The sequence below is a fragment of the Bombina bombina genome, chromosome 5, assembly GCF_027579735.1.
Source record: "Bombina bombina isolate aBomBom1 chromosome 5, aBomBom1.pri, whole genome shotgun sequence".
Lineage (NCBI taxonomy): Eukaryota > Metazoa > Chordata > Amphibia > Anura > Bombinatoridae > Bombina > Bombina bombina.
The window spans coordinates 445,435,640-445,579,818 of record NC_069503.1 but is presented as its reverse complement, the minus strand read 5'-3'; the positions used below and the strand labels follow the sequence as shown (position 1 = coordinate 445,579,818).

General features: G+C 37.3%; 1 pseudogene; it reads left to right on the top strand.

Moving 5' to 3' along the window:
- Window positions 1–39,847: 39,847 nt before the first annotated feature.
- On the top strand, window positions 39,848–39,966 carry LOC128661958 (uncharacterized; annotated as a pseudogene).
- Window positions 39,967–144,179: the final 104,213 nt, after the last annotated feature.

Here is a 144,179-nt window from a genome sequence, read left to right as displayed (position 1 = left end):
ATATCTAAAAGTCCATCTTTCAAAAGTCTCTGTAGCTGATTCGGGTATGTCAAAACGACTTGAACAATACATACAAACATTTTCTCTTAATTCGGGCATATAGTTTAGAAATAGTTCAATTTTGCATCAGCGTCCTTGCTATCTGCCCTCGAAATCAAAGTTTGAATATATCTATGTATAATTTGCATGTACTTATCAAATCTAATTAGCAGTTATGCTAAGTCTCTGTCGTGACAAGGATATTTAAATATCAGGGAAAAAAAAAGAAAAAAAAAAGGAGCAAATACAAAAAATCAACAAATAACATAGACCATTAACTCGTATGATCAACAATTACAATACTTTCTAATATATGTTTCAACTATGCCCAGGGCAGCTCGGAGGCTCATGTCTTATGACTCTTCTCTATTTAGATTAATAGCTTGTATAGCTAACCGCTAGTTATTAATCACCCAATGATCACATGTACTATCTGCTGCTTGTTAAGGTATTTCAGCAAATTTGTATTGTTCCCATAAGAAAACAACATCATGATATATATTTAATCTGTTATGAGAGAAATAAAAGAACCGTTCCATTTTAATTATAAATTCCACTTGTTTTTTCCAATTATCCAGAGAGGGGATTTGCGGGGATTTCCATAGTCTTGGAATCAATCTTTTGGCTGCATTAATCATAATCTGAATTAGAATACGTCGTAATTTACAAGGGACATTGGAAAGATCATTAAAAATTGCCAGATTTGGAGAAAACTCTAGTCTAAGGCCCGTAGCCTTCTCCATTTCTTTATAGATATCTCTCCAGAACTGACGTATGTGTATACAATCCCACCAGATATGACACATATTGCTCTCTGTCTCACAACCCCTCCAACACTTATTACTAGCAGACCTGAACATATGTTTCAGTCTGTTGGGTGTTAGATACCACCTCAGCAGCACCTTCAGGTTAGTTTCTAGACAGTGAGATGAGTGTGAAGATTTAGCCGTGAAGGAAAACCAACGTTTCCATTGCTGGGTGGAAATTTGCGTATTCATCTCTTTTTCCCATCTCTGTGTGTAAGTGGGTCTAGTCGGGAGGTGTATGTCTCTGATGTGTTTGTAAATGGTGGAAACTATTCCTGTCAACACTGGAGACGTACCCAAACATAGTGACTCAAATGCAGTTGGAGCCCGCAGTAAGTCTGTCCTGTTTTTATGTGTTGATATGTAATATCTAATCTGATGATAAGTATACCACGACTGGAAATAATTATAGCCTTGCTCCAGTAGAACCTGTCTGCTGAGTAATTTTCCATCTTTTACTAGACTAGATATCGGAATTAAATTCTCCAAATTACTCGTTTCACTATAAGTCCATCTACCCCCAGGTCTGCTTTCTTCTAATTCTCTATTGCATAGCAATGTAGTCAATGGTGCGTAAGGTGTGGATATCTTAGCGAATCTATTTCTATAGTATAGCCAAGTGGACCAGGTCTCATTACAAATGTTATAGGGTTTGCTTATATGCAGCAAAGTTGCTGAGATTGATGGCGCCCAGCATATTCCACTCATATGTGGTATATTTAACACTTGACTCTCTAACTGGACCAGTTTTTTGTGGGAGAACTTATTATGTCTACACCAGTCCACTACTCTACCCAGGGAAATGGCTACTCTATACCAGTGTAAATTAGGGACTCCTAGGCCGCCTCCCTCTCTGGGGGTATAGATGGTGCTCTGTGGAAGTCTAGGTGGTCTTCTCTGCCAGATATACGAGTTTAATATTTTCTGTAAGGTATATATATCTTTAGTTACATTCCCTATAGGCAATGCCTGAAGAAGATATAAAGCTTTTGGTAATAAAATCATTTTAGCTGCCGAGATTCTTCCCAGCCACGATATATTTTGCTTTGGTAACCATCTAGAGGTCAGAGATTGAAACTCCGTTATGAGTCTCCCATAGTTTAACTTACGCAATTGACTTTCATCTGAAGTTAAATAGATACCCAGATATTTTAATGATGTGGGATTAATTTTAAATGGGCTAATTAGTTTTATTTCTCTCAGCAAATCCTCTGAAATATTAATCGGGTACACTTCAGATTTCGCTGAATTAATTAAAAAATTGGATACTTCCCTATATTTTAACAGTTCCTCTTGGGCTTCTTTTAAAGAAGCTTTTGGATTGGACAAGGTCATTAGCACATCGTCCGCAAACATACCTAGTTTATAAGATGTGTTATTGATTTTTATGCCTACAATATCTGGATTATTACGAATACGACTCGCTAGGGGTTCCAGTGATAGCACAAAAAGCAGGGGGGACAGTGGACACCCCTGTCTTGTCCCATTACGGATTTCAAAGGCGTCCAACAGCTGACCATTGACCCTTACCTGTGCTGATGGGCTAGAATACAGGGCTAGAATTTGGGAAATAAATTTAGAGGGGAAGCCAAATTTAATTAGAGTGGAGTGTAAAAAGGTCCAGTCCAGCCTGTCGAACGCCTTCTCTGCATCTGTGGAGAGGAGGACAGTTGGGGTTTTAGTAGTTTTAACATGGTCCATTAGGGTAACTACTTTGCCAACATTATCCCTAGCTTCTCTGCCTTTTACGAATCCCACCTGGTCCTCGTCCAATAATTTAGGTAATAAATCGTTCATTCTAGTCGTCAAAATCTTGGCATATATTTTCAAATCCACATTCAATAACGAAATAGGTCTAAAATTAGCTGGTGTTGTGGACGGTTTCCCAGGCTTAGGAATAACTGTTATATGGGCTTGGAGCATAGTATCTGGAAAACAGTTTTGGTCAGAGATAGAGTTGAACAAACGCTCCAAATGTGGGCTCAATTGGGACCTAAAAGTTTTATAATATCGATCAGTAAAGCCATCTGGCCCCGGGGCCTTATTAGGCTTCAAATCCATAATTGCCTTTTGAATCTCCTCTACACTAATAGGCAATTCTAATGATTGTGCGTCCTCTTCTGATAATTTTGGAAGGACTATATCTTCCAGATATCGCGTGCACTTCTCGTTATGGGACAATGAAGGTCTATCTGTATGAATGTTATAGAGTTTATGGTAGTATTCCTGAAAATTCCTAGCTATAGATAAAGTATCCTTTATGTGAGATCCCGACTTTGCTAACAGGGAGTATATATAAGACTTATGTTGTTGTTTTTTAAGGGCTCTGGCTAAATATTTACCTGTCCTATTGCTCTCCCCATAAAACCTCTGTTGTAAGAATAACATCTTCCTTTGAGTTTCAATTTGTAGATGCTCATTCAATATCTCTCTTTTCTGACTGAGTGACTGTATTACTCCCTCGTCTTTGGGATTAAGTTTCGCTAAATAATCTAATTCTGCAATCTCACTTGCTAATGATAGGTATATTTCTCTGTTTGCCCTATTCTTACCTGCTTTGATTTTAATAAGTTCCCCTCTCATATACGCCTTATGCGCTTCCCATATGATATTTAATTTAGTATCTGGGGTGGTATTGATTGAAAAATAGGTATTCATCTGCTTAGTGAGGTTTTCTACTATTTGTGGGTCTAACAACAATGAGTCGTCTAGTCTCCAGCCAAATGGGCGTAAGGGAGCAGACGGCCACTGTAAGGAGCATTCCACTAAAGAATGATCTGACCATGTAGTATGTTTTATTTCACAGTGTTTTATATATGAGAGGGCCAAATGATCAGTGAAAATGTAGTCTAGGCGGGAGTAGCTCTTATGTGGAAATGAAAAGAATGTATAATCCCTTTTATTTGGATGTAGATATCGCCATGTATCATGTAGCATTAGTGACTTAAGAGATTGCCAGATAGATCTAGAGACCTTTTGTGGTATAGAACAAGTATCACTTGAGCTATCTACCGCTGGATGCAGTGGGATGTTCAAATCCCCTCCTATTATCAATGGGCCTTTAGAGATAGCCATAATTTTCTGCGTAATTTGTTTAATAAAGACGTCTTGACGTAGGTTAGGGACATATAAATTAACTAGGGTTATTGGCTTGCCATAAAGCAATCCAACTATACATAAAAATCTACCCTCAGTGTCTCTATCAGTGTGGAGCACCTTAAATGGGATGGAGCTATGAATAAGAATACTAACCCCATTTATTTTTTTATGTTGGTGTACACTATGATAATGTTGGGGAAACTGAGCAGAAAAATATCTCGGCGTGTTATTTTGTTTAAAATGGGTTTCCTGCAAGAAAAGAATCTTACCTCCCCTTTTGTGTAAATCTAGCAGAGCCATAGTTCTTTTATTAGGAATATTGAATCCCTTAACATTTTGGGTGAGAATATGCAATAATTGAGCTTTACCTTGTGTAGCCATCAAATTGAGTCAAGCGACACTTCAGCTGTTAACAGATGTGTTTGTATAATTACAAGAGCCTCACGAGCAGACCCCAGGCACAGCATCAAGAAAACAATCAGAAAAAAGATAACATTAGAACAATTTTGTTTAAAACTCATTTAACTCTTTCCGTACTAGCTTATCAAACAAATACGATCAAAATCAAAGAAAATTAAGGAAAAAAAGGGGGGAAAGGTGCCATGTTAGGCCAAGCACTTGTAAAGTTATTAGTATTTTGGGGGTATACCGAATTGCGGTGTATACTGATTAAACATTCAAACTTTCAAACTTCAAATCAGAGATAAAGTTTTTCATCATCCCTGTATTTAAAAGGTATACATAAATAAGTACATATCTTAACTATTTCTAGAGCCCAATGAACAGTGAACATTATGAAGACTGCTATTATCTTGCTAAACATGATAATTTCTATATTAATTCTTACCATCTAAGAAGTATATTCTCAGAAAATTACGGAATGGATCGCAGACTCCCAGTGTTAGTCTCTCTAGTTGCCAATAATGTCCATTCATGCTTTATGTAACTTCTTGCCTTGGTGCACTAGTATTGTTGTGTGAGGGAGTGTTCACGTTACCCTTCCGATGTGATATCTTCTGCCATTCCGTTCTTTGGGGGAGAGGAGTTTCCTTGTTGATAAGCTTCCCTGGAGAACTTTTCGGACCCTCGGACATCTTGATCGGGTCAAGCCTCAATTCTTTGCAAACTGATGTAATCTCTTCTGGTGATTGGCAAAAAACTCTTTTTCCTTTCCACTGGATCTGCAGACTAAACGGGTGACCCCACCTATAAGGTATGTTTTGCTGGCGAAGCTTGGTTGTGAGTGGCCACAGTTCTCTTCTTTTCTGCAGGGTCCTTGCTGATAGATCTTCAAACAACTGGAGGTTACTATCTCTAAATTTTACTGGGTGCTTCTGCCTTGCCTTTTTCATTAACATTTCCTTTATAGGATAGCTGGATATTTTGGTGATGACATCTCTTGGGGGTTGTCCTTCTGGTGGTTTGGAGCGCAAAGCTCTATGAATTCTATCTAAAGCGAATGTAGAATCATCCCCCTCCTCCGTCAGAAAGGCAAATAACTCTTGAACATAGGTCTCCAATTCTTGGGGGGCCACCTCTTCTGGTATGCCCCTAATCCTGATGTTTTGGCGGCGGCTCCTATTCTCTAAATCATCAACTTTGTTTTCAAGTTGTAGAATAATTAAATCTTGTTGTGACATCTTTTCAGAGAATGTGTGTAAAGATTTTCCCTGTATATCTGAGTCACCTTCCAGCTTTTCCACTCTCTGGCCAATTTCCGCAAGATCTTTCTTTATATCTGCTATTTCCTCTCGGATACACTGCTTCACCTGTTGCACTAAAGATGTAAAATCTTTTTTAGAAGGTAGCGAGTCCAGTAATGCTTTTGGTATTGTGACTGGTTGACCAATACTTTCTGTGTCAGACTCTGAAGACGTGGAATCATTCCCCAGGCTAGGCTCTATATCAAGAGTATTCTGACTTTGTGGAGGATCAATGCTTTTGAAAAACTTATTAACTGATGGAAGGACATTAGATTTTTTCTTCATAGACTTATCTCCTTTGGAGCTTTTTTGGGGGACATGGTAAGAGGATTTTCTTCGTATATATAATTACGGGGTTAATATTCTCTATCCTACTGTGTATGCAGCCTCAATAAACCTCCTATTTGCTCAGAGTTTTATGAGTCGGCTTATGGCTTTAAAGAACAACAGTGCACTCTGTAAGCACTTAAAACCGAAAGGTTCATGTAAGAGTGTCAGTGATATTTAGCAGCAAACCAGGTTGAGTTCAGATAAATCCCAAGTGGCTGGGAGTAAGTAATTCTGAATCGTTTTTAAAGATGTAGTTTGAGGGTCTCCATATAGGTATTATAGTTAGTATATAAGAAAGTCAGTATATTAACATCTTCGTTGTGTTCTCTTGTGATTAACTTCCTTCTTTCTATATTATGGCAGGCATCCTGACATAATCTTAAAACAAACGTAGTCTGTAAGGCTGCATGGGTCTCATAGTAGGCCTCCGTAACTCCGTGCTGCACTTCCTGAGTGACGCACTATCTATTTATCAAAGCAATGTTAATATATTACGTCCACCTCAGTTCATGCTTTTAAACTATATTTCACTTGTTTAAGTTAGCTTCATGGTACTTGCACACAGTTCCAATTCTTCCCTCAAAAGTTTGGAGATTGCCTAAAGTCTGTGTAGGTGCATTATGCAGTTATGCTATATCGCCATGACTGTCCAGGTTTAACCGCACCAATAAATTATTCTCACCTCCCTGATCGCCTGTTTGGCGGTTTGCTGCTCACATTATATTACCTCCGTTTAGGTCTGCTTCACCTCGTCATTCAAAAAGCCATAGCTCCGGTGAACGTCTATTTAAAAAGTATTTTATATGTCCGTTTAAATATGATTTAATTCGTGAAACCGATTTCGTATTGGGGATGATCAAATTGATGGGGATTTATAGTTGATGTAATGTAATTTTGTAAAAGATTTTGATGTTGTGATGTTCACATAAGTAAAAGCCATAACTCCAGTGTGAAATAGTCTATTTCTTGATCTATTTGTCATAGCGGGACCAACGCAAGAATTAATGAATTAGAGTCACAATTCTACCGCTGCTATTATGAGTTTTAAAGGAGAAAAAGCTGTTTGCGTTAGGGAAATCTGCCGGTCACGTGCACAAGCACATATTCCCTGTAGAAGTCAATGGAGGCTAGAAATTTCCTTTAAAAAAACTTCCAACACTTGTGTTGAGCGTAAAGTGAGTGACATCATGTCCTTCTGTGAAAAAATAGCTAAATCGTGTTAATTCCCTCTGAAAAATGTTTTATGTACGTAATGTGCTGTATATTGATTTTATGTATCTAATTCTGTATGTATGTGATGATATTTGTACGTAGATGTAGCTAAATGAATGTATGTTCACGTATGTCTATGTAAGTCAATGTGAAAAAAAATTCTGTGCCTTTTTTTTCTAACACCTGAGATCTCGTATCTTTTATCCATTATATATTTTTTTCTAAATACATTCTTAAAAAAATAAAAATTGTCGAGTCTTTGTATGAGTGTAAGTGTACTTTGTCTAATATTTTTGAATCCATTTGTGAATGTTTTTGTTAACGATCTTTCAATAACTACTGGTCTGGGAGAGCATTCTGGATTTGAGCGTAGATGGTTATTTTTGTGGCGCTACAGAAACTTGTAATAGCAGCGGTAGGGAAAATGGGAGGTGTTATGGCCCGTAATGATGCTATTTGAGTCATAACCCAAAACTCGTAATCTAGCTGTTTATTAGGTACTTTGCAATGTGGGGTTGGTGGATTAGGGGTTAATAAATTTTATTACGTTATTGTGGTGGGGGATGGAGGTTGACAGGTAGATATTGCTCATGCATTAGGTGTTTGTTAATACTTCTAGGCAGTTATGGTAGTTTTATATTCAGCGCAAGGCTTGCTATGTCTGCCTATGTGTGGCAAGATGAAAATGGAGTAAAATGTCTCAATTTTCGCTGCGTAAGTCTTTGCGCTGAATATGTGATACCTACTTGCGATGCCGGTTCTATGTTAGTTTATCGGAGTAAAAATAACGGGCGACGGGTGAAATATATATTGTATGCGGCGCCATTTATGTGTTAGCAATATACAACTAAAAAAGGCCGATGCTTGCTTTTGCCGGCGATGCCGTTTATGTAATCTCGCCCAGCATGTGGAACTCATAAAGAATGTATTGCCCCTGTTGAAGTATTTCTTCTTGCAGTAATGTTACTATATTTCAAACGTGACAAGATTGTCTCATCTTTATTTTTATTTATATATATTTAACTTTTCTTTTTTTGCATATATTAGAGTATAATGTTTTATAGAGACGTTTTAATTTGTTTGTTCTGTAAGGATTTGAAGATGTTTTATTTTGTGATGTTGGCATCCTTCACAGTGGAACTAGTTCTATGCACTGAGACATGAACAGTTATGAGACAGATGTGGTTCTATTGATTATAATGGAGGGAGACTCACAACTCATGGATGTGATAATGAGTTGGTATAAATCTTTATGATTTGCAGAAATTTTAAGTTGTGGTGTTGCAACAATTATTGTAACAGTGTCATAAATTGCTGCAAACACTCTAGCCCTCTGGAGTTCAATAATGTGTAATATTGTTAAACATTGCTGCTACAATATATTGATGAAGAAATGCACACACAACTGAGCCTACCTCACACACAACTGAGTCTTCAAAAAAGAAAATAAAGAGAACATAGTAAATTTGATAAGAGATAAATTGGAACCTCCGCTGGCGAGGCCCCTTATAGGCCAAAACATACATCTAGGGTTAGATATACAAATCTTTTTTCAGAGGAGAATTGATTGGTATTTCAGGGCTGGACTGTTCATATAGATGGGATCAGACTGAAATAACTACAGGAAAGTTATTTTCTGTGAACGGCACAGATTGGACAGAAAGAGGCTGAACCTTAAGTGGGGACCATCTAATAGGATTGGCTATTAAGTACTGTCCATTCCCGACTGAGCACTTCTCTTCTGTATTTTATTCTCACTAAGACTAATGTGGGCAACCAGACATTGACCCCTTTCCCACTGTGCCCTGAAGGATATAGCTGTTCACTGATGAGGCCCATATAGGCTGAAATGTATGTCTTAAGTTAGTTGTAAAAACCCATTTTTCATAGACAAATTGCCTGGTATTTTGCAGCTGGATTGTCCTTTTGGATAGGATTTAACTGATATACTTCAGGAACGTTCTCTTCTGTGCAAAGCACAAATTGGGCAAAAATTGGCTGCACCCTGGGTTCTTACCAGCTTACAGGGCAGGCTAATAAGCACTGTCCTTCCCCAGTTGTGAGCCTCTATTGTTTATTTTAGTCTCCATAAATTGGAACATTATTTAAAATTGCATGTTCTATCTGAATCATGAAAGTTTAATTTTGACTGTTATACCCCTTTAAACAGCTTCTGCTTAAAATTTTTTAGTTAGGTGACAATCTGCTCCAAAATCCTGAGACAGTCCTGAATTTGGGACATCTGTCCCTAATTTTCAAAAGATAATATGGAACACTGATTTTAGCTGCAGTGTCCCGAATTTGTCCCCCACAGTGTGGCTGGCTAGCTGCCTGTGACAAACCTAGGTCTCTAGTTGAGCCGTCTGTGTAGGTGATCTTTCAGTGGCAAGACAAATTGATTTTCAATGCAGGCAAACTATTTTCACATTCAAAATTTTCTTTTTTTCTTTTTCTTTACCTCTCCAAGATCAATTAGATTTGGGTCTGAGGTGTCCTGAATTTGTTAATTTCACCTTAATATTTTAACGGATTAAATTTTTTTGTTTAGCATATTTGAATATGTTTCTTACAAAAATATAAAATTTTTGAGTATAATGTCCCTTTAAAGGGACACAGTCAAAATTAAATATTAATGATTCAGCTAGAGCCTGGTTTCTCAACAGCCGGGCCGTGGCCCAGTACCGGGCCGTGATAGCCCTGCTGGTGGGCCCGACCTGTCATGCCCCCACTGCACACTCTTACCCCACTGCACATCAGGGGCAGACTGAGACCAATCAAGGCCCCAGGAACACTGTCTCACACTGACCGAAATGTATTACATTTTATGCAAATGAACATGGTAGCCTCCCTGCCCTGCCTCTCAACCTCCAGAGCCAGGACCCCCAACATTAAGGTCCAGAGAAAGGGCACCCAACCTCCAGGGCCAGACCCCACAATCCATGGCCCTCACAGCGACAGACCCCCGCCAGGGCCCCCACTAAACCCATACTTATTTGCTTAGTTACTGATAGGGCAACTGAAAACTCCAGCTTAAAGAATGCACCAGGATCCGTGGAGATTCCACTTGTGGGCCCCCCTACTTGCTGGTCCCTCAGCCTAGGTCCTATTTGCCTGGCTGATCAGCCCACCCCTGCTGCTCACTATATATATATATATATATATATATATATATATATATATATATATATATACATACATACATACATACATACATACCGGGCCCTGGACATGTCTAGCTAAAATTTACCGGTCCTTGAGATCACTTTGGTTGAGAACCACTGAGCTAGAGCATGCAAAAAAAACCTTTCCAATTTACTTCCCTTATAAAAATGTGCACAATCTTTTTATATTTACATTTCCTGAGTCACCAGCTCCTACCGAGCATGTGCAAGAATTCACAGAATATACGTATATGCTGATGTCTGTTACATGATAGAGTGGGAGTGGAAGCAGACACTTACTTTGAAATGTGTCCGAAAAAAAATTAGAATTGCCTTTGATACCTGATACTTTATTTATAACAGATTAGTTATTTAGAGCAATAACTTTAAGTATGTTAAAGAAGTTACTTAATTCAGTCTGTTTAATAAGTTTCTTGGCTTTCAATAAATAAATTAACACCAGGATCTAAGATGGTATTCATTTACTTTTTTTTTAAAACATGCATCAAATGAATGGAAATTGGGAAAATTGTATTTACATTTGATAGAGGGGGAGAATGTGGATTAATTCAAGCTTCACAGTGCACGATGCTGTAAATCCTATATAGAAATAATAAATCTTTGACTTTTTAGCTCTAATAGAGCGATAAAAAGATAAATCAGTTGTAGATAAGAAAATACTTCTGCTTAAATTTCAACAAAATTGCAAAGAAAACACTGGGCATTATTACAAGTCGCGCGGCAAATCAGTTGCAAAAACCACGCGCGTTATGGCTTTTTTGCATTTGGGGTTGCACATGTATTACAAGTTGCAAAATAACTTATTTTTTGCATGCTTTAAGCTGAGTAATCCAAACAACCAAATCGCGTGTGCTTTCACAAATTCCCCATGGAAGTCAATGGGCAAATAGAAAAAAAAACGAAAAAATACACAAAAACTCTAATCTGTTGCTCAAAGCCCATGATCTATTCTCCTCGAAAAGTGTACATGAAAATGGGTATATTTCATATTGCGAAAATATGTTCTATTTATTTATTTATAAATAAATATTTCTTTATATATGTGATGATTATATATCTTTTTATAGCGAGATATGTATATGAACAAATATATGTCTAGAAATCTTGAAAATTCATCTGAGATATTGTTTAATGTGCATAAGAGTGTAATGTAAAATATTTTCATTATCTCAAAAGTTAAACATATCTTTATACATATAAATCCATATTTATCTATGTATGTTAAAGTAAAATCCCTGCGTCTGCTTTTTTCCTAACACCCAAGATCTCCTATCTTTGAGCACTTATAACATTTGTGTGCAATATTTTTTTTAAAATAATTTTTATTAGACAGTGTTAATATGAGTGTAACTGTACTTTATAATGTATTTTTTAAGTGTTATGTTAATCTTTTATGTTGTGCTAAACTGTTAACTACAGCTCTTCGAGAGCGGAAAGGATTGTTGCGTAAAAGGCTATGGGCTGGATTCCAGACTATGGGCTGGATAGCGAAATGCAATTTTAACGTGCACCTGTTAATGTGCAAAGTTAAATAACCAGCCATTACAAGTGGCTGGTTAATGCTACTGCGAGCTCGCGGTAGCACTTTGCGCTCAAATTAATTAACTAGAGGTCAGATCTCTGGTTAATGAAAAAAATGTCCCCTAATCTCCCCCAAAATAAAGTGTACAGTTCATTTCTACAAAACAAAAGTGAAGGGATGTGGGGTGTTAGAAAAAACGGCACTGAAAAGCGCCTTTACATAGTGGTCTATGGGGACTGTGTTTCAAATAATATACATATATATTTATGTGTCAATTTGTGTATGTATACACATATAAACACATAAAAATATATCTACAGTGGGGCAAAAAAGTATTTAGTCAGCCATCAATTGTGCAAGTTCTCCCACTTAAGAAGATGAGAGGCCTGTAATTTTCATCATAGGTATACCTCAACTATGAGAGACAAAATGTGGAAACAAATCCAGACAATCACATTGTCTGATTTGGAAAGAATTTATTTGCAAATTATGGTGGAAAATAAGTATTTGGTCAATATCAAAAGTTCATCTCAATACTTTGTTATATATCCTTTGTTGGCAATGACAGAGGTCAAACGTTTTCTGTAAGTCTTCACAAGGTTGTCACACAATGTTGCTGTTATGTTGGCCCATTCCTGCATGCAGATCTCCTCTAGAGCAGTGATGTTTTGGGGCTGTCGCTGGGCAACTCCCTCCAAAGGTTTTCTATGGGGTTGAGATCTGGAGACTGGCTAGGCCACTCCAGGACCTTGAAATGCTTCTTACGAAGCCACTCCTTCGTTGCCCGGGCAGTGTGTTTGGGATCATTGTCATGCTGAAAGACCCAGCCACGTTTCATCTTCAATGCCCTTGCTGATGGAAGGAGGTTTGCACTCAAAATCTCACGATACATGGCCCCATTCATTCTTTCATGTACACGGATCAGTCATCCTGTTCCCTTTGCAGAGAAACATCCCCAAAGCATGATGTTGCCACCCCCATGCTTCATAGTAGGTATGGTGTTCTTTGGTTGTAACTCAGCATTCTCTCTCCTTCAAACACGACGAGTTGTGTTTCTACCAAACAGTTCTACTTTGGTTTCATCTGACCATATGACATTCTCCCAATCCGCTTCTGGATCATCCAAATGCTCTCTAGCATACTTCAGATGGGCCCGGACATGTACTGGCTTAAGCAGGGGGACACGTCTGGCACTGCAGGATCTGAGTCCCTGGTGGCGTAGTGTGTTACTAATGGTAGCCTTTGTTACGTTGGTCCCAGCTCTCTGCAGGTCATTTACTAGGTCCCCCCGTGTGGTTCTGGGATGTTTGCTCACCGTTCTTGTGATCATTTTGACCCCACGGGGTGAGATCTTGCATGGAGCCCCAGATCGAGGGAGATTATCAGTGGTCTTGTATGTCTTCCATTTTCTAATTATTGCTCCCACAGTTGATTTCTTCACACCAAGCTGCTTGTCTATTGTAGATTCAGTCTTCCCAGCCTGGTGCAGGTCTACAATTTTGTTTCTGGTGTCTTTCGACAGCTCTTTGGTCTTCACCATAATGGAGTTTGGAGTGTGACTGTTTGAGGTTGTGGACAGGTGTCTTTTATACTGATAACAAGTTTAAACAGGTGCCATTAATACAGGTAATGAGTGGAGGACAGAGGAGCCTCTTAAAGAAGAAGATACAGGTCTGTGAGAGCCAGAAATCTTGCTTGTTTGTAGGTGACCAAATACTTATTTTCCACCATAATATGCAAATAAATTCTTTCCAAATTAGACAAAGTGATTGTCTGGATTTGTTTCCACATTTTGTCTCTCATAGTTGAGGTATACCTATGAGGCCTCTCTCATCTTCTTAAGTGGGAGAACTTGCACAATTGGTGGCTGACTAAATACTTTTTTGCCCCACTGTATATATTTATAGACATATATATTTTAAATATGCTGCCCACCACTGCACGACTTACCCCTTTCGTTGTGCTAGGTTCTTTGCCGTGTTTATCAGCATCATAACAAGGCTCCCATTGAACCCTTTGGAAATGTGCTCTTGTGAGTGCAAAGCTTCCATGTAATGCAAACGCAAGGTTGTGTTCACATTGCGATCAACTTTTAATACCAGCGCACATTTGTGTGCGCCGGTATTACTCAGTGGAGCGCAAATATTGTGTTCACAAAAAAGCAATTTTGCGCTCTACTCGTTATCTAGCATATAATTGTTTTTTACGTTAGGTCTATTTACTCTAAGCATAACTCTTTGCGAAATTTCAATCAACATTTGCAGCTTGATTGATTTATATTAACTATCCAGGAAGCATAATGCAAGTAGCAAAAAAAGTATGGCTGTAGTTCTGTCAATTAATTGGCTATATAAAAATAATGCAATCAACAGGCTGTACAATATGGTGAGTGTTAAAAAAATGAGACTGTTGTCTCCATTTATTAACTTGTTTTTTCCAGAAATGAACATTGCACAAGAAATCTCTTGTGCATCCCCACCCCTGCTGTTCCCCAAACCATTGCAGGGCTCTTCAATTATCTTGGATAGACCAGTACGGCGTTGTCTATGTCCACCACCTAAAAAGGTTATAAAGCAGCTTCATAAATGAAGCACTGTGTCTTAATTTTTATTATTATAGGGATACTAAACCTGAATATTTTCTTTTGTGATTCAAATAGGACAGAGTATATATACTGTATATAATATATTCTATTTTATATATATATATATATATATATATATATATATATATATATATATATACAGTATATATATATTTAAAATAGAATTATCTTAAAATGTCATTGAAGAAAACATATTTTCTGTAAAAGCTTGATTTCTTTTGTAATTTTCATTGCCAGGAAAAATAAAATGGAAATGCAACAGGTTACAAAATCCTCAAAGCAATAAATACCAATTACCCTCTTCAAGGCACAGAAGAATAAGTAAAGGCTTGGGGATATCTTTGGGGCAAATGTGTACATAGAAATATAGTATTAAATTGTTTTAAAAGACAAATATATGTATGCAAAAAAGTAAACAATCTTCCCCAAGCAAGGTGTATATATTTTTTTATTAATTATAGTTTTTATTACATTTCAATTTATAATTTTTTGTTTTAATAAAAGGTGTGAGTGAAGTGATCAGCTGTGCGTTTTCATACCTGAAAATTACATCTAAAAATCAGAGCAAGACAAGACTTTTTTTTATCTGAGAATACTTGAAAAGCTTAACTGTGAACTATTTGTTTAACTCGCTGAAATGTTAAAGGGACATTAACCCTTTCATGACATAGGCAATTGTCCAAGTTCTAAACGTAAATAAAACCTAGAATTTCAGCTAAATGTCTGTTCAACCATAATTTAGCTCTTTCACATTAAGTGCACCCACACTAATTATATATATTTTTTAGAGGACAGATAGGGCTTTCTTTTAGCATCAAATATTTATTTTTAAACTATAATTTTTTTTTTTAGAAACTTTATTATATCTTAGAAATGTACATAACATAAAAATAACAATTAGTATTTAATAACATTAAATATGCTAATCAATGATTACAAGGCCACCATAGTAGGCCTGTAGAACAATAATCTTCTTAGAGACAAAAAAAAAGTAATAACATAAGCAAAAAATAAATAGGTCTAAGGGGAAAAAAAAGAGGGGGAACCCTCCCCTAATTCAATTGAGTTTTCGTAATTGATTCTATTCGATTTAAGAAATCTGTGTCTTGATAAAGGGTAAAGTCTCTCCAAACTTTCCCGAAAGAGTTATTTTTTTTCCTCTCTGATCTATAATCATAGGCCGCTATTATGGCAGAGTTTATCAATAATTTCTTTGCCTCATTAATGGAGGGGACTCTGGAACTAATCCAGTTGTTAATGTTAAACACTAGTTTCCTAAGAATTATTATGGCAGTAGTAATAAAGTTACTTTTTTCCCCCATAAGTCTCAGGAAGACAGAAAAATGACAGAATCCATTGATAGGATTACTTTAATCTGTGTTACTTGAGAAAGAAAATACGCAATTTTTAACCAAAATTGTTTCACTCTTGGACAGTCCCATAAAAGATGGCCTAAATCTGGATCCTTTTGAGAACATTTAAGACATTGATTTTTAACTTTCTTATTCTACTTAGCAACTCTTCGTGGTGTAAGGTAGTCCCTATTCACTAACCTAAATTGAGATTCCCTAAAATAGTTTGAGAGGCATAGACATTGAGTTTTTTTGAAACTTCTCAAAAGATGAGTATGGAGATTGGGCAAAATCAAAATATTCACCTAATAAGAAGTTAGCTCTGTTGAGCGTTTCCCCTCCTCTGATGCCCTTAGAATTTTATAGATAGAGGATAAAGACCATTTTCCAGGATTAATGGTATCCAGTAAGGGATGATCTAACCATAATTGGGGAACGTTTCTTGCCAGTTTACTAATATAACCTTTTAGTTGAAGGAAATAAAATTTATGCTTAGTTTGCACTGTCGCAAATTTATCTTGAAACTTATCAAAGTTGTACAACTTCTTTGAATCTGAATCGTAGAGATCTTTAATAGTTAAGGGTTTAGACGGTGACCAGATATTAAAAGTGTTAACTGTGTTTCCCAAAGGAAAATAGCAGTTCCCTTGTACTGGCAACCACTTAGAGATAGTTGATGGATAACCAAGGAGTCTCATGGCCCTTCTCCATACTAGTAAAATATCTCTAAATAAAGGGTGATTAGCGATTGTCTTTCTCAAGATTTTATTTGATGCATGCACCACAAAATTTAGAGAATGTGGGAAACACACCTGTTCTTCTAAATATTTGTTGGAAAATTTAAATGACTGTAGTAGCCAATCGATTGGCAGTCGCAAGATAATTGCAAAATTGTACCACTCCAGGTTCGGTAAGGCCAGTCCCCCTTTAGGATAAGTTTGGTAAAGGTTTTCAAGTTTTATTCTTGCTTTCCTCCCACTCCATAAAAAGCTTGATTAAAACACCATTAGTCAAGTTTCTTGACCAAAGAGGAAGCATCCTAAGTATATATAAAATTTTAGGAATTATGAACATCTTATAAAGATTAATCTTACCAGAGATCGAAACAGGAAGAGTTGCCCAGCTCTTCATCTTATCTTTACTATCCTGAATAATTAAAGAAATATTATCTTTATACCAATCCACAGGGTTGGCAGAGATTTTTAAACCTAGATATTCCAAAATGTTTGTTTGAGTAAATTGATATAATTGAGAATAGTTCGACTTCTTCAACCAAAGTATCTTGGATTTAGAGAAGTTAGTCTTATAACCAGAGATATCCCCATACTTATCCAAAAGATTCAAAACAAGATTAGTAGAATCCTTAGGATTAGCCACAAAAAGAAGAAGGTCATCAGCAAACAGTGAAGTTTTTAAAGTCATGTTGCCTATAATAATTCCTGGTAAAGTCTCTCTCAGTTTGATGGCCAAAGGTTCTAATATTAAATCAAATAGGAGCGGAGATAGGGGGCAACCTTGACGGATGCCCCTTGAGAGTGTAAAGGACTTATAGATGCCATTATTAATCAGTAGGGATGCCTTAGTATCTGAATATATATTACTAATTAAGTCAACAAAATTGCCTGTAAAGCCAAACCTTCTTAAAACCTCAAACAGGAATGGCCACTCCACTCTGTCGAAGGCCTTCTCTGCATTCAAAGATAGCAGGAACGCCTCCGGTAGAGCAGAGTGATCACCACTATACAGGCAAATTGCATGTAGAATTTTCTTTATATTGATTTCTGATGTTCTCCCACTCACAAAACCAACTTGATCAAGATGGATAAGTTTAGGTAGAATTACCTTCATCCTCTCAGCTAAGATTTTCATCAAAATCTTGTAGTCAAGATTTAGCAGAGATATTGGTCTATACGAAGTAACTTCTGAGAGATCTTTGTTATTTTTGGGGATTAGAAAAATATTAGCCCTTTTAAAGTGGTCATAGATCTTAAAGTTATCTTCAAAATAAGTTGTATACAGGTCCTTTAGGACCGGAATAATCTCAGAAGAAAGCAACAAATAAAGCTCTACAGGTAGATTATCTGGACCTGAGGTCTTCCTTCTAGTCATTGACTTAATGCTCTTGTGTATTTCTTCTTCAAGAATTGGTTTATTCAAGATTTCAAGATCTAATTCTGAGACTAAAGGGAGAGAGATGTTTGCTAAGAAGTTATTAATAGCTTCCGGAAGAGGGTTCTGTGAAGTTTATAGATCGGTATAATAATTCTGAAATAGGAAAGATATCTGATCTTGTTCAGTAACTATTATATTATTATTTTTAATGGCCACTATGGGCTTCCTCTGGGATTGTCTCTTAAAAATTGGGGCCAGAAGTTTGCCTGCTTTATTTCCATATCTTGTTAATCTAGCAGCATCCTTATGCAATATTTGTTGTGCTTCTTCTAAAAGAAAGAGATTTCTTTCTTTCTTTCAAACAACAAAAGTAATAATGTCTATTTAACCCATCTGGGTTACTTAAAAAAAGAGCGTAGGCATCCTTTACCCTGCTTGACAGATCTTTAAATTGAATCGCTTGCTCATTTTTCCATCTAGTCAAGTAGGTATTTATTTTTGCCTTTAAATAAAGTTTGTCCGTTTCCCAAAAGATCGGAACTTCGTTCCTGCAATGATTATTAAAGTTACTGAACTCTTCCCATGCTTTGCTCAGGAAAGATTTAAATCTAACTGAGTTCAAAAGATATGTTGGGAAGAAGAATGAGTTAAATGTGAAAACTTTTTTAGTTTGGACTGTTAACACTACCAGGGCATGATCTGATAGTGTAAAAAAATAATAATATCACAATTTAAAACCTTAGGAACTAAAGACTCAGATACCAAAAATAAGTCCAGTCTTGAAAGGGTATTATGGGACTTGGAACAACAAGTAAACTCAAGATTGTTGGGATTCAACAATCTCCATATATCCACCAAATTTACTGACTGTGAGAATAGCTTAATGATTCTTTTTTCATAATTTAAATTATATCTTGTATATCTAATTTTTGTTCTATGCTCTCCTAGTTTCCGCCTATCCAGATGAGAGTTAGTGGTGATGTTAAAGTCTCCAGTTAGTATTATTTTATCTTTGGAGAACTTAATTAGTCTCTTCAACAGATGGTTCCAAAAGTTTTCATTAGGAGCGTTAGGGCCATACACATTTATTATTAAATAGTTATGGTTCTGGATCAGCAGTCTCACAATCAGATACCTGCCCTCTTTGTCCTTTATGACTTTATTAAACTTGTACCCAAGATTTTTATGGAGCAGTATCATTACCCCTCTCACTGCCTTTTTATATGAGGAAAAAAATAAGTCTCCAAGCCATCTAGCCTTGATTTTACTATGTACTAGATCAGAGAGGTGCGTCTCCTGAAGACAGATTATATTGAAGGTTTTTTTATTTAAATAGTTCAATAGTCCTTATTCAGCATTCCACCAGCAGCTCACAAGAGCTACTGCTGCAACGCCGCCCCCTGCAGATTCGCGGCCAATCGGCCCCCAGCAAAGGGGTGTCAATCAACCCAATCGTATTCGATCGGGTTGAATTGCGGCGATTCCTGTCCACCTGCTTAGAGCAGGCGGGCAGGGTTATGGAGCAGCGGTCTAAAGACCGCTGCTCCATAACTTGTGTTTCTGGCGAGTCTGAAGACTCGCCAGAAATACGGTCCATCAAGCTCCGTCCGGAGCTTGATAGATAGGCCCCATAGTCTATACTCTTACCCAAATCTGAATAACCCACAACAAAACACATACAGCAAAACATTGTAAGATACTTAAAAAGGAAGAATAAGTTAGTCATAACAACAATATAATAGATCAACCTACGTGAATACAATAACAAACAAAAAAATACTGTACAACGCAAATCGGTGCACTTGTGTTAAAAAAAAAAAAAAAGTGCAGTTAACTTAAAATTGCTACAATTAAAAGCAAATAAGTGCTGGGCAACAATCCAGTGAATATTATTAGAATCTATGTTATGAGAACGGGAAAGGCCCATTTTAATATCAATAAGTTTATAGTGTATCAAATTTATAGGGAAATCTCCCAAAAAAAAGTAAAAAAAAAAAAAAATGGAACTCTGCAACATTTGTGTGCCACACAAAATCTAAACCCTTACCCAAATCTGAATAACCCACACGAGAACACATACAGCAAAGCATTGTAAGTTACTTAAAAAAGAAAAATAATTTGAAAATAACAACATTATAATAGATAAACATACGTGAATACAATAAAAAAATCAAGTTGGTGCACTTGAGATCAAGAGAAAAAGTGCAGTTAACTTAATATTGCTACAATTAAAAGGAAATAAGTGCTGGGCAACAATCCAGTGAATATTATTAGAGTCCCGGTTGTGAAAACGAGAAAGACCCAATTTAAAGTCAATAAGTTTGTAGTGTGTCAAATTTATAGGGAAATCTCCCAAAAAGGTTAATAATAAAATAATAATAATAAAAAAAAAATATATAAGAACTATCCATTTTAACAGGGGAAAGTATGTCTCTTTGCAGATGATACAAAAATTTGTAACAGATTGGATGTTCCAGGGGGGGTAGACAAAATGAGAAGTGATATACAACAATTGGAGGATTGGACAAACGACTGGGATCTAAAGTTTAACACAGCAAAGTGTAAAATAATGCATTTAGGGAAGAAAAATCCAAATATTAATTACAGACTCAATGACACTTTACTGACTGTTACAGATGAGGAACAGGACTTGGGAATTATTATTTCAGATAATTTAAAACTTAGTAAACAATGTAGTAATGCAGCGAGTAAGGCTAGCAGAATGTTTGGATGTATTGGTAGAGGTATTTGCAGCAGAAATAGTAAGGTTCTTATGCCACTTTATAGATCATTAGTTAGGCCTCATCTTGAGTATTGTGTGCAGTTCTGGAGGCCATATCTTCAGAAGGATATTAACAAACTTGAATCTGTGCAAAGGAGGGCTACCAAAATGGTACATGGTCTAAAAATAAAACTTACCAGGATAGGCTCAATGACCTAAATATGTATAACTTAGAGGAGAGAAGGGAAAGAGGTGATATGATAGCAACTTTCAAGTACATTAAAGGGTTTAGTAAAACTGAGGCTGTGGGTATTTTACATAAAATGAAAAATTCAAGAACAAGGGGTCATGAGCTCAAGCTAAAGGGTAGTAGATTCAGAAGTAATTTGAGGAAGCACTTATTTACAGAAAGAGTGATTTATTTATGGAATAAACTTCCTCAAGAGGTAGTAGCAACAAACACTGTGGGGGACTTTAAAAATGCATGGGACAAGCATAAGGCTATCCTACGAACTAGATAAGTTAATACTGTTAGGTAAGGTCGGGCAGACTTGCTGGGCCTATGGCTCTTATCTGCCATCAATATCTATGTTTCTATGTTTCTATGTAAAAATAAAGACATTTTAGCCTGATTTGATCCTTAATTTAGCTGGATAAAGAAGACAAAAAAATCTTTTGTCCGTTACTAGACGAGAACAAATAGTTGAAAATTGTCTCCTTTTAAAAGAAGTCTCCACTGAAAAGTCTTGGAACAACAAGATCTTTGCTCCATCGAACTGGAGATTTTGCTGTTTCCTGAATGCTTGAAGAAGCTCAGACTTTCCCCGAAAGTTCAAAAATGTTGCGATTACTGGGCGGGGTTTCCTCAGCCCCTGCGACGGAGAGTCTGGTTCTCTTCCCATTCTGTGAATTCTTTCTACCGTGAAAAGATGCCTATCCTGTTGAACACCCAAAAGTTGTGGGAGGGTCTCTTCCGCAAATTTTCTCAAATCTTGATGCTTGAGGGATTCGGGCAATCCAATCAAGCGCAAATTATTACGTCTTGCTCTGTTCTCAATGTCCTCTATTTTGTTAGATAGAGTTGTATTTTGCTTTAATAAAAATTCAAGCTTTAGTTCCATGGAGTTTTGAAGATCATAACAGCTGGAGACTCTTTGTTCAAGTTGGTTGATTCTATCCACCTGTGCCCTGATTTCTCCCACGATTACATCTAATCTTTGATGGATTTCTTCTATTTTTGGTAAAATTAAAGCTGATACCTGAGTAGCAATATCAAAGGCACCAGGAGGATCAGCTATTTTTTCTTCTATAGCTGATTTACTGGGCGAGTACGTGGTTTTTTTTTTTGTTTTTTTTCCAAATTATTTAATTTGGGGGACATTTTGTTTGGTGGAGGTATTTATCCATAAGCCTCTAGATTATGCCTTTTGTTATGTAACTTGTAAGGATAACATTGATAATCAAGAGGCAGGTTTCATAACCTGAATACCCTACCATTTACCGCACCAACAAATAGTTGACTTTATAAAGTTTAGGATGCGTCTCCCAACATAAATGGCAAGATTTAAAAATAAGCAGTATTAGTACTTATCCATTCAAGTAGAAGCTGCTATTAAGGTACTTAAAGTACAGTAGTTGGATTAATCAAGCCAGCCCATAATACCACATTAGTTCCATATAATAAATATAGGTCTCTTGGTTGCCTGAATTTAAGTAGAGCAACATAACAGCCTCTTTTCAGTCACATACAAGTCCACTCAAAAAGAGATACATGCATAGATAGCACCTTATTGAAGATAATGTGCCCGTCTGTGAGCCTCAATTAATGGGGGTTTGGAGAGGCCGCCTGCTCGAGGTATGGGGCGATGTCCTGCCCACTAAAGTCCCTCAGGAACCTCCAATTAGTCTGGTTTAAAGCAGCAGCAAAGGACCCTAGACTTTCCAAACGGCTTGAAAATATGGCAACCCCAGTGGTTCTCTTGCAGACCACTGTGCAACGATCTCCCTGCTCACCCTTCACTGAGGACACCTTTCCTCCCTGTGTCTCCACTGGGCATGAGCAGTTCAGCCAGGAAGAGTAAGTGCCGTAGCTGTATCGCTGCTCTACTGGCGCCGCTCCTGTCCGGCTTGCGTATCTGCATTGCGTGCTGATGTCACAAACCTCCCCCGGCCCTGGGGTTTCTAGTTACGACTCTGATGAGAGCCAGCAACAGCTGCACAGGAAGTCTCTAAACTATAATTTTATGTGAAAAAAATCTAAGTAAGAGAGAGAAATTAAGAAATGTTATAGGCTAAATTACGAGTTGTGCGTTAGGCTTAAAAAGCAGCGTTGGCCAGTTTTAACGCTGCTTTTTAACGCCCGCTTGTATTACTAGTCTTGCAGGTACAGATGTACCGCTCACTTTTTTGGCCCGACTTGGAAATACCGCAAATCCACTTACGTAAATTGCGTATCCTCTTTTTTCAATGGGACTTGCATAGCGCCGGTATTACGAGTCTGACAAAAAGTGAGCGATACACCCTCTCCTGTCAAGCCTGGTACCGCATATTAAAGTCAGTAGTTAAGAGTTTTACACTACAACGCCGTAGCATAAAACTCTTAACTAAAGTGCTAAAAAGTACACTAACACCCATAAACAACCTATTAACCCCTAAACCGAGGCCCCCCCACATCGCAAACACTAAAATAAAATTTTCAACCCCTAATCTGCTGAACTGGACATCGCCACCACTATAATAAATATATTAACCCTTAAACCGCCGAACTCCCGCCTCGCAAAGAGGACTTCGGCCCGGTTGGATGAAGACTTCTCCCAGTAAGGTGATCTTCAAGGGATTAGTGTTAGGTTTTTTTAAGGGGTTATTGGGTGGGTTTAAGAGTAGGGTTGGTTGTGTGGGTGGTGAGTTTTAATGTTGGGGTGGATTTGTACTTTTTTTTACAGGTAAAAGAGCTGATTACTTTGGAGCAATGCCCCGCAAAAGGCCCTTTTAAGGGCTATATGTAATTTAGTGTAGGGTAGGGCTTTTTTATTTTGGGGGGGCTTTTTTATTTTATTAGGGGGATTAGATTAGGTGTAATTAGTTTAAAAATCTTGTAATTTGTTTATTATTTTCTGTAATTTAGTGGGGGGGTTTTGTACTTTAGATAATTTTATTTAATTGTATTTAATTTGGGGAAATAATTTTTTTTTTTTTTTTTTTTATTATTTTTTTTTATTGAGGTCATAAAGAGCAAAACAAGTTACAAACAAGAATCACCAGTAGACATAAATAGCATAGCGATAAGATAGACATTCTGAATTTTTAAACATACTGAAGACATAGATCGATATAAACTCTAGGTTTCCATTATGAAAGCCCCTGATAACATAGGACTAGCCAGTGGTAAGAATGATCTTGAATAAAGTAAACTAGAATACCTGTAGGATTCCTGTGTAAGAGAAAAACAACAAGCTCAAAATAACCTCTATTTTGTATTAAATAAGGAGTAACATTGAGCCCCACAATGCAGAAGAAAATATATATTAGTTTATCTGTTTGACACAGAAAAAAAAGAATTTGGGCAAAGGGGGGGTGAGCTGTATAATATTTGGGGAAGGGAAATGCAGCGGGCAAGAGCCGCTCTAAATGGGGGATGAGGAAAGGAGGAGGGGGCGGAGCCAGTCAGCACACCAGACTAATGAACGCTCCTAGGCTTCTCAACTTGGGAGTGCAAAACTATTACAGGTTTAACCTTAGATAATAAAAGGTATAGCCACTTATGGCATAAGCTCAAACCTTGACTGGATACTGAGTGAAAGGATGTAATCTATGTGTGTTGGGCTAACTTCATACTTAAATGGTGTATTATGAGAATATATTAAATCTGACGTGAGTGTAAAATACTAATACCCCAGATTCCTCCATTGAAACCAAGCTCCAGGATGTTATAAGTTATGCCATAGACAAGAGGGACAGGGTGAACCATCAACCTGCATAGCAAATAGATGTAAACATAAATAACGGTGATATTATTTTAAAGACCTATATGGCCGTGGGATTATACATAATTATATGTCAAACACTGGTCATTCCAATAAAAAGCATACTAGAGCAATGAGTGAGACAGTTGAAAAATTAAACGGCCACTATGAGAATAATTAATAAATAAAGAGAGCCCCATATTAAAGTCAGTAAGTACCGTGCTGCACTAATATATAAGAGGATAAAAGGCCACGCAGATCAACAGATACCTCAGTAACTCAACATATATAATAACTAGCGTTGAACAATGAACATATAGTGAACATAAAATATAAACAGTAGTATGAGTCCCAGGATCAATCTTTACAGACCTCATTAGGGTAGCTATGGAAGCATTATATGTACTATAAAGCAGTTCATCAATTCTGGGAAAAGACATATAGAAAGACCCTGTAACACTATAAGGTCTGTCCACACATGAGGGTTAACATAGGCTAACCTATGCCCATTAGCACATAATAGCTATACATATTTAGACCATCCTGTCCTTCAGCTTTCTTTGACCCCAACCTGATCGATGCGCAGAGCTGCAGCGGCACCAAGCCAGCCTTCCAAAGAAAGTGGCGGTCACTCTTAGAATCAGATGTGTCATCTTGGTATAATATGGATATGGCATCGACCACCAAAGGTTGCGCACTATTAGGGCAAACACAATCCGGGTATGATTTTAGGAGGAACGGAGCTGATCCTGTAGCGACAATCAACGTTCCTGCAGGTACTCCGTAAACGTACCGCTCTGCTTCAGAGCTCCAGTCCTCCATTGCTCTGCAACAAATTGATGCCGGAATGTTCGGGTGGGATTGAGAGACCTCAATACTAGCGCCAGCGTCCTCAATCTCCTCACTGTTAGCGGTCATATCACTCAACACGGGAGGTGAGGTAAGAGGTACAGGATTTGTATCTGAGGTCTGTAATGAGACAGCTGGCACACTCTCTCCTGTTGGTCGCCTCATTCTAGCGTATCTCTTCTGATCATTAGTCTCACCATATACTTCAGGTATAAAGATGGCCGACTCCACGCGGATATCGCTAAGGATACCGTGCAGGGCTTCAAATCTTCTAGCCATATTTTGATCAAAGCTTAGTAACATCTTGCTGATAACAGCATTAGTGTCCTCCATGGTCATGAACAAGTACGGCTACAATAGTATACCCAATATGGCTAGGGTCCAGAGTTTGAAGGCATTAATGTAGTCAGGTTTCCAGGCCACGAGTGTTTAGCTTAGGTCACACCGGATTCTTGAGGTTTATCTGCAACAAAGCTGACTCCAGGGCGATCGGCTTCATTAGAATACAGGTTATTCAACTTTTTAGGTAGTTTCTGAGATATGGATGGCAAAATTAGCTTTTTAAACCAAAAAGATAATGGGAGCTCATCACAGACACGTCTGCTCTCTCTGGGCGTTGGCTCCGCCCCCCATAAGGGGAAATAATTTAATTGTAGTGTAGTGTTAGGTGTAATTGTAACTTAGGTTAGGTTTTATTTTACAGGTACTTTTGTATTTCACAAGAAAAACAGGGTGAGTAGCACTCTTAATTAGTCAATAAAAGATACAGGTACATCCTAGAAAAGTGAATATCTAACAACGTAAATAAGAGAGTAGAAACCTAAAATACAGGTAACTAAAAGTCTAGGCAAAAGAGAGCACAGCTGTATATAATGAGTAAAAGACTAGGGCGAATTCTTGAAATACAAATAAATTTAATAAAGTTACATTAAATAAGTGCATACATCCAAACATACAATCACATACATACAGGGATATAGAAGATGCATAAAAATGTCAGATGGGCCGTGCAGGGGACTGGTGCACCAGTATACAAAAATAGACAAATGTTCGTCACTTTGCATGTATAGGTGATATATAATTGTAATCCGCAGTATAGTGCATGTCCTTAAAGATGCACAGACCAAGTGGATACAGTCTTACCCCTTCGTGTCTAAATGTACATAGTAGCGTGAGGTCATCAGGAGTCAAGGGGAGCTTACCCTCGCCGCGTCTTTTTCACAGGCATGTGTAAAGTGCAAATAGATAACAGTTCATTGGAGTACCTGTCTTTTTCACGCGGTTGCTCTACCCTGAATTGTAGCTCCTGAGACACAGAAATATCCAGATGAGACAAGGGGTAGACCACAGTCAGGCAGAGGGTCCTCTGACAAAGTGCTGCAAACCGACGAGTCTTAAAGCTCGTTTCACTCCTTTCAATACAGCAGCATGGAGCTTCTTCCGGGTGCTGACGTCACGTCAGTGGCTGTGCTGATTTATAAGAATTTGGCCGCCCTGGTAGTGAATGTCATTGGTAGAGAAATCTGTCATTCAAAACGGCTTTAATACTTTGTAGCAACATTTTGCTTTTTTGTAGATCAGTACAGCAAAGGGTTATATACAAGGATACATTTATGTTTAAACACTCATGCTTGCATACTTACATTCGATACATTGGAAGATTATATTATACATTTAATCTGTTATATTACTAGTGTGTGTGTATGTTCAGATTGCATAAATAAGACTATGTTTTTTTGTATTTAGTATTGCAATTACGCCATTCATAATTTTTAATTTTTTATACTACCAAAGACTATGTAGTCACACACAGGATGATGTGCACATATCCACAGAGGATTAAGCTAAAAATGAAGCAAACTCTAATTTTTCATTGAGGCCATGAGGTGCTAAGGTATTTAGTTTATATATCCATTTTGTTTCTTTACGTAGCAGGATATTGTCAATATCCCCGCCACGCATACTAAGTTTTACAGATTCAATTCCAATGAACTTCAAATCATCAGTTTTAGATTCATGAAATTGTGCATAGTGTCTTGCCACAGGGCTGTCAATATTGCATTGTTTGATATCGTCCCTATGTTCAGAAATTCGCGAGCGAAGTTCTCTAAAAGTTTTACCAACGTAAAAACTTTTACAGGAACAGTAAAGTAAATATATAACTCCTTTTGTGGAGCAGTTAATGAAGGAGTTGATTTTATATATATGTCCTGTATTTGTATTGAATGTTTTACTTCTCTGCATGTATTGACAGCAAACACAGTGGCCACATGGAGTACTGCCTACAATTTTCTGTGCATTTTGTTCCAACCAATTATGGGTTGGAACTTTATTGAATTCACTTTTAACCAACATGTCTTTTAGATTATTGCAACGCCTTGCAGTCATCTGTGGATAGTCTCCTACATATTGGTGAAGTGTTGTATCATTAGTTAGTAAATGCCAATTTTTATTCAGAGTGTCTTTTACTTTGCTCCAATGGGCATTATATTTAGTGATGAACCTGATCTTATTTTCTTCATTTGTGTCATCTCTGTTCTTACATTTATATAACAGGTCTTTTCTTTGGTGTTGGGAGGCTCTATAAAGAGCTCTCTTAATGCACCTTTTGGAGTAGCCTCTATCATGGAATCGGGTCGCCATCTCTTTGGCTTGTTTTTTAAATGTTTTTTCATCAGAACATATTCTACGAAGCCGCAGAAATTGTCCGTAGGGGATGCCCTTTTTCAAATTTGTGGGGTGGTGGCTCGACCCCAGGAGAAGGCTATTGGTTGCCATGGGTTTGCGAAAGACTTCTGTCTCAATTTTCCCTTCTTTTTTGCTAATTTTCAAATCCAGAAAATCAATTGAGTTTAAGTCATGATTACAGGTAAGAAAAATATTACGGTCATTACAGTTCAAAAGAGAAATAAATGTCATCAATTCGTCCTCAGTGCCATCCCATAATAGCAGAATATCATCAACATATCTTATCCAGAGGGCCACATGTGCATCAACCACTTCGGAGTAGTCCCCAAATACAATTTGGTTCTCCCAGCCGCCAAGGTGTAAACAGGCGTAGGTTGGTGCACATGTGGCCCCCATGGCGGTACCTTGTATCTGTTTGTAGCACTTTGCATCAAAGATGAAGATATTGTTGTCCAACACAAATTTTAATAAGTCAATTACAAATTTGGTATGTTTCTTGTAGCCTAGACCCCTTGTATTGAGAAATTCTTCACATGTTTTAAGACCCACATCATGCGGGATAGAGGAGTATAGGGATTCAACATCCAGGGACACTAAAATAGTGTCATCCTGAATGTTGATCCCATCCAGTTTTTTTATTACGTCTGTTGAGTCTTGTACAAAAGTACGAAGGTCATTGACAAATGGCTGTAAAAAATGATCTACATATTTACTAATTCCTTCCGTAGGACCTCCTATCCCTGATATTATGGGACGTCCCGGAGGGTTGGTGAGGGATTTATGTAGTTTGGGAGTCCAGTAAAATACTGGAATTTTAGGTTTTTGATTGAATAAAAAACTAAACTCATGGCTAGTGATTAAATTATTTCTACGAGCATCATTTAGCATAAACAGTAATTCGTTATGGGATTTGTGGAATTCATCAATTGAGGATTTTGAATATTGTTTAGGATCTGATAGCTGTCTCATGGCCTCTTTAATGTAGAGGTCCTGATTAAGGATGACAATATTGCCGCCCTTGTCGGCCGGCTTTATGATAAGTTCAGGGTGTCTAGTAAGCTCATTAAGGGCTTTACGTTCCCGTTTGGTGAGATTATCGTTAACAATGCCTGTACTTTCGATTTTCATCAGATCAGCCGTAACGTTTTGTACAAAAACGGAAATCCTCAATTGATGAATTCCACAAATCCCATAACGAATTACTGTTTATGCTAAATGATGCTCGTAGAAATAATTTAATCACTAGCCATGAGTTTAGTTTTTTATTCAATCAAAAACCTAAAATTCCAGTATTTTACTGGACTCCCAAACTACATAAATCCCTCACCAACCCTCCGGGACGTCCCATAATATCAGGGATAGGAGGTCCTACGGAAGGAATTAGTAAATATGTAGATCATTTTTTACAGCCATTTGTCAATGACCTTCGTACTTTTGTACAAGACTCAACAGACGTAATAAAAAAACTGGATGGGATCAACATTCAGGATGACACTATTTTAGTGTCCCTGGATGTTGAATCCCTATACTCCTCTATCCCGCATGATGTGGGTCTTAAAACATGTGAAGAATTTCTCAATACAAGGGGTCTAGGCTACAAGAAACATACCAAATTTGTAATTGACTTATTAAAATTTGTGTTGGACAACAATATCTTCATCTTTGATGCAAAGTGCTACAAACAGATACAAGGTACCGCCATGGGGGCCACATGTGCACCAACCTACGCCTGTTTACACCTTGGCGGCTGGGAGAACCAAATTGTATTTGGGGACTACTCCGAAGTGGTTGATGCACATGTGGCCCTCTGGATAAGATATGTTGATGATATTCTGCTATTATGGGATGGCACTGAGGACGAATTGATGACATTTATTTCTCTTTTGAACTGTAATGACCGTAATATTTTTCTTACCTGTAATCATGACTTAAACTCAATTGATTTTCTGGATTTGAAAATTAGCAAAAAAGAAGGGAAAATTGAGACAGAAGTCTTTCGCAAACCCACGGCAACCAATAGCCTTCTCCTGGGGTCGAGCCACCACCCCACAAATTTGAAAAAGGGCATCCCCTACGGACAATTTCTGCGGCTTCGTAGAATATGTTCTGATGAAAAAACATTTAAAAAACAAGCCAAAGAGATGGCGACCCGATTCCATGATAGAGGCTACTCCAAAAGGTGCATTAAGAGAGCTCTTTATAGAGCCTCCCAACACCAAAGAAAAGACCTGTTATATAAATGTAAGAACAGAGATGACACAAATGAAGAAAATAAGATCAGGTTCATCACTAAATATAATGCCCATTGGAGCAAAGTAAAAGACACTCTGAATAAAAATTGGCATTTACTAACTAATGATACAACACTTCACCAATATGTAGGAGACTATCCACAGATGACTGCAAGGCGTTGCAATAATCTAAAAGACATGTTGGTTAAAAGTGAATTTAATAAAGTTCCAACCCATAATTGGTTGGAACAAAATGCACAGAAAATTGTAGGCAGTACTCCATGTGGCCACTGTGTTTGCTGTCAATACATGCAGAGAAGTAAAACATTCAATACAAATACAGGACATATATATAAAATCAACTCCTTCATTAACTGCTCCACAAAAGGAGTTATATATTTACTTTACTGTTCCTGTAAAAGTTTTTACGTTGGTAAAACTTTTAGAGAACTTCGCTTGCGAATTTCTGAACATAGGGACGATATCAAACAATGCAATATTGACAGCCCTGTGGCAAGACACTATGCACAATTTCATGAATCTAAAACTGATGATTTGAAGTTCATTGGAATTGAATCTGTAAAACTTAGTATGCGTGGCGGGGATATTGACAATATCCTGCTACGTAAAGAAACAAAATGGATATATAAACTAAATACCTTAGCACCTCATGGCCTCAATGAAAAATTAGAGTTTGCTTCATTTTTAGCTTAATCCTCTGTGGATATGTGCACATCATCCTGTGTGTGACTACATAGTCTTTGGTAGTATCAAAAATTAAAAATTATGAATGGCGTAATTGCAATACTAAATACAAAAAAACATAGTTCTATTCACGCAATCTGAACATACACACACACTAGTAATATAACAGATTAGATGTATAATATAATCTTCCAATGTATCGAATGTAAGTATGCAAGCATGAGTGTTTAAACATAAATGTATCCTTGTATATAACCCTTTGCTGTACTGATCTACAAAAAAGCAAAATGTTGCTACAAAGTATTAAAGCCGTTTTGAATGACAGATTTCTCTACCAATGACATTCACTACCAGGGCGGCCAAATTCTTATAAATCAGCACAGCCACTGACGTGACGTCAGCACCCGGAAGAAGCTCCATGCTGCTGTATTGAAAGGAGTGAAACGAGCTTTAAGACTCGTCGGTTTGCAGCACTTTGTCAGAGGACCCTCTGCCTGACTGTGGTCTACCCCTTGTCTCATCTGGATATTTCTGTGTCTCAGGAGCTACAATTCAGGGTAGAGCAACCGCGTGAAAAAGACAGGTACTCCAATGAACTGTTATCTATTTGCACTTTACACATGCCTGTGAAAAAGACGCGGCGAGGGTAAGCTCCCCTTGACTCCTGATGACCTCACGCTACTATGTACATTTAGACACGAAGGGGTAAGACTGTATCCACTTGGTCTGTGCATCTTTAAGGACATGCACTATACTGCGGATTACAATTATATATCACCTATACATGCAAAGTGACGAACATTTGTCTATTTTTGTATACTGGTGCACCAGTCCCCTGCACGGCCCATCTGACATTTTTATGCATCTTCTATATCCCTGTATGTATGTGATTGTATGTTTGGATGTATGCACTTATTTAATGTAACTTTATTAAATTTATTTGTATTTCAAGAATTCGCCCTAGTCTTTTACTCATTATATACAGCTGTGCTCTCTTTTGCCTAGACTTTTAGTTACCTGTATTTTAGGTTTCTACTCTCTTATTTACGTTGTTAGATACTTTTGTATTTATTTTAGCTAGGTGGTTATTAAATAGTTAATAACTATTTAATAACTATTGTACCTAGTTAAAATAAATACAAACTTGCCTGTAAAATAAAAATAAACCCTAAGATAAATACAATGTAAATATTAGTTATATTGTAGCTAGCTTAGGGTTTATTTTACAGGTAAGTATTTAGTTTTAAATAGGAATAATTTAGTTAATTATAGTAATTTTATTTAGATTTTTTTTAATTATATTTAAGTTAGGGGGTGTTAGGTTTAGGGTTAGACTTAGGTTTAGGGGTTAATAACTTTAATATAGTGGCGGCAATGTTGGGGGCGGCAGATTAGGGGTTAATAAATGTAGGTAGGTGGCGACGACATTGGGGGCAGCAGATTAGGGGTTAATAAATATAATGTAGGTGTCGGCGATTTTGGGGGCAGCAGATTAGGGGTTAATAAATATAATGTAGGTGTCAGCGATGTTGGGGGCAGAAGATTAGGGGTTCATAAGTGTAAGATTAGGGGTGTTTAGACTCGAGGTTCATGTTAGGGTGTTAGGTGTAGACACAGGGCTGGCAGTTTAGGGGTTAATAATATTTAACTAATGTTTGCGAGGCAGGAGTGTGGCGGTTTAGGGGTTAATATGTTTATTATAGTGGCGGCGACGTTGGGGGTAGCAGATTAGGGGTTAATAAATGTTGGTAGGTGGCGACGACATTGGGGGCAGCAGATTAGGGGTTAATAAATATAATGTAGGTGTCGGCGATTTTGGGGGCAGCAGATTAGGGGTTAATAAATATAATGTAGGTGTCAGCGATGTTGGGGGCAGAAGATTAGGGGTTCATAAGTGTAAGATTAGGGGTGTTTAGACTCGAGGTTCATGTTAGGGTGTTAGGTGTAGACATAACTTTCATTTCCCCATAGGAATCAATGGGGCTGTGTTAAAGGGACCCTAAACACCTTGCAATTTCACAAATTACTATAATATTATTAAAGTTTATACTGCTACAAAGACAGTCCTTATTATATAAGCAGGATCTGGTCTTTTTTTTTTAGATAATTTTATATTATTAAGTTTACCATCCAAACCACAGCCCATCAGTTTGACTGGGAGCAGCCATGTTGTAACGCATGTTGCAAAATAAAAGGGTGGTCACGTGATGCACTGATTAGTGAATGCGCCTGCCCAATTTTTTTATATTTTATATCTGAACGCAAACCCATGTTCTAACATCCTCCCCACCGGTAGTACCTTGTCTGCACACTTCAGACCTGATAGCAGTTGGAGCTATCGTGCACGCAAACCCATGTTCTAACATCCTCCCCACAGGTCCTTGTCTGCACACTTTGCTGTCAGACCTGATAGCAGCTGCGCGCATTTTAGATATATTCACAGCGGGACAACAAAATTGTGAATACAATGATCCTTTCCTAAGCTTTACTCTGCTCTGCTGCTCTGTTGGCTGCTCGCTCTTCTCTCTAAGCTGTACACACATGGGACCTGTGGGGAGGATGTTAGAACATGGGTTTGCGTGCACAATCACATACGTATGACGTGGCATCCATAAAGGTGCCCAGCTCCCTTGTCAGTGTCTAAATGGAAAATAGAAGATGATCTTTTATTTTAAAATAATAAAGGATGGATTTTTAAATTTTAAAAAAATGTATGTGTTTTGCATCCTAACACTTAAAGGATGTTAACACATTCATTAGTTACATTTCACTGATGTATAGTATTTAAGGTCCCTTTAAGGAGTTTTAAGCTGCTTTTTTGCAGGTGTAAGACTTTTTTCCAGCTGGCTATCCCCTTTGATTCCTATGGGGAAATCGTGCACGAGCACGTTACACCAGCTCACCGCTAACGTAAGCAGCGCTGGTATTGGAGTGAGGTAAGGAGCAAAATTTTGCTCAACGCTCACTTCTTGTCTGGGTTGTAAAAACTTGTAATATCAGCGCTGTCTGTAAGTGAGCGTAAGCATAAACTGCTTGTTAGCACCGCACGGCCTCTAACGCAAAACTCGTAATCTAGGTGTATGTTTGCCAAATTATTTTATTGTGAATATCATCATTCTGATATATACTACTGCAATTAAACACCCATATTTTTGTTCAGCTATATCCAACGAGTATAACAATATCCTCCATGTACAGGTTTCTGAGATTTCTGGAACTTACAGGGCCCAAGATAGGGCCTGTCCTTTTACATATACATTTGCCACATTAAGTTTCTGGGCATATGTCCTCCTTAAAACATTATAGCAGCCCAGCAATAAAAATTAACCCATCATGGCATACCATTTTCAAAAGTAGACACACCAGGGTATTTCAAAGGGCCATGTCTTGCCTGTTTGTGAAGCTCCTTAGTCACAACACCTGGCCAAATGTAGTGATCATATTTTTTGTATGCATTTTTTACACAAACACTGCACTTTGGCTGTTTCTGTCATTAACCTTTTATGTTTTGCTGCTATAAAACACACATATTTGTGTTTGGCAATGTCCTACAAGTACAAAAGTACCCCCCATGTACAGGTTTTATGGGGTTTACAGAAGTTACAGGGCCAAATATAGGTCTGCTCATTTACATGGAAATTTGACACATTCATTTTCTGGGCATATGTCCTCTTTGAGACATTATAGCAGCCCAGGAATAAAAATTAACCCATTGTGGCATACCATTTGCAAAAGTAGATACCCCAGGGTATTCCAAAATGGCCATGTCTCATCTTTTTGTGAAGCCTCTTAGTTACAACACCTGGCCAAATGTAGTGGTCATATTTATTGTATGCGTTTTTTACACAAACACTGCACTTTGGCTGTTTCTGTCATCAACCTTTTATGTTTTGCTACTATAAAACACACATATTTGTGTTTGGAAATTTACAAAAGTACCCCCCATGTACACATTTTATGGGTTTTACAGAAGTTGTAGGGCCAAATATGGGGTCTGCCCATTTACATGGAAATTTGGCACATTCATTTTCTGGGCCTTTGTCCTCTTTGAGACATTATAGCAGCCCAGGAATGAAAATTACCCCATTATGGCATACCATTTGCAAAAGCAGACAACCCAGGGTATTTAAAAAGGACTATGTTTAGTCTATTTTTGAAGCCACTTAGTCACTGGCCAAATCTGGCCAAATGTAGTTTTAATATTTTATTTTTAGTTTATCACAAAAACACTGCATTTTCTCTGTTTATATCATCCGTATATGTTTTACTGCTACAATACACCCATATTGGTGTTCAGTGATGTTCCATGAGTACAACAATACCCCCTATGCACAGGTTTTATAGGGTTTAAGGAAGTAACAGGCCCAATATTGGGTCTGCCAATTTACATGGAAATTTGGCACATTGATTTTCTGAACCTATGTTGCCTTTGAGACAGTATGGCAGCCCAGGAATGAAAATTACCACTTAGTCACAACACCTGGTCAAATTTAGTGGTCATATATTTGTATTTGCTTTTTTTCACACAAGCACTGCTTTTTTGCTTTTTGGATCATCATCCTTATATGTTTTGCTGCTATAATACACCCATGAGTACAAAAATACCCCCCCCCCCCCATGCACAGGTTTTATGTGGTTTCAGGAAGTTGCAGGGTCTAATATGGGGTCTGCCCATTTACATGGAAATTTGGCACATTTATTTTCAGAGCCTATGTCGCCTTTGAGTCATTGGGGCATATGTATCAATGTGCGAGCGGACATGATACGAAGTAGCCTATCATGTCTGCAGCACATCGCTACACATTGATAAATGCAGACAGCATACACTGTCGGCATTAATTATTGCACCAGCAGTTCTTGTGAACTGCTGGTGCAATGCAGCCCCCTGCAGATTCACGGCCAATCGGCCGCTAGCAGGGGGCATCAATCAACCCGATCGGACAAGTTATGGAGCAGCTTGATAAATATGCCCCATTATGGCAGCCCAGGAACAAAATTCCCCCGTCATGACATACCATTTGCAAAGTGGATAAATCAGGATATTCTAAAAGGAGTATTTTAGTTGTTTTGTTAAACTTATCATGGCCTTAGAGTGGATGGGCTTAACATATAAAGGGGCAGGACAAGGTCAGGGGAACCATGAAGTTAGGAATACAGAATAAATTTTTTTTAATTAATTTGGAACACATACAGATTGCTTTCAAATTAAAAGTGTGATTAGCTGTGTGATATATTCAAAAGCAATTAGTGACACAGAGGCCAGGTAGAGAGCGGCAGTCAGGGCAATGGTAAATAGAATCCTTCCTCACACCTTTTTTATAGCAGACTCTGCATTTTTTCTAAAGTGTTCTTTTGCAGGCAGTGGGGGAGGTTCCTTGTGGTAAAATGCCTGCTGCAGAGTCGCTGGACATTTTCAGAATGAACTGTGGGAGGATTACGGGTCTGGTTAAACAAAATATCAGATGTTACATTTAACAAAAATTCCAAAAAAGTGTAAGGTTTCCCTGTGCCTGCATTTTTGTATAGCACATATGCATTATACACTGCATAATGTAAAAGGCTACTTTTTTATACCAGGTTCTCGTCTTTCTTTGAATTAGAAACGGCTGCAGGCACCAGTCAGCTAAATGTATCCCCCCATATTTTTGTTGTACTCCACAATGCACTTTTGGTTTAGGATCTGTGCAGATCTTCCCTTTACAGACACTGGCACTGTAGCTTCATCGTGCATTGTGGAGAGCATATACACATCTTTTTTTATCAGTGTACCGAAGGGCCAGTAGCTCATTGTGGCGTGAAGCTGACGTTGTGCCCCTACTTTTCTTTCCATACGTCAGCTTCTGGGGGAAACCTGTGCAATTTTTTCGCGTTGTGCCACAGGCCAGGGTTTAAAAATAACATAAAAATTTTAACGGTTCTGTACTGGTGTAAAAATTATTGAGCCACAAATGGTACCCTTTGGTTAGCAGGGGTAGTAGGAGATCCCACACAATTTTCCCACTTGTGCCAACTGAATCTGGGCAGGCAGGTGGATCTAAGTGGCTATTTTTACCCTGGTAGATGTGAAATTCCCAGATATACCCAGCACTGCATTCACACAGGTTACATAATTTTACACCATAGCGTGACCTCTTGGATGGTATATATTGCTTGAAAAGCAATCTCCCCTTACATTTCATGAGAGACTCATCTATGGAAATGTCCTGGCCAGGGACATAAACTTCTTTACATTTTTGGGAGAGATGGTTTATATTTTAAATAACCTGTCATGCAGGGGGTCATTTCTGGGGGGAGGGGGCACTGGACATTATCATTAAAATGGAGAAACTGCAGCAACTGTTCATATCTATCCCTCTTCATAATCCCTGGAAAAAGAGGGGTAGCCAGGATGGGGTTCTGGCTCCAGTATGAATGTATGCTGGGTTTCTTCACAATCACAAAAAAAAAAAAAAAAAAAAATGAGAAAAAATTGTTCTGATCCATCAAAATGGGAAGAACAGGCGCAAATAATAAAACAAAAATTTGTGGAGAGGGGTTATAAAGAAGAGATGTTGGATCAAAGAATTGATGAGGTAAGACAGTTAGAAAGAAGAACACTCACCAACTATAAGGAGAAGAATAAGGGGAACAAAGACGAAGAAACTCTTAACATCCCTTTAATTACAGAGTATAGTGCAAACAGTAAGATCATAGAAAAGATCTTCCGGAAACACTGGGCACTACTTAAAGACGATGACATACTGGGAGAAAAATTATCTCAGGTACCAAAGTTTGTATATCGAAAAACAAACAACTTAAAGAATAAACTGGCACCAAGCATACAGAAGAAAAATCCTCCAGGAATACAAGACGTCTTTGGGAAAAAGGTTAAGGGATTCTTCCCCTGTCACACTTGCAAAGCATGCAAATGTGGAGTAAAAACGGATGAATTTCACTCCAACAATACCAGAGAAAAATACAAAATTGGAAACCTGATCAGTTGCCAAGATAAGGGAGTGGTCTATTTACTCCAATGTCCATGTGGCCTCCAATACATAGGACAGACATCCAGGCCATTGCGAGATAGGATACGTGAGCATATCCTGCAAATTGAAAAACGCAATATGGATACCCCACTGTATAAACATTTCTCTATGAAACATCAAGAGAATATTAATACACTTAAATATATGGGGATTCAAAAAGTAACTAAGAACTGGAGAGGAGGCAATTACGAAAAGAAGTTACTAACGGCAGAATCCAAATGGATATTTTATTTAGACTGCTTATATCCCAGAGGGTTAAACAACAAAGAGGATCTATCTCACCTTTTAAACCTTAACTAAACTAACTATAATGAGATATAAAGGAAAAATCTCAAAAGCAACCCAGAGAAACTATGGGAATATGTTTAATTTTACTAATCCCATGAGAAGTGCATCTTTTGGCGAAGAACAGTATAATACTGTGTTTGCTTTTATGAATACACGGGTTGTGAAACATGATAACAAGTATCATAATCAACGATCTTCTAAAAAAACTAAATTCCCCTAACTGTGTATGAATACCTCCTGCTATATCCACCTCTCTCTGCATATATGACAAATTTTAAACGTATACCCATATATGGGCATCTTCTGGTTGCATTATGGCTCTATTCCTAATACTCTAGCACTGCTAGCTACATACCCCTCTATAAACTTTGTGATTTAGATAGATTTTCACAAGGTTAGTACCTAAAACATATTTGATGTTCATATTTAAAGAAGACAGCAATTCAATCATTCATATATATAAACTCAGACATAAAACTCTGGATATATAGTACATAAACAGGAACAAATATAATTATAAATTATAATTTAAAAAGAAAAAGGTTTTGGGTGAACTAGGTTAACCCACAGATGCTTTACACTCGTCACTAGGGTACGCTATATGCCACACACCATTGAGTTTGTAATGATAGGTGTCTATTCTAAATTTGAAAAAAGATTTGAGGATAGTTTATCTGATGCTTTTCTATGATTATATAACGCATTAATCAGGGCTAATATCTCTCCAGATAAGACACTACTAGTATAGAGGTCACTTTCCCACTCAATTGGATATTTATGTTAAACAAATAAAGGTTGTTTAATATTTCTACACCACCATCTGGTTCCCATACGTTTCTGTTCCACTTAAAACCTATTGAGGTTTCACCTTGTTTGTATAAAAAACAAACAAAAAAAAACAAACAAAAAAAAAAAAAACATTTCTCTTTATTCTGGATAATAATTCACACCTCAGCACAGACATAGCACTATAGCAAAATCCAGTATATAGAAGACAACAATACAACACCATTAGGAATATTGTAAGGGATATATAATCAGCATAGATTGTGTAATAAGTAAAAGATGAAACTAGCAAGTCCGTCCTTTATATAGAATATGTCTTGTTTCCGCTTTTAATTCTCTTAGATTAGCAAGCATATGTAAAAATTGGCATCTAGAAATGACATCTAAAAATGACACCTTAACATATACGCTAAAATGGCTTTATTATGACAGATAAGGGAATGTTTTAACAACATTCCAACTACTATCCAATGAAATTGAGCCTATTATACACACCCCTGCCCCATCCAATAGAAACCAAGCCCCTACTGAGATTATACCCAATAGAAACAGCTGAAAAACGGCTTGGAGATGACAGTAAACTCTCTTTCTGATCAGATCATGATGAGAAATAGGGCTAATACAGAAATGTCTACAGCCACACTGCGTTGAATGCACCTGATCCCGTCTGATCTTGGAAGTTAAGCAGGGCCAGGCCTGGTCAGTACCTGGATGGAAGACCGCCTGGGAACACCAGGTGCGGTAGGAATTTTTTTTAAATAATAGGTATGAAGTCATAACTAAAAAGGCTGGGTTTGTATATATATTTTTCCAAATCTGGAACACTGTATTCTAACATAGGAATTTTTGTATTTTCTCTGAATAAAAATGACCAAATGCAGACAGAGCTTGATAAAATAAGGATACCATCTAAATGTATTATAATGGATTTTTTAATCACAAATTTTTAAACTATAAACTGTATATTTTAAACACACATTTAAGGTCAGTAAAACAGGAAGTGCTTAACAAACACTTCCTGTTCCACAATTTTATGGCCAGCAATCAGTCTGGTATAAAAAGACCACTACTAACACCATAAAACCAGTCTTGATAAAGGTCTCTTTGTGACCGAAACGCGTCGACTGGTAAGCACAATTTCATTTTCTATTGATCTAAAAACAATCTACACCATCATATCTTTCTTTTACAGAAGGATCATCCAGGGATTATAACAAAATATTTGCCAAGAAGATAGAATTTTGGGTTGGAAAACGGCTAGCAAGTACTGACACTGCTATTCAGTATAAAACACTTGGAAAATCACCATAACTATTGCTGTTAGGATTCACAACACTTTAAGGATTATTGTTTTTTCTTAAAGAGACACACTACTTATTATAATTTATTGTTGGATTATTTTTTCTATTAAGTTTTCACTGTTGGACTATTTTTTGGACTATTATTTACATTTATATAAGTTACTATTGGAACACACCACAATGTTTTAGTAAATTTTTGGTTTTTCCATTTTTCACAATCTTTGTTCTTAATTCACGTTTTTTGAAGATCAACCTATTTTTTTTTTTTTATAACAAAATATTTGCCAAGAAGATAGAACTTTGGGTTGTAAAACGGCTAGCAAGTACTGACACTGCTATTCAGTATAAAACACTTGGAAAATCACCATAACTATTGCTGTTAGGATTCACAACACTTTAAGGATTTTTTTTTTTTTTTCTTAAAGAGACACACTACTTATTATAATTGTTGGATTATTTTTTCTATTAAGTTTTCACTGTTGGACTATTTTTTGGACTATCATTTACATTTATATAAGTTACTATTGGAACACACCACAATGTTTTTGTAAATCTTTGTTTTTTTCATTTTTCACAATCTTTGTTCTTAATTCACGTTTTTTGAAGATCAACCTATTTTTTGACCATTAATATCTTTTGTACACTAATTTTTCCACGCAACTTTTTTGATACACATTCTTTACATTGGCTTATTGCTGTCACAATATTTTTTACTTGACAATGCGTATGTGGTAAACACACAGTTAAAGGTCTTACTCAGAGCCTTACACATTAGTCACTATTGGCAATATTTAGTATTGCATAGAATCGAGAACATTATTGGTTAGATAATATTATATAACTGACTAATATATTTCACCTATTATGTGTATGTGGTAAACACAAAGTTGAATTTCTGTTGTGAGCCTTATACTTAATTTGGAATTTTTTAGGAATATTTTTTAAAAGCATTGTTTGCACAATTTTAAATGCCATCTCTGCTATTTAACTATTTGTTTTAACTATTCATTTAGCTATTATTGCTGTACAAATTTGTGTATGTGTATATGGTAAACACAAAGTTGAATTTCTGTTGTGAGCCTTATACTAAATTTGGAATTTTTTAATGAATATTTTTAAGAGCAATGTTTGCACAATTTTAAATGCTATATCCGTTACATAACTATTTGTTTTAACTATTCATTTAGCTATTATTGTTGTATAAATTTGATTGTTTATACATGGATCCATGTTTTTAACTTATTTGTGTACTCAATAAATTGTTTATTGTAATCGTTTGACAATATTGCATTAGGTCCAGACCCAGCCTTCGTATAGTTTGCGCTTTGGTATACCTTATTAGTTTCTTCACAATCCCCATTACTAAAGTCAGGGCCCAAAACATTTTAATCTCAGATATGTCAGTGGGGTGCCAGGTATTTTTATTGACATATTGAGATTGTGGATTTTCTGACAGATACTGTCTGGCATATAAATTTGTTTGAGCAACTATATAACTATATGCTCAAACATGGTATCCGTCAGAATCAGGGAGATTATTTATTGGCTCACATACTGGAACATCAGTTGTGATGCCAGGAGTCACTGTAAATGTGGGTATTTCCGGGGCAGCTCAATTTGGGGTTAGCCAGTTTTGGTCATTTGTGCTATGCCTTTTTTTTAGGTGGAGGGCAGGGAGCACCAGCATTAGATGCATCACTCAGGGGCTCTATATCTGATGACATAAGGGTTGCGCTGTCAGACAGAGCAGAGAGGGTTTCACTCCCTGAATCTTCAGCAAGAATGGCATAGGCTCTTTTGCTGAATAGCGTGCAGCCATAAGGGATTTTTTTCCCTACAAATTATCACTTCACTACCACCAATTCCCACGTCACCTCCCCCCAAATCCCAATAAACCACCCCAATTACCACCTCCCAGTTCCCACCCATCCTATTCCCTCAGATTTTTGTTTTTGTTTGTTTTTTTTGGGAGGGTTATATATAAACTAAAAAAATTGGAAAGCACTGGGAAGGGTGGTGATTGGGAACAGCAGGAAAGGGCAGGAAAGAGGTTAACAGTAACTAAAGATCCCCACAAATAAACCCCAATACTTTTGGGCACTGATCCCAGCAGCAGCTCAGTGATCAGCAGCAAAACAATATGTATTGGTAACTAAAAATACCCACAAATAAACCCCAATGCTTTTGATCAACACTGATCAAAGCCCTAACAGGCTGATCACAGTGATCTATAATGAAATAGAGAAGGCGCCACATAGCATAATTCCGTATATTAAATCAGATTTTAAGATAGTAGTTTAGAACCACTCACGTGTATAAAAGCACCAAGATGTAGTGCTAGCTAGGCAGACCGGAACCTCAGAGTTGTCCGGTAAACTCTCCTCCTGGGCAAAGATTCCTGCAAGCCAAGATAGGTGTTCACCAAATGGGCTGTCAGTCAGGAAGGCACCGTCCCACCTCCAGCAGAGGTATAATATAACTCCAAAAAGGATGTCCACGAAAAGACAACGTAGCAAGTTGTATATATTTAAAAGTGTTTATTATAACACATTAAAAACACAGCAACGCGTTTCTCAGTATCATGTACTGTTTCATCAGGCTGAATAAAACTATACAACATTTGCTACTTGATATACTCTATACTAACCAATAAAAAGCTGTTTAGCATACACACCCTTAATTAGTCATGTGACTCACAGGTGTTTGCAAACATATACATGTCAAAACAGCTTAACTTAACATACAACCTATAAACAGACTTTTCTTATATGCAATGTCAAACTTGGTTACATCTTGCAACATTTATCTGCTAACAATATATGCAGTCAAAACTGATATAGGTTAAAAACATCCATGGTAATTATACCGCTAACAAACAGCATATAAATAAACTACAAATAAACATCATATAAATAAACTTATCATTCATTTAAATCCCCCTGATAATATATTCGATTATTCAGATCTCATTTGCAGATTGCACAGTTTAGTCCTTACACTATCTCTTGTTTTTAGTTGTTACGTGTTTATAAACACTATATGTCTCATTCCAGAGGATTTCTATGCTATCGACAATTGTTTTGAATTATTTTTACGAAAAGTTTCTTTTCTATTAGTTCCGTTGTTCTATAATTAGAGGTATGTGTATATAGGACTATTGTTTTATATACTTTGTTGCGGTCTCACAAACTTTAATCACTTACTATCACATTCAGTTTTCAAAGAATATTCCTTAGTGATTTTACTACGATTACGTCTCAGTGGGTGTATACTAATTGTTATCTCCTATTGGAGTGACAGGGAATGACGTGTCTGGTTACTAAAGGCAATTCAAATGTGACGTGGGGTCTCTTGATTCGATAAAAATGAGCATTAGCAACCCAACCTAACCTAATCCACTATAATTGTGGTGTTCTTTAAATTTGGTGTTAAGTTATATAAGTAAGTGGTAATCTCTATTTTAACGGTATACCTAAATATCGGATAAATATAACGTCATGTTCAAATTGTATTGTTCCTCCTATGTATGTCCGATTTCATTTATTATTATTAAGATGAACACATACGTGACAAAAGAATATAAAACAGAAATAATAATAAAAACAAAAGTTAGTTATATCCCATGTATGTTATTGTGTAATATTTCATTCCAGTGTTATTTTATTATTATATCATATCATAATCTAATTGTGTTAAGTGATAGTGAAAACTAGATACATCTCTCTGCATATATAATTTGATTTTCTATATATAATTCATATCTAGACATTAATGTACAAACCCATAATGGTGCCTTAATAGTGCAATAAGTTGTGTTTAAAAATATGACTTGTATACTAAGACCTTAAAAATTAAGTGTTTATGTGAATAACTCCAAAATAATAATTTTTTCTTCAGTGTTTAAGTCGTTGTGTATTTTAAAAACAACTAATTCACAAGGACATAATATTAACATATTATGTGTTATATAACATGGAACTAAAATACACAACGACTTAAACACTGAAGAAAAAATTATTATTTTGGAGTTATTCACATAAACACTTAATTTTTAAGGTCTTAGTATACAAGTCATATTTTTAAACACAACTTATTGCACTATTAAGGCACCATTATGGGTTTGTACATTAATGTCTAGATATGAATTATATATAGAAAATCAAATTATATATGCAGAGAGATGTATCTAGTTTTCACTATCACTTAACACAATTAGATTATGATATGATATAATAATAAAATAACACTGGAATGAAATAATACACAATAACATACATGGGATATAACTAACTTTTGTTTTTATTATTATTTCTGTTTTATATTCTTTTGTCACGTATGTGTTCATCTTAATAATAATAAATGAAATCGGACATACATAGGAGGAACAATACAATTTGAACATGACGTTATATTTATCCGATATTTAGGTATACCGTTAAAATAGAGATTACCACTTACTTATATAACTTAACACCAAATTTAAAGAACACCACAATTATAGTGGATTAGGTTAGGTTGGGTTGCTAATGCTCATTTTTATCGAATCAAGAGACCCCACGTCACATTTGAATTGCCTTTAGTAACCAGACACGTCATTCCCTGTCACTCCAATAGGAGATAACAATTAGTATACACCCACTGAGACGTAATCGTAGTAAAATCACTAAGGAATATTCTTTGAAAACTGAATGTGATAGTAAGTGATTAAAGTTTGTGAGACCGCAACAAAGTATATAAAACAATAGTCCTATATACACATACCTCTAATTATAGAACAACGGAACTAATAGAAAAGAAACTTTTCGTAAAAATAATTCAAAACAATTGTCGATAGCATAGAAATCCTCTGGAATGAGACATATAGTGTTTATAAACACGTAACAACTAAAAACAAGAGATAGTGTAAGGACTAAACTGTGCAATCTGAATAATCGAATATATTATCAGGGGGATTTAAATGAATGGTAAGTTTATTTATATGATGTTTATTTGTAGTTTATTTATATGCTGTTTGTTAGCGGTATAATTACCATGGATGTTTTTAACCTATATCAGTTTTGACTGCATATATTGTTAGCAGATAAATGTTGCAAGATGTAACCAAGTTTGACATTGCATATAAGAAAAGTCTGTTTATAGGTTGTATGTTAAGTTAAGCTGTTTTGACATGTATATGTTTGCAAACACCTGTGAGTCACATGACTAATTAAGAGAGATTGGGGTGTGTATGCTAAACAGCTTTTTATTGGTTAGTATAGAGTATATCAAGTAGCAAATGTTGTATAGTTTTATTCAGCCTGATGAAACAGTACATGATACTGAGAAACGCGTTGCTGTGTTTTTAATGTGTTATAATAAACACTTTTAAATATATACAACTTGCTACGTTGTCTTTTCGTGGACATCCTTTTTGGAGTTATATTATACCTCTGCTGGAGGTGGGACGGTGCCTTCCTGACTGACAGCCCATTTGGTGAACACCTATCTTGGCTTGCAGGAATCTTTGCCCAGGAGGAGAGTTTACCGGACAACTCTGAGGTTCCGGTCTGCCTAGCTAGCACTACATCTTGGTGCTTTTATACACGTGAGTGGTTCTAAACTACTATCTTAAAATCTGATTTAATATACGGAATTATGCTATGTGGCGCCTTCTCTATTTCATTATAGATTAACCTGTTGTGGATGGCCTTATACATCGAGGAGATCTGCCTTACACCTTTATAACCTTAAAGGGATTTTTTGGACTTTACTTTGGACATTTTTTATTATTTTTTATCTTTTGTCTATTTTGGACATTCTGTATTACAGTTTGTATGGTATGAGCTAATTTGTGATGGCATAAGTACTACTATTTCTGGAACTGATTTATTGTGAACACTGAATATATGTGTTTTGAAACCTGTTTACTATAGATTACAATTTTTTCCAGCATCATTATATATAGATAGCGCCCCTATTTTATATAATATTGTGTTGTCCTCTATAGGATATACACACATATATATATATATATATATATATATATATATATATATATATATATATATATATATATACTGATCACAGTGATATTAGGCTGATCACAGTTGCACCCAAAAAAATAAATATTTTTTAAAATATATAATATATATATATATATATATATATATATATTTCTCTCTGCTTCTAATCCAATCTAGCCTCTTTGAGAGGTTAAATGCATAGTTAGCTAGGGTCAATAATCTAAAATGTCATGCACCAGCTCCATGTGCCTTACTTTATTTTGGAAAATAAAATAAATATGGATATAATAAAAATGTGTTTAGGGCATGCAGCACAACCCTGTGTAATTCAAATGAATAAAAACCCTATCTTTACAGATAAGCACAACTATCAATGTAGCTAAATGACAGCCGGAGAGGTTGTATACATCCACAAGTGTGATTCAAGACCTCCAAGTAGCAAATCAAGAAATTCTTACATTTGGAGTATATTCCTTCTCATAAATGAAGTCCTCAATACAACATGCTGTTTTAATAGCTACTGCCACATAGTTTAATAAAAGCAGAATCTCATGTGTCTTAATCCACAGCGCAGCTCATTTTCTATTCCTGCACCCTGCTGTGAAATGTGTTTTAAGTTCTTTGGTATCAATGTTTGATTGGCAAGTTTTTATTGTGAGCAATTACCTGTGATTTAACTTCTGCTACTGAAACTAATCAGGAAAACATTATTCAAAGAATACACTCCAGATCTTGAGAATCACTTAACATAATCAGTGCAAACACAAAAGTTTTAACTTTGATTGAAAACCTTTAGATTTTGGCATAAAGTCTCTTTTTGTTTTGTGAAACATATTTTGTACTAATGAGGAAGATTTGTTTGACACTAATAAAGCTCAGCTCCATATACCCTTACAAGAATAATGACAAGCTTTAATGGAATATGTTTAGATATTCTGTGGATTCACTGGTATTAAATTATTTGGCAAATAAATGCTTTAACAGAATATATGATTTTATCTATAAAAAACAATTATGCTTGCCACTATACTTCAGTAAAGTTCCTCATTAAACAAAATCTACAGTTGAACAGAGCTTTACGGAAAGCTTACTAAGCTTATCTTTTTTCTCATTTTCTAGCTCAGGAGAAATGTATTATTTTTTCAATATTTCATTTGAAAGAGTTTTATTCTAAATGTATTTTAGATGTTTTAGTTTTTCAAAAATGGATGTTCCTGTATTGAAGGAAAAAAATATTTAAAGGGACTGTTTACTCAAAAATGTTCTCTCCTTTAATTTGTTCCCAATGATCCACTTTACCTGCTTAAGTGTATTCTAGTGTTTACAAGTATTTCCATTACACTTATATTGGCATTTGAAATAGTGTATTTAGCCTGTGGTATCCCCACTTATCCTGAAAGTTTTTGGCCTTAAGGCCAAGCTGTGTAAACACAGCCAGCAGAAGAAATTACACTCCCAGTGGGGTATAGAAGAGATAAGTTAATACAATTTTAATTTTCTATTGTTCTCTCCAAGTATTGGTGATTGGTTTTCGGACAGATATAAGATAAAGAAGCAGGTATATATACACAATGTGATAAAGTAATGAGATATGATAATACCTACAAGCTCAACCCATTTTATTAGGTTGTGGCTTCAAAATACAAAATCAGCTATTTCATATACACAAATAAACCTTAAAAGCTAATCTCATGCATTTTATACTCTGCAGCTGGTAAAAAGAGTAAATGGAAACACATTAAGGGAAAAACTATTTTATAGAATACTGTCCCTTTAAGGTTTAGGGTCATAATACTTTACATCAATAGAACTTTAGAGGTTTTCCATAACAACCAGTGAGCTTTCAAAATCAGCTTTTACTTCACCTATTTTGTATGGAAATAAATCATTTAAAGGGCCATACAAATAAAATGAAGCTTTAATGTTTCTAATAGAACATGCAATTTTAATAGATGTTTTAATTTACTTCTGTTATTAAATTTACTTTCTTCTTATTTGGTTTCAATTTAAAAAAAAATACCTAGGGAGGCTCACAAACAGCAATGCACTACTGGGAGCTAGTCAGGTTAGTCGTGTATTTAAAGGGACATGAAAGTCAAAATTAAACTTTCATGGTTCAGATAGAGCATATCATTTTAAGAGACTTTTCAATTTACCTATGTTGTGAAATGTACCTAGTTTCTTGGTATCCTTTGCTAAAAAGCATAGATAGCTAGACTCAGGAGCAGCAATGCATGTCTGAGATCTAGCTGTTAATTAGGGACATGAAAGTCAAAATTAAACTTTCATGGTTCAGATAGAGCATATCATTTTAAGAGACTTTTCAATTTACCTATGTTGTGAAATGTACCTAGTTTCTTGGTATCCTTTGCTAAAAAGCATAGATAGCTAGACTCAGGAGCAGCAATGCATGTCTGAGATCTAGCTGGTAATTAGTGGCTATGCACATATGTCTCTTGTCATTAGCTCACCAGATGTGTTCAGCTGGCTACCAGTAGATAATTACTTTCTTTGGAGCTGGCTTTGTGGGACTTTAAAGTCATAATTAGACATTTTTGAATCAGATAGAGAATACAATTTTAAAAAATGTCCCAGTTTACTTCTATTATAAGATTTCCTTCATTCTCTTGGTATCATTTGTTAAAGGAGAAGGAATGCACTACTGGTTTCTTTTGTTATCCTTTGCTGAAAGGTTTATCTAGGTAAGCTTAGGAGCAGTAAATAATCTAGGTTCTAGCTGCTTATTGGTGGCTGCATATATATCCTGATTGTCATTGGCTCACCCATGTGTTCAGTTAGAAACCAGTAGTGCATTGCTGCTCCTTCAACAAATGATACCGAGAGAATTAAGCAAATCGTATAATAGAAGTAAACTGGAAAGTTGTTTAAAATTGCATGTTCTACCTAAATCATGAAAGAAATATTTTGGTTTTATGTCCCTTTAACTATAAATGTATCCCCTTTGCAAGGGTTAAACACATGGCCATAAATATGTCATATGCCTCCTCAGCTTTTTCTCTGAATTCCTCATGATGGTTTAAGCTCTGTTCTTTAGATCAGAATTAGAAATGTAACACATGAGCTCAAACCACAGGATTAAAAATGAAATGAAATTAATATTAATGATAACAATCAGAACTGCTTGACGAAGTAAGAGTCAGAGTGCTGTATAACATGTATTGTCAATAAGCTTTGAAAATGTGGTGGGGGACGGTAGGAGTTAGTCAGTAGTAGATATTGTACCTATTATATAAATCAAAGAGGGTATAAAATATACCAGTACTTAGTAGTCACTTATAATAGTGGTGGTACACATCTAATGTGGATTCTTAGAGAGCAGAACTAAACAGCTAGGAATACTAATTGTACAAAGAGATACACTTAGGATTATTTAGAAAAGAATGCCACAAAAAATATATATATTTCTTTAACTCCAAATGATCATATAAATGTGGAATTACTCTATTTGTTTAAAATGTTCCATTACATTCATACTTTAATACTTTATTATAGCAACTAGGAACAAACATTCACACAGAAGTAGCCTGAAAGAGTTAAAAACACTTAAACCCAGTTAAATTGGATTGATATAATAAGCAGTGCTATATGTATTCAACCTGATGCCCACAGCATAGTAATAAAGGATAAGCTAAGCCCTTACAATCCGAGGGCTATTTTACTTTTAAATAGTTATATTTTTAAGGTAAATAGTAGGCACCAGGAATCAACAAATATATAGGTAGATGAAGATTCTGTTATTAACTAGGCAAGCAGTTAAAAAGCGACAGACAGGAGAGAACTAGCTTCTCCTGCTGGACCCCTGACGCGTGTTTCACAGAACGCTTCCTCTGAGGAAGCGTTCTGTGAAACGCGCGTCAGGGGTCCATTAGGAGAAGCTAGTTCTCTCCTGTCTGTCGCTTTTTAACTGCTTGCCTAGTTAATAACAGAATCTTCATCTACCTATATATTTGTTGATTCCTGGTGCCTACTATTTACCTTAAAAATATAACTATTTAAAAGTAAAATAGCCCTCGGATTGTAAGGGCTTAGCTTATCCTTTATTACTATGCTGTGGGCATCAGGTTGAATACATATAGCACTGCTTATTATATCAATCCAATTTAACTGGGTTTAAGTGTTTTTAACTCTTTCAGGCTACTTCTGTGTGAATGTTTGTTCCTAGTTGCTATAATAAAGTATTAAAGTATGAATGTAATGGAACATTTTAAACAAATAGAGTAATTCCACATTTATATGATCATTTGGAGTTAAAGAAATATATATTTTTTTGTGGCATTCTTTTCTAAATAATCCTAAGTGTATCTCTTTGTACAATTAGTATTCCTAGTTGTTATGTATTGTCAATAAGGTTGCCACCTCAGCCATGTTTTCCTGGACACTTATGAGTTACACATGCTGCAGGGTGTGCAGAGGGAAACCTGCATTGTGCTGCTGGACAGCACAAAAATAGTGATCCTGGACAGCACTATTCATGTTCCTCCCTGCACATCCTGCAGCATGTGTAGCTCATTAGTGTCCAGGAAAACATGGCCGAGGTGGCAACCCTAATTGTCAAGGTAATTGTAACCTGTTAACTGGTGAAGATAAGTTAAAAATGCCTCCTCACTGGGCCTGATAATTTAATTTGCCAATGCTAATGTTTCATTATATGTATAGGGGTGCTCCAAATCCAGAAATAATGTGGTTGACATGTAAAGTATATGAGTATAGTTTATGAAAATATGATGAGTTTGTTTACCAAGATCTACAGCTCACAAGACCAGTGCTAATACCCTGATTTTGCAGTTCTCAACACTTTTGGATTCCCTCTTAGCTGTAGACTGTAGGACCCGATTCTCAAAAACTTGCTGGTATGGAGCGAAATCTTCATCTTATTTTACCGAGCATTACACTGTAAAGTAAATGGATTTTCTTAAAAAAAAAAAGCATATTAGTGAACTCTCCTTAATGAGACAAAATGTCCCAAGGTAAAAATTACTTTTAAAGCAATCCTTGATGGGTTCTTATAATTACTGATCTTATAGAATCTTGTCAGACCAGCTTTAGAGATTTGGGACCATAGTAAGAGGAAGAGGCCTGTACTGACATAAAAAACTTGTCTTTCTTATCTTTTTTAATATTGAAACATTTTCACAATTTGCTTAATTAGGATCTTACTTTAAAACATTTAGGGCCAGATCAGGAGACCTATTTATCAAGCCGTCAACTATGCTATGCTGCATTCAACGGCACCAATACACTCGCCTAACATCGCGGTCGCTAAAGGGACACTGAACCCAAATGTTTTCTTTCGTGATTCAGATAGATCATGCAATTTTATTCAACTTTCTAATTTACTCCTATTATCAATTTTTATTCGTTCTCTTGCTATCTTTATTTGAAAAAGAAGGCATCTAAGCTTTTTTTTATTGGTGGATGAATTTATCCACCAATCAGCAAGAACAACCCAGGTTGTTCACCAAAAAATGGGCCGGTCCTAAACTTACATTCTTGCATTTCAAATAAAGATACCAAGAGAATGAAGAAAATGTGATAATAGTAGTAAATTAGAAAGTTGCTTAAAATGTCATGCTCTATCTGAATCACGATAAAAAAAAAATTAGGTTCAGTGTCCCTTTAACTAAGTCATCGATCTCACTGCTATTTGGCTTTTTCCCAACTTTATTCATACCCTGTCACTAAACACCGCCACTATACTAAAATGTTTAACCCCTATCCTGCCGCTCCCGGCCCTGCCGTAACCTAAATAAATGTATTAACCCCTATCCTGCCACCACCGGACCCCGCCGCAACCTAAAAAAGTTATTAACCCCTAACCCGCCACCCCCAGAGCCCACCGCAACTAAATAAAGTTATTAACCCCTATCCTGCCGCAACTAAATAAATGTATTAACCCCTAAACCCCTGGCCTTCCACATCACTACCACTTACTAAACCTATTAACCTCTAAATCGCCAGCCCCCCACATAGCCATAAACTAAATTAACCTATTAACCCCTAAACCTAACAACCCGCTAACTTTACATTAAATATTAACTCATCCCTATCTTATAATAAATTTAAACTTACTTTTAGAATTAAAATAAACTATATTAAACTATTAATTAAACTACTCTAACTATTATACTAAAATTACATTAAACTATATTAAACTATTAATTAACCTACCCTATTATACTAAAATTACAATAAACTATATTAAACTATTAATTAACCTACCCTAACTATTACACTAAAATTACATTAAACTACAAATTAACTATATTATATATTTAAAAACCTAACCCTACTCAAGTTATTTAAATCTACAATAAAGAATTACTAAATTACAAAAAATAACAACTAAGTTACACAAAATAAAAAACACTGTTACACAAAATAAAAAATAAATGATCAAATATATACACTAATTACACCTAATCTAATAGCCCTATCAAAATAAAAAAGCCCCCCCAAAATAAAAAAACCCTAGCCTACAATAAACTACCAATGGCCCTTAAAAGGGCCTTTTGCGGGGCATTGCTACAAAGAAATCAGCTCTTTTACCTTGAAAATTAAAATACAAATACCCCCCAACAGTAAAATCCACTACCCACACAACCAAACCCCCCAAATAAAAACCCATCTAAAAAAACTAAGCTCCCCATTGCCCTGAAAAGGGCATTTGTATGGGCATTGCCCTTAAAAGGGCATTTAGCTCTTTTTCAGCCCAAACCCCTAATCTAAAAATAAAACCCACCCAATAATCCCTTAAAAAAGCCAAACACTAACCCCCGAAGATCCACTTACAGTTTTTGAAGAACCGACATCCATCCTCAACGAAGCAGCAGAAGTCCTCAGCGAAGCTGGCAGAAGTCTTCATCCAACCTGGGAGAAGTCTTCATCCAGACGGCATCTTCTATTTTCATCTATCCGGCAAGGAGTGGCTCCATCTTCAAGACATCCGACGATGAGCATCCTCTTCTTCCGACGTCTTCTGAACAATGAAGTTTCCCTTTAAATGACGTCATCCACGATGGCGTCCCTTACATTCCGATTGGCTGATAGAATTCTATCAGCCAATCGGAATTAAGGGGGAAAAAATCCTATTGTCTGGTTGCAATCAGCCAATAGGATTGAGCTTTAATCCTATTGGCTGATCCAATCAGCCAATAGGATTGAGCTTGCATTCTATTGGCTATTCCAATCAGCCAATAGAATGTGAGCTCAATCCTATTGGCTGATTGGATCAGCCAATAGGATGAAAGCTCAATCCTATTGGCTGATTGCAACAGCCAATAGGATTTTTTCCAACTATATTTCCTATTGGCCGATAGAATTCTATCACCCAATCAAAATGTAAGGGACGCCATCTTGGATGATGTCATTTAAGGGAAACTTCATTGTTCAGAAGACGTCAGAAGAAGAGGATGCTCCGCGCCGGATGTCTTGAAGATGGAGCCGCTCTGCGCCGGATGGATGAAGATAGAAGATGCCGTCTGGATGAAGACTTCTGCCGGCTTGGATGAAGACTTCGCCCGCTTGGATGAAGACTTCTGCTGGCTTTGCTGAGGACTTCTGCCGCTTCGTTGAGGATGGATGTCGGTTCTTCAAAAACTGTAAGTGGATCTTCGGGGGTTAGTGTTAGGTTTTTTTAAGGGTTTATTTGGTGGGTTTTAATTTTAGTTTAGGGATTTTGGGCAGAAAAAAGAGCTAAATTCCCTTATAAGGGCAATGCCCATACAAATGCCCTTTTCAGGGCAATGGGGAGCTTAGGTTTTTTAGATAGAAATTTTTATTTTAGGGGGGCTTTTTTATTTTCATAGGGCTATTAGATTAGGTGTATAGTTTAAATATTTGATAAAAAAAAATGTGTAACTTATTTTATTTTGGGTAACTTAATTTTAGCTTAATTTTTTTGTAACTTGGAAATTTTTAATAGCAGATTTAAATAATTTGAGTAGGGTTAGGTTTTTAAATATGTAATATAGTTAATTTAATTTGTAGTTTAATGTAATTTTAGTATAATAGTTAGGGTAGGTTAATTAATAGTTTAATATAGTTTAATGTAATTTTAGTATAATAGGGTAAGTTAATTAATAAATATAGTTTAATGTAATTCTAGTATAATAGTTAGGGTAGGTTAATTAGTAATATAGTTTAATTTAATTCTAAAGGTAAGTTTAAATTTATTATAAGTTAGGGATGAGATAATTTTAATGTAAAGTTAGCGGGTTGTTAGGTTTAGGGGTTAATAGGTTAATTTAGTTTATGGTGATATGGGGGGCTGGCGGTTTAGGGGTTAATAGGTTTAGTAAGTGGTAGTGATGTGGGAGGCCAGGGGTTTAGGTGTTAATACATTTATTTAGTTGTGGCGGGGTACGGGAGTGGCGGTATAGGGGTTAATAATTTTATTTAGTTGAGGTGGGCTCGGGGAGCGGCAGTATAGGGGTTAATAACTTTATTTAGTTGCGATGGGCTCGGGGAGCGGCAGCATAAGGGTTAATACATTTATTTAGTTGCGGTGGGCTCCTGGAGCTGCATTATAGGGGTTAATATATTTATTTAGGTGGCAACGGGGTCCGGGAGGGGCGGAATAGGGGTGTTTAGACTCGGGGCTTATGTTAGGGGGTTAGGTGTAAACGTAATTTGTTTTCTACCATAGAAATCAATGGGATATCTGGCAGCATCGAACATAAGCTTTTGCTGCTTTCAGACTACCATTGATTCCTATGGCATCCGCGGCCTCCAGGGTGGCGGATTGAAAAGCAGGTATGCTGGGCCGGAATAGTGCGAGCGTACCTGTTCGAAGTTTGGTAAATGGCAAAAGTTGTCAGATAGTGCCGAATTTGTATTCGGAACATCTTTAATGAAGTAAGCATCGATCTGTGTTGGACTGAGACCGGCGGATCGTATGTTACGTCACAAATTTCAGCTTTTGCCGGTCTATAGGCTTTCATAAATAGGGCAAATCAGGCTCACCACAATTACGCTGTGGAATTTTCGCTGCAGAGATATTTGAGCTCCACTTTGTAATACCATTGCACGCTAATGTGTGCTGGCATTACAAGTTAAAGGGATACTAAACCCAAATTTTTTCTTTCATGATTCAGATAGAGCATGCAATTTTAAGCAGCTTTCTAATTTACTCCTATTATCAATTTTTCTTCATTCTCTTGCTATGTTTATTTGAAAAAGCAGGAATGTAAACTTAAGAGCCAGCCCATTTTTGGTTCAGAACCTGGGTAGCGCTTGCTGATTGGTGGTTAAGTGTAACAAACCAATCAGCAAGCACTACCCAGATGCTGAACCAAAAATGGGCCAGTTCTTAAGTTTACATTCCTGCTTTTTCAAATAAAGATAGCAAGAGAATGAACAAAAATTGATAATAGGAATAAATTAGAAAGTTGCTTAAAATTGCATGTTCTATCTAAATCAGCTTCCATAGGTTTCAAAGGGAGCCTCGTTCTGATGCCGTCAGAGATTGCATCAGAACCTCGCGCAGCAAAGGGGTAAGTAGTGCAGTGATGACAGCATATTTTTAAATATAGAACAACACAATATTTTAAAATATATATGTACAGTATATGATTGTATACATATATATTTATGTGTTAATATGTATATATACGCACATTAACACATAAATATATATGTACAGTATATGATTGTATACATATATATTTATGTGTTAATATGTATATATACACACATTAACACATAAATATATATGTACAGTATATGATTGAATATATATTTATGTGTTAATATGTATATATACACACATTAACACATAAATATATATGTACAGTATATGATTGTGTGTGTATATATATTTATGTGTTAATATGTATATAGTTACAATTAGAAGGAACAGGGGGAAGAAGGGACAAAAAGTGGGAATTGGTAGCACTCACGACTGTTAAGTTTGTATCTTACTGTAATTAAACAGTTAATAATTTCTGTGTTACTTAAGGTATAAAAATTATATTTGCTTTATTATATATACATTAAAACTGATTAACATCACTTATCTCCTGTTATGGGAGATATCACACAAGATAGATTCAAGATAAAATAATATAATACACAACAGCGCTCATATGGGTGTACAAAAGCTCTGGGGTAAAAGCCTCCCTGTATTCCTGGCCGTAGCGGGATACACGGCTTCAGGTGACAGAGGCGCACCCCCCAGCGCTTTCAATGTACACTACCCAATATGAACCAGATTAAAGTTAAAACCAAAGTTCTATCACAAAAGTTCTATCACAAATGCATTTCGGCCGCAAGGCCTTTCTCAATGTGTCTCAATTAATCAGACTGGCAAACAGAGTGTTACAAGCGGCTGCTTTAAAAGCCTGTCCCATGTCTATGCTTAGCCAATCAGATGCAACCCTCTGATAACACCCTCCGGTCAGCCAATCATCACAGCGGTATGTAACCGCTCCTTCCTTTACTATGTGGCAAGTTTCTATTGGAGCGCCGATCCAGATGACGTCACCAGTACGTACACGCCCCTTCTATTGGCGCTGTCTATTCTTACATGTTATGTAGAGTAATCGTAATTGGGCATTACACCGATGTCACTCGAAGCCAATAGAAGGGGCGTGTACGTACTGGTGACGTCATCTGGATCGGTGCTCCAATAGAAATTTGCCACATAGTAAAGGAGATAAGTGATGTTAATCACTTTTAATGTATATATAATAAAGTAAATATAATTTTTATAGCTTAAGTAACACAGAAATTATTAACTGTTTAATTACAGTAAGATACAAACTTAACAGTCGTGAGTGCTACCAATTCCCACTTTTTGTCCCTTCTTCCCCCTGTTCCTTCTAATTGTAACTGTTTTATTGGGAATAGCACCGAGGTCATCACCTCATAGACTTCTAACTTTATCGAACACTGTGCAAATATTATCCTTGTCGCATTAATATGTATATATACACACATTAACACATAAATATATATGTACAGTATGTGACTGTATACATATATATGTATGTGTTAATATGTGTATATATATACACACATTAACACATAAATATATATGTACAGTATATGATTGTATACATATATATTTAGGTGTTAATATGTATATATACACACATTAACACATAAATATATATGTACAGTATATGATTGTATACATATATATTTATTTATGTATATATACACACTTTAACACATAAATATATATGTACAGTATATGATTGCATACATATATATTTAGGTGTTAATATGTGTATATATATATATATATATATATATATATATATACACACATTAACACATAAATATATATGTACAGTATATGATTGTATACATATATATTTATGTGTTAATATGTATATATACGCACATTAACACATAAATATATATGTACAGTATATGATTGTATACATATATATTTATTTATGTATATATACACACTTTAACACATAAATATATATGTACAGTATATGATTGTATACATATATATTTATGTGTTAATATGTATATATACACACTTTAACACATAAATATATATGTATAAAACGATAATGCATTTGGAGCACTTTTAGGGCTAATTGCTACTGTGAGCTTGCAGTAACAATAATCAGCTATTAACATAATTATATTGTTTTTCTTAACAGGACAATCATTTTTTTATTTATTTTTGCATCCCACAGGAAATTTAATAATGAGTTACATTGCCATTTATATGTTTGTTTTATGTAAGTTCCTGGCATGAAAATAAAGTACATGCTTTGTGTTATAAATAGAACCAACATATGGTAAACCACCAAAGCACCATAAAAAGTATATAAAAGTATTTTTTCCTTCTTATTTTGTGCATTTTAAATAATTCAGCTGTCTGTGTACTCCTGGAGCTGATTTGAGCTGCCAATCAAGTGCAACATCTTCAGAGCTCACTGTAGAGCTTACTGTGCATCCATGTGTGCAGTAAAGTGAATTCTCTGCATTTACTCACAAATGGGAGTTTTATAGACAACCCAAATTGGTATTTAGGGAGGTTAAAATAAAGCTGCGTTGTTGTAATGGAAAGTACATAACTGTTAAAAGAACATAAAACCCAACATTTTTCTTTTTCTTATTTTACATTAATCAAATAGAGCATGTGCTTTTAAACTTCTCCAATTTACTTATTTTATCCAATTTGCTTCATTGTCTTGGTATCCTTTTTTGAAGGAGCAGCAATGCAATACGGGGGACTATCTGAAGATATCTGGTGAACCAATGAAAAGATGCATTTTTGTGCAGCCACCAATCAACAGCTAGCTCCCAGTAATATATTGCTGCTCCTGAGCCTACCTAGATGTTATTTTCAACTAAGGATACCAAGAGAAAGAAGCATTTTAGATAATTGAAGCAAATTGAAAAGTTGTTTGAAATCATATGTTCTGCCTGAGCCATAAATGGAAAATTTTGGGTTTCATAACCCTTTAAAGATCATTTTGAACAATCTTTTTGGTGATCTAAGTTGTCCAAATCTTAGTGAATCAGTTATATAGGACAACGTGATTGTCAGAGATTTGCCTCACTAGTACTAGAGTATTTTACATTTCTAATTCCTATATACCATTGTGCACTTTAGAGTAATGACAAAGCACAAGTTTACTTAGAAAGTTCTGAAAACTGGACGTTACTATTCAACAGCAAATTATTTTCAGTAAATATTTTATTATGAAAAATAATTGTATTTATCTGTATTTCCATTTTCCTTTTTTTTCTGAATCACTATTTTATTTTTATTTTTTTAATGTTACTATTGTTTGCATATATTTGCAGCTATGCAAGTAGTTAAATTCAGCTACAAACCAGTAAAGCACTACTGGGATCTCACTGAACAAAGGATACCAAGAGAACAAAGTAAATCTGATAAAATAAGTAAATTAGAAAATTATTTTAAATTGTATCCTCTGTATCATGAACGTTTAATTCTGACTTTACTGCCCCTTTAAGTTTGACTTTATATCCCTTTAACTTATTTGATTACAGATGTATTATCCTATGCATTCCTCCATCTTCATGAGGCCGAAAGTTGCTCACTAAATAACTGTTTCGCTTGCACTCAAACACCACTGGATGTAAACTTTTAATGCGTGTGGGTTAGTGCTCATATTATAAGTTGAAAGTAATTTGTGTGCAAGTTAAACTCAATGCACACTAAAAGTTGGACTTCGGATATTTGTGACCACGTTAAATTCTTTTCCCTATATACTTAAATGGAGCGTGTTTTAAAAAATAGCTTGGGTGCTAACCCAAAACTGCATTAGACCTACAGTTCTAAAACTGAAGGTAGCTATGAATATTTTACATTACAATGTTCTTCACATAGAATAAAATATTATTTTTATTTTTAAATATATTTCTATAAATATGATTTTTTTGTAAAATATATATCTATAATCTATACCTATATCTCTATATGAAAATATATATATATATATATTATATATACAGGTATATATATAGTAGTAAAGAATGGGGATGCACTCGCCAGTATTTCCAAAGTTACCTTTAATGTAACATTTCGGGGTGTTACCTCCTTCATCAGACAATAGAAAATAACAATACACAACCTACTTACCACCGTGCCTTTTAAACTAACCTAAGTGATATAAAGAACTTATTGAGAAGTAAAGATAACCAATTTTAAACATATATTGAATGCAGATAACTATTGCTACAAAATGTTCGTAATAAAAGGGGATATTACAGATTTTCGTGACGGCTCAATTTTTGCACTACTGCAATTCTAGTTATTTTGTAGATTGTAGACACCACGAAATTCCTTAGTTAGGTCACTTAGTGTTAGTTCTTTATATTTCCTTGATGGGTCATTTTCATATGCAGCACAGTTAGCCACGCCCCCTCACTGTCTCTACCAATGTAAACTACACCCCATTTGTGTCTTTTAACATTACTGAATTTCTGTTGTTAGTAGTTCTTCAGACAATGGCTATAGAAATCCCCAACTGCTATACTAGGAAATTGTATAATCGATCTATTACCAATTTTACTAATCCTCGAGAATTTTCACTCCCCTTTTATTACGAACATTTTGTAGCAATAGTTATTTGCATTCAATATATGTTTAAAATTGGTTATCTTTACTTCTAAATAAGTTTTAAAACATCTTATACCCCCTAAACTAATAGATTGTTGACATAAATTGTAGCAATATTGTTGAATAGAAACAGTTTATTGTCTAAGAGAGGCCTATACCATTTTAGTTTGCCTCAGGGTTTATCACATCACCATATTTCTACACAGTTAAACAAAACCATGTAATGTCTCATAATATATTATTTAAATATTTGAATATTAACAGTATGTTGTTTATGGAAAATGATTATCTGCACGATTTTTATTAATATATATTTATTTTATTTTTCAAACAAACTTTTGTATCACTGACTCCACTATATGTATATTGGTATGCCCCATTAGGGGTGTGATTTTTTTCTGATCATTGATTGGCTTCTATTTGTTTTAAATATGGCAGCTTAGAGAATGTTTGTATAGCCTGATGAAACAGTGTGTTACACTGAGAAACGCGTTGCTGTTTTTATTGTTATTAAATTTTTATATATTTTAAACTCTCTATCTGCTGCCAATTATTATCTTTGGCTTTGGCCAAATATTTCCATTTGTACACCTCCAAGTGTCTTTGGACCCCCAGTTGGATCTTTGGTACATTGATCTGCATCCACCACATCATTCTGAGTATCCCTGGACTCTCCCTGGCGAGACGAGGACCCTCACTGGCGACACCTTTCTACTGTGGTCTACCGGACGGCGTGTGGTTCCGGACTGCGAATATTGCACTTCTTTGAGCTCTAATTTGTGAGTAGGATTCTTATGTTCCTATTGCTGCTTTGTTCTTATCTCATATGATCTGCACTATGTGGCGCCCTCTATCTATTTTCCCTTAGATCTTTCATCTGTGTTTTTGGCACAACACTCTGGAGGAGCAGCCCATCTTGTCTGGATACACCGCCCATTATATATAACCTTTGGGTATTACCAATTGGACTTTGCTGGATTTTGCAAGAAACCATTTATACTAGACTACACAGTTCGCATTTTTATATATATATATATATATATATATATATATATATATATATATATAATTCATTATCCTCTTGTCATTTCTCATTTGCATTTATCTTTTAGGATTTTATAATATTGTTCTTTAATATTGTTGCTATATTTATCTTTGAACAATACTTAACCATCCATAGTACTTATTGTAATAATTGTCTAAATTGTGGTATATCTATCCTAGGCGCCTCTTAGAAGTACCCTAGTGACGCTGGTGTCACTAGACGTACTAATTGTTGTTTAACCTAAGTGATACAGTTCCGGGTCATCACCTGTGATGCCCCTCGCAATCAACAGGTGTAGACTCCCACTGCCCTCCCAGTGTATGTGACTACCTAATCATATAAACATATTAACTAAAAGTGAACACCAAGTGCCCTATCTTAATAAAAGAACCACATAGCAAAAATGTGTACATAGCAATGCTCACAATAGGTTAAAGGAGCAGTGAAAAACCTTTTGGGAAACTGTGATATCAGTCCCTGATAAGCCATATGTGCTTTAATCTGATTATGGCCTGTGGTTGGTTGCCATAGCAACCAAAACTAGCAACAACAGCCCCCAATACTGGGTAAGGCATGATATGGCCAATAAATGGTACTGCAACATGAAGAAGCGCCCAACCCCCAGACAGTCAACCCAATCAACCAGAAATAACATACAGCATAATATGTAAATTGAACACAATCAGTCAAATTGCACAATACCTCATAGCGCTATACATAATATAATTACAAAATTGGACAGTAATTAGTAAACAAGCCGTATAGCTGGTACGCAATGCACCCCTTAAGTGCCGGGCTATCAGGATGTCTAATACTGTCCGGTCTGGAGGTGTGACCTTGTGAGCCAATCAAGGGGCTAGACTACGTGGTAGAGCCCCAGGAGCATGTTAAATACAAATGGCAGGGCTGAAAGTATGCGTAAGGCATCAAAGTCAAAATACCTATAAACATAAACAACCTCAACAGGCTGCTACTCCACACGCAACCCCAGGTCTAATGTACAAAACATATATCAGCATGCTCAGCGCAACCGGGCAATGCTCGGTATAGAGGCTTGACATAGATAGCCAATCAGGGGGTGTGGTGCACCCTCAGGATAAATAGTACAAAAGTATTCAAACAGGGGTAAAATATACGTTAGCAATAAAACCCTAGACTAGATGATACTGGCATACTGGGAAAACATGTGCAAAATGAAAAACTATGCAAGTTAAACCAGGGAGGGGGGAGCGAGAGAAGGGAAGGGGAAAGGTACATAGTATCGTATTGGAAACCCCATATATGGTAAAGTATTGCAAAATCTGCCAATACAGCCTATGTTGCCAAAGCAACTAAGTATGCAAATTAGTAATTAGAAATAACATGAGGACCAGGAGAAAAATAAATAAAAAGAAAGATAAGTGAAAAAAGAGTAAATAAAAAAAAGGATAAACAGAGAATAAAAAGAAAAGTACAAATAATTAGTGTAAATACATGTATAAAGAGGGTGGGTCATAGAACTAAAGAATAGATCTAAAACATGTACAAATCAATAAACGCATAGTTGCCGTGTAACTTTACAGAAAAAAATGCCAGTCTAGATGAACATTTAGGCCGTTCGGGGCCAGGGTGTCCAATCTGTGGGTCCACCTAGCTTCACTTTGCAGAATAATTTTCTCTCTGTCCCCACCTCTAGATAAAGGTGGTACATGGTCAATGATAGTGTATTTTATATCAATCACTGTATGTCTTTTTTGGACAAAGTGTCTTGCCACTGGTTGGTCCGATGTTCTCTTCAGAATAGCCATACATATAGACAATCTGTGGTTTGCCATTCGTGTCCTCAAATCATCAGTCATTTTCCCAAGGTAAAACAGGCCACAGGTACAGTGGAGTAGGTACACAATGTATGTGGTTGTGCAAGATGTACTTCATCTTCTTGGTGGGATGAGGCAATGCTGGATCACTCTTCACGATATCCCAGTGCTTCTTGAAAGAATCTCTAAACCATGATTTGTCGCTTGTGTACGTTGTCATAAAAGTGAGTTGTTCCTGTAGTCCATGAGTTTTGGAGGTCTCTAACTCCATCAACTGTTGATCAAGGATCCTCGAGGGGTACCCTCTGTCCTGGAATCTTTTGTACATTTCTTCCATCTGCTGTTGGGCTCTCTCCTAATTCGAGTTGTTTCTTTGGACCCTTTTAAATTGGGACTTGGGCAGGGATCTCTTGAGCGATGGTGGGTGGCCACTGATAAATGAGAGCAGGGAGTTCCTCTCTGTCTCCTTTCTATAGAGTGTACTTTCAGAATGCTTCCATCCTTATATAGCTGGGGGTCCAACAAGTGAATCATTCTATCATCTGTGTCCATTTTGAAATTGAGTGCTGGGTTGGCATTATTCAGGTTCTGAAACCATATGTCCAATGTTGCTCTGTTTCCTCTCCAGATCAACACCAAATCATCAATGTAACATCCTTAGAATAGTATACGTGAATCTTTGAATAATTCTGTGTCTTTGGTTTCAAATTCCGCCATATACAAGTTGGCATAAGATAGAGCCACATTGGACCCCATCGCTGTCCCCATTCTTTGTAGGTAAAAGTGGTGTTCAAAATGGAAGTAGTTCATAGTGAGGCAGAATTCCAGAAAGTTAATTAGAATCTCCATAGGGGGTCTTATATATGGATACTTGCCAAGCTGTCTGTGTACTGCTTGTAGTCCCTCCTGGTGGGGAATTACAGTGAAGAGGCTTGTCACATCAAGTGTGACAAGCAAGTCATCCTCTTCAAGGGGTGGTAGTTCTTTGATTGTTTTCAGTAGTGCGTGTGAATCAAGTAGGAATGATTCCATATTCCTCACCTCTGGCTGCATTAGTCCATCAAGATACATAGCAATAGGCTGTAGTATTGAACCTATTGCCGATACAATAGGTCTGTCGGGGGAAGAGATCAGGCTTTTATGAACCTTCGGTAAGGTATACAGTACCAGGGTTCTAGGAAACTGCGTAATCAAGTAATCCAATGTCATTTTGTCCAAGTAGCCTTTATTGATGACAGCAGACAGGTAAGTAATCCTTGCCTTGAAGCTTTTGACAGGATCTGCTTTGACTCGAGTATAAGTTTCGTATTGTTTAACTGTTTCATAATTTATTCCTTGTAGTCCTCATAGTTTTGTAGGACAATCACACCCCCCTTGTCCACCTGGCGGATCACAATGTTAGTTGTCTTTCAATGCCACTGAGGTTGTTATGTGTTGTAGTATTCCTTTGCTGATGGTAGCATCCAATTCGGACTGCATGAGCTTTGCAAAGGTTTTAATGCTGGCATTGTTGCTGACAGGGTCGAATTTAGATGGTGCCCTCAGTGCTTGTTCCATTACTCGTTTACTGGGAAAGAATTCCCTCAGTTTCATGTTACGCTGAAATATTTGTAGGTCAACATATAATTCAAAGTCATCTGTCTTCTGTGTTGGGATAAAAGATAGTCCTTTGTTCAAAATGTAATTTTCCGTATCTTAAAGCGTGTAAGAGCTGAGGTTGATCACAATGTTATTCTTCATTACCGAGGGGGTCTGGGCGGCTTTTGCTTTGTACCCCCCACGTCTGGAGTGGGGTCTTGGCCTCCCCCGTTTTTTGACCGTGTAACTACCCCTTGAGCCTCAGTTACGTGTTGTTTCTAGGCTGTGGGGCATTTTCTCCCTCTGAAGCAGATCCCAAACTGTCCACTGTTTGTAGGTTCTTGGGTTTTCTGTAGTAGAATCTTTTCTACCTTCCACCCTGGTCCCGGTGTCATTCCGATCTTGGGTTTAGCCATATGTACACACTTTTGTCCCTGTAGTCATTCGTGACTGCCTCCAGCTTGTTGTTCTTAAAATCAATAAGCTTTCTCATATGCTTCTAGATTGTAAGTTCCCACGGGAATAGGGCCCTCAATCCCTCCTGTATGTGTTAGTAAATTTTGTCCTGTCTCTTACAAGTCTTGTATTGTTTTATTTAAATGAATTGTATCCATGGACAGTGCTGCGGAATATGTTGGCGCTTCATAAATAAGGTATAATAATAATAATAATATGCTTTCACCTGTTCATTCAGTTTCTTGAGCCAGTCCTCTGTAGTATCCTGTTGCAGTTTCTGTAGATTCTGGCATTCATATTTTTTAATCTCAACTCTGGTTTCCTGCAGTAGTTGACCCACCTCCTGTACCACCAGGAGTATGAGATCCAGTGAACATTTGTTCAAAATGTTACACCAGTGTTCACAGAATGCCTTATTGTTCTGTCCAAACATGGGTATATTCTTTATACGAAATCCCCTTGGTACATAGTTTTCCTGTAATATTCGGAAAGATATTTAACATGTAGTGTCAAATCTTTCTCCCTTTTCTTCAATTTCAATAAATGTGTGTATACATAGGTTGAGTTGTTGGTTATAGGCCCAATAATTAGGGCATCAAAGAGAATCTCTTTTGCATCATCCTCCGTAAATTGAAACACAGTTGCCCCAGGAATCACGTCCATGGTGTTGTCACTGTGGGTTGTGTCACCCTCCATGTTTCCAGCAATGTGGTATTCTTTCAGTTTATTAAGATAGGGCACTTGGTGTTCACTTTTAGTTAATATGTTTATTTGATTAGGTAGTTACATACACTGGGAGGGCAGTGGAAGTCTACACCTGTTAATTGCTGATTGTGGGAGGGCCATCACAGGTGATGACTTGGAACTGTATCACTTCGGTTAGTTTAAAAGGCATGGTGCTAAGTAGGTTGTGTATTGTTATTTTGTATTGTCTGACGAAGGGGGTAACACCCCAAAATGTTACATTAAAGGTAACTTTGGAAATCCTGGCAAGTGCATCCACATTCTTTACTACTATCAATAATATGAAAGCACCCTGGGTGGATGAAATGTTAACCATGAGTGCTGGCCTGCCTGCTGTCTAGGTATATATATATAATTTAATTTAATTTTGATATTAGGTAGAGTATAGAGCTGGTGAACTAGGTAATATTTTGCATATATGTATATATGTCTATGTATGTGTATGCATGTGTGTATATATGTATTTGTACATACATATACAGTATAAATACATAACTACACATGTATATAAATATAGACACAAATGTATATACATATAGACATACAGTATATATATATATATATCAATGTAAATATTTGCATAGGAAATTAGCATATCTAAGCAAGATTCCCCGCTCGCTTTTCCCCAGAAATACCTCATATACAATGTTACCAATGCACAAGACAATTCTGGGTAAGATATGCAAATTAAGATATGCATAATTTTAATGAATTTTATATATATGTATAACCTTACACATATTTAGACACACACATATATATATATATATATATATATATATATATATATATATATATGTATGTATATATATATATATATATATATATATATACATACATACATACATACATACATACATACATACATACATTATATCCCTTTGAATTTAAATACCTTGTCATATATTATATACCTTTTAACCTTTATATTAATGTATTTTTGTTGTGTTTGGTGCACATTTTTCTAACCCTTACCCTTTACACTAGGTCTTCAGTCATGATAAACCAACAAGCACAAATTACATTGGCACTCAAGTGAACGTGTTTACTTTCACCTTGTAATATGCACGCAAGTTAACGTGAGCACTTGTAATCTACTCCTTAGTTAATACAGTGTTCACTGCACAGGATGACATCAGCAGCATTTTAACATTTGTGGGCCCTACTTTTGCCATTGTGGGCAACTTTCTCTAAAAAAATAATAATAATAATATATATATATTTAGTCAAACCTAAGATACTAATATATACCGATATGCCTCTTTTGTCCTGTCCACCCCCGGAAACCTATAAATACAGCCTATAAGGGATCATATCTCCCAACACAAATTTACAATAAAAAATGAAAAAAATCTTACCATTCAGCAACATTTTAATCAGTTTTGTCATTGAGTCTCTGTACTGAAATGTCATTGCATTGATTCAGTTTCAAAATTTTGCAAAGGAAATGATAAATAGACAGTACTAAATAAGTAAGAGCCTTTGCCAAAGTCACAGTCACAACTATTATACTAGTGATTGCAAAAAAAAATAAAAAATGGCGCCTCTAAATTACTTTTTTTAGCCCTTTAATGACCGCAGCACTTTTCCATTTTCTGTCCGTTTGGGACCAGGGCTATTTTTACATTTCTGCTGTGTTTGTGTTTAGCTGTAATTCTCCTCTTACTCATTTACTGTACCCACACATATTATATACAGTTTTTCTCGCCATTAAATGGACTTTCTAAAGATACCATTATTTTCATCATATCTTATAATTAACTATAAAAAAAATTATATAATATGAGAAAAAATGGAAAAAAACACACTTTTTCTAACTTTGACCCCCAAAATCTGTTACACATCTACAACCACCAAACAAAAACCATGCTAAATAGTTTCTAAATTTTGTCCTGAGTTTAGAAATACCCAATGTTTACATGTTCTTTGCTTTTTTGTAAGTTATAGGGCCATAAATACAAGTAGCACTTTGCTATTTCCAAACCACTTTTTTTCAAAATTAGCGCTAGTTACATTGGGACACTGATATCTTTCAGGAATCCCTGAATATCCCTTGACATGTATATATTTTTTTTTTAGAAGACATCCCAAAGTATTGATCTAGGCCCATTTTGGTATATTTAATGCCACCATTTCACCGCCAAATGCGATCAAATAAAAAAAAAATGTTCACTTTTTCACAATTTTGTTCACAAACTTTAGGTTTCTCACTGAAATTATTTACAAACAACTTGTGCAATTATGGCATAAATGGTTGTAAATTCTTCTCTGGGATCCCCTTTGTTCAGAAATAGCAGACATGTATGGCTTTTGTTGTTGCTTTTTGGTAATTAGAAGGGCGCTAAATGCCACTGCGCACTACACGTGTATTATGCCCAGCAGTGAAGGGGTTAATTAGGGAGCATGTAGGGAGCTTCTAGGGTTAATTTTAGCTTTAATGTAGTGTAGTAGACAACCCAAAGTATTGATCTAGGCCCATTTTGGTATATTTCATGCCACCATTTCACTGCCAGATGCGATCAAATTAAAAAAAAAACGTAATATTTTTCACAATTTTAGGTTTCTCACTGAAATAATTTACAAGCAGCTTGTGCAATTATGGCACAAATGGCTGTAAATGCTTCTCTGGGATCCCCTTTGTTCAGAAATAGCAGAAATATATGTCTTTGGCATTGCTTTTTGGTAATTAGAAGGCTGCTAAATGCCGCTGCGCATCACACGTGTATTATGTCTAGCAGTGAAGGGGTTAATTAGGTAGCTTGTAGGGAGCTTGCAGGGTTAATTTTAGCTTTAGTGTAGAGATCAGCCTCCCATCCGACACATCACACCCCCTGATCCCTCCCAAACAGCTCCCTTCCCTCCCCCACCCCACAATTGTCCCCGCGATCTTAAGTACTGGCAGAAAGTCTGCCAGTACAAAAATAAAGGGAATCTTTGTTGTTGTTTTTTTTAAATTGTATAGCATATTTACATATGCTGCTGTGTAGTATCCCCCTTATCCCCCAACCTCCCTGATCCCCCCCAAACACCTCTCTAACCGTCCCCCTCTGACTTTTTGGGGGCCATCTTGGGTACTGGCAGCTATCTGCCAGTTCCCAGTTTGCAGAAAAAAAATGTTTTCTGGGTTTTTTTTCACAGTTTTTTTTCTGTAGTGTAGCTTCCCTCCCACATACCAACCCAACACCCCCTGATTTAGCTTTTTTTTTAAATTTTATTAGCTGTATAAACCTGATTACCTATCCTATTACCAATCCTATTTTCTGTAGTGCAGCGTTCCCACCCGCTCCCTCCCCGTGCACGCGCCCGCCCCCCTCCCTATCGTGCACACGCGCGCCCCCCCCGTGCGCGCCCCCGGACATCACCGCCCACGATCCCGTCCCCCTGCACATCTCCAGGGCCATCGATGGCCGCCACCTGCCTCCCGGTCCTGCTCCTACCCACCAACGAAGGAAGCCACCGATCTCCTGTGCAGAGAGGGCCACAGAGTGGCTCTCTCTGCATCGGATGGCTATACATGGTTATTGCAGGATGCCTCCATATTGAGGCCTCACTGCAATAACCGGAAAGCAGCTGGAAGCGAGCAGGATCGCTTCCAGCTGCTTTCCACACCGAGGACGTGCAGGGTACGTCCTCAGGCGTTAACTGCCTTTTTTTTGAGGAGGTACCCTGCACGTCCTCGGTCGTTAAGGGGTTAATCAGCGTTTTTTTCCTATTGTTGGTGGATATCAGCAAGCTAAGGGCTAGATTAAAAGTAGAGCGCTAACAGCTACCCACAAGCAAAAAAGGCAAACATTGGGTTTTTTTCTCGTATTACAAGTTGAAAGTAATAACGATTGATTGAGCGCAATTAAAGTTAACATGCGTCATGATAGCGTGACCTTAGAGCTCTGGTTAACTGTTTTGCAAAACAAAAAAGGGCCACAAAACACATTAAAAATACATTATGAAGAACAGTTACACTCATAACACCATCTAATAAAAATTATTTTAAAAAAATTTGCACAAAAAAAGTTATAAGGGCTCAAAGATATGAGGTCTAAGGGTTTTAGAATAAAAGCAGACAAAGGGCTTTAAAGGGACACTGCAGTCAAAATTAAACTTTCATGATTTAGATAGAGCATGCAATTCTAAGCAATTTTCTAATTTACTCCTAATATCAAATGTTCTTCCTTCTCTTGGTATCTTTATTTGAAAAAGTAGGAATGTAAGATTAAGAGCCTGTCCATTTTTGGTTCAGACCTGGGTTGCACTTGCTTATTGGTGGCTAAATGTAGCCACTAATCAGCAAGCACTATCCAGGGTCCTGAATCAAAAATGGGCCGGCTCCTTAGATTACATTCATACTTTTTCAAATAAAGATACCAAAAGAACAAAGAAAATTTGATAATATGAGTAAATTACAAAGTTGCTTAAAATTGCACGCTCTATCTAAATCATGATATTGGGTTCAGTATCCCTTATAACATTGAGATACATACATTTACATGTCTAAAGTTGAAAATGTATGTGTATATACTGTACATATGTATTTATATGTGTATATATGAATTTACACATATAAACATATAAATACATATGTACACATATATAGACATATTTATAAGTGCATTGGAGCCCTTTGCAGCTAAGTAGATGAAAACATGTAAAGTATATTTATGCAATATTCATATTTTAAAAAGTGTTTAATTGTGAATTTACTGTAAATTTTTCACATTCCAGTGTTCTGCACAGAGGGGAATATGTTCTATGTATTTATAAATCGATATTCCAACGTATAACTGTATACATCTAAACCTATTTATAATCATGTGTATGTATAGAGAGGTAGCGATATACTGTATATTTTACCAAAATACCATCACATAGAAATATGTATTTATGCATAAATAGAACATATTCCTCTATTTTAAGAAGATTGGAATGTGAAATATTAATATTTTCATGTCGGGTTAGCACACTTGAGAATATGTGATCGTGTCTGCACACAAATAGAGTGTTATGTTTTTTTCCACTTTTTTTGCTTCTATGGGGGAATTGGTTACTAAAGGTTCGATACTATAAGTTCGGCTTTTTGTGCTCGTCGGGTTAGCAAGTGAGCAATTAAAGTTTACTTTCAACTTGAAATACGAGCACAACCAGACGTGCTCAAAAAGCTTACTTCTAGCAGAGTTAACGTTCGAGCGGGAGCATTAAATACAGCTCCACCTGGAACTCTGGCCCTAAATGTATACTTTGAAAGTGCAAGCAAGACTAAAGAAAAAAAAAATTGTGTAACATTTCTAAAATGGATGTGTAATTAAATGGCTCAACACTTAAGAAACTAAACAAAAATGAAATTAATGGATGTTTGAAAGTTTTCATAATCTTTTGTTAAAAAAATAAATAATCTGTAGGTTATATAACTATCATGCAGGCACTTGTGGGAAGCCAATGGACTACATTACAGAAGAAATAAATATGAAATGCAAAAATGTATTAAAAGTTGAAAAATATACACTGGGCAGTATTTAAATGTGATTAATAAAATAATAACGATAGTAATTAGCGCAACAGGCTACTTTAGCATTTAACAACACCTGTATATCATGCAGAGCAAAGCACTACAGCTATTACTGAGATTTTAAATGAGTGTAAGTGGGTGTTTTGAAACAAGCCAGCTAATCTGTGTGCCAGCAGTGTTTCAAGTCAATCACAGTCTGGAATCAAATGTATGCACTTTACAGTTTAATATTATAGACTATCAGCTATGTGCCCATTGTTACTGGCCTTTACATTGTGTCCATTTAAAAAGCCGTTTGCAGTGTTTTATAGCATTTCTTCAAATAAATGCAGTCAAGCGGACATAATGAATTCTGTTTCAAATATCTTGTGAAGTGTTTATTGAAATAGACCAACATCTTGGAAATAAAAAAAAAAAAAAATGAACACAGAAATCTTTTCTATTACTATCTTTTATTTTTGGCTATTTTTAGCATACCAAAAAAATATTAAATGTAAGGCAAATTTTGTTTATAGGACACACAAGTATATTATTCTTTACGGTTAAGCATTTCTTTCTAGTGAAAGAATGATTTCTAATTTATCTGCTATTACACATAATTTACTTAAAAAAAAAAAAAAAGCCACACATTAGTTCTAGTGAATATGTTCTATACAATAACATACCTACATTTGCCCTGTTGTGGAAATAACAATGAAAAATGGGTAGCTCAATGCCACCGGCCCAACTTAAAATTATTCTCTTGTATCTCTTTAAGAAACCTGGAACCACCCAATCAATGCCCAAAACTTGCCATCAGACTAATGAGATTCCACTTCCAAGCTCACTAACCAACCAGAATTCATCCTTGACCACCCAGACACTACCTCTATAAATATTATCTTGTATGTAATACACATTCAACCTTGTGGTCAAACAATCACTGTGTAAAACATAGCAAAGCCGGTTCTGTAACTAGACCACGTCTGGGACCAAGGGACCCAGACAGCGTTTGATAGGGGTGGCATATAGGAAGAGCATATTTAAGCTGATAGTTTTAAAGATAAATTAATCTCACATGGGACCTTTAGCAAGGTATCAGCATGCTGCTGCGCAAAATGTCAATCTTCTAAACTTTATTATTTGAGGATGATTGATGATTATGGTTTGGTTTAGACTATAAGGCAGAGATAGTTGGGGCATCATATAATTATTCAACCCAGGAAGTAGAATGTCTTGACCCCATCCTGGTCTAGAGTATGTACTTCTAATTCTTGTGTGAATCAGTTTAAACAAATAGCAGGAAGAGGGGGTAAATAAATAATGAATATAAATTGATTTTTTTATTTTTTTTTACTATGTATAATTAAATATATTTTATGTCTTTTTCTAAAGATTATCAATTTGAATACATGTTTTAAATTATTTGGCCTTCCTAAAATAACTAAGAATGTAAGAATTGCAATTGTTATTTTAAGTGTTTAAGAATAAGGGCAAAAAATATCCTCAACACCAAGGCAAAATTAATCTATTCATCTAGGTGATCAGGCTTGGCAAAGATGTTTCTGGCCAATCACCAGTGCTTGAAATTTTTTTCTCTTGGAGATTTAATTTTTTTTCTGCTGCCTATCCTATGGTGCATGTAGATATTTAAAAACTGTGTAGATTGGCAAATGCCCAAAATATAAAATCTAAGGCTAGTTCTGAGCTGAGCATGTTTAATGTCTGTTGCATTGAAAATCTCTTGTTTTTCTATCTCTCTTTTTCTCATTTGGGATGTGGTTGGGGATTTCTGCTGTTGTCAGCAAAGAAAATATACCTCATTAAAGGGACAGTAAAAAAAGAACAACTTTTAGATTGTAATATAAAAAGCTTAATTATCCATAATTGCCACGTGGTTTGTTATCTTATCTTTTCTGCTGAGAGCAAACAATGAATATCTTGTAAATGCCCAAAAAGTGAAAAGTCTTCATATAATATAAGAAAAGTGATGGCTGGAGTTTGATCAATAACTCTATAAGCGTGGATGACGACATGTGGTCATCACCCGCACTATGTCTTTAGTGCGAATGACAACCATGTGTTTTCATCCGCAGGAGGGTGCTTTCTAAGCTAATTGTGCCCCCCATATACTTACCCCCACATAGGACATGGCCAGGCATCGTCAATGGAATGCTGCAATGTCAGTGACATCACCACCCATGGGCATGGTGATGTCAGCAGCACCGGAGACACAGAAGAGCAGGTAGTAGTAAGGGCACTTAATGGAGCTGGATGGAGGGGTAAATATTCAAACCCCTCAATCTCAGCTCCCTTAAGCCTTCAAACTCACTGTTTGAAATGCAATAAAGGCATATAATGTTTAAGCACACTTAAAATATCAACATAAATATTTCAGCATATTTACCCCTATACTAGGCCATCAAAAATGCCTAGAGACCCTTATGACCCCTTGTTATAAAGCCAAGCCCCTCATTAAATAAAGCCCATATATACGTTTCAATAGCCAGGTTATCACTGTGGTAATAGTAATCACCTAGAGGCTCATGGGAGCTCCTACATCCACATCAAAGTGATATAAGTATAGTCAGATGCCCTACTTGATATAAGGGTAAACCCTCTTGATTTTACAATAAATTAAAATAAAATAAAAACACACCATTGTTTTTAAAATGTATGTATATATATATATATATATATATATATATATATATATATATATATATATATATATATACATATATATACACATACAATGAGTGGTCTCTAGGTGCATATAATATGCCATCAACATTTTTTAAAAACCCCAAGACAGCTTGGTTTAAAGCCCAAAACCTCCTCTTTTAAATAAGTAGAGGTTCATGGAAGCACCTATGTGCACATCAAATTTATATAACTACGCTCATAGGCCTTTATGTATATGAGTTTCACACATTTTGATGTAAAGTTCTTACATGTCATGATATATACATAAAATAATTGTATATTTTGAATCTGTTGGGTCTGCTCGGGAAAATAAATACTGAAAAAATGTTGTAAAACAGGGATTAAATGTAAGCAGCATCCAAAAGCTCCAAAACTGCTCAGCACAGGGATGGAAATGGGTCAGCGGATAAATGGGTTAAAAACAATTTCAGCAAACAAGGTGTTAATCTCTTATATTAATGCTCAGACTATGTTGATATGTTATAGAAAATATAAGTACAAGGTTTTTACCCTCCCTTTAAGAAACCAGTGACAACCGTGTTCAATTAGATACAAGTAATAAAAAGGACACAAAGGTATGGGTAAGTAGTAATCAATAAACTGTAATAAAAGAGTAAAGTGGGTACACTACAGTTATTGGTTTAGGGTTCTCCCTTGTTCACAGCTTCGGTGACTTTATATTTTCTCAGGGTGTGCCATTTGGAGAGCTGCTCAACATCAAATGTTCATGCTATTTAAAATGCAAGCATGTCCCCTTAACTTAACCTGCTTATTGTACCTACTCACCATTACACACATAGTCTGCATGGTCTTCACAACTACTGGACTCGGCCTCCCCAGTCTGGCAGTCTAGCTTTGACCACATTCACCATTTGCCTCTTTTATGCCTTTGTTTTTTGTCCAGATCTGCTTGTACTGTGACATATATCACAGAGATGTAGCCAGGATTTTTGTATTTTCTGTAGTTATTTTACTAAAGTATACAAAGCTGTTTATTCAACTTAGGCTACCTGGTCGACATCCTCCAAAATTTGATAGAATAATACTTTATTTATTTATTAAGTTATATAAAACAAGTATAGAAACCAAGTAGACAATACATTAAGGACAATTTTTAAAATCACGAAAAATTCCACTTTATTAAACATATATTAATGGTTACTGTTGTCATGCATTGTTCCTCTGTGAGATATGACATCATACAAAATCAGAAATGCAGGAATATTTCTTTATTGCTTTGGGCAATAAAGTCTGTTTAGATGATTTTCTTAATCCTATTAGTACAAAGTCATCATATTATTTATTTACACTTATTAAATTGTACCATTTTGCGTGATTCATAGCTGGTGACAAACAATATCTTACAGAAACAGCAAGATACAAATGAGAACTGATACAAAAAGTACAAAAATGAGAACAAAGTAATTTGTAACCCGAAGGCACATAAATTCTGTTAAATTCAACCATCGACATGTGATATATGCTGGTGTGGAAAACCACAGAGCTCCTAGTAAAATAGCAAAGGCTGTATAATTGCTTCTTTGTATTTATACTTTATTGTGTGGCATTTTATTGCTCCTTAACAAAATGACACAACATCAATCTACCAAAAGTAAAATGCTGTTAAATATTCCAAAAATGTAGCGTATACTTTTTAAATAGTTCAATCATAATGTAAGTTCCAACTAAAGAACAATGTCATTTTTAATATATTTATGCTGTTCATGCCATTAAGCAAAAACAAAATAGCCAACTGAAGCAGTACACAATCTTGCAGAATTTATTTGATCACTTGAGGGGCTTATTTTTGTCATTTTTTTAAATCAAATTATAAAGTAAAACATATAAATTTCACCGTTTTAATGTAGTGGGAAAAAAAGCTGGAGAAGAAAATCAGAAATGAACAGGTTAAAAAAATGAGGCTGTAAAAAATACTCAGCAGCGATATAATTAAGAGTAAGAACATGAAGGTCAATGATTCTGAAATAATTTAGCTTATTTGTAAATAACAAAGATAAATTTAAAATCTGTGTTTTATTGGAATCTATCTTAAAGGGACATTAAACACTAGATTTTTCTTTGCATAAATGTTTTGTAGATGATCCATTTATATAGCCCATTAGCCCATACAGCTTTTTTTTTTTTTTTTAAATGTATTGCTTTTGCTTATTTTTAAATAACATTGCACTGATTTTCAGACTCCTAACCAAGCCCCAAAGTTTTAGGAGAATACCGATGCATACCTACTCCAGCTTGCTCCTGTTTGTGTAAAGAGTCTTTTCATATGCAGAGGAAGGGGGAGGGGGTAGTCTGCTTTTTTTGCTATAGAACCACTTTCAGTGGGTGTTCCAGCTAGCTTTTTCAACAGAGCTAAACTGGGAGCTTCTAGGTAAGTATTTAAAAGGTTTTATACTTAATTTTTAGATCAGTATCTGTGCATTTTATTCTTTATAGTAGTGTCTATTACATGCAGTTAAATGAAAATTGGTGTATACTGTCCCTTTAATGCTAGTTGGGTAACAAACACCTTTATGATTCTTGACAAAATGTATTTAATACAATATTTTTTGTTTTTGTCATACAATCAAGTCATTTTGCATTTAATAGGTGGAAAAACTGAAGACAGAATAACATCCAAGTTACAGAAAAGAAAATAAGATTAATGAAAAAAGAAAAATTAGCTCTACAATGTGACCTAATGGACAATAGCCTTGGGATCCTCATATCTACAATGAGTTGCTGAAAACCCTAATACAGAAATATCTTAAATATGTGTTTATGACACAGCTTCAAACTATATAATAAATTACTACAAACTCCATTAGAAAAGGTACATCAATCAAATGGCTACAATTGATTTTTACAACTTATTTGTGAGAGGGTCTGATTAGTTGTTCGTTCATTTTGAATTTTGAATGTTTGCACAACATTCTAACATTCATTTAATGTAAAAGTATTTTGAATGCTATCTATAAATGTAATATTCTATTCAAATTTTTCTAATAATTCGATTCAAATTATGCAATATTCGAATAAAAAAAAATTAAACTCTATATATTTGTAATATTATTTCTAATGCTCACTTGTAATATTCAAATTATGCTGTATTCGAAATAGAAACATTCAAATTGATATATTTGTATCTATTATGTAGCAGTTTACTAAATTCCCTACCACATAAACTATTGAATTTCTGAATAGTATTAATCAAAAAAATCATATAAGTCAAATGTTAAATTTAAAATTTTCGAATATGGATATTCGATTTAATTATGAACATTCAAAAACGAATTAAACATTTGATTAGTGAATTTTAATGGATTTTCATTCTTATCAACATTTAATTGTCCAAAACCAATGTCCACAGGACTATTAATTCTACCAAATTACACTTTCAGCACATTCGGCACATCCCTAGATTCTGTATGTAAAGGAAAAATACACACATTGTACTATAATGCTCAAAAAGGCCCTCACAGATTTTGCATGATTTCTGTCAATGCTGGTGAGTTTTTGATCATCAATCCCTATATCTCCAGTATATGAAACAAAACTTTGAAAAATGTATGTATGCCCTATTTCCAATAAGGTATCTCTTGTCCTATTTGGAACAATATGACAAATACCTACATAATGCAATTTATTGTATGATGGACATGAATTCCAAAATAGCACCCTATACATAAAAGAATCCTTGTTTAAAATAGTGGATATTTCTTAAAATTTCATGGTGTAGCAAAGCTTACCTGACAGTTTTTTTCTATGCCTGAGCCTTTTTTCTTCTATAAAACAGATTATTTTGCTGGGGTATTCATGACCTAAATGGACACTAAATTTTTCCTCCATCCACAAAGGTTTGTGACCCTTTTTGAAAGTTGAGGGCCTTGGTTTCAAGAAGAGGTCATAAGGTCATATAATCATGTCAGCAGAAATCATCTAGTGTAGAGGGTTGTGAGATCTTAGCTTTCCCCTCAATAAGATGCCTCTTTTTAATCTCTTCAGCACAAAAATTACACGTGGTACTAAGCATAGTGCAGAGAATTACCGCATGTCGCTTGATGCAAATCCTTTCAACCCCACTCGCTGTGGCTGCAGACTTCACCATTGCCAGCTTCAGCGGAAATTCCCTGAGATGTAATTATGCATGTGCATGATGTCACAGGGAACATCTGTCCTGCAGTAATGATGATCACTTGCCCAAATTACTCACTCATGCAGCGGTTAATGGAGAAAGACCTAGAATTTGAAAGACAGTTCAACCATTAAAATAATGGTGTTCATGTGATTCAATTTTTTTTTCTGTGACTGTGTCGTAAGTGCAAATTTAAAGGGCCACTGTAAGTAAATATTTTCTATGCCTGTTACTAACTAACTACCCCAAATACACTTTTTATCAATAGCATTTCATTAAAGGGACACTGTACCCAAATTTTTTCTTTTGTAATTCAGAAAAAGCATGCAATTTTAAGCAACTTTCTAATTTACTCCTATTATCAATTTTTCTTCGTTCTCTTGCTATCATTATTTTGAAAAAGAAGGCATCTAAGCTTTTTTTTGGTTTCAGACTCTGGACAGCACTTTTTCATTGGTGGATGAATTTATCCACCAATCAGCAAGGACAACCCAGGTTGTTCACCAAAAATGGGCCGGCATCTAAACTTACATTCTTGCATTTCAAATAAAGATACTAAGAGAATGAAGAAAATTTGATAATAGGAGTAAATTAGAAAGTTGCTTAAAATTTCATGCTCAAGGGCATACCCTGATATAGGGTTCCGGTGGAGGAGGAGCAAGTAACAGCTGCTGAGCTCTCTTTTCCGTCCCATTAGCTCCTGGCGGTATTCCTTTCGCGCCTTACCCCAAGAAATGGGGCTGCTACCTGGATAGACAGTTACACCATTACTGGAACCTAACAGTGCCTTTCCATCGCACTGTTTTCTTTTCTTTCTACAAAGCCTTGCTGGTCTGGACCTGATACCGGGTTTAGCTTGTGTATTTCCTAGAGGGAAGTTGTACTGAACTCAATTTAACTTCGAAACTCTCTGAAACCGTCTCCTTCCCTACTCTTTCCTGCACTCTCTCACCCCCTATGATAAGCCGGACTTACAATACATAAGGAAAACTGCAACATATACCATGTAGCTTAAAACTCTTCCTTTTTCCTCCCCCTCCTCCCACACCAGGATTCACCGGTCCCGACCGCAAGAGCCTTTTCTGTTTCGCTTGTTTTGCTAAATCTGAACCCACCGTCATACTGCTATCAAGGTCTGCCTTGCCCGGAGGTGAGATACCATCTGACCTACCTGTCGGAACTTCGTCCTTCTCCTGCCGCGGAGCCGGGCTTACTCCACTGTGGCTGGTTCCCCCCTCTCCCACTGGTGCTGCGAGAGAGGGGGTGAGCGCCGAGCTGAGCGCTGTTTGGCGTGTTGCCGAGAGTCTATTCCCCAGCCCGGTCTATCTTCTCGCCGCACCCGGATCTGAAGCCGGTGCCCCTCTCTCCTCTCCCACCGGTGCTGCGAGAGAGGAGGAGGGGCTTAGAAGGTCAAGCCGAGCCTGTCCTGAGGTGGAGAAGGGCTGGCGAAAGCCAGCTGCGCTGCACGGATCTCTGTTCCTGTGGGCCTCAGCGTCTACTTCCAGCCGGTGAGTGAGAGGCAGTTGGTGAAGGATACAATCCTTAACAGAATACTCCTGCATTAGTATAATATTCACTAACAATATGTAATCAGGTTCTTACTCCTCAAGTGATACACTCTGACCTTTTTGGAGCCAACAATACAGATACCGGGGCAGAGTGGTGTGGGAAGAGTAGGGGGATAAATAATTAAGTAGTGACATCTTGGCCTATAAGGAAGAAACGGGGGCTGATTGTGTGGAAGGAGAAGAGGAGTGGGAAAAGAGAGGAGAAACACACAGGATCAAACTTATAAAATAAAATCACAACGAAACATCAAGGGATGAAATCACCATAATTACTGTGTTCATACTTTTTGCTCTCTAACTCTCCATTTCCTTCAACCTGGCTGAAGTATCCCTGTGTCTGCAGTCTTTGAACATAGTATCCCCTGGAGGAAGTTTCCTTCCAATTTGAACTTACCTGTACTTTATATGTTAAAAGATCTTTCTTCTAAGTTTCATCTCTCTCAGGAGGTTCAATTGTTACTATCTAAGTTACAATCCAGATTTAAAGTAACACTGTATACTTAGAATTTACCACACTGCAAGAAGTTAATTTGTTGCAATTTTTTGGTAGTGCAAACTTGTTGTGCCGCTAAAACTTACAAATTTCTCTTTTTTTTTTTTTCTTTGTTTGTTTTTTTTCCTACCTAACGCTGTGCTTCCCCCCTCAGGGTTAATTACCTTGCTTCTCTCTCCCGAGTAGCAAGAGAGGGAGTGAATTAGTTATTGTGGAGAAGTCTTAATTGAAACAACCTGAGTTTTCCCTTTCTGATATTTGTTTCTGGACATCTCCAGAACTTAATGTGATAGTGTATAATTAATTTTTCACTAGGGGTTTTTTAAACTCACTCTCTGAACCTAGTGTCCCCCCAATGCTAAATAATAGTCTTAAGAGCAATTACCTCTGTATTGAGGAATTTAATCACTTACAGAATATAGACGCCTCTGGCTAAAATAAATCTCCCTGATGCCCTTGTCTTAATAGGCACCAAGGTTCTCTGAAATATCGTTCCTTTGCTGTTAAGCCTAAAAGAGAATTTCTATTATTCTGGTTTGCTCATTTGTCCTCTTTTTTGTTTGATTTTTTCTGGGATACTTTTGAAAATTTAAAGTAATAGTGCATAACTAGAGTTCTTCACACTCCAGGAGGTCAACTTGCTGCAACCTATTAGTAGCACAAAACTACTGTACTGTTGAAATCTAGAACTTTTTCTTAAAGATGGCATATATTGTAAACTTTGCTACGCAAAGTCCTGCCTAAGTTCTCAAGCATTCTGACCATCCAGTTGAATCTAGACCCTGCAACAGGGGAGATTTTTTGTCTTTTCTTTTTTTTTTTTTTTTTTTTTTTCCTTTTATCTCTATCAAGTCACTTGGGCTTCCTCGGGGAGGAGGGGAAAAAAAAAAGAAAAAGAAAGGGTCTCTGGTGTTACTTACCAGGACTATTTGGCCATTTCTGGTGAATTCTTAAATCAACTGACTTAAAACTAGCGTCCTCCTAGCCATAATCTGATCACCTTAAAAGACAAGTCTAGATATAAAAACATATAGATTCTGATACTCTTTAGCAAGACTACTTCAGGTTTAGGGTCACCTGCGCAGTCAATAGACTAAAAATATCAGGTAACACTTAAGAGGAGTGATTCTGCCCAGTACTAGTGGCTCTCCTTACTAGCATCTCTCACCTGCACATATAAGCCCTGACGAGCGAGTCTCAAAATCACATCCTGGTGCCTGGACTATAATCTTCTCTTTGTTTGCTCTCACTTATGCTTTCTAATCGAACTGGGAAACCAGGCTTAAAATAAGAGCACATACCCCCCTCACACCCACTCACAGTCTCCCTCACTCCCCTTCCTCACTTTCTTCCCTATTTTAGCACTGGATAATTCTTTCTAATACGTTTTCCCCTTTTTTTTCATTGAAGTATCACATGGACAAATTTCTTCACTCTCACGCTAAGACTCCCTCGCCAGCCATGGCTGCAAGGCAAAGAGACAGGAGAGTTAAGAACACCATAGAAACCCCGGCTGAACCACAGGAACCATCTGCCACTGTACCTTCCCTAACTAACACATCTGACATGCAAATCTTGGTTACTAAAATAGCGGAAGCATTAGCTCCTAATTTTGACGCACTAAAATCAGAGATCAGGCAAGACATTACCCTCTTATCTCAGGAAATCAGACAGTTTGCAGGCAGAATCAATGAAATTGAGCAGAGAGTGTCAGATCTTGAAGATCTTACCACGCTACACAATACTAATCTAGATTCTACCAAACACTCTTTAATTGCAATTCAGGCTAAACTAGAAGATATCGAGAATCGCGCCCGTAGAAATAACATTCGCCTTATAGGGATCCCTGAGGACAAAAATTATGAGGACTTAAATTCCTTTATTTCTGAGCGCCTACCCCAGCTTCTTAAGATTCCACCTAACTACCTCCCGATAGTAGTAGAGAGGGCACATAGGCTTGGTAGGCCCTGGATGGACAACAAAGGTAATCACAGACCCCGTCCAGTAATTGCAAAACTTCAAAATTTTCAAGATAAGGTTACTCTGATGCAATTCTATCGTAAGAACCAGCCTATCACCATTGGAGAATCGAAAATTCTTCTATTCCAAGACTTTTCAGCTGAGACATCATCCAAAAGGAGGGTGCTAGCTCCTATGTGTACAAAATTAATCCAACAGGGCTACCAAGCCACTATTATCTATCCTGCAAAACTTAAAATTAAAGAAGCTGAGAATGTTTACATCTTTAATACTCTTCAAGAAGCTGAACAACATCTAAAAGATTCCAACACTACAGGCACATATCCACCAGGCTGAAAATAGGCTCTGTCTTCTGATGCTCTTTAGTTCTTCCCCTTCCTCTTTTTATTTCTTGCTTTCAATTATTTTTTTTTTTTCTCCCTAATACGAGCAGGATTATGTTGCTTCAGGAAAATATGATAGATGGGGTTTTAAGCCCCCCAGGTGTTTTCTTTTTTTTCTTTCTTTTCTTTTTTTTTTTCAAAAGATAACTGTAGTCGTTATTGCTGTGTGTTCATTTGTCTGTTTGTATATATCGGTCTCCCTTTTTTTTTTTTTCCCTCTTCTTTCCCTCTTCTTTCCCTTTCCCTCTTCTCTTTTCCTCTCTTTCCCCCCCTTTCTCTTCTTTTCCTACCCCTTCCCCTACCCCTGCGCAAGTTACACTCAGGTTGTCCGCAGACATATCTAGTTAACACCCATGGCAAATTTTAAACTAATCTCATGGAATGTGGGCGGGATTTCCACCCCGATTAAAAGAAAGGCCATTCTAACCCACCTAAGGAAATCGGGGGCTGATATAGCGTTTTTGCAGGAAACACATCTAACAGCAGAGGAATCCCAGAAACTTAAATCAACCTGGGTGAAAGAAATTTTCTTCTCCCCGGGAGAGGGGAGGAAGAGAGGGGTGGCGATCCTGATTGGGAAAAAAATTGGCCAAGTGGTTATCCATAGTGATATAGACCCCGATGGGAGATTTGTAATAATTAAAGTTAAAATCCATAAAACAATCTATACCCTGTGCAATGTTTACGCCCCTAATAAATTAGACCCCAGCTTCTGGCACAGGATTCAGGCTAAAATTCTTTCTGTTCAGGAGGGTCACTTAATATTAGGCGGCGACTTTGATATGTCTCCACAGTGTCCATTAGATAGACTTAGAATTTCCAGTAAGTCGCCTAAACAAAAACGAGACAACTTAGAAGCCAAACTAATAAAATCCATTATGCATAACCTAGCAATAAGGGACATCTGGAGGCTTCAAAACCCCGATGTCAGAGATTTCACCTGTCTGTCTAAAGCGCACAAAACGATGTCCAGAATTGACTTATTTTTTATCAGTAATAGAATAAGTCTGTCAGAAGTAAAAGCAGGCCTATCTCCTATCTTTCTATCGGACCACGGTCCCATCTCGCTTGAGGTTCAGACTAGCTCCTACAAAAAGGGACCAACACGTTTCATATTTCCCTCCTTTCTTGCAAACGATTTGAAGTTTAAGAATTGGCTTAAACTCAAATTTCTGGACTATCTTGACCACAACCAGGGACATATAAGTACGCCCCTGGTTTTTTGAGAGGCTGCAAAAGCAGTCCTCAGGGGTGAAATCATAGCTTTTAGTATAGAAAGAGTTAGGAAAATACGACAAAGGGAGAAAGAAATCACCAGCTCAGTAATCAACTCATATAACTCATATCTACTTGAAAAATCACCCAGAAACTGGGCAAAATACATCCGGGCCAAAAATACTAAAGATACATTCGCAATTTTCCAGGAAAGCCAGAGGGACCTTAGACTTCAAGCCAGAATCTATAGATTCGGCAACAAATCTGGCAAATTACTGGCAAACCTGGTGAAAAGGGAAAGGAAAACATCCCTTATTGAAAGTATCCAAAAGGATGGTAATCTTATTGACAACCCAGAAGTGATAGCAGAGGTTTTTGCTAGCTACTACCAGGACCTCTATGCAAGCAGGAGCTCAGATACCGCACAGGCATCCCAATTCTGGAGTCAAATAACCTGCCCACATATTTCAGCGGAAATGGCCAATTCTTTAAATGCCCCAATCACTGAAACAGAGATAAATAAAACAATTACAGATCTTGCTAATAATAAGTCACCGGGACCAGACGGTCTTCCAAACGAGTTTTATAAAATTCTGAACTCTGAGATTACCCCATATCTTAACAACTTATACAACAGTATGTATATCAAAGGTGACCCGGTAGCCACCTCTTTTTCTGCTTCCAGCACTATCCTAATTCTAAAGGGAGGGAAAGATCCCTCCCTTAAAGAATCATATAGGCCCATAGCCCTCCTGAACGGAGACTATAACATTTTCTGTTCTATTCTTGCCGAACGTCTTCAGGCACCACTTGCTACTGTAATACACCCAGACCAGGCGGGGTTTCTCAGAGGCCGAAATTCCTCAGCTAAAATCAGAGAGGCCGTGCTTGTTACGGAGTACTTCAGGAAAGTTGGGGTGTCGGAGGGTGGGGGGGAGGGAGTGGCACCTGATCTAGCTATTGTTTCGATCGACGCAGAGAAAGCGTTCGATTCGATACATTTTGACCATCTTTTCACATCCCTGGCAAACTTTGGCCTCAAAGGCAAATTTCTTGAATTCATTAGGAATCTTTATAAAGAACCGCACACTACCCTGATTATCAATTCTATAGCTTCTTAACAGATAACTCTTGCAAGGGGAACGCGTCAGGGGTGCCCCCTGTCCCCCCTGCTCTTCGACATCTCAATTGAACCACTAGCAAATATGGTCAGGCAACAACTTGCAGGCATTAAGGTGGGGAAACAAGTTATAAAAATAGCCTTGTACGCGGATGATCTGTTGCTATATCTTTCAGATACCAAAACCAGCATCCCCAAATTATTAAACATTATTACACAATTCGGGTCCTTCTCGGGCTATAAGATCAATAAAGCAAAATCGGAACTGCTATGGCTGAGACAAAACAAAGACTCTCCTTGTGATATTCCCTTTACCGTGTCTAAAATATCTCTTAAATATCTTGGAATCTTAATCCCCTCATCCCCGGGGGATATCTATAACCTTAATTTTTCTCCAATCTTTGTGATGATTAGGGAGAAACTTAAAAACTGGCAATCCCTCCCACTATCTCTATCTGGACGGATCGCTTTATTTAAAATGATCCTGCTCCCGAAACTCCTCTATGTTCTACAGAACATTCCACTAACTCTCCTGGAGAAAGATATTCGTTGTCTAAACAGTTCAATTAGCAAATTTCTCTGGCAGGGAAAAAGACCGAGGATATCCTTAAACAAACTTTCTTTACCAAAAGAAAGCGGTGGCCTCGCACTACCGGATATTCGATCCTATAACTATGTCTTTCTAGCTCGCGTGGTAGCCGGCTGGATATCCCAGAGTAACTATGTTACAAATCAATCTTTAGAGGAGAACATGTTTAGCCCGTATCAGTTGTTAGCACTGGCCCACTGTCCACCAAAAGATCTACCAGCCAAAATCAAAAGACTCAAATCCTTTTCCAACCCATTAAGAGCCTGGTGGAGAATAGGTAATTTACTATCTCTAAATTGTAAAATCTCTCAATATCTCCCAATACAGGGAAATCCGAAATTTCCCGCAGGAGTTAATTCAGGAATATTCAAGAAATGGCAGGATTTGGGGCTGAGTAGGGTGATTCAACTTTGGGACCCAGAGAGAAATATTGTTAAATCCTTTGATGAGTTAAAAGCAGAGTTCCACATTAACAACAAGGAATTATTTGCATTCCTACAAGTCAGACACCTCCTACTTGAACTAATGAACGTGACAGGCTGGAGCTGGAATTTGGGCAAATTGGAAGGTTGGATTACTCTGTTTAAGAATGGCATCAGATCTATTTCCCCATGTTATCAGTTAATTAAATCAGGTAAAGGTGAAGTAGAGCTAGAGAAAATTACTGCTTTCTGGAACCAGCTATTACCACAATCGAGTATTGATACAAAAACCATCCAAAACTCAATTTGCAAAGTAGCACAGGTCTCTCTCTCAGCCACATGGCGCGAGATGCATATTAAACTTCTCCATAACGCATATTTCACCCCCAAAAAAGGCGACAAAATCCACTATGCTAGTTTTAACAAATGTCCAAAATTTTCATTCCCGGCAGCGGATATAACACATATGACTTGGAGCTGCCCTAGGATAAGACACTTCTGGCATAAACTCGAGTTTTGGATCAACAAAACCCTTAGGATCTCCCATCCGGGTCTTACACAGTCACTAATTGTCTTTGGCCCTGGGGATCACAACCCAAAGGATACACTAATATTTTTATTTATTCTGGCAACTAGATATCTTATTTTTAAAAAATGGAAGTCGAGTGCAATACCATCTATTCCAGAGTTAAAGAACTGTCTGAAAAAACAATGCCTCCTAGAACAAAGGGACAATAATTTAGATAATGACTTAGACATTAGACGATTCTTTAGTAAATGGTCAGCCTTCATTAAGTCACTACCAGATACAGAAATGCATGATCTTATTTTTCCTTTCAGGAACTCGGAATTGGTGCTCCTGGGCGCCTGGTAGAGATCTGAGTGTAGTCTGAAACGGGCGGTTTCCTTTTCTATCCCTTTCTCTCTTCTATCGCCCCCCCTCCCCCTTTTTTTTTCTTTTTTTTTATTACCCCTTCTCTTATTTATCTTTATTTTTATTTATTTATTTTTGTGGGGGTTTTTTTTTTTTTTTTTCCCTTTTTTTTTCTTTTATTTTTTATTTTTTATGTAAACAAAACCAGAAAAACCCCAGTCAAGTGTATAAACTCTTCATCGAGGAGACCATTAATTTCCTAAAAGGATAATGAAATTGGTGCTTTAAACTGTTTTTTTTTTTTGAGGATTTCTGTAATAGTTACCTGGCCCTGCGCGGCACAAAGAGGTTGAATTTACTTTGTTTGTACACTCTGCTGGACTTAAATAAATATTTAAAAAAAAAAAAAAAATTCATGCTCAATCTGAATCACGAAAGAAAATTTTTGGGTACAGTGTCCCTTTAACATATCTCTACCGTATATCAGAAATCTTGTCTGCAAATTTAATTGTTTTCCAAACCCACTCCGTGGGTATCCTTTGCTCTGTACCAATCCGTTTACAATACCTAGGTTTCAAAATGGCACTTTAAACACAAAGTTATTGGTTTAAGTATTTTGAACATGTAGTGCTGAAAATAGTGGGCAGGATAACGTGACATCATCGGCGAATAAAATATATAACTTTTAGAACGTTATGAAACTTCGTTTTGGAGAAAATATAGGTCAGTAGGTTTTAATTAATGTTTATTAACTTTAATATGTTAGTTGTTTAGCTTAAAAATTATAACAGAAAGTAATCCTTTAAGGATAGCCTATTCATTTTACTATTTTTTTTTCTATTAAAAACAAAAGTGCACTATAGTATTTTGGAAAGATTAACTGATGATAAAAAAAATTGTGCTCTGGATTAATTTTTTCATTTTTGGTGGGTTCTAATTACTAATTTCTGAAAGTGCAGTACCTGATAAAAATAATCATTACGTTTAAGAGCAACTCTCAAAAAAAAAATGCAATACAATAAATCTATAAATATAAAGCTGAGTAATTATTCACCCTAGAAGGACTTAGTAACACTTGGTTAAATGGACAGTAAAGTAAAAATTAAACGTCAATGATTCAGACAGAGCATGCAATTTTAAACAACTTTCCAATTTACTTCTGTTATCAAATTTGATTTGTTTCTCTTGGTATCTTTTATTGAAGAGTAAAACTAGGTCGGCTCATAAGAACTCAGGAGTGTGCACGTGTCTTTAGTACTCTATGGCAGCAGTGTTTTGCAACATTGAATAGCAAAGCTACAAATAATGTTGCAAAACACTGCTGCCATAGGCCTCGATATTCAAAAAATTGACGGACCTTAGGGAAACTGCATCGATTGCCTTGTCGGCATCTCATCCCAATGATCTATCGGAATGTTCCAAAAAGGGGCGTGTCTGAGCAATGCCAGTGAGTGGCGCTGTTGCTCCTATAGAAGTCAATGGGAGCGTAATGTCACCACCCACATCGACAAAATTGCTGCTCCTCTGCATTTTACTGTGGAGGGGGGAGGGCTATTTAAAGTGTGCTTACTTGGCTCAAACAGTGCGCTCACTGAAACTAAAATTAGTTTCAGTGTAGGCACACTTAAAATATTGCCGTGAGAACCTAAGTTTTAAAACAACTACACTAACTATCTCAGATGATGTCGTCTTGGCAGCTGATAGCTGGCGAGACAAACATGGCTACTACCCTCCTCGTAACCTGCACTTCACTGCTCTGAACATGTGTGTCCAAAGCAAAGTGCAGGCTACTCCCACTAGCATGCCCCACTAGCTCCCCCCTGAACATCTCTACCTACATCATGCCTAAGCTACTCTCCCCTTGTGCCACCTCGCTATCTCCCACCGACTGCTTAGTATAATAAACTATAATTAATAAACCTTATTAAAAACATATACTATGCTATGTCGCTAAAGTTATCATCAATGTTTAAATAATGTGCACTAAAACCCTGGTTGCACCAGCAAAACCTGCTTGGACTATACAGGCTCCTGGAACTCAGTGCCGGACCAGAATTGAGTCCCTGACCACCGGCAGAGACCGATCACCGGAGGACTGGAAAAACTTCCTTGGCCGGCAGTCCGTGGCTCAATTCCGGACCGGGACTTAGTTCCAAGAGCACGGATTGGCCAAAGAGGTTTTGCTGGTCCTTCTGTGGCCAGCTGCCAGCAGTGGTGCATGGCTCAATTCTAGTCCGGCACTGAGCTCCAGGATAAGCCAATTAAGTTTTGCCAGTGCATTGTCATGTAAATGTAGATTTTTTTAAATATTGGAGATGTCTTAAAAGAAATCTAATAGTTGCTTGCTATTATTTCAAACAAAAATATATATTTTAAAATATATGTTTATGTTCAAAATAATATTAACATAAAATCAATTTTAAGATATCTACAATAATTTAAACAATATGCATTGTACATGACAAAGCATATTATTTAAACATTGAACCCTTATCTGCAATAACCTAAAACAAACTTTATAGGCTAAGGCCAAAAACATAAATATTCAATATTTAAATGATGCATTGTTATTTACAATGCATAATGTTTAAATATTTGCATATACATTAAAATGTGATTAATGGTGCTTGCTGTTTTTTATTATTTCTAAATAAAGACAGTATAATTTATACTATAGGTTTACATAACTCTATGCCTGTTATGTAAATATATAATTTAATACTGACTACTATAACATAAGTATATGTTAACATATACATTTCTAGGTTATCCCTAATAAACACAACAAGCTTACAGTAACATATATTAATGTATATGCAATAGTAAAACCATTATGCAATATACATGCATAACTGTTAAAATATTGAATATCAATGCAAGGCCTGACTATATTATATCTACAATCTTTGAAATAAAATGCATAGTCATGTATAATAAATATTAGTTTAAGCATCGAATTTATAAATTAAAATGTAGATATTCTTGCTTGATGCATTTATTATTGTAAATAAAATTATAATTTTAAAATAGATATTTATGTTATAAATGACAGTTGCATTATAATTATAGAATCACATAACTGCATGCCTATTATGCAAAAAAACAATTGTAACACTAATGCCTTTTGTAACATGAATATCAATTTTAAAATACGTTACATATTAATACATATTAATTAATACATATTAATACATATTAATTTATATACAGTAATTAAAAGAATATGCATTATACATAAGTATGCATAATATTTTAAACATTGTAGATAAATGCACTATAAACCTATAAACTCGCCTAATTTAATCACATTATCAATCCCCAAATAGGTATGAGGGGTGGTTAGTTGATTGAGGCCTAATAAATGGTAACTATCATTAATCACCTAATCAACCCTCATACAGGTATGAGGAGTGGTTAGTTGATTAATGCCTACTAAATGGTAACCTTCATTAATCACCTAATCAACCCTCATACAGGTATGTGGGGTGGTTAGTTGACTAAGGCCTAATAAATGTTAACCATCATTAATCACTTAAGCAACCCTGTAAAGGTATAAGTGGTGGTTAGATGATTAAAGCCTAATAAAAGTCTAAGAATAATCATCCAATCAACCACCATACAGATATGGGGGGTGGTTAGGAGGTTAAAGCATTCAAAATCCTAAATAACAATAATCACCCAATCAACCTTCATATAGGTATGGGGAGTGGTTAGGAGATTAAAGCATAAACCACTACCTCCCAAAGCAAACTAGAACTACATAAACAACTTAACACCTCTACAATTACCACCCTCTAAACTAACCCCCCCCCTCTAAACTAAACTAAGTTACAAAAAATAAAAAAAATCTAAGTTACAGAAAATAAAAAATACACTAAACTACATGCCCCATAAAATATACCCCCCAAATAAAAAAACAAACCTAAACCCTAACCCTAAAATAAATTACAATAGCCCTTAAAAAGGCCTTTTGTAGGGCATTGCCCTAAAGTGATAAAATCTCTTTTGCATAAAAAATAAAAAAGTTACAAAACTCTCCACCTACATTAAAATAACACCCCCCCCCCCCAAAATAAAAATATCTAATTTTAAAAACCTAGGCTAGAATTTAATTTGAAAAAAGTCTATTCTTAAAAAAAAAAACACCCTATAAAAACCCTGACTAACCCCCCGAGTGTTACAGTTGATGGGGACTCCGGCTCCTCTTGATCTGTCACAGGCCCATCTTCATCCATGGCTCCAGGCGCCGGAGGCCCATCTTCATGGTGGCCTCCGCTCTGCATCTTCTTTTCTTCCGCTCTCTTTTGGGGAGCCCTCCTCTTTCTGCGATCTCCGCCGCACACTGAAACCTGGAAGCGCAGGGCCTCAATATATAGGGGTACCACTTAATTCCGATTGACTGATTTCAAATCAGTAAATCCCTATTGGCTGATTTGAATCAGCCAATAGAAATAACTTTTTTAAATTTAAATTCTAATCATCCAATAGAAAAGGATAATTGAAATTGAAATTTAAACAAGTTATTTCTATTAGATGTGGAGCAGAGGCAGCAGAAAAAGCCGCCAAAGTCCGCCTCCGCTGCCGTGAAGATGGGCCCCCTACATTTGGAGGATGGATGAAGATGGGCCCTACCAGTGATAAAGGTTGCGGAGCTGAATCCTGGAGCCATGGATGAAGATGGGCCAGCGACAGATCAAGAGGAGCCAGAGTCCCCATCAGAGGTGAGTAACTCTTGAGAGTAGTTCGATATTTTTTTGGGGTTGACTTTTTATTATTTAGAATAGGCTTTGTTAGTTTTACTTTTATTTCTAAGCCTAGGTTTTTAAAGGGAAAGTCTACACCAGAATTGTTTTAAAAGACAGATAATCCCTTTATTACCCATTCCCCAGTTTTGCATAACCAACAAGGTCATATTAATATACTTTTTACCTCTGTGATTACCTTGTATCTAAGCATCTTCTGACAGCCCCCTGATCAAATGACTTTGTATTTATTATATATTGACTCTGCATTTTAGCCAATTAGTGCTTTGTTGTGCTTACTCTTAAATAACACCAAGGGCGTGAGCACAATGTTATCTATACAGCCCACATGAATTAGCAGTCTCCTGTTGTAAAAAGCAAATAAAAAAGGCTGTCTTTTGTGGATTAGAGACAAGCAGAAATTTAGAGGTTTAAATGTTATAAAGTATATTATTATAAAAACGTTGGTTGTGCAAAGCTGGGGAATAGGTAGTAAAGGCGTTATCTATCTTTTTAAACAATAACAATTTTAGTGCTGACTGTCCCTTTAAAGTTAAATTTTGATATTTTGGGGCATAGGGTATTACTTTAATGTGGGTGGGAGTTTTTGTAACTTTTTTTATTTTTGTTGCTACAAAAAAGCTGTGGGCAATGCCCTCCAAAAGGCTCTTTTACGGGCTATTGTAATTTATTTTAGAGTTAGGGTTTAGGTTATTTTTTATTTTGGGTGGCTTCGAGCACTTTGGGCCCATGCATTCGCCTTTTACGCAACAATTCTTTCCACGCTCGAAGAGCTGTAGTTAACAGCTTTGTGCAACAAAACATTTTTACGAAACACTTCAAAAATACATTACAAAGTACAGTTTCACTCATATTAACACTGTCTAATAAAAAAATATTGCACACAAAGTTATAAGGGCTCAAAGATACAAGATCTCGGGTGTTAGAAAAAAAAATGCAGACGCAGGGATTTTACAACATACATACACATACATAGAGAAACATGGATTTATATGTACAGAGATATGTTTAACTATGGAGATAATGAAAATATTTTACAGTACAATCTTATGCACATTAAACAATATCTCAGATGTATTTTCAAAGAGAAATTTGCATATAGATCTTGATATATCTAGACATATATATATTCATTTACATATCTCGCTATAAATAGATATATCAGTCCAAAAATCATCACATATATAGAGAAATATTTATTTAGAATTAAATAGAACATATTCCATTGCGAAAACATTTTCGCAATATGAAATATTCGCATTTTCATGTACACTTTTCGAGGAGAATATGCCATGGGCTTTTCGCAACATATTAGGGTTTTTGTGTCGGGGGGTTCTTTCTGTCTTCTCCATTGACTTCTATGGGGAATACATGAAAGCACGCTTAAAGCGTGCACAAAAAAAAGCTATTTTTTTTGTTATTTTTTTCAACTTGTAATAGCTGTGCAACCCCAAATGCGAAAAAGTCAGAACGTTTTCCCAACTGATTTGCCGAGCGACTTGTAATCTTGCCCTTAATGGGGTTATATTTTTTTAACTTAGATTTTTTGAAGTTAGATTTTTTTAAAGTTAGCACTTGCGGTGGGTTCATGGCGTCATAAGGGGGTTAATAGTTAGAACTTGCTGTGGGTTCATGGTAGCATAGGGGGCTAATAGTTAGAACTTGTCGTGGGTTCATTATAGCAAAGTTGGTTAATAGTTAGCACTTGTGGTGTGTTCATGGCGGTTTAGAAGTTAATAGTTAGCACTTGTGGTGAGATCATGGCGGTTTAGAGGATAATAGTTAGCACTTGTGGTGGGTTCATGGTGGCATAGGAGGTTAATAGAACTTGTGGTGGGTTTATGGTGGGAAAGGGGGTTAATAGTTAGAACTTGCGGTGGGTATGTGGCAGTTTAGAGGTTAATAGTTAGCTACTTGCGGTGGGTATGTGGTGGTTTAGATGTCTATTAGTTTAGTGATAGAGTTCGATCATGGGGTACTTCGCTTTAAGGGTATTAGGAGTAGCGATTATGCAGACGACAGTAATATTTCAGGGATCGTTTACTATACATTGCTAATATGGTCGGCGATGCTGGGTGTTGCTTAAGCTAGCATCACCAACCAATGGCATGTATAGTAAATTCCTCTCAGTGATGCAGCTATGTAGGGAGCTTGGAATATTCTGACAAGCTCGCTCACCATAGCGGAGGATCAATTAGCATATTTTTCCGCCTCATAGCACTTTCGAGCATCAGGGCCATAAAGTGCTAAAGTCTTGGGGGCAAATTTATCAAGCTCCGTAAGGAGTTTGTGTGCCTGTGTTTCTGGCGAGTCTTCAGACTCGCCAGAAACAGCAGTTATGAAGCAGCGGTCACAAAGACCGCTGCTCCATAACCCTGTCCGCCTGCTCTGATGAGGCGGGCAGGAATCGCCGGAATTCAACCCGATCGAGTACGTTCGGGTTGATTGACACCCCCTGCTGGGGCCGATTGGCCGCAAGTCTGCAGGGGGCGGCGTTGCACCAGCAGCTCTTGTGAGCTGCTGGTGCAATGCTGAATACGGAGAGCGTATTGCTCTCCGCATTCATCGATGTCTTGCGGACCTGATCCGCACTGTCGGATCAGGTCTGCAAGACATTTGTTAAATAGGCCCCTTGATCTCTTATGAGTCTGCCTAGTTTTACTCTTCAATGAAACATACCAAGAAAACAAAGCAAATTTTATCACTGAAGTAAAGTGGAAAGTTATTTAAAATGACATGCTCTATCTGAATTATTAAAATTTCATTTTGACTTTACTGTCCCCTTAACTAGCAACATGATATAAAATTAATAATAATTATTTTCCATTTTCTGTTCAAATTATAGATAAGATTAAGGTAAATATAGAAGAATGATAGAAAACTGCTTCAAAACAAATGTGGCTATATCTGTAGTCGCACAATTTTCAAAGTGCCTAGTACATATCAAGAAGATAACATTCCTAGAGTAGAAACCTGGAGTTCTGGCAGAATAAACACATATCTACTGTTTATTCAAATGTGATCATTGTGAAGTCGCTCTTCAGCACATTTACGCTCACACATTATGCATGAAAACAGCAGCAATGCTATGAGCACTTTCTTGCCTGTGGTGCTGTACTACAATTACATAATCTGTATGGGTTTTTCAGAATCTGTGTGAGCCACAAACATACAGTATAATAGAGAACACATAATGGGAAATTGCAAACGGAAAGATTGTGCTTTCATGGGCTTAGAATGGTTTAATCACACACAAATGAGTAATAACTGTGTCATCTGTGCCCATTAAGAAAATAAACTCCCTTCATATTTCCTTCTCACATACTGTATGCATTTCAATGAAGTAGTGCAATGTTAAAGGTAAAAAAAAAACATGCTGTTCAGTATCTCTACCCAACAGATTTAAATGTTCATACAAAAATATATTTTGAAAATTGAAAATAACATAAATAATGTATGTACACGTAGAAAAAACTGACTATATATACTAAAAAAGTAATACATCATTCTTAAAAGTTAAACCAAAACTATAGCAGAATTTGCAGGTTAAATGCCAAGTTATTCAGTGCCTACAAGATTATATGAAAGTTACCCACAAATAAAGTGCTAATCAGGGACATAACTATAGGAAGTAGGAATATTCAGCACAGGAACATCAGCATAAAAATGCATACATGAAAAAAGGATTAAATGTACATTTGCGTAATGTCCATGGTATCCTTTGTTGAAGCAGCAACAATGCACTTCTGTGAGCTAGCTGAACACATCTGGTATGCCAGAAACAATAGGCATATATGGACATCCACCAATCAACCTATAGCTCCCAGGAGTGTATTGCTGGTCCTGAGTCTACCTAGGTATGCTTTTCAAGAAAGGATATTGAGACAACAAAGCAAATGTAATAATAGAAGTAAATTGGAAAGTTGTGTAAGAATGCATGCCCTATATAAATCATGAAAGTTTAATTTTAACTTTACTGCCCCAATAAATATAATAATCTTGCACAAATACATAAAGAAAGAGAAGCAATCTGCCAGGAATAAACAACAGCTCAGCTGGCTTGTTCTGTGGCTCGGTTACCATCTGGGAGCAGATTCTTTTAGCCCAATGGTGCTTTTCACAGAGGAGAACTGTCTTGAAGTATATCAGTCTGATCCCTTGTAACAAGGTTAGTCCAGCCCCAAAATACCATCCAATTCTCCTGTGAACAAGGGAAATGGCAACCCCAGGCGATAATTTCTGACTCCATCAGTGAGGAGCAGCTATATCTCTCTAAGCACATTGGGCAACCTAGGTTCATAATATTATTATTACTATTATTATTATAATTTATTTGTATAGCTTAAAAAATCTGTAGCACTGGGTACAAAGATAGGGGTATGCAATGACAAAGATTTGTGATAAGATATAAAACAAAACAGACTAATCAAATCTAGTACAGAAGGAAGAGGGCCCGGCTCCAGAGGATGTACAGTCTACAGGTGCAGAAACATAATGTATGGGGTAGCCGGATTGTAGTTGCAGTAGTGAGTCAAGGCATTTCAAGAATTATTTGGATTAGAATGAAAAACAGAGGACAGATGGTGATCCTCTCTAAATAGGTATGTTTTCAAAGAGTGTCTGAAGCTACACAATGTTGGAGACAGTCTTCTGGAGTTGGGTAGAGAGTTCCAGAGGACAGGAGCAGCATGTGAGAAGTCTTGGAGGTGGTAGTGAGACATAGAAATAACAGGAGTGGAGAGACATAGGTCAGATGTTGATCAAGAAGGGCAGGTCAGGGAATATTTGGAGATGAGAGAGGTAATATTGTTGTCATTGTCATTCGCCCCGTGGATAAAGGGGGCGCTATTGTTTTACTAGATTATATAGATTATCATGAGGATATCATCTCACAGTTGAATTACATAAATACTTACAAAAAACTCACCTTTGACCCTACCGAGAAATTAAAAAAACAACTAGGAACATTGAAAGATTTGGGATTGAACTAGGGCTATTTGACAGAATCACTTAAGAAGTATATGATAACAGAATGTCCTAAAGAACCCATTCTCTACACTATCCCCAAAATTCACAAATCATTAGTGAAAGCCCCGGGACACCCCATAGTATCATCTAGAAACTTGCTACTACAACCTATAGCTCAGTATTTAGACTTTTTGCTGCAACCAGTGATCCAATAGAAAAAGGCCTTTTTACTTGAATTAGCATTTACTGGTTACATTAGACGTAAATAGTTTATATACTATTATCCCTCACATGGTAGGTTTGGATAGGGTTAAGGAAGCACTACTCTCCTCTGGGAAATATGTAGGTCCACCAATAGAATTTGTCTTGCTACTAGTTGAGTTTTGTCTCACTAAAAAGTATTTTAAATTTGAAAGATCCTTCTATTTACAGAAAGTGGGCATGGGTATGGCCCCATCGAATGCCAATCTTTTCATTTCTGGATTTGAAAAGGAATTTTTATGGTCAAGAGATGTACCTCAGGTAATTTTTTTACAAGAGGTACATCAATGACATTTTTTTGATTTGGAGGGGAAGCACAGAAAGTTTACAACAGTGGTTTAATCAGTATAATAATGCCAACACTACAGTCAGATTTAAAATGTCCTACAATGAGAATTCCATAGAAATGTTTGATATACTAATTACTAAGGGACAGTCTCGAAACCACACTGTATATTAAACCGACTGACCATAACTCACTGTTGATGGCAGACAGCTGCCATGCCCCATCTCTGACTAAGGGTATTATCAAATCCCAATTCATAAGAGCAATTAGGAACAATTCTAACACTGAGAAGGGCATATCACAGGTGGAGGAGATGCAGAACAAATTCCTAAAAAGAGGATACAACAAAGCCACTATCAATTCTGTCAAAGAACAATTGAAGGACATTACCCAAGAGAAACTATTACAGAAGGAAGTGAGGAATCGTGAAATGGATAGTATCATTTTCACTACCACATTGCTCCCAACACATCCAGAGTAGGATGCTCGATTAGAAAATTCTGTCATATTCTGCTATCAGACACAAAAATGAAATTCACCAAGGTGTCACCCCTATCATTGGTTACAGATGTAACACCAATCTGAGGGACCTATTGGTCACCTCAGACCCAACTAGATGCTATATGAAAGCTGATGCTACGTAAAGGGTGCTATAAATGCCTGAATTATACCACCTGTACTTGCACAAATATTATTATTACAGGGACCAGTAGCTTGCTTACTTATAAGGGAAGACTCTCACAGCATTATTGATGGACAGTGACATGCCTCACAATCACAAAAACAAAATAAAAGTTTTTTTTCATGCATAGGATCATCCATTTTTTAAAACACTATAATAAATTATAAGATGCCATCATTTAGACGCAAACAAATATATGATTTTAATGATCCCTTAACAATAATTTGTGCGTAACTTTAGCAACGTGATGTAAGCAAGAGTTGTGTTTGTGAAAAGCTAGGATTGACCCTTAAAACAAATAAAGGGAACTTTCATTTATGAAGTATAAAATATTTCATGCAAAAAGCTCCTTTTTGTTGTTTCATGCGTTTATCATTCTGAGCTGCTCAGGCAGCCCACGGCAGAACGCTGTTTTGCTAAAAGGTGACGATTTCACCTCTTAGCAAATAGCATGCAGGAAATCCGGCACCACAAGGGCGCCAAGCCGGATTTCCCACATGGCTATTGGCTAAAAAGGTGAAAAAGTCACCTCTCAAGCAAAACAGCATTCTGCCTTGGGCTGCCTTAGCAGCTCAAAACGCCAAACGCTTGAAACAAATAAAGGAGCTTTCTGCATGAAGTATTTTATACTGCATGAATTAAAGTCCCCTTTATTTGTTTCAATGGTCAACCCTAGCATTTCACAAATGCTAGGATTGAATTTCACTTTAAAGACATATAGAACATGGAAAACAAATGGTATTAGTAGTTTTAGTTCTTGCTTATACAAACATTAAAATGAATACATATCTAATTATTTATAAGCCAAGTGGTAACAGACCTACTCTTCTTAAAGTATAGGTTTAAAGGGTTCCCATAGTAATTGGAAGGCATGGTATATGCCTATTTAATCCATGTTTAAATAGTTAAATCATTATAGTGTTAACTAGTGATGTCGCAAACCAAGAGATTTGGCGCAAAAGTTCGCGAAACGGCGAACCGGGCGAACCATAATTGACTTCAATAGGCAGGCGAATTTTAAAACCCACAGGGACTCTTTCTGGCCACAATAGTGATGGAAAAGTTGTTTCAAGGGGACTAACACCTGGACTGTGGCATGCCGGAGGGGGATCCATGGCAAAACTCCCATGGAAAATTACATAGTTGATGCAGAGTCTGGTTTTAATCCATAAAGGGCATAAATCACCTAACATTCCTAAATTGTTTGGAATAACGTACTTTAAAACATCAGGTATGATGTTGTATCGATCAGGTAGTGTAAGGGTTACGCCCGCTTCACAGTGCACAGTGTAGTGCCCCAACACTGTGTGCCAGACATGCCATTATAGCAGACTTATATGGCTTTGGCATTGCTTTTTGGTAATTAGAAGGCTGCTAAATGATACTGCGCACCACACGTGTTTTATGCCCAGCAGTGAAGGGGTTAATTAGGGAGCATGTAGGCAGCTTGTAGAGTTAATTTTAGCTTAAGTGTAGTGTAGTAGACAACCCAAATTATTGATCTAGGCCCATTTTGGTATATTTCATGCCACCATTTCACCGCCAAATGCGATCAAATAAAAAAAAATTTGTTCACTTTTTCACAAACTTTAGGTTTCTCACAGAAATTATTTACAAACAAATTATGCAATTATGGCATAAATGGTTGTAAATGCTTCTCTGGGATCCCCTTTGTTCAGAAATAGCAGACTTATATGGCTTTGGCGTTGCTTTTTGGTAATTAGAAGGCTGCTAAATGCCAATGCGCACCACACGTGTTTTATGCCCAGCAGTGAAGGGGTTGATTAGGGAGCATGTAGGCAGCTTTTAGAGTTAATTTTAGCTTAAGTGTAGTGTAGTAGACAACCCAAAGTATTGATCTAGGCCCATTTTGGTATATTTAATGCCACCATTTCACCGCCAAATGCGATCAAATTTAAAAAAAACTTAAATTTTTTCGCTAAGCCCCTCACTGATTGGAACAGCCAATAGAATGCGAGCTCAATCTGATTGGCTGATTGGATCAGCCAATCGGATTGAACTTCAATCTGATTGGCTGATTCAATCAGCCAATCAGATTTTTCCTACCTTAATTTCGATTGGCTGATAGAATCCTATCAGCCAATCGGAATTGAAGGGACGCCATCTTGGATGACGTCCCTTAAAGGAACCTTCATTCATCGTTAGTCGTCGGGAAGAAGAGGATGGCTCCGCGTCGGCTCATTTGAAGATGGCTCCGCTCCGCTCCGGATGGATGAAGATTGAAGACGACGCTTGGATGAAGACTTCAATCGGATGGAAGACCTCTTCAGCGCCCCTTGGATGAAGACTTCTGCCGCTCCGGATCTCCTCTTCGGTTCCATCGGTGGGTCGGCTGGCTGAAGACGGATAAATGTAGGATGATCTTCAGGGGGGTAGTGTTAGGTTTATTTAAGGGGGGTTTGGGTTAGAGTAGGGGTATGTGGGTGTTGGGTTTTAATGTTGGGGGGGGTTGTATTTTATTTTCACAGGCAAAAGAGCTGAATTCTTTGGGGCATGCCCCGCAAAAGGCCCTTTTAAGGGCTGGTAAGGTAATAGAGCTGGTAACTTTTTAATGTAGAAAAGGGTAGGGCATTTTTTTATTTTGGTGGGCTTTGATATTTTATTAGGGGGCTTAGATTAGGTGTAAGTAGCTTAACCCCTTAATGACCGGACCATTTTTCAGTTTTCTTACCCTTAATGACAATGGCTATTTTTAAATTTCTGTAGTGTTTGTGTTTAGCTGTCATTTTCCTCTTACTCATTTACTGTACCCACACATATTATATACCGTTTTTCTCGCCATTAAATGAACTTCTAAAGATACCATTTTTTTCATCACATCTTATAATTTAATATAAAAAATATATAAAATATGAGGAAAAAATGGAAAAAAACACACTTTTTCTAACTTTGACCTCCAAAATCTGTTACACATCTACAACCACCAAAAAACACCCATGCTAAATAGTTTCTAAATTTTGTCCTGAGTTTAGAAATACCCAATGGTTACATGTTGTTTGCTTTTTTTGCAAGTTATAGGGCAATAAGTACAAGTAGAACTTTGCTATTTCCAAACCACTTTTTTTCAAAATTAGCGCTAGTTACATTGGAACACTGATATCTGTCTGGAATCCCTGAATATCCCTTGACATGTATATATTTTTTTTTAGAAGACAACCCAAAGTATTGATTTATGCCCATTTTGGTATATTTCATGCCACCATTTCACTGCCAAATGCAAGCAAATAAAAAAAATTGTTCACTTTTTCACAAATTTTGTCACAAACTTTAGGTTTCTCACTGAAATTATTTACAAACAGTTTGTGCAATTATGGCACAAATGGTTGTAAATGCTTCTCTGGGATCCCCTTTGTTCAGAAATAGCAGACATATATGGCTTTGGCGTTGCTTTTTGGTAATTAGAAGGCCGCTAAATGCAGCTGCGCACCACACGTGTATTATGCCCAGCAGTGAAGGGGTTAATTAGGGATCTTGTAGGGACCTTGAAGGGTTAATTTTAGCTTTAGTGTAGTGTAGTAGACAACCCAAAGTATTGATCTAGGCCCATTTTGGTATATTTCATGCCACCATTTCACCGCCAAATGCGAGCAAATAAAAAAAAAAGTGACATTTTTTCACAATTTTAGGTTTCTCACTTAAATTATTTACAAACAGCTTGTGCAATTATGGCACAAATGGTTGTAAATGCTTCTCTGGGATCTCCTTTGTTCAGAAATAGCAGACATATATGGCTTTGGCATTGCTTTTTGGCAATTAGGAGGCCGCTAAATGCTGCTGCGCACCACACTTGTATTAAGCCCAGCAGTGAAGGGGTTAATTAGGTAGCTTGTAGAGAGCTTGCAGGGTTAATTTTAGCTTTAGTGTAGAGATTAGCCTCCCACCTGACACATCCCACCCCCTGATCCCTCCCAGACAGCTCTCTTCCCTCCCCCACCCCACAATTGTCCCCGCCATCTTAAGTACTGGCAGAAAGTCTGTCAGTACTAAAATAAAAGGTGTTTTTTTTTTTTTTTTTTTTTTTTTTAATTATTCAGCTGTGATGGACCCCTGCCTTAACCCCCAACCTCCCTGATCCCCCCCAAACACCTCTCTAACCCTCCCCACCTACCTAATTGCCACCATCTTGGGTACTGGCAGCTGTCTGCCAGTACCCAGTTTTCCCCAAAAAATAAAGTGTTTATTTTTTATTTTTAAATGTTTTTTTTCATTTTTTCTGTAGTGTAGCTGCCCCCCCCAGTACCCCCACCCCCCTAACCCTACCAGATCCTATTATTATTAAAAAAAATTTACAGATTGCTGCCCCCCTCCCTCTTAACAAAATTCATTGGTGGCAGTGATTGCTGCGCGCGCGCGCACACACACACACACACGCACGCGCGCGCACGCAGGCCCCCGCACGCTCCCGGCATCCGGCGTGCACAATGCACTTGAAGGAACACAGAGTGGCTCTCTCTGCATCGGATGCTTTTTAAAGGGTATTGCAGGATGCCTCAATATCGAGGCATCACTGCAATACCCTGAGAGCTGCTGGAAGCGATTGCGATCGCTTCCAGCACTCTCTTAGACAACTGACGTACCAGGTACGTCCATTGTCACTAACTGCAAGTTTTTGCAGGACGTACCTGGTACGTCAGTTGTCATTAAGGGGTTAAAATTGTTGTAATATTTTTGAAATGTTTGTAAAAAAAAAATTATTTTTTGTAACTTAGCTTTTTTTATTTTTTGTACTTTAGTTAGTTTATTTAATTGTATTTAATTGTAGTTATTTGTAGGTAATTTATTTAATTAATTTAATGATAGTGTAGTGTTAGGTTTAATTGTAACTTAGGTTAGGATTTATTTTACAGGTAATTTTGTATTTCTTTTAGCTAGGTAGTTATTAAATAGTTAATAACTATTTAATAACTATTCTAACTAGCTAAAATAAATACAAAGTTACCTGTAAAATAAATATAAATCCTAAGATAGCTACAATGTAATTATTAATTACATTGTAGCTATCTTAGGGTTTATTTTACAGGTAAGTATTTAGTTTTAAATAGGAATAATTTATTAAAGTATAGTGTAGTGATAAGTGTAATTGTAACTTAGGCTAGTTTTTATTTTACAGGTAAATTTCTCTTTATTTTAACTAGATAGCTATTAAATAGTTAATAACTATTTAATAGCTATTGTACCTAGTTAAAATAAATTGAAAGTTGCCTGTAAAATAAAAATAAATCCTAAGATAGCTACAATATAATTATTATTTATATTGTAGCTATATTAGGGTTTATTTTAAAGGTAAGTATTTAGTTTTAAATAGGAATAATTAATTTAATAAGAGTTAAATTTATTTAGATGTATTTAATTAATATTTAAGTTAGGGGGGTGTTAGGGTTAGTGTTAGACTTAGGTTTAGGGGTTAATAATTTTATTATAGTGGCGGTGGTGTAGGGGGGGCAGGATAGGGGTTAATAAATTTAGTATAGGTGGCGACGGTGTAGGGGGGGCAGATTAGGGGTTAATAAGTTTAATATAGGTTGCGGCGGGGTCCGGGTGCAGCGCTTTAGGGGTTAAACTATTTATTTAGGTGCGGCGGGGTCCGGGATCCGCAGGATAGGGGTTAATAACTTTATTATAGGTGGCGGCGGTATGGGGGGGCAGGATAGGCGTTACTAGGTATAATGTATGTGGCGGCGGTGTTCGGGAGCGGCAGTTTAGGGGTTAATACATTTATAAGAGTTGCGGCGGGGTCTAGGAGCGGTGGTTTAGGGGTTAATAACTTTATTTAGTTGCGGAGGGCTCCGGGGGCACCGGTATAGGGGGTAGAACAGTGTAGTTAGTGTGGGTGCTTAGTGACAGCTTGTCAATAAAGCTGTCAAAAAGCTGAAGTGCAGCGAGATCGGATGAGTGATAACTCTCACAGTCCGCTGCTCATCGCCCCTTACTTGGTGCGTGGCTTTTTGACAGATTTTTTGATAACTTAGGCGAAATTTTTCAGGTCCGCAGCGGCGATGGTAGGCGAGCTTAGGCGGGCGTATTGGACCGGCGAAGGCAGGTAAAGTAGACACGTTGATAACTAGAGGCCAATGTGTATCTTAGTGTGATGAGCATACCTCTATAGTCACTTCGGGCCCCAACACCTAAAAATTGGGTGTTTTTATTTTGATATTCGATTGTAAGTCACATTACCACTGTTGTGATTGCCATTATCAGTACTGGCGTCTATTATTGAATTTGTAAGCTGTAATGCACCTTTGTGACCATAAGTTCAATAATGTAGGTACAAGCACTTTGGCCTGAACGTGCATTGAGGTGTGTCCACTATAAAATACTGGTTACAAAGGTGCAATCTTCAACAAAGTGGAAAACAGCACTTTTATAATACTTGGGCATGGAACCCCAGAATACCAAGTCTTAACCAATGAATCATACATGAACTGATTCCAGTATCCAAAATTTAAGAAAAAGTTACAACGTTTCAGGCCTACTATAGGCCCTTAGTCATGCTTAGAGTAGGCCCAAAACTGTGTAACTTTTTCCTATGGACCCTGTAATAAAAAAATAAAGGTATTTTTAAACTTTTGAGGCTGGAATCAGTTCATGTATGATAGTGCAATCTCATTTGAGGGTCTCCCAGGCAAATACAATGTAGCAGCAGGTTCACAATTTTTAATTTCAGTAATGGTAAACTCCAGTATAAAAAGGCTTTTTAATAGAAACCCATAGCCACCAATCTTGTTTTCAGTTCACACCTAAATTAAAGCGGTGCTTTAATAAACAATGGAATTAAATATTGTCAAAAACAATACTTGCCAAAGTTTAAAAGTGACAATATAGCAATAGAAAAACAGTACACAGTCTGACCACCCTGACAACATAAAAGATGGAATCACATGGTATAGCAGACCCCCTTACTTATACCTATACATATGTATATGTGTTCCCTGTTCACTGTATACTGCCTCTACAAAAAGGATGAATGGAGCTTTAATGAATCAGTACCATGTATGTTATTATAACTCTACAATGTCTTCTGTGGAGTTTTACAAATGTGCAAAATACTGGGCTAAAAGTAGCTGTGAAATAGTTTGTCTAAAATGCCCTTTCAATGTGCCTAGAGGTGTGGAATTTGAAAAGGCAAAATTGGTATAGAAAAGGTGTTGAAAAGGGACTAAAAATAGAAGTTGACTGCCAAGAAATTTTAGACCCATAGGAGATATAGGGCTTTTATTGAGAATCTAAAAACACCTTTGCAAGTTTGCGAGAAAGAGACGAAAACAAACTATTGTGATGGTGTCAAATGGAAAAGTAACATTTTCAGCTCGAAAAAGAGCCAAAAAAAAAAGTCACAGTCAATAAATTGTCATTAAGGCCATAATTTGAGGCAATGTGCTAACTATTGGTTGAAGATATGTTTAGGTCAGAAATGTATATGGGTCCTCTCTATATTCTTATGTCCCAAGGAGTCTCACCCTTAGTTTACTAGTGATTGCTAATCAATTGTACAGAGCCAGGTAAACCAAACTGTCAGCTCACACTATGGGACAATGTTACACAATATTTGATCAGTGAACATGAAATGAAAGATCCACTATTTTACATCTTTATCTGTGAACTCTAAAATATTTTTTTCTATCTCACATCTAACAAGTAATATTTCATCATGTCATCACAAGAATGGGCTGCAAAATATATCAAGCATTGTACAGAGGGTATTGAAAAGAATTAACACCCTTGAAAATAATCAAATTTTGTTGCTTTGCAGCCTGAAATTTGTTGAACCACCTTTTGCTTTAATTACAGCCTTTAGTCTGTTGAGATATGTGTCTACTAACTTTGCACATTTAGACTGTGCAATATTTGTCCACTCTTATTTGCAGAACTGCTCCAGTTCCATTACATTTGATGCTGACCATTAGTGGAGTGCAGTCTTCAAGTCATGCCACAGATATTCAATGGAATTTAAGTCTGGGCTCTGACTAGGCCATGCAAGGACATTCACCTTTTTCCCCTTCAGCCACTGCGTGGTCATTGTTGCTGTGAGCTTTGGGTCATTGTCATGTTGTAAGGTAAACTTTCTTCCCATTGACAACTTCCTGACAGTGGGCAGCAGATTTTCCTCAATAATTTGAAGGTATTTTGCCTATCTATTATTCCTTCTATCCTGACAAGTGCTCCAGTGCCTGTTGCAGAGAAACACTCCCATAACAGGATATTACGACCTCCATGCTTTACTGTAGATATGGCGTTATTTGGATGGTGATCTGTATTGGATTTCCTCCATATATATTATTTGTTGTTGATGCCAAATAATTACATTTTAGTTGCATTTGACATAACACCTTTTTCCATGCTGCCTAAGAATCTCCTAGGTGTGTTTTGGCAAAGCTCAGTCATGACTGCATGTGGTCTTTCTTGAAGAGTTTTTTTTTTTTTTCTTACAACCCTCCCATACAAGCCACATTTGTGGAGAATTTGTGATATTGTTGTCACATGCACACAATGACCACTCTTTGTCATAAATTCCTGCAACTGCTTCAGAGTTGCTGTGGGCCTCTTGGTAGCCTCTCTGACCAGTTTCCTCCTGGCTCTTTCATACAGCTTGGAGCGACGTCTTGATCCAGAAAGGGTCTGTGTTGTACCAAATACCTTCCACTTCTTAATAATATACTTCATTGAGCTTCTAGGCATTGATAAAGCCTTTGATATTTTCTTGTATCCATCTCCTGACTTGTGCCTGTCCACAACTTTATCCCGGAGATGTTTTGACAGTGCCTTGCCACCCATAGTTGATTGTTTGCTTCAGTTGCACTACCAGGGACTGAGATACTCCAAGAAAGCTATTTTCATGCTGAGCTAATCAATATGCCCACAGCTGATCACAGTTAAAGGTCAAATGGCTTTGTGTGTGCTGTTGAGAAGGTGATAAGCTACACCTGATTGAGTTTACAAGTAGTTTTAGGAGGAGATGATCCTTTTTCCAACTTAGTGATTCTGTTTTTGAATTGTCCTTTTTTTGCCTGACATGTCAGTGTTATATCTTTCACTTGGATGTTATAAGTTGCACTGAGTAATTACAAATGGATAAACAAAAACTGTGTCTGTCTTTATTTCAGGCTGCAAAGCAACAAAATGTGATTATTTTCAAGGGGAGTGATTATTTTCAATACCCACTGTAAATAACGTTGTCCCTTTGCTTTTCTCAAAGTTACTGAGCACAATATATCAATCAATAATTTAATTAGTACCGGTACCTTTTCTTTTACAAAAAAAACACTATTCATATCTAATGTGGTCCTATGTCCTGTCACATTCAAATAATATTATATAAATATAGGTAAAGTAGGAAAAATAGATTACATTTATAAAACTAAAATAAATAAACATATTTGTTTAATACCCAATGACATCTAAATTACAAAATATGTACATTTTTATTAATTAGTTTTTTGACGCATGAAAACATTAATAATAATTAATGCATTTACAAAATATTAACACAAATATTTACCAGTAAAAATATTTAGATTTGAAAATGCTTTTGGACCATCTAATTTTTATTTAATCATTTTCCACAAAACCCATCTGTAAATGAAAAGAGGGAATCATCAATTTTCAGTATTATATTACTTTCTCTTACAGCAGTCTTTGCCACAGTGGTATCAATCACAATCCTTTAGAAAAGTTTAGCAAATGATTTATCTACAAATCCCCACAGATATTAATACTGAATTTTGTAGATTGGTCATTAGATACATTTTTCTAAAGGACTGTAATCGACCTCAATATTTGTAGCAATATTATAGATTGTTGCAAACACTGCTACTCTCTAATGCTCAACAATGTATAACATTTAAAAAAAAACATTGTTACAAACACTGCTGCCATACAGTGCTGAGGGTACAGGCAATTTCCCAAGCCTACCTAGGTATGCTATTCAACAAAGGATACCATGGGAACATAGTAAATTTAATAATAGAAGTAAATTAGAAAGATGTTTAAAATTGCATGCTCTGCCTCATTCATGAAAGTTAAATTTTCATTTTTTTCTCCTTTAATGCATATTCAGCTAGATTACGAGTTTTGCGTTACAATTGAAAAAGCAGTGTTATGGCCCATAGCGCTGCTTTTTTCCCTAATGCTGCTATTACAAGTCTTGTCGGTATAGGTGTACCACACACCTTTTAGTCGCAATGTCAGTACTGCACTTTTAAAAAAGTCCTTTTTCAATGGGAATCCCATAGCGCCGGTATTACGAGTTTGCCTGGGAGACCGAAAAGTGAGCGGTACACTCCATAACCACAAGATCCATAACGTCATCTAAAGTCAGTAGTTATGAGTTTAACGTTACAAAGCTGTACTATAAAACTCATAATTAAAGTGTTAAAAAGTACACTAACACCCATAAACTACAGTTTAACCCCTAAACCGAGGCCCTCCCACATCACAAACACTATAATAAAGTTATTAACCCCTAATCTGCCACTCGGGACATCACTACCCCTATTAAAATGTATTAACCCCTATTCTGCCACTCTCCGACATTGTCGCCACTATAATAAAGTTATTAACCCCTAAACCGTCACCCTCCCACATCGCAAACACTATTTAAATATTATTAACTCCTAATCTGCCGTCAGCACACACCACCACTATAATAAACCTATTAACCTCTAAACCTAAAGCCCCCACAACAAAATATACTAAAATAAACTATTAACCCCTAAACCTAACGACCCCCTAACTTTATATTAAAATTACAATTTCCCTATCTTAAATTAAATTAAAACTTACCTGTCAAATTAAATAATTTAATTTTAAACTAGCAATTAAACTATTATAATTATTAAGCTAAAATTAAACTAACTACCAATTAAATTAAACTAAACTACACTAAAAAAAATCCTAACACTACTCTAAAAATTACAAAAAGTATCTAATTACCAAAAAAAATTAAATTACTAAATTTAAAAACAAACACTAAATTACGAAAAATAAGAAACAAATTATCAAAAATAAAAAAGAATTACACTTAATCTAATAGCCCTATCAAAATAAACCTCCCCCCCAAAATAAAAAAACCCTAGCCTACAATAAAATACCAATGGCCCTTAAAAGGGCCTTTTGTGGGGCATTGCCCCAAAGAAATCAGCTCTTTTACCTGTAAATCTAACACTAACCCCGACGATCCACTTACAGTTATTGAAGTCCCGCTTGAAGGATCCATCTAGGCGGCAAGAAGTCTTCATTCAGACAGCATCTTCCATTCTTCCATCTTCATCCATCCGGCGCGGAGTGGGTCCATCCTGAAGACATCTGGCGCAGAGCATCCTCTTCATACGGTTGGCCACGTAAAATGGAACTTCAATGCAAGTGACGTCATCCAAGATGGCGTCCCTTGCATTCCTATTGGCTGAAAGATTTTTAAACAGCCAATAGGATTAGAGCTGCTAAAATCCTATTGGTTGTTCCAATCAGCCAATAGGATGAGTGCTCAATCCTATTGGTTGATTGGAACAACCAATAGGATTTTAGCAGCTCTAATCCTATTGGCTGATTGGAACAGCCATAAGGATTTTAGCAGCTCTAATCCCATTGGCTGATTGAAATCTTTCAGCCAATAGGAATGCAAGGGACACCATCTTGGATGACGTCACTTGCATTGAAGTTCCATTTTACGGAGCCGACCGTACGAAGAGGATGCTCCGTGCCAGATGTCTTCAGGATGGACTCGCTCCGCGCCGGATGGATGAAGATAGAAAATGCCGTCTGGATGAAGACTTCTTGCCGCCTGGATGAGGACTTGTCCGGCTGGATAAAGATCGAAGAGGCTGCCTGGATGAAGACTTCTTGCTGGCTGGCTGGATCCTTCAAGCAGGACTTCAATAACTGTAAGTGGATAGTCGGGGGTTAGTGTTAGGTTTATTTAAGGTTTTTTTTGGGTGGGTTTTATTTTTAGATTAGGGTCTGGGCATGTAAAAGAGCTAAATTCCCTTTTAAGAGCAATGCCCATACCGATGCCCTTTTCAGGGCAATGGGGAGCTTAGGTTATTTTATATATATTTATATTTGGGGGGGTTGGTTGGTTTTACTTTTGAGGGTTTTGTATTTTTTTTTTACTGGTAAAAGAGCTGATTTCTTTTGGGCAATGCACCACAAAAGGCCCTTTTAAGGGCTATTGGTAGTTAATTGTAGCCTAGGATTTTTTTTTTATTTGGGGGGCTTTTTTTTATTTTGATAGGGCTAATAGATTAAGTGTAATTCTTTTTTATTTTTGATAATTTGTTTCTTATTTTTTGTAATTTAGTGTTTGTTTTTTTATGTAATTTAGTTATTTTTATTTTTAGTAATTTTAGTGTTTATTTTTTTGTAATGTTAGGTTTTAGTGTAAGGCAGGTTACGTTTTATTTCACAGGTAAGTTTGTATTTATTTTAACTAGGTAGTTATTAAATAGTTACTAACTATTTACTAACTAGTCTACCTAGTTAAAATAAATACAAACTTACCTGTGAAATAAAAATAAAACCTAAGATAGCTACAATATGACTATTAGTTATATTGTAGCTAGATTATGTATTATTCTACAGATAAGTTTGTATTTATTTTAAAATAGTTATTATTTAGTTAATAATTGTAACTTTAGTCTAGCTGTTTTTTAATTCTGCTAAAGTAAGGGGGGGTTAGGGTTAGGTTTAGGGTTAGGGATTAATATAGTTTAATTTAGCTTGTTGCAATGTGGGGGCTGGCGGTTTAGGGGTTAATAGGTTTATTTAGTTAATAATTGTAAATTTAATTTAGCTATATTTTTATTATGTTAAAGTTAGTGGGTGTTAGGGTTAGGTTTAGGGTGACGTTAGGGTTAGGGTTATGTTGGGGTTACGTTTAGGGGTTAATGGATTTATTTAGTGGTAGTGATGTGGGAGGCCAGAGGTTTAGGGGTTAATAACTTTAGTAAAGTGGCGGCGACATCGGGAGCGGCAGATTAGGGGTGTTTAGACGTGGTGTTTATGTTAGGGTGTTAGGTTGTTACTAATATCCCTTAAAAGGACCTTTTGTAGAGCATTGCCCTAAGGTAAACAGCTCTTTTACATTTAAAAAAAATGAAGTTCCCCCTAATAGTAAACCCCCACCCCCACCCACCAAAGCCCCCAAAATAAAAAATAAAAATAACACTAAAAAACCTAAGCTATCCATTGCCCCTAAAAGGGCATTTGAACAGCCAATAGGATTTCAGTAGCTCTCATCCTATTGGCTGATTTGAATTTGAAGATTCAAATCAGCACATAGGAATGCAAGGTACGCCATATTTAAACATGTAACTTGCATTCAATATTCAGTGTAGGGCGGTGATCATACAAAGAGGATGCTCCATGGCTCCGTGGTCGCCGGTCTTCAGTTCCGCGGTCGCTGGTCTTCAGTTCTGCGGTCACCGGTCATCAGTTCTGCAGTCCTGGATGAAGTGAGAAGAGGTTGCGGCGATGGAAGAAGACAACCACCGGACTTCAGGAACCGTGAGTACCTATCTGGGGGATTAAATTTAGGCTTTTTTAAAAAAAAAATTAAGGTTAGGGATTTTATTGGGCGGTAAAAGAAGTGAACGCCCTTTTAAGGGCATTAAAAGAGCTGAATGCCCTTTTAAGGACAATGCCCATACAAATGCACTTTTAGAGGCAATGGGTAGCTTAGGTTTTTTTAATGTTAGTTTTTTTTTTATTTTGGGGGGTTTGGTGGGTGGAAATTATTTTTTTTTAAATGTAAAAGAGCTGCTTAATTTAGGGCAATGCCCTACAAAAAGGCCCTTTTAAGGGCTATTGGTAGCTTAGTTTAGATTAGGGGGTATTTTTATTTGGGGGGGCTTTTTTATTTTCATAGGGATTAGGTTTAATTTTTTAATATTTTGATAATTTGGTTTATTATTTTCTGTAATATTAGACTTTTTTAATTTTAGATTAATTTAAACTTTTTTTTTTTTTTTTTAAAGTAATGTTAGGTTTTTTTTATTGTAATTTAGTATTTTTTAATTTTAGGTAATTGGGGTTAATTTAGGGGGTGTTAGGTTAGGGGTTTAGTCATTTAATTAGTTATTTGCATTGTGGGGGGTTGGCGGTTTAGGAGTTAATAGCTTACTTAGGTTAATTGCGTTGTGGGGGTTGGTGGTTTAGGGGTTAATATACATACCGCTAGATTTTGAGTTTGGAGCGCTATTGGGAAATTAACAACCACCACAAAAGTGGCATTATTTCACCTCCCTATAGCGCTGCTATTACAAGTTTACAAAAAGCAGGTTTGTAGGGGCGATATGGTGGCGTTGAGCTTCATAACGCACCCAAATACAAGCGCTGCTTTGAGGTGACATCAATGGGGAGAGCCAGCAAAAAAAAAAAAGCCTTACACCTGCAATCGCAGAAGCAAAAGCTCCGTAACACAGCCCCATGATGTCTATTGGGAAATAAAAAGTTATGATTAAACCTAACACCCAAGATGAGAGAGGAAATATAGTTGGGAGTTAGACTGTTGAGTGCTTTGTAAGTTAGGCTTAATACTTTAAATTGTATTCTGGAGTGTATGGGGAGCCAGTGTAGAGACTGGCAGAGCGGAGCAGCTGATGTAGATCGGTGACTTAGGTGGATGAGTCTAGCAGAAGCATTCATAATAGATTGGAGGGAGGAGAGGAGGTGTTTTGGAAGGCCATTTAGAATTAAATTTCAATAATCAACGCATGACAAAATGAGGGAATGAATAAGTATTTTTTGTAATTTTTTGAGTAAGGAAGGGACGAATTCTGAAAATGTTGCGTAGGTGTGAACGTCAGGATTTGGTAAGCACTGGTATATGTGGGTTGAATGTGAGTTCTGAGTCAAGTGGGGCCTGGGGTGAGGTGTTGAATGTCTTGAAGAGGGGAAATAAGAAGCAGCTCAGTTTTGGACAGATTGAGTTGGAGTTAGTGTGAAAACATCCAAGAGGAAATTGCAGAGAGGCAGTTGTAAATCCATTTGTAAATCTGGTTGAGTAAAGAGGGAGAGATATCAGGAGAGGAAAGATAGATTTGGGTATAATCAGCATATAAGTGGTACTGGAATCCAAAGGAGGCTATAAGTTTTCCAAGGGAGGATGTATAGAGAGAGAAAAGCAAGGGACCCAAGACAGAGCCTTGCAGTACTCCAACTGAGAGAGGCATAGGATCACAATATATGTTGTTAAAGGAAACTGAAAACAAGCGTTTTGAGAGATATGAGGCAAACCAGGAGAGGACTGTGTCTCGGATGCTAAATTTATGTAGTATTTTTAGGAGGAGAGGATGGTCAACTGTGTCAAAGGCAGCGGACAGGTCAAGAAGAATTAGTAAGGAGTAGTGGCCTTTTGCTTTAGCTAATAAAAGGTAATTTGTTACTTTAGTAAGAGCGTTTTTTGTTGAGTGTTTAGGGCGGAAACCAGATTGTAGTGGATCAAGTAAGGAGTTAGTTGTGAGAAATTGAGTTAGCCGATTATAGACCAGTCATTCTAATAATTTTAAAGCAAAGAGAAGTAAGGAGACCGGTCGATAGTTAGAATGGGTAGAGGGGTAAAGCGAGGGCTTTTTTTAGGATTAGTATGACTGACGCATGCTTAAAGGTATCAGGAAATGTGCCAGCGGTGAGAGTTAATTTGTTTTTAAAATGTTTAGGCTTTGCTGATAAGTTATTCTATAGCAACACAACAGAAATACCTTGTAATTACAGAAGCCTAGATTACGAGTTGTGTGTTAGCCTTAAAAAGCAGCATTAAGAGGTCCTAACGCTGCTTTTTAACGCCCGCTGGTATTATGAGTCTTGAAGGCACAGGTGTACCACTCACTTTTTTGGCCAGACTCGGAAATACCGCAAATCCATTTACGTCAATTGCGTATCCTATATTTTCAATGGGACTTGCATAGCGCCGGTATTATGAGTCTGACCAAAAGTGAGCTGTAGACCCTCTCCTGTCAAGACTGGTACCGCATTTTAAAGTCAGTAGTTAAGAGTTTTACACTACAACGCCGTAGCATAAAACTCTTAACTAAAGTGCTAAAAAGTACACTAACACCCATAAACTATCTATTAACCCCTAATCTGAGCCCCCCCCCCCATATTGCAAACACTAAAAGAAAATGTCTAACCCCTAATCTGCTGAACCGGACATTGCCGCCACTATAATAAACATATTAACCCCTAAACCGCCGTACTCCCGCATCGCAAACACTAGTTAAATATTAATAACCCCTAATCTGCCGTCCCTAACATCGCCGCCACCTAACTACATTTATTAACCCCTAATCTGCCGCCCCCAACGTCGCCGCCACTATAATAAAGTTATTAACCCCTAAACCTAGGTCTAACCCTAACCCTAACACCCCCTAATTTAAATATAATTTAAATAAATCTAACTAAAATTACTACAATTAGCTAAATAATTCCTATTTAAAACTAAATACTTACCTATAAAATAAACCCTAAGCTAGCTAAAATAAAACTAATAGTTACATTGTAGCTAGCTTAGGGTTTCTTTTTATTTTACAGGCAGCTTTGTATTTATTTTAACTAGGTACAAAAGTTATTAAATAGTTATTAACTATTTAATAACTACCTAGTTAAAATAAAGACAAATTTACCTGTAAAATAAAACCTAACCTAGGATACAATTACACCTAACACTACACTATAATTAAATTAATTACCTAAATTAAATTCAATTAATTACAAATAAATAAAATGATCTAAAGTACGAAAAAAAACCCCTCTAAATTACAGAAAATAATAAAGAAATTGCAAGATTTTTAAACTAATTACACCTACTATAATTCCCCTAACAAAATAAAAAAGCCCCCCAAAATAAAAAAGCCCTACCGTACACTAAATTACAAATAGCCCTTAAAAGGGCCTTTTGCAGGGCATTGCCCCAAAGTAATCAGCTCTTTTACCTGTAAAAAAAAAGTACAAATACCCCCCCGACATTAAAACCCACCACCCACACAACCAACCCTACTCTAAAACCCACCTAATCCCCCCCTTAAAAAACCTAACACTAACCCCTTGAAGATCACCCTACCATGAGAAGTCTTCACCCAACCGGGCAGAAGTGGTCCTCTAGACGGGCAGAAGTCTTCATCCAACCTGGCAGAAGTGGTCCTCCAGATGGGCAGAAGCCTTCATCCAGACTGCATCTTCTATCATCATCCATCCGGCGCGGAGTGGGTCCATCTTCAAGACATCCGTCGCGGAGCATCCTCTTCTTCTGAAGGCCGACGACTGAATGAAGGTAGGTTGCGGCGACATAGGGGGCAGCAGATTAGGGGTTGATAAATAAAATGTAGATGTCGGCAATGTTGGGGGCGGCAGATTAGGGGTTCATAAGTATAATGTAAGTGGCGGTGGTGTCCGGAGCGGCAGATTAGGGGTTAATAATATAATGCAGGTGTCGGCAATGTCGGGGGCGGCAGATTAGGGGTTAATAAGTGTAAGATTAGGGGTGTTTAGACTCGGGGTTCATGTTAGGGTGTTAGGTGTAGACATAAAATGTATTTCCCCCATAGGAATCAATGGGGCTGCGTTAGGAGCTTTACGCTGCTTTTTTGCAGGTGTTAGGTTTGTTTTCAGCCGGCTCTCCCCCATTGATTCCTATGGGTAAATCATGCACGTTTTAGAAGCTCACCGCTAACGTAAGCAGCGCTGGTATTGAAGTGAGATGTGGAGCTAAATTTTGCTCTACACTCGCCGGGTTTGTAAAAACCCGTAATACCAGCGCTGTCTGCAAGTGAGCGGTGAGACAAAACCGCTCTTTAGCACTGTACAGCCTCTAATGCAAAACTCGTAATCTAGGCGAGAGTGTTTACTGTCTTTTGAAAAAGAGTGAATATTTGCCATATTCTGTACTGGGAAAAAAAAAATATTTCATAAGCCAAATAATCCTAGTTACTTATATATAAATAACCAATTACATTAAATTATTTAAAACAAAACAAAAAAAATAAAAAAAATAAAAATATATTATATATATGTATATATACAGTATATATATATATATATATATATATATATATATATATATATATATATATATATATATATATATATATATACAGTATATATATATATATATATATATATATATATATACTGTATATATATATATATATATACTGTATATATACATATATATAATATATTTTTATTTTTTTTATTTTTTTTGTTTTGTTTTAAATAATTTAATGTAATTGGTTTAAACATATAATAGCATATACTTGTTTAAATGATGCTGGTGTGGCAAAGTAATTACCCATCCCACCCTGTAATATTTAATTCTAAATAGACACACGCAGATGCACATATATGTATTGCACTAATCGTTTACAAATCTGAAATCTGAAAGTATACAAATAATGCAATGCATCTTAAAAAAAGCAACTGTTTTTGCTCTGAGGCAATCTTGTCATACATTTAAAGTTTATGTGAAACTCCTGTTTTATTATTGATATGCCTGTGGCATCTCAAGTATATAACTGTAATGCAGTGATATAAAGTTGAAATTACTGTGAAGTTTTTAGTATATACAGGCATTGGTGTAGCTTTTAAACCCCCTCTGTATTAAAGGGAACTTAAACTCAAAATGTTTAATTCATTAATAAAAATATGACAACATTGCAAAAATTCCTTTATCATTTATTTTGCTTGCTTTTTCTTAAAAATACCTCATAATATTATGCTTGTCCTGCTCGTTCCAAACAAGATGGGATTTGAAAAAAAAAACCTGCAGAAATTGACAGTTTAAATGTTTTTAAAACATATTTTTAATCTATATCTCTTTCAATGCATTGTACATTGTTAATACTATGGCCTCTATTTATCAAGCTGTCAACCGCAAATATGCTGGAATTCTGCAGCGTATTTGTGGCGAGCCTGATTCGCCTTAGTTATCAAAGGCTAGAGACCGGAAAAAGTAGAATTTAGTGACGTAACATACGATCCAGATCAATGGTTACGTCACTCCAGATGTTCCGAACGAAAGTTCGGCACAATCTGACTACTTTTGGAAGTTATCAAGATCCTACCAAGATCCTTGCCACTTTTCCGGCCCAGCGTACCTGGTTTTCAATCAGCCGCCCTGGAGGCGGAGGATGCCATAGGAATCAATGGGAGTCTGACAGCAGCGATAGCTCATGTTTGCTGATGCCCGATATCCCATTGATTTCTATGGAAAAAGTCTACACCTAACACCCTAACATGTACCCCGAGTCTAAACACCCCTAATCTGCAACCCCTACACCGCCGCCACCTACCTTGTACTTATTAACCCCTAAACCACCGCTCCCGGACCCCGCCACAACTATAATAAATGTATTAACCCCTAAACCGCTGCTCCCGGACCCTGCTGCCACCTACATTAGACCTATTAACCCCTATACTGCCACCACCTTCATAAAGTTATTAACCCCTATCCTGCCAATCCCGTACCCGGCCGCAACTAAATAAATTGTTTAACCCCTAAACCGCCGCTCCCGGAGCCCACCACCACCTACATTATATTTATTAACCCCTAATCTGCCCCGCCACTATAATAAAGTAATTAACCCCTAAACCTAAGTCTAACCCTAACACCCCCTAACTTAAATATAATTTATATAAATCTAAATAAATATTACTATTATTAACTAAATTATTGCTATTTAAAACTAAATACTTACCTATAAAATAAACCCTAAGATAGCTACAATATAACTAATAGTTACATTGTAGCTATTTTAGGATTTATTTTTATTTTACAGGCAAGTTTGTATTTATTTTAACTAGGTACAATAGTTATTAAATAGTTATTAACTATTTAATAACTACCTAGCTAAAATAAATACATAATTACCTGTAAAATAAAACCTAACCTAAGTTACAATTACACCTAACACTACACTATCATTGAAATAATTACATAAATTAACTACAATTAAATAAAACTAATTACAATTAAATAAAATTAGTACAAAAACAAACAAACACTAAATTACAGAAAATAAAAAAAATTACAAGAATTTTAAACTAATTACACCTAATCTAATCCCCCTAATAAAATAAAAAAGCCCCCCGAAATAAATAAAAAGCCCTACCCTACACTAAATTACAAATAGCCCTTAAAAGGGCCTTTTGCAGGGCATTGCCCCAAAGTAATCAGCTCTTTTACCTGTAAAAAAAGAAATACAACCCCCCCAACATTAAAACCCACCACCCACACACCCAACCCTACTCTAAAACCCACCCAATCCCCCCTTAAAAAAACACTAACCCCCTGAAGATCACCCTACCTTGAGCCATCTTCACCCAGCCAGGCACAAGTGGACCTCCAGACTGGCAGAAGTCTTCATCCTATCCGGGTAGAAGAGGACATCCAGACCTTCAGCCAATAGGATTGACCTTGCATTCTATTGGCTGATTGGAACAGCCAATAGAATGTGAGCTCAATCCTATTGGCTGATTGCATCAGCCAATAGGATTTTTCCTACCTTAATTCCGATTGGCTAATAGAATTCTATCAGCTAATCGGAATTCAAGGGAAGCCATCTTGGATGACATCATTTAAAGGAACCTTCATTCAGTGTTAGGACGTCAATAGAAGAGGATGCTCCGCGTCGGATGGATTGAAGATGGACCTGCTCCGCTCCAGATGGATGAAGATAGAAGATGCCGCCTGGATGAAGACTTCTGCTGGTCTGGATGTCCTCTTCTTCCCGTATAGGATGAAGACTTCTGCTGGTCTGGAGGTCCACTTGTGCCCGGCTGGGTGAAGACGGCTCAAAGTAGGGTGATCTTCAGGGGGTTAGTGTTAAGTTTTTTGAGGGGGTTTGGGTGGGTTTTAGAGTAGGGTTGGTAGTGTGGGTTGTGGGTTTTAATGTTGGGGGGTGGGTTGTATTTCTTTTTTTACAGGTAAAAGAGCTGATTACTTTGGGGCAATGCCCCGCAAAAGGCCCTTTTAAAGGCTATTTGTATATTAGTATAGGGTAGGGAATTTTATTATTTTGGGGGGCTTTTTTCATTAGGGGGCTTAGATTAGGTGTAATTAGTTTAAAATTCTTGTAATTTTTTTATTTTCTGTATTTTAGTGTTTTGGTTTTTTTTGTACTTTAGTTAATTTTATTTAATTGTAATTAGTTTTATTTAATTGTAGTTAATTTATGTAATTAATTTAAGGATAGTGTAGTGTTAGGTGTAATTGTAACTTAGGTTAGGTTTTATTTTACAGGTAATTTTGTATTTATTTTAGCTAGGTAGTTATTAAATAGTTAATAACTATTTAATAACTATTGTACCTAGTTAAAATAAATACAAAGTTGCCTGTAAAATAAAAATAATTCCTAAAAACATAATTTATGTAAGAACTTACCTGATAAATTCATTTCTTTCATATTAGCAAGAGTCCATGAGCTAGTGACGTATGGGATATACATTCCTACCAGGAGGGGCAAAGTTTCCCAAACCTCAAAATGCCTACAAATACACCCCTCACCACACCCACAAATCAGTTTAACGAATAGCCAAGAAGTGGGGTGATAAGAAAAAAGTGCGAAAGCATATAAAATAAGGAATTGGAATAACTGTGCTTTATACAAAAAAATCATAACCACCACAAAAAAGGGCGGGCCTCATGCACTCTTGTTAATATGAAAGAAATGAATTTATCAGGTAAGTTCTTACATAAATTATGTTTTCTTTCATGTAATTAGCAAGAGACCATGAGCTAGTGACGTATGGGATAATGACTACCCAAGATGTGGATCTTTCCACGCAAGAGTCACTAGAGAGGGAGGGATAAAATAAAGACAGCCAATTCCTGCTGAAAATAATCCACACCCAAAATAAAGTTTAATGAAAAACATAAACAGAAGATTCAAACTGAAACCGCTGCCTGAAGTACTTTTCTACCAAAAACTGCTTCAGAAGAAGAAAATACATCAAAATGGTAGAATTTAGTAAAAGTATGCAAAGAGGACCAAGTTGCTGCTTTGCAAATCTGATCAACCGAAGCTTCATTCTTAAACGCCCAGGAAGTAGAAACTGACCTAGTAGAATGAGCTGTAATCCTTTGAGGCGGAGTTTTACCCGACTCGACATAGGCAAGATGAATTAAAGATTTCAACCAAGATGCCAAAGAAACGGCAGAAGCTTTCTGGCCTTTTCTAGAACCGGAAAAGATAACAAATAGACTAGAAGTCTTTCGGAAAGACTTAGTAGCTTCAACATAATATTTCAAAGCTCTAACAACATCCAAAGAATGCAACGATTTCTCCTTAGAATTCTTAGGATTAGGACATAATGAGGGAACCACAATTTCTCTACTAATGTTGTTGGAATTCACAACCTTAGGTAAAAATTCAAAAGAAGTTCGCAACACCGCCTTATCCTGATGAAAAATCAGAAAAGGAGACTCACAAGAAAGAGCAGATAATTCAGAGACTCTTCTGGCAGAAGAGATCGCCAAAAGAAACAAAACTTTCCAAGAAAGTAATTTAATGTCCAATGAATGCATGGGTTCAAAAGGAGGAGCTTGAAGAGCCCCCAGAACCAAATTTAAACTCCAAGGAGGAGAAATTGACTTAATGACAGGTTTTATACGAACCAAAGCTTGTACAAAACAATGAATATCAGGAAGATTAGCAATCTTTCTGTGAAAACGAACAGAAAGAGCAGAGATTTGTCCTTTCAAAGAACTTGCGGATAAACCTTTATCTAAACCATCCTGAAGAAACTGTAAAATTCTCGGAATTCTAAAAGAATGCCAAGAAAAATGATGAGAAAGACACCAAGAAATATAAGTCTTCCAGACTCTATAATATATCTCTCTAGACGCAGATTTACGAGCCTGTAACATAGAATTAATCACAGAGTCAGAGAAACCTCTTTGACCAAGAATCAAGTGTTCAATCTCCATACCTTTAAATTTAAGGATTTGAGATCCTGATGGAAAAAAGGACCTTGCGACAGAAGGTCTGGTCTTAGCGGAAGAGTCCACGGATGGCAAGAGGCCATCCGGACAAGATCCGCATACCAAAACCTGTGAGGCCATGCCGGAGCTACCAGCAGAACAAACGAGCATTCCTTCAGAATCTTGGAGATTACTCTTGGAAGAAGAACTAGAGGCGGAAAGATATAGGCAGGATGATACTTCCAAGGAAGTGATAATGCATCCACTGCTTCCGCCTGAGGATCCCGGGATCTGGACAGATACCTGGGAAGTTTCTTGTTGAGATGAGACACCATCAGATCTATTTCTGGAAGCTCCCACATTTGAACAATCTGAAGAAATACCTCTGGGTGAAGAGACCATTCGCCCGGATGCAACGTTTGGCGACTGAGATAATCCTCTTCCCAATTGTCTATACCTGGGATATGAACCGCAGAGATTAGACAGGAGCTGGATTCCGCCCAAACCAGAATTCGAGATACTTCTTTCATAGCCAGAGGACTGTGAGTCCCTCCTTGATGATTGATATATGCCACAGTTGTGACATTGTCTGTCTGAAAACAAATGAACGATTCTCTCTTCAGAAGAGGCCAAGACTGAAGAGCTCTGAAAATTGCACGGAGTTCCAAAATATTGATAGGTAATCTCACCTCCTGAGATTCCCAAACTCCTTGTGCCGTCAGAGATCCCCACACAGCTCCCCAACCTGTAAGACTTGCATCTGTTAAAATTACAGTCCAGGTCGGAAGAACAAAAGAAGCCCCCTGAATTAAACGATGGTGATCTGTCCACCACGTTAGAGAGTGTCGTACAATCGGTTTTAAAGATATTAATTGAGATATCTTTGTGTAATCCCTGCACCATTGATTCAGCATACAGAGCTGAAGAGGTCGCATGTGAAAACGAGCAAAGGGGATCGCGTCCGATGCAGCAGTCATAAGACCTAGAATTTCCATGCATAAGGCTACCGAAGGAAATAATTGTGACTGAAGGTTTCGACAAGCTGAAATCAATTTTAGACGTCTCTTGTCTGTCAAAGACAGAGTCATGGACACTGAATCTATCTGGAAACCCAGAAAGGTTACCCTTGTCTGAGGAGTCAATGAACTTTTTAGTGAATTGATCCTCCAACCATGATCTTGAAGAAACAACACAAGTCGATTCGTATGAGATTCTGCTAAATGTAAAGACTGAGCAAGTACCAAGATATCGTCCAAATAAGGAAATACCACAATACCCTGTTCTCTGATTACAGACAGAAGGGCACCGAGAACCTTTGTAAAAATTCTTGGAGCTGTAGCTAGGCCAAACGGCAGAGCCACAAACTGGTAATGCTTGTCCAGAAAAGAGAATCTCAGGAACTGATAATGATCTGGATGAATCGGAATATGCAGATATGCATCCTGTAAATCTATTGTGGACATATAATGCCCTTGTTGAACAAAAGGCAAGATAGTCCTTACAGTTACCATTTTGAACGTTGGTATCCTTACATAACGATTCAATATTTTTAGATCCAGAACTGGTCTGAAGGAATTCTCCTTCTTTGGTACAATGAAGAGATTCGAATAAAACCCCAGCCCCTGTTCCAGAACTGGAACTGGCATAATTACTCCAGCCAACTCTAGATCTGAAACACATTTCAGAAATGCTTGAGCTTTCACTGGATTTACTGGGACACGGGAAAGAAAAAATCTCTTTGCAGGAGGTCTTATCTTGAAACCAATTCTGTACCCTTCTGAAACAATGTTCTGAATCCAAAGATTGTGAACAGAATTGATCCAAATTTCTTTGAAAAAACGTAACCTGCCCCCTACCAGCTGAGCTGGAATGAGGGCCGCACCTTCATGTGGACTTAGAAGCTGGCTTTGCTTTTCTAGAAGGCTTGGATTTATTCCAGACTGGAGATGGTTTCCAAACTGAAACTGCTCCTGAGGATGAAGGATCAGGCTTTTGTTCTTTGTTGAAACGAAAGGAACGAAAACGATTATTAGCCCTGTTTTTACCCTTAGATTTTTTTATCCTGTGGTAAAAAAGTTCCTTTCCCAACAGTAACAGTTGAGATAATAGAATCCAACTGAGAACCAAATAATTTGTTACCCTGGAAAGAAATGGAAAGTAGAGTTGATTTAGAAGACATATCAGCATTCCAAATTTTAAGCCATAAAGCTCTTCTAGCTAAAATAGCTAGAGACATAAACCTGACATCAACTCTGATAATATCAAAAATGGCATCACAGATAAAATTATTAGCATGTTGAAGAAGAATAATAATATTATGAGAATCATGATCTGTTACTTGTTGCGCTAAAGTTTCCAACCAAAAAGTTGAAGCTGCAGCAACATCAGCCAATGATATAGCAGGTCTAAGAAGATTACCTGAACACAGATAAGCTTTTCTTAGAAAGGATTCAATTTTCCTATCTAAAGGATCCTTAAAGGAAGTACCATCTGACGTAGGAATAGTAGTACGTTTAGCAAGGGTAGAAATAGCCCCATCAACTTTAGGGATTTTTTCCCAAAATTCTAATCTGTCAGACGGCACAGGATATAATTGCTTAAAACGTTTAGAAGGAGTAAATGAATTACCCAAATTATTCCATTCTCTGGAAATTACTTCAGAAATAGCATCAGGAACAGGAAAAACTTCTGGAATAACCACAGGAGATTTAAAGACCTTATCTAAACGTTTAGATTTAGTATCAAGAGGACCAGAATCCTCAATTTCTAAAGCAATTAGTACTTCTTTAAGTAAAGAACGAATAAATTCCATTTTAAATAAATATGAAGATTTATCAGTATCAACCTCTGAGACAGAATCATCTGAACCAGAAGAGTCATTAGAATCAGAATGATGATGTTAATTTAAAAATTCATCTGTATAAAGAGAAGTTTTAAAAGATTTTTTATGTTTACTAGAAGGAGGAATAACAGACATAGCCTTCTTGATGAATTCAGAAACAAAATCTCTTATGTTATCAGGAACATTCTGAACATTAGATGTTGATGGAACTGCAACAGGTAATGGTACATTACTAAAGGAAATATTATCTGCATTAACAAGTTTGTCATGACAATTAATACAAACAACAGCTGGAGGAACAGCTACCAAAAGTTTACAGCAGATACACTTAGCTTTGGTAGTTCCAGCACCAGATAGCGATTTTCCTGAAGTATCTTCTGATTCAGATGCAACGTGAGACATCTTGCAATATGTAAGAGAAAAAACAACATATAAAGCAAAATTGATCAAATTCCTTAAATGACAGTTTCAGGAATGGGAAAAAATGCCAAGGAACAAGCTTCTAGCAACCAGAAGCAAAGAAAAATGATACTTAAATAATGTGGAGACAAAAGCGACGCCCATATTTTTTTAGCGCCAAATAAGACGCCCACATTATTTGGCGCCCAAATGCTTTTGGCGCCAAAAAATGACGCCACGTCCGGAACGCCGACATTTTTTGGCGCAAAAGAACGTCAATAATGACGCAACTTCCGGCGACACGTATGACGCCGGAAACAGAAAAGATTTTTTGCGCCAAAAAAGTCCTCGCCAAGAATGACGCAATAAAATGAAGCATTTTCAGCCCCCGCGAGCCTAACAGCCCACAGGGAAAAAAGTCAAATTTTTAAGGTAAGAAAAATAATTGATTCAAGTGCATTATCCCAAATATGAAACTGACTGTCTGAAAATAAGGAATGTTGAACATCCTGAGTCAAGGCAAATAAATGTTTGAATACATATATTTAGAACTTTATTAAAAAAGTGCCCAACCATAGCTTAGAGTGTCACAGAAAATAAGACTTACTTACCCCAGGACACTCATCTACATGTTTGTAGAAAGCCAAACCAGTACTGAAACGAAAATCAGCAGAGGTAATGGTATATATATAAGAGTATATCGTCGATCTGAAAAGGGAGGTAAGAGATGAATCTCTACGACCGATAACAGAGAACCTATGAAATAGACCCCGTAGAAGGAGATCACTGCATTCAAAATAGGCAATACTCTCCTCACATCCCTCTGACATTCACTGCACGCTGAGAGGAAAACCGGGCTCCAACCTGCTGCGGAGTGCATATCAACGTAGAAGCTAGCACAAACTTACTTCACCACCTCCATAGGAGGCAAAGTTTGTAAAAACTGATTTGTGGGTGTGGTGAGGGGTGTATTTGTAGGCATTTTGAGGTTTGGGAAACTTTGCCCCTCCTGGTAGGAATGTATATCCCATACGTCACTAGCTCATGGACTCTTGCTAATTACATGAAAGAAATAGCTACAATGTAATTATTAATTATATTGTAGCTATTTTAGGGTTTATTTTATAGGTAAGTATTTAACTTTATATAGGATTAATTTATTTAATAAGAAATAATTTATTTCGTTAGATTAAAATTATATTTAACTTAGGGGGTTGTTAGGGTTAGGGCTAGACTTAGCTTTAGGGGTTAATACATTTATTAGAGTAGCGGCGAGGTCCGGTCGGCAGATTAGGGGTTAATACTTGAAGTTAGGTCGGCGATGTTAGGGAGGGCAGATTAGGGGTTAATACTATTTATTATAGGGTTTGCGAGGCGGGAGTGAGGCGGTTTAGGGGTTAATACATTTATTATAGTGGCGGCGAGGTCCGGTCGGCAGATTAGGGGTTAATAAGAGTAGGTAAGGTAGCGGTGACGTTGGGGGGCAGATTAGGGGTTAATAAATATAATATAGGGGTCGGCGGTGTTAGGGGCAGCAGATTAGGGGTACATAGGTATAATGTAGGTGGCGGCGGTGTACGGAGCGGCAGATTAGGGGTTAATAATAATATGCAATGGTCAGCGATAGCGGGGGCGGCAGATTAGGGGTTAATAAGTGTAAGGTTAGGGGTGTTTAGACTCGGGGTTCATGTTAGGGTGTTAGGTGCAGACTTAGGAAGTGTTTCCCCATAGGAAACAATGGGGCTGCGTTAGGAGCTGAACGCTGCTTTTTTGCAGGTGTTAGTTTTTTTTGCAGCTCAAACTGCCCCATTGTTTCCTATGGGGGAATAGTGCACGAGCATGTTTTTCAAGCTGGCCGCTACTGTAAGCAACGCTGGTATTTAGAGTTGAAGTGGCGGTAAATTATGCTCTACGCTCCCTTTTTGGAGCCTAACGCAGCCCTTCAGAGAACTCTAAATACCAGCGTTATTTAAAAGGTGCGGGGGGAAAAAAACACGCGTAGCTAACGCACCCCTTTGGCCGCAAAACTCTAAATCTAGCCGATAGACTTCAACAGACATTTGTATTAATCAATATTTTAATGTAATATTTCAGTTACTTTCAAATTGATAAACATTGATCTTATAAAATTTGTCTATAGAAATGTTAAAAAGACAGAACAATTATTTAATTAACACCGGTTCTGTCAGGAAAAAAAAATAATTAAAAGTTCAGATTAACTCAGTAACCTTATTATTGCTAAATGTATATTTCTTGAAAAGTATATGTGAGATTCCAAAATATAAAACAAAATATATTATGCCATAAACATTTGTTACTTTAATTGTTATTAGTGTAACTAAAAAATTAACAATAATTCATTGTAACATGTTTCGATTCTGAGACAAAAAAACACACAACCTTGTACTGCACTTACCTTCTACAAATCTAAAATCCTTCTATTTATAAGAATAATGCAGTATATCCACAATTAAAGTGTATTTTTATAACTCTATGGACACCTTGTCAACAGGAAACACGCTACCGACCGGAAAGGTATCTAATTAGACAGGCAGTACAAGCGCTCTACCCTGCAGCAGTTAGTAGAAGACTGGCCACCGGAGAGGTATTGAGTGTGTACCATATGGCTGGGAAGGGTTAGTGTAGCAGAAAAGAGTCCTGAGACATCAATTACTGTGCCTGTCTATTGGTCTATCTACAAGATTTCGACTGTTTGTTTGTTATAGAGCACATTTATGTTCTAACATGTTTCCTTTTTTTTTTCCCGGTTTCTTGAGAGTGCTGGTTGCTTGAGTCCCGGATAATTGAGAGTCTAATATATATATATATATATATATATATATATATATATATATATATATATATATATATATATATACATACACACATATATACAGTATATCCATCTTTAGACATGTACAGTACAGTATGTATGTATCTCTATGTTAAAGCCCTTTACCTGACTTTTTTTTTTCTAACACCTGAGATCTCATATATTTGAGCCCTTATAACTTTTTTGTGCAATATTATTTTTAATAATTTTTATTAGATGGTGTTATTAACTGTAGTTTGTAATGTATTTTTGATGTGACACTTTTAGTTTTGCGAAACATTTAACCACAGCTCTAAGGACACAGTAATCATTCTAGCGTAAATTGAAATTGCGCTCAAGCGATCGAGTTTACTTTCGACTTGTAATACCAGCGAAAATTAACCTGCGCACAAGAAATCGCCAAAAACCTGATATCGATTGCGCGCAAAAGTTTGTGCTCCATTAGTAATCGGGACATAAATGTTTCTGTTGTCAAAAACGTATGTGGACCATGAGAAGAGCACTCCTTGGTTAAAATATTCTAGGACTGAATTAACACAAATACATTTGCAACAATACAAAACAAGAACATAGCATTTTTTCTGCTCAGGAGGTCTGGTATTCATGGTTAAAGGCTTACTAGTATATCTTAATTCCTACGGCTTTATTTGTGCCTCAAAATAGATGTAAAAATTTCAGCACAATAACAGGTAGTATAAATTAGCAAACTCTATTTCAACAAGCTACCTGAAAAAAGAGCAGTGATTTATTTGTGGATCCCCATGCATGAAGGATGTTGTTTATTTCTTTATGTATATACCATTTATACGTCTACTTCTTATTAGGAAGAAAATGCATGTCTCACTGTTACTTGTCACAAGATGAATAGCTTCTATATTGAAATGTGTTCCTTTCTCAACCTGACAATAAAATATATAAAAGCTATGTTTTGTTGCATATTTGAGCAGATTTTTGTCAAATTATTTATGGCTGCTATTACTGTGCAAGTCTATAACTCATGCTTTAGCTTTTGGGCACATAAGTATATATCTATGCATACCATATAAATAAAGGTGGTTTACTATAAAGTTTGTATATATGCATGTATACTTGTATGTATTTTCTATTTTTTATAAAAGTACAAGGTAAAACATAAGATATTTTTTTATCATACATACTTTAAAACTTCAGAGCCTCATTTGAATACAAGAGTTCAATCAATTAGAAGAAATAGCTTGAATGTGTAATAATTTGCAAATTATTTACTGGTCATGCCTAAAATATGCCTTTGGATTTGGTTAACATGGGTAAGTATGAGTTAATGGTGTTTTTGCAAACTTTTCCTTGACTTTCAAAGCAATTTTGCAGACATTTTAGAGACTTTCACTTAAGGGTAAAATAAATGCCTACATTATCAAGGGAATTGTTCAAATCTATTGAATCTGCAGAGCAAAAACTTTTTATTCAATTCAGGGTTTTTGGATTTCTTTCTATATTACTCCTATCCAACAGATTTAAAGGGAACTCAAACCCAAACTTTTTCTTTCATGATTCCGGTAGAGCATGTCATTTTAACCCCTTAACCCGAAAAGATGTATGTGTGTATGTATATATATATATATATATATATATATATATATAATATAATTTATGTCATGCGCTACTTTGCCCATCATACCGCATAATGTAAATATATATTTATCCAATCTGCAAGAAGCTCCAGCAGACTCGGCTGTATACTGAAGTTCCTGAACTCCAGGCATCTGTCTGCATATGGATTCGGAGCATGATCAGTGCTCCGGTTCCATATGAAGGCAGATGCCTGATTGTTATAGACAGTGAATCTGTATGTATGATAGAAAAAAGAGGAAGAGCTGTCCCAAAATCCATATATGTTTAAAAACAGCCTTTATTTCTCCAACTTAAAACTTAACTGTGTCTAATCAGGTTTATGAGTACGGCACCAGCCGAAACGCGTAAAACGCAACATTTTTACTGTGTGTACCATGTTAAGTTTTAAGTTGGAGAAATAAAGGCTGTTTTTAAACATATATGGATTTTGGGACCGCTCTTCCTCTTTTTTCTATCATACATGCAAATAGGATTACAAGGAATCCTTCACAGGTACCCTCTATCCACGAGTATACAAGGCTACCACTGGCGGATCAACTTTGCAAAACTTCTACGGAGCTCCACACATTTGGGCGATAACAGCTGAGCTGTAAGAACAAACACTGCATTGGATTGGATTACCGCCTACCACGTGACCCCACACTTTGATTTCCATTTATTTACGGACCTTTTCGTTAGTCCCGGAACCGGCTAAACGAAGAGCCGCATAGCTGCAGTCGCTGCAGGAGCAGGACGTGACTGGCGGGGGCTGAAAGTTTTGACCGTATCGGGGACCAGAGGATGAGCATTTAGAGCACCTGGTTGGCTCTATTTCCGCGCAGAGTGGATACTCGTTAGAGGCAGTTATTGGTCAAGTGCGGGTGAGTCTAATACCAGTTTGGCATTTAAGCATCATAATACACTATCATATAAGTGTTGTGCGGTATCCTTGCTCAATAGTGTCTTGGGGACACATGTTTAACAGTGCACTTTGTATCGCTTCCCTAATTTGAATCTATATACGGAGCTGTGGACTGCTTTATCATTATTAATTTTTCAGCTAAACACGGGTCTACCACAGAAAGAACTTTTGTTTATATTTTGAATCTGTATGTGTCAATGTCTGCAACAACTTCTTGTGCTGATGGGAGGTGTGTGAGGGAAGGCGGAATGCGGGTGGACAGCGCAAAGGCAGAGGGGGTATAAAGTGGGTTGGGCCCTACAGATTTTTTTTTAAAGTAGTGGGAGGGATGGGAATCTACACTACAGGAAAAAAGCAAAATTGGATGGGGCCACATAATTAATGATCACGGGCAGGGGGCACCACTACACTACAGAAAAAATAAACAGTTATAAAATAAATAAACATATTTAAAAAAAAAAATAATCATAAACTGGGTACTGCCAGTACCTCAGATGGCCATCAGTACTAAGAGGGGGAGGGTTAAAGAGCTCTTTGGGAGATCAGAATGGTGGGAGGGTTAAGGAGTGGTCACTACACTGTGAGGACAATAATAATAATTATAATAATAAAAAGTAAAATAGAAATTAAAAAAAGCCCTAAACTGCATACTGGCAGACCTGCAAGTATCTAAGGTGGTGGTGACCAGTGGGGGGCATAAAGGGAGGAAAGAGAGCTGTTTGGGAAGGACAATGTAGGGATCAGGGAGTGAGAGGTTTCAAATGGGAGGATAATATCTACTCTGCGTCAATAATTATACTTACAAGCTAATTGATAAACCCCTTCACTGCCAGGAATTTCCTGTAGGGTACACAGCTGCAATTAGCAGCATTATAATTGCCAAAAAGCAATGCCAAATCCATGCATGTATGATATTTTTTATCAAAGGGGATCCTAGAGAAGCTTATATAACCATTTGTTATGCAAACCCTATACTAACACTAAAATAAGCATGTAGAATGGGGTAGCATTACCCTATGGATTGTCACATAAAACCTACGCAAAGTACTTACTTTCTCTAATTACTTGGAACAGACCTACTTGTCTAAAATTGGTTGAGCTAAACATTGGTTAAGCTGATCTTTTCTAAATGCCATACTTGAAAATCTCAACATTGAAAAAATGGTTAACTTATTTCTACTACAATTACAATTTTGGTCTGAGTGCAACCTATCAACAATTACATTTTATGTACTATTCCAATACTTTAAAAAAATGTGTAAGATTTTTAAATTCAGCTCCATTTAACTCCACCAGAAAACCAAACTTTGCCATGGTTTTCTGATTGTTTTACCTTTTTACTTCACAAACACATCAGATATGTTGCAGTGAGAAGTTAGAACCCCACCAACTGCAATTCAATCTTTAAAATTACACTCTTTCCAGGGTCCATATGATTTTTGGATTATAATCACAATACCAAAAGCAGAAGACAACTTTGACAGTGACTCTATTCGCCCACAACCAATCAGGATATTTTATTTAATCATTTAATACATTTTAAACATTTAAAGGAACCAATAGGAAAAAAATAAAACATAGTAAGGCAGGGTCAAGAGGATGATAATCATTTGCTGCTATATGGAAAATGTTAGAAAAATTAAGAGGCTTCTATAAGAATTTCAGGACAGAGCAATATAAGAGTCACTATTTTTTTTTTTTTTTTAAGAAACTTTAAACTGGTGGACACAACTTCAAAAAAATAGCTACTACTCAGCATGCTATTTTTTTTCTCCTGTTCCTGCTGCTTTCTACAGCTAGGGAAGATCTGCATTTCCATGTTAAGTGCTACCATCTTGGAACTCACAGATTCTTGCCTCCTGTTACAGAAGTAATGCATATGCACATAATGAGACATATATTAAGAAATAAGCAGGGGACAAGCTGAGCGGGAACGCACTTTTTTTTTGCTGGAGGAACTAAGTTCCCTATGGCCAGAGAAGAGAAATACTTCAGTAAACATGCTGCTGCTAGTGGGAGGAGCTGGAGCACAGTCTGAATAAAGGGATAGTGATATCCTCTAGTAACGGGCAGTAACACTTTTTACAATATACTAAATGCCTGTCAGCGGTCCTGCTGTGTGATCACCCCGCAATGTGTGTAACACATGGTGCTTACATTTCTGTGTAGCTTGCTTTGGGGTTATTTAGCTCCCCTTCGCAGAAATAGGACTATTGCAACTTAAGTGGGTGAGACTCTCTGACATAGGATAATTATCAGGCCCAAAAGCAACCATTCAGCCCTTCATTGGATTTAATTTGCTTTCATTAGCCAAAGTATATAGATTATTAATATATAAATACAGGGTGTGTGTATAAAACAATATTAATTGTGAGGGGGTGGAAGTTCCCACACTTTTTCTTGTAGGACTTGATCCCTCATTATAAGTCATTATAAATATTGAATCAATTAACTAGCATATTGTACTTTTACAATGACCACTTATATTTTACTTCTGTGTATATATGTGAAAACGTCCACAAATAAAATAAACACAAGAAAAGTTTTTTTTTACTTATAGGTTTTGTGTGTTTGCTCAATCCAAGTATAAGAAAACCCTGATTCCAGTAATATTGCAAAATGAATACTTATCTAAATCAAACAGAAAACAATAAAAAATAAAGCAAAAACACCTGAGTTCAACACAACATTATCAAATGGCAAACTCCAATAGATTTCATTTTAAGCCATAGTTAGATCCATAAAAACAACTCTTTTTAAATAAAGATAGATCCGGATGACAGGATGGAAGGGAGGAGCAATTGATACCACAAGGAAGGACTGGGGGTGAAAGTCAGGGCAAGAGGTGGGGTTAGTAAAGGGGGTTAAAAACCCAAGACAGGAAGTCAGGTGGCCTCTTTTAATCTGGACAGCACGGCAAGTTAAGTTAGTGTCAGTCTCTGGAAGAGTTGCTGGAGCAGGTGTTGCAGGCTGCCAGGACCAACGGCATTGCCTGGATCAGGGAGCGTCTGGCTGGTAATCCTACAGCTATTCCGGAGGTGGAGCAGCCCCCTGTAGTTGAAGGGGAGCCGGTGGCAGGGCCCAGGACCAGGGAACGGCCTACACGGAGATCTAGGCCCCCAGAGTGGCTCAGTCCGGGTGAACCGGTAAGCAGAGCCAGAAGATCGGTGGGGGGCCTCAAGGCCGTGGTGGTACTGGGAGTACTGGCTGAGATCGACGGCAGGAGGAAGAGGATGGTGTGAGGTCTAGCATGGCTCCGGTCGATGATGTCAACGGGAGGCATCATCCGGAGCGGCCTAGTGGGAGCAGAGGAAGAAGATCTGCGGGCGGAGTAGCAGGCCCATGAGGGGAGGCAGGGGTAAGTACTGGAGGAGAGCGGGGGATGATCGGTGGTGCCAGAGAGTGTGGCGGTGTGTGTAGGTGGCGGGAGCGGGGGGGGAAGCAAGGTGGATGGAGGCCAGAACGAGGCGCCTGGTTGAGGTAAGGAGGCGGGCAATGCAGTGGGGCTGAGTGAGGATCCGGGAGGCATATGTGCGGTGTGAGAAAGGATAGGAGGGGGTCAAGGTTGGCTAAGGCCCGGGAGGCGGGGCTTAGGTAGTCCGCATCACGGTAACTCACGCTGGGGGGTTTAAGCTGCCATGGTGGGGGCTGGAGAAGGGGATAGGTGAGGGCACCATAAGTGATTAGGAAGGATTGGAAAGGGGGGGGGCGCTCTGCAGCATCAGGAATAAATAATTTGGGCAGCAGCAATTTTTTAATGTGGGACAGCAGTGCTGCAAGGGGGTCTGGTCTCCCAATGAGGGGATAAGAGAGCAAAGGGATCAGGTTAGGGGAGGAGTAGCGCAGCAGGGGGGCCTGGGGGGATCCTAAAAAAGAGGTAAAAAAAAATTAATATAAATAAAAATTAACAATAAATTATATATTCACTAAGGGGGGCAGAACAGGAGGTTTTGGGAGGAGAGAAGGGGGATGGGGGGTCCCCTGGTGGGGTGGGGTGAAGGATGGGTCAGCTGGGGGCATGCAGGCATGGGGTAAGCGGGCCCTAGGGCCAGGGAACTGCCGGGGTGGTAGGCACAGACTGGGTGGTGGGGGGGGCGCACACAAAGTGGGAACACAGGTTAGAACCCCAATAGGTGTCAAAATTAATAACCATGTTTTAGGGGGGGTGGACCCGTGGGGGGGGGGCTGTGGGCAGTATAGGGGTCAAAAGAAGGGGGGAAAATTGTATAGCGGGATGTTAATTTTTGTTTGTTTTCAGGGGAAGCAGAGGAAGGGCTCCAGGAGGTGGAGGCCGGGACAGCCCCAAGGGAGGCAAGGGACGTGGCTCAGGAGCAGTTGACGGAGCCGGTTCTGGTCTTGGATGCCAGCTTCGCCTTTGATGATGATGAGGATCCTCTGGAAGGGACATCGGCGGGACCAGTGACGGCGAGTCAGGTAGGGGACATGTCTGCCTTGACTCAGCTATTGAAGTTGTTGACCCTGCAGCGGGGGGAAGGGAGCAGGGACCAGGGAGAGAGAGTGGGGAGGGGGATGGAGCTTGCTCAGCCAGTTAGGGGGGATAGGGTGAGGGGCCAGGTTTTCACTTCTTCCCCTTCTCTACAGACTACGTAATCAGGAACAGGTTGGGATAACGGACGGGCCCCGGCCATGGGTCCTGGGCTAGCAGAAGGTGTCAGAAGATCACGTTCGCCCCTGCGGAGAGGGACCAGAGGTAGGAAGGCCAGTTCGCCTACCTGGCCGCGGGTGGAACGGTCGGCACCCAGGAGCAGGCTGGACAGCGGGCGATCGCCCAGCAGAAGGAGAGCGGACAGAGGGGACACAGACACTGGCAGACGAGAACAAGGACGTGTCAGGGGAAGCAGCAGGAGTGGTGGAGGGACACTGAGGAGCGAGGTGGCGGTGCAAGCAGGACCTGGTGAAGGACCGGTTACGGCAGTGCAGCCATCAGGTGAGACTGCAGCGGTGGCAGGGTCTGGTACGAGTGGAGTTTTGAGTGGTGAAAGGGAGACGTTGTTGAATGGGCTGAAAGGGCTGATTGCAGCTTTGGAAAGGTCTGATCAGGCCGTGGGGGTAGCGGGGGCGTGGAGCCAGGTGCGAGCTAAAGCGACTACAGCAGCAGGAGGAGGCAGGGCGGAGGTGACCCCAGGGAGAGCCAGAGAGATACTGAAGGTACCGGAGGATGCCCTGAGGCGGCCGTGCTTGTGTTCGGTGGGTCCATTGGGGATCCATCTCACGGTGGAGATGAAGGAGAAAATATGGAAGAGGGAGTTCCTGGAAAAATTTGTCTTGCTACCATTGGAGCAGGTTATGGAGCTGAAGAAGACGAGAAAGAGAAAGGGAAAAAGGAAGAAGAGGAGAGGAAGAAACGGTATCGGAAGATACCCAAGACTTTCGGGAATTGGGCCAAGGCGCTTTACATTATGGCCAGCGTGATAGGGACGGTGGTGTGGATACGGGCGATATCGGGGCATTGCTGCCCGGTGATGGCAGTGCAGGAGTTCATGCAGGTTAGGGCAAGGGGCGAGGGGCAGTTCTTGATCCACATGGATGGGTCTGTCTTATCAAAATTCCAATTTGTGGCGGTATTTCGAAGGGCGGTTGAGAAATTGGGATTGTGGGGGATGGATTTTGGATCTCACTCATTCCGCATTGGAGCAGCGACTGAGGCGACATGCTTGGGGCTGGATGTGGGCGTGATAAAGAGGATTGGTAGATGGAAGTCTGATCGGTTTAGGGGGTATGTTCGACCTGAGCTGAGAGTGTGAAGGGTACTAGGCCATTTAATTTGTTTTAACAGGTCCAGTTAGATGTTGGCTTTTGGGACATTCCTATATTTACTGGGCGAGAAAGGCGGCAGCGGTGAAAAAGAACGGCATTCAACTGGCGCTGCCAAGAGACAGGATCATACTGACATGGTTAGGGATTCGGGACTTAAAGTGGGACCGAGTTGTGGGTATGGTCGTGGATTATGCAAGGTTTTTCTCCCCTCCTCACATATTGTTGATCCATGCCGGGGACAACGATTTGGGGTATGTGTCGCAGAAAGACTTAGTGGATGGGATAAAAAGGGGTCTGGATAGATTAAAGCAGTTGTTCCCGGAGCTGCTAATAATATGGTCAGAAATCGAGTGTAGAGTGGTGTGGCGGGCAGCATGATATTCAAAGAAATTGGAGGCTTCCAGACGGAAGATAAACAGGACAATATCAGGGTATGTCAGGAGGTTAGGAGGTTTTGGGCTCCGGCATGTAGAGTTCGAGGGTGAGTCGGGAGGCATTGTGGTACCCCCCAGTTGGTTAAAAGAGGAGGAGTTATGGAAGATGTGATACTCCCACCCCCAGGACGGGGGGCAGGGATTATACAGTGGACGTGGGCAAGCACCAGGGTTGGTTTAAGTTGATGTGTTATGTTGGTTATAATTGTAATTAATAAATTAAGCTGCGGCCTTTCATACCCAAATTGGTGTTGTGTATTTATTAGTAGGGTTAAGAAGGACTTGGCAGTGTGGGGTCAAGTGATTGTTTATTATTTGTTTGTCAAATTAGGTGTATGCACAGCTTTGTGCTATTTATTCTGTTTAATAAATGTGTGGATTTGTGCAAAGAATTTAAGTTTGCTGCTGAAAAAATAGTGATGTTACATGAACAAGAGATATGTGTAGTGATTAGGAAAGTAAACATGATTGGCTCATTAATTCAAAATTTCACATGACTACCTAATGTGTTTACATTTATAGGTTTTTCAGTTATTCAATAATGGGCTAGATTACGAGTTGAGTTATATTTGGCATTTTTTGCTAGAGTACTAACTGTGCTAGCAGTAAACTGTTTGCGCCCATTGGGTTGTGCGGTTATTACGATTTGAAAGTAAAAAGTTATTGCTCCAGCGCTAACCTGACGTGAGGAAAAAGTGGAACTTGCAATATCAAGCGCGATAACCTATTCCCCATAGAAGTCAAAGGAGCAAAAAAGTGAAAAAAAAACTATAACTATACTCGTGCACTAACCCCAATTGCCATATGACCCCTACTCTAATAACCCCTAAACCACCACATAGCTCACCACAATGTCCCCACTACATTATTAACCCATGAACCACCAGCTCCCCACATCGCAAAGTCCCTACTACACTATTAACACCTAAACTGCCAGCCCCCACTGCAAAGTAACCCACTAGCATCTAAAATCCCTGACCTAACATCCCTTAAGTTAACCCAAAATAGACTAACCCTAACTTCAAAAAAATAAAAACTTACCTGAGAAATTAAAAAAAATCTAATCGTACCTTTATTTAAAAAAAAATAAAAAAAAATACCATTACTGTAAAAAAAGCACCCCAAAACAAAATAAACTATTTTAACACTAAAATAAAAATAGCCATTAAAGGGGCCTTTTGTAGGGCATTGCCCTAAAGAGAACCAGCTCTTTTCTTAAAAAAAAACTATCACCTTCTAACATCAACCCCCCCAACCCCCACCCACCCCCCCCAAAAAAATAGCTAAAAGAAAACCACTCTGAAAAGTGCCCTGAAAAGGGCATTTGTCTGGGCCCTGAAAAGGGTATTTAACTATTTTGCTGCCCAGAGAAAATTAAAAATAAATTCCTAACCTAAAAAAATAAACTTACCTCTCCAGCATGCTTAGGTAGGTATTTTATTTGCTACAGGTGGAGCAGTGGAACATTTACATTAGTTTAATTTGTTTGTGTGTTCATGTGTGTGCCTGTGGGTGTCTCTGTGTATTATTTCTCTCTGGTTACAAGAGCCTGTTATTTTGAGTGTTTATTTTTTATTTAAATGTGAACTTCAATAGCTTCTGTTTTTTTGTTTTTGTTACTACATTTCCCTTTTTTGCTATTTAATGACAACCAATTTATAAAAATACAGTGACAGAAGGGTGATACCAACTTTTAGGGCTTAATGACGAGTGGCGTGGTAAAGGGTTTTTGTGGCCGCAAGTTAAATTCCGCCCATATCACAAGTTTTAATTAAATGCGAACGTGTGAGCGTAATCATGATTTACTCTAAAATAATCACCCTGACTTCAGAGCTCCGGTTAACTGTTACACAAGTCAAAAAAGTTTTACAAAACACATCAAAAATATATTTAAAAGTACAGTTGCACCCATAAAAACACTATATAATAAAAAGGGGGGGGGGGGGGGCTGGGAATTGCAAAGCCCTGTTGTTTTTTATTACACATAATCAAACATATTATATTACAACTGCAAAATATTTAATGTCCCTTTAATATTCCACTTAAATAAAAATTATATTTAATTTCCTTTTAATATTCCATTTAAATTAAAATTATCACATGAAACTAAATACATATTCTGAGTGTGCCAGCGTTATGATCTTTTTTCTTTTGTTTAGTGTATTAACTTTGCGCATCCGGCACTGCTTTATTGGTAGAACAAAGCTTTCACTCCAATTGGGATCTTGGTTTACCGTATTTTTGTCTGAACTTCTGTACAAACATACAACTATCATATTATAAAGGTCTGTATGTTTAAAATATCAGGGTATTATGTCTGTATTTATTCTTATGAATTTCTGATTAATATTTTCTTATGCAACTTTAAATATTGTTTTTTTAATTTACAGAGAAAAAAAGTATAGATTTACAGCTTAAGTTCTGCATCTTTATTTTAAAAAGAGACTTTTTTTGTGCTAAGCTCTAAGATATGCAGTTATAAAATGTCTAATGAAGAGAAACTGCAATAAATGCGTCAGGGTCATATGATGACACTGAGGTCTCCCCCTTCACCTTGGAAACTGCAGTAACAAAGATAGATGGATCTAAGAAAGTGAAAGAGAAGCAAAACTTTGTAATCCTAAAATACGCGTGATGGATTGAGCTTCACTAAGGGTCAATGGAATTTATTCCTGCTCTGGAGATGTTCCCAAGTTTTTAAGAAATGTGTTGACTGTACTATAAATTAGAATTACATGTGCTTTCTCCTTTAAAGTATCACTGAAATGCAAGTCATTGGGTTGTCAGAACAAAACTAGTTTTATAACATCTTGAAAACTAATGCTTTGATCTTTCACTTGGCCCTCTAGTCAATATGTCATTTTTTCAAATCCAATTTCAACACAACCTAAACTATGTAACTTTGGTTTCTTAGACCTAGAGAAATAGTTTCTGTTTTATTTCTTCACTTTTTGTCATTTGTTAGAAAGTGGTAATTTTTATTAGATAGTGTAATTATGAGTGTCTGTATTTTAAATATAATTTTGATGTGTTTTATGCAAAGAGCTCTGAAGCTGTGCTATCCCGACGCAAGTTAAATTCAATTTCGCTCAAGTGAATGCTTTTACTTTCAATCTGTAATACATACGTTACTTCTGACACGTGCAAAGAGCCATGATAAACCTCTTAACGCTAGGGTGTTACTTGTAATCTAGCCTAAAATGTGGTCAGATGTTCATCTAAGTCAAAATTATAGACATACACAATCTGAATAAATTAGTAACACACAAAGAGTTGTACATTTTTATTGAAGTCATTGAGCAATTATTCACAGTGCAGGTTGGAAAAAGTAAGTGAACCCTTGAATTGAGTAACTTGTAGATCATCCTTTAGAAGCAACAACCTCAACCAAACATATCCTGTAGCTGCAGAAAAATTGAGGATGATTTTTGAACCAAGGCTCCCTACAAATCTTTTTAAATTAATCAATATTTATATTGTCTTTATAACACAGACCCATCAGACCTCTTGTTTTACAATTACTTTCCTTCAGATGGGAGGAGAGGAGTACAGCATTGAGCTCTGGAGAGAGAGGAATACAGCATTGAGCTCTGAGGGGAGAGGAGTACAGAATTGAGCTCTGAGGGGAGAGGAGTACAGCATTGATCTCTGGGGGTGAGGAGTACAGCATTGAGCTCTGGGGGGAGAGGAATACAGCATTGAAGTCTGGGGGTAGAGAAGTACAGCATTGAGCTCTGGGGAGAGGAGTACACCATTGAGCTCTAGGGGGAGAGGAGTACAGCATTGAGCTCTGGAGGGAGAGGAGTACAGCATTGAGCTCTGGGGGAGAGGAGTACACCATTGAGCTCTGGGGGAGAGGAGTGCAGCATTGAGCTCTAGGGGGGAAGGGAAGTACAGCATTGAGCTCTGGGGGGAGAAGAGTACAGCATTGAGCTATGGGGGAGAAGAGTACAGTATGAAGGGTCGGCACCCAGGCCGGGATCGGATCAAGTGGGGGGCAGACTTTCCCTTTTTGGTCAAGCATGGATCAAGTGGGGGGCACACTTTCCCTTTTTGGTCAAGCATGGATCCTTGGTCTGTGGACGTAGTATCTCAGGGTTACAAAATAGAATTCAAAACTTCCCCTCCCAGGGGCAGATTCCACCTCTGAAGATTATCTGCAGACCAGGTAAAAAGAGAGGCATTCTTGAACTGCATTCAGGACCTTTCCTCCCTGGGAGTGATTGTTCTAGTTCCAGTAAGGGAACAGGGTCTAGGATTTTATTCAAATCTGTTCATGGTTCCCAAAAAAGAGGGAACTTTTCAACCCATTTTAGACCTAAAGTGCCTCAACAAGTTTCTCAGGGTACCGTCTTTCAAAGTGGAAACCATTCATTCCATTCTTTCTTTGGTCCTAGAGAGTCAGTTCATGATGACCATAGACCTGAAGGATGTGTATCTTCATGTTCCCATCCACAGGGATCATCACAAATTCCTGAAATTTGCCTTTCTAGACAAACACTTTCAGTTTGTGGCTCTTCTGTTTGGACTTGCCACAGTTCCCAGAATATTCTCAAAGGTTCTGGGGGCTCTCTTGGCAGTGATCAGGTCTCAAGGAATTGCAGTGGCACCATACCTGGATGACATATTGGTTCAGGCACCATCTTTTCAACAAGCAAACTCTCTTTTCTACGTTCCCAAGGTTGGAAAGTGAATCTGGAAGAGTTCCCTTGTTCCAGCTACAAGGGTGGTTTTCTTAGGGACCATAATAGAGTCCCTATCTATGACAATTTTTCTGATGGAGGTCAGAAAATCCAAAATTCTCTCCTCTTGCCTCTCTCTTCAGTCTACTGTTTGGCCATCAGTGGCTTAATGTATGGAGGTAATTGGTCTGATGGTCGCTTCCATGGACATCATTCCCTTTGCTCGATTCCATTTGAGAGCTCTGCAATTATGCATTCTCAGACAATGGAATGGAGACCATTCAGATCTGTCTCAGAGGATAGATCTAGACCAGTCTACAAGAGACTTTCTCCCAAGGTGGCTTTCTCAGGACCATCTGTATCAGGGCACATGCTTCTGGAGACCTTGCTGGGTGATTGTGACCATGGACGCCACCCTGCTAGGATGGGGAGCAGTCTGGGACCCGTTAAAGGCGCAGGGACTATGGACTCGGGAGGAGTCTGATCTCCCCATAAACATCTTGGAGTTGAGAGCGATTTACAATGCTTTGAGGGCTTGGTCTCAATTGTCTTTAGCCCAGTTTATCAGGTTTCAGTCGGACAACATCACCTCAGTGGCTTACATCAACAACCAAGGAGGAATTTGGGGTTCCTTAGTCATGAAGGAGGTGGCACAGATTATTCAGTGTGTGGAAGCTCACAATTGTTGTCTATCTGCCATCCACATTCCTGGAGTGGACAACTGGGAAGCGGATTTCCTGAGCAGACAAACATTTTACCCCAGGGAGTGGGCTCTCCATCTGGAGGTGTTCTCCAGGTTAACCCTCAAATGGGGGGTGCCCGATTTGGATCTGATGGCGTCTTTGCAGAATGCCAAGGTATGGTTCAAGGTCAAGAGATCCTCAGGTCACTCTGATAGATGCTCTGGTGGTTCCTTCGGATTTCGGTCTAGCATACCTGTTTCCTCTGTTTGCACTCCTTACACAAGTTACTGCTCGTATCAAACAAGATGGAGCATCAGTAATTCTAATAGCTCTTGCATGGACTCGCAGGATCTGGTATGCAGACCTAGTGAAGATGTCATCTCGGCTGCCTTGGAGATTGTCTCTGAGGAAGGATCTTCTAACTCAGGGTCCATTCCTCCATCCAAATCTCTTTTCTATGAAGCTAACTGCTTGGAGATTGAACGCTTAGTTCTGTCTAAACGTGGATTTTCTGAGTCGGGCATTGAGACCATGATCCAGGCTCGCAAGCCTGTTACTTGAAAAATTTACCATAAGGAATGGCGTAAATAACTTTATTGGTGTGAATCTAGGGATTCCTAGAATTTTGTTTTTTTTCAGGAAGGTCTGGAGAAAGTGTTGTCAGTCAGTTCTCTGAAAGGTCAGATTTCTGAATTATCTATTTTGTTACACAAGTGTCTGGTGGATGTGCCAGATGTTCAATCTTTTTTTGTCAGGCCCTGGTCAGAATCAGGCCTGTGTTTAAACCTGTTGCTCCACCTTGGAGCCTTAATTTTGTTCTTAAAGTTTTGCAGCAGGCTCCATTTGAGCCAATGCATTCCATAGATATTAAGTTGTTAGGTTTTGTTTCTTATTGCTATCTCTTCTGCACGGAGAATTTCAGAACTCTCGGCTTTGCAGTGTGAGTTCACCTTACCTTATCTTTCATGCGGATAAGGCGGTTCTTCGTACTAAATTGGGGTTTCTTGTTAAAGTGGTTTCGGATAGAAGTATTAATCTCTCTGTCCCAATCCTTCTTCTCATAAAGAACGTATGCTGCACAACTTGGATGTCGTGCATGCTCTAAAATTCTACGTACAGGCGACTAAGGATTTTTGCCAGTCTTCTGCCCTGTTCGTTTGTTTCTCAGGAAACAAAGCGTAAGGGTCAAAAGTATACTTCTATTTCTCTTTCACTCTGGTTGAAAAGTATTATTAGTTTTGCTTATGAGACTGCTGGACAGAAGCCTCCTGAGAGAATAACAGCTGTCTCCTCTTCTTGGGCTTTCAAAGATAAAGCTTCTGTGGAACAGTTTTGCAAAGCTGCAACTTGGTCCTCTCTGCATACTTTTTCCAAATTTTCCACATTTGATACTTTTGCCTCGACTGACTCTTTTGGAAAAAAAGGTTCTTCAAGCAGTGGTGCCTTTTGTTTAGGCCTGCCTGTCTTGTTCTCCCTCCCTGTTCATTCTGTGTCCTTTAGCTTGGGTATTGGTTCCCACTAGCAATTGAATGACGTTGTGGACTCTCCATATCCGGAAAGAAAGAAATTGATCAGGTAAGCATAAATTTTGTTTTTCATCACAAATGTGTATTTGTGATGAAATTAATCTACTACCCACCCACTTCCATAGAGGGAATAATGCAATGGCAATTCCCTCTAGATTGTCCCCTAATAGTTAGGGACAGGGTTTATAGCCCCATCTGTGATGCTGTTGCCCTGTTATTTATAATACAGTAAAAGCAAACACTGATCATGTGATAGCTAAGCAGTTTAATACACTAGTGTAGAGATTACAAGTTGTGCGTGCAATATGTTTTTTCTTTAGGCTCCCTCAAAGCGTCTTCATTATATATTTGGAAAAGATTAAATAACAATGTGGCATTTGGTCTAAAAGCCCATGTAATGAGCTCTTTAATGGGTGCCATTTATCCCCCTACTGATCCTAAGGGATTATTCCACTTATCTGGCTGCTTAAATTGATCGTAAACTCTCCCATTTTTAAAAACAGATCTGGAATGTTAGTGATATTTTACATGGAGTTCAATTAATCAGTTGTTACGAAGAAGCGCTATAACTTACTTTTTAATGTAGATATGAAATTCAAATTCCCCACACTCTGCCACCCACTTCAAAGGTAAATATTTCAGTGAGCGAAAGGTTTGAATTGTTGTCAAATCAGCGCTCTAGTTACAACAAAATGTGCCCAAAGAGGAGAGAGCTGATTGGAAAACAGTTCACACCGTTAACTAACAGAAAAAATGACTTATGCAATTGGCAGCAGAGCGTGGTCGATTTGAATTTCATATCTATATTAAAAAGAAAGTTATAGCACAACTTGATTACAACTGTTGAATTAAACTCCATCTGAAATACCATTAAGATTCCGGATCTGTTTTTAGAAAGGGAAGAGTTTACCATCACTTTAAGAAGGTGTCACTCCTTTTTCTATTACATTTGGTTTCTTTATGACACTTCACACTCTGCCCATAAGGATAGTAATTTAAGGTAAAGGTGAATGGAATATCTGCCCAGAATTGGCAAGTAAATGAGCTCCCCATTTAAAATCTCCAAATGCTCAATGCCCCATGAAGGAGAAATTTAGGGTAGTCAAGCTCCAAGTCTGCAGACACATCCAAGGCAGGAATGCCATATGCCATGATGATCTTTTGTTTTTTTTATAACAGCATTGTTATTCATATTAGTTAAATTAATTATTTCTTAACATCTCCTCATACCAATTCCTTCATACCAACTTTCTACTGTGATCAAAATATGCTTGTTTAAAGTGATAAATATGCAGATCATCTAGCATCTCATTTGTTAGCCTAATCAGGCCAACTTCACATGCAATAGTGTTAATGTTGCTTTTTATTTTTTCCAGAGATATCTATCTTTTATTTCTGAGTTTACATATATTAGATTTTTATAAT